Source organism: Panulirus ornatus, chromosome 1, assembly GCF_036320965.1.
Source record: "Panulirus ornatus isolate Po-2019 chromosome 1, ASM3632096v1, whole genome shotgun sequence".
In the NCBI taxonomy this organism is placed as follows: domain Eukaryota; kingdom Metazoa; phylum Arthropoda; class Malacostraca; order Decapoda; family Palinuridae; genus Panulirus; species Panulirus ornatus.
In genome coordinates, this window is record NC_092224.1 from 19,412,658 (window position 1) to 19,551,848 (window position 139,191).

Sequence of the window (139,191 nt, forward strand, 5' to 3'; positions counted from 1 at the left end):
GGGAAGAGATGAATTATGAACGTGGAAAAAAAAATTTCTCCCGTTGCCAGAGAAATTGAGCACAGAAATCAATTAGGGTGTACTTAACGGAAACACGGGTCATACATTCAATAAACAGTCAAGTTAATCCTTTCGAGGAGAGTGAGTAAAGTTAATATATATAATTTTTTTTCTAGCATATCATTTCATTCTTAACTAACAGGTCATCTGTTCTCTGTTCTTCATATGTACCCCCATGAACCTTGAGATAACGACTTGCGTCAAGCAGAATCCTGTCTCTCCAACTCTCATTTCTACTTTTCCGTTTTGCTCCCCGTGATCAGAGCATTCACAAATATTTGCCGTCCGCCAGTTTTCATGTATCCTTTTGCCATGTAAGTGTTCTGTGATTTTTTTTTTTGCGCACTTTCTTAGGTCCACGTGTGCCCCCATTTGTTTATTTGTAAGTCCACCGAATGATGCAATAATATTGGCGGCTTTATACAACATGACATGACATCTCTGTTCAACATTTACGTTGCTCTCTCTTTTCTTCAGCTGAACTATGTTTCTTTTCAATTTCTGGTGCTTTGAAGTGCACTATCTATCAAACAGATATTAGTGCGCAACCATTTAATTAGACAACGCAATACATACCTACTACTAGTGGGCACCCGTTGTCAAGGTTTGACTGTGACGTCATTGTTACGTAATAGTTTTTCTGCCAAGTAGTGGGGAAAACTTAATATTTGTTTCTGGAAGTCATATGGTTAGCCGAAAATAATTTGTCTTTAGCTATTTACTCTTAGCTGAATCACATGACTTTATGTGTAGGATATTTCACCACTTAGTGGTGAATCACTGGGGTCCACGCGAAATCAGAGGGTAGTCGAGAATTTGTATCAGTCAACAACCTTTCCTTCCGCTTATATGTATTCATCTATTTGGATATATTATATATTTTATACTTGGAATAATTTATAGGTGGTATGATTAATTTATAATGGCCATAGCTTGTTTAGAACATTGATATGTTATGAGAAAACACGTCTCGAAAGCTTTGATACGAGGGACTTTTCATACCGTGTCTATGTGGCATGACGTCATCAGAGAGTGCAAACGCCACTGAACGGCCATCTTGTGGTAGTGTCTGCCTTGTATTCCTCCTGTTTCTGCGTTAATTGCGACTCAGGGGACCTATAAGTTAGTTCTAGAGAAGGTCTAGAGGTACAAGATGTCTACGATGAACCCTGAGTAGTGAGTATACTCGTGTTTGGCTATGAAAAGTGTTGTTGATGGGCAAGGTCGATTTTACTCTGGCAGAAGTTCGATCAGGTGATCACTTGACGTTTCACAAGGGAACAAAAAATATCGTTTCCCCAACAGCTTTTTTACCGGTATGCCTCTGCCTACCCATAAATGTGTATGAGAGTGAGTGTTTGGCGTTCTGTTCATTGTATGCTTAAATGAGATGCTGAATTAACCTCCTCTAGAAAGCTGCTGTCACAGTCAGCTGAGCTGAGCGAAGTCAAGAGAGGATCAGCTGCGCAGTAGGACGACAAAGGAAACCAGACTGATAGTGAAACAACAAACAGATGTGACTCTAGAAAGTATTGCTATTGTCGAGGAAGTCAAGAATATCATGCAGAATGATCAAATTACTTTGAACACCTACATCCAAGTACCAGTTTTAATGTATCATTTCCCTCACTTTCATCAGTATTTATGAACGTTTGACTTTATGGGTTATAAGTAGTATTGGATATTACATAGCATTTGCATTTGTAGCAAAGCGGTAAATATGCTGTCTAATAATAATCGTGATTGTTGTGTATGGTACAACATTTTAGCTTAGGCCATTACAGTGGGTTTTCCACAACTCTTGTGGCCAGAGAGAGGGCCTGGTAGCCAAGCTAGTTATATGGTAATCGGGACAATTAGTATAAAGCTTAATTCCAATACAAAAAAGTCTACCATCATGTAGCATAAAGCACGGGAAAACTGTAAACAAGGTAGACGGGATAGTTCAGATGTAAAGGTTTTTGGTAAGTCTGATGAAACTTTGCATTACTGTTATCCCTAGATAATGAGTGATTTTGTTATACTGCGCTAACGTAGTGCATAGACAACTACAATAACTTGCAAAATATTATTTATTATTGAAAAGGGGGAAAGTGGTGTGTGTTTTATATAAATTCATAAGTAACTATTACGCTTCTAAAAGAATTAACAAAGCCTAGGTAAGCCTCGTCTAGCCTTCATAGCAGTTGAGATTGATCTTGATGTTCTTAGCAGTTGAGAATCATCTTGATGTTCGGTATTTTCATAAAAATATATTAGTCACATCATGACAGTGTTATGCAAATGCTACTGATATCAACAAATAGATGACAAGCCAAGTTACCGTTCATTCCCTGGCAGCAAACCAAGTTAAGGTTATTATATTGCTCGTATACATTGCAGTCACTTTATAGTTAAGGCTTTCATAGGTTTTATTTTTTACTAGGGCTTAATGTACTTTGATATTAACCAAATTTTTCTGGTGACCCATACCACTGTTACCATATTTAGTATCTTAATTTGATATGCTCTGAAGCATGCTCCATGCAACTGTTACATTTCATTATTCTCTTAGCACTCATTGAGAACTGTAGTACACAATCACTTGATATCCAAATTAAGTTTTGATCACTTTGTGGTATCAAAATGATTTGTTTAGAAATTTTGCTGAGGCTAAAATGTGCCCAGAAAACTGGCATTTTCACTAATAGTTGCCTGTTTTTGTCATATGCATCTTTTTGTTATAAAATCTTGGCGAAAATACTAGTTTCCATGAATAAGCTCTGCCTTTATCCTGATAATCATAATCCTCATCACCCTTACACATTTGTTAATGTAGGCTGAAATATGATGCTTTTAACGATACATTCCAATTATTGCTCAGTTTGCTAAGCATAATGCTAATGCCACCTTTGCAAAGCAAAATTATTTGATATGCAAATCTAGTTCTGGTGTACAGCTGAATTTGTGAATTACCAGTTCGAAATGTGATGTACATTTTAGTGTTCATTCTTGTTATGTAAAGTTAAGTAACATATGGTTAGATTGGATTTTTCAAGGGGAACTGCCTTTCATTTCATGGTTTTAAGTTAATGGTAATATTTCGCTTAAGGGATATTTAGAAATATATTTCGTATTGTATATCCTTTTGTTAGGATTTGTAGTTTACTATTTAGTGTTATTTGAAGAATTACACATTCTTTGTGTACAAGCAGTTTACTGGATTGTTTATGTTTCTTTAAACATAAACAGATTTCATTGTAGATGTATGTGACATCATGTAGTAGATGAAAGTCGCTTAGGTGTATTTCAGCTAGAGTGTGGATATTTCAAAGTAAATTATGGTCCAAATAAAAAAGAATTGAGATTTTCATAGGGTCTTTTGATTTAGAAAAGTGTTTATAGCTACTGTTAATTAATAAGCTCACATTTACCTGTTTGTGTATGTAGCATACATGAACACATTTCCTGATGTGTGTCCTAGTTCATTACTGTACTTGCAAATGGATTTTCAGCCTTAACACGTGACCAACTTACATTGGCGTGTATTTATATTATAACATTAAAATTTAAGGTAGCTTGGTGTTGCTAGGGGAAGTTAGCCAGGTTGTCATAGATTCTGTTGATTGTTTAAACAGCTTACCCATTTTTATGATATGTAACTCTGAATCTCCCCGAATCTTAACCTGGTAAAGTCCTCTGGGTGTTCTACCTCCCACAGCCGAGACAGTTGGGTTGGCTGAACAGTTGACCAAGCTGTTGGAAGGCACAGCTCTTAGGCCCACATGGCCCCCACAGCCTGACTGGTCTAGAACACTTTTTAGGTACTTGTCTTAGGCACTCATAGACTTCCCCACTGTGCATCCCTTTGGTATTTCTGGTAATAGTTGGCATAGTGTTGAAGAGTCTTGGGCCCTTGATGTTTATGTTATTCTTTTTTTGTGCATATTGCACTTTTGAGATATGGTGGTAGCTTTTTACAAAATCTTCCATACCATTCATGCCAGTAAGATATTTCAGAATGTATATTGGCAAACCAGGTATTCTGGGATTATTTAGGTATATAGATGATATGCCTCTCCCTTCTGTACTCCATGGAGTGTATTCTTAGATTTCATCTGTTCCCAGTGATTTTATTCCTTTACCACATTTATAAAAGGCTGTGAAAGATCTCTTAACACTTCTAATTCTGTAGTTTCACCTGCTTTGTTGGATTAGTTAGAACGTGGCAGTATTTCTTTTCTTGCCTTTAAAGTCTTTAGAGTCCAGCCCACTATCCTTTAGCAGGAAGCAACTGTTTTATATGCATTGAAGTTGAGGCTGTTAGACATTATTCTAAGGTCTCTCCCATCGTTCAGCTAATTTTTATGATAAGAGAGTTGAAACTTATCCCCATTGATAAGTATGTTGGCCTTGATTGCCCAGTTGAAGAATCTGTTTGTCTCACACACTGTCAGCATTCCCTTTTGTCATGATTTTCATATTTTGTATCATTTGCAAATGATGATGTGGAAGTGTGGCTTGCATTTGTGTCAATGTCAGATATAAGGATGAAGAAGAGGAGGGATGGAGATACAGTTCCTTGGGGAACTGAACATTTTACTTTGGTGGCACTGGAGAAGGCATGATCATAAATGATATATTTTTCACATTGGATAGTTATGTTGACTAGTAGGAAAGTTAGTTAAGGATTTTGGTTTCTGTTAATTGTAATTATACTATACATCTACCATTGCAAAAGTGTCGTATGTTCCTTAAGTGGATTCATGGTAGTGTTAAATTGTTTCATTTTGTTGGCATGTGAAAGTAACTTTGGAATATTGTTGAATTTTTTTTGCTTTAGTAGAGAATTGTGTGAAGAACAGAATAAAACTGGCAGGTTTTTCATCATATAATTATAGAAAAGCTGATAATGGGCTGGATATAAAGATCAGGGAAAGTGTTGGGTATATTAATGTAAAGGGGAAAATTGTACTTTGAGTTGTAGCCTTATTAACTGTGCGATCCAAAAGAATTAACTGTGTAAAAAATAAGATGGAGAAAGCAGGTTTTTTTTGGTACACTGATAATTATTGGTGAAAACTTTGAAATTGAGCAAAAATGTGTGATTGATTAATGCAAAGTAGGTGAAACACTTTTAGACTAAAAACCAACAGAAACTATGGAGATCTCACATACTTCCTCTAGCCGCCAAAATTTACCTCATCATTAGTGTTGCAGTATTTGAGGAAAAATGTATGATTATTATGGGTTATTTAAATCATCTCTGGATGTATTCATTGTATGTACATCTAGGGCCCAAGACTGTTCAGCACTTGGCCTGCCCTTAGCGGAAGCAATGGGATCCATGGTGGAGAAGTTTAAGAAGGCCCTGGAATAGTATTTATACACTATACCAGACCTCTATGGTATAGCACTTGGCGTTACTGACCGTCATCCATTCATGGGCCCCCAGGATCAATCCCACATAAATTTGAATCCTGGTTGAGGCAAAGTTAGCATTCCACCAAGCTAGCACTGTGTGTGTGTGTGTGTTTTGTATGCATGAATGCATACATTCATACATGAAGAGTAAAAACATGGTGTGTATATATAAGGTCAAGGGACGGGAAAACACGAGTAAAGCTCTTTTCCTGACATATAAATAGTAAACCAGCCAGGCTGTGCTGGTTACAAGGGCCTGTGGGCGATAGTGTGCAACAACTTGGTTGACTGACATCCCATTTCAGCATTTTGTATTCAGTCTGTGCTGTGAGGATAGCCCTCCATTGTCAGCACTGTTTAATTGCGAGGTATACATTTGGTTAGTGTTCTTGACCATGTGGTGGTAGGGTACAGACATCAGTGTCATTGATACGTTTCATCTAAAAGATTGAATTTGAATTAAATTGAGTCTGATAGGGGAATTTAGGAGAGTGTTCAGTTTGTTCTGTTAATTTCTAGAAGTGTTTCAGCATAATGTACTTTGATTGACCCACCCTTTCCATGATCTTCATAGCCTTAGTCATTATCAGTTGATAAGTTGTGGCAATAAAGTACTCTTTTAACCATGAAACTTCATGAAACACTTGTAGAATTTGGTGGAACCCTTGAAAACCTTGCCATTACTTCCACTAGTAGCCTACCTTTATGTTATTTTCTGTATTTGGAAATTTTGTGTTAGGGCTCATGGTTACATTCATTTGCTCTGAAATTTGTGCACTTTTAAACATTAATTCTTTGACATGGATGTCTCAGTGTGTACCTTCAAAATGTTTGATTTGTTGCACAGCGGGTTCAGTGTGCACCCAAATCTTTGAAAAATGTGTTAAAAGCTCTGTAGGTGTTTCTGGCACTTTTTTTTTTTAATCATGCATCAACCTTTTGTGGAGAGTTTTTTTAATTTTTGTGGACAATATATTGTTAAGAACATAGGTGAATTTTTTTTTTACCAGAAAGATTTGAAATGAAAATGTTTATAAATATTCATGGTGGTGAGCAACAAACTCTTTCAGTGGTGATGCTGGGATATGACATACTGATAGGTGTGTATAATAAAGAGTAATCATTTACAAACTGAAGCATTTAAAAAGAATGTGTAACCAAAATCAGTGTCACAAATTGACTATTATTGTATGGATATTAAGCCAGTAATGGTGGTGTGCATCGTAACAAATTCTTTAATGATGATTATGGTAAGATTTTTTGTGTTTATACTGTTGTAGAATAGTAATTTAGAAATAGAATCATGCAAAGAGACAGAGAAAAAAAAATATTACTAATTTATAATGATTTATAAACATGTATTAGTAATGTGCATCTCCTTTAACTTGCTGTATTGGTAGTTTTGGTATGATATTCCCTTCTTGTTGTATGTAATGTTGTAAAACAGTCAATTATGAACAGAAACATTAAAAAAAGACGCATCACAGATTGATGATTATTACAAACACTTAAATTGCGTGCATCTCATCAAAACTAGCTGTAATTGTAATGTTTGTTTAAGATCTATTATTTGGTATGTAAAGAATAATGGTTTACAAGCAAATGTACGTAAAAAATGTAGAACAGAATACAGCATCACAAATCAGTTGCTGTACTCTTGCAGTATTCTTTCTATCCTATCCTCAGGGATATATGTATTTCCATATACCTCTCCTTTCTCTTTCATTAGCAACTTTACTTTGTCTTTCCCCCACTCGCTACTCTTTCTACTTTCTAACCTACCCAGCCCCTACCTTATACATGCCACATGCATATCTGACATGTGCTAGCACTGCTTCCCTAAAAACCTCCCATTGCTCACTACTCCCTAAGCTTCGTTTACTCTCACTTGTTTCCCATTGTACACTCAATCTTTTGTGGAATTTTTCACGTAAGTCTTCTCCAAGCTAACTTACTTTCACTACTCTTTTCTCAAACCATAATGTTATTTATGGAAACTTCTGGTAGTGATTGGATATCCCATCAGCTGGCCAGCTTAGCACATTCACATCTAGAAGTCTCACATTTGCACTCCTGTTACTTAATATGTAATCCAGTAATGCCAGCTGACTCTTTCCTACTCACATTCATATACTTATGTATGTCCCTCTTTGTAAACCAGGTACTCCCAGTCACCAACCCTTTTTCTACACATCTTCACCTGCTTTTCACCTATGTCATTCACATTATTGAATTTCAATGCCCCCCAATTATACCCTTATATGCTATATTACTCGCTTTCACATTTGAATTACCCATCACTAATACCTGGTCTTTTCATTAAACTGCTGGCCCATCTGCTTTGAAAACACTTTCTTCATGATATCTCTTCCCATGGAAAGTGCATAATACCTAATAAGCAACCATCTCTTGCAGTGTCCTTTCATTTTTACTCTCATCAGTCTAGAGCAGAGCTAGAATCACACTAGGAGTGAGAACAATACTCCATTCAAGGATGGATTAGTCCTTTGTATTAATGGAGCAACTGTTCAGAAATTTTGACAGGACTTCCATTTTCTTAGAGGCAGGCTTAGCCATTTCCAAAATATTAGGTTTCTGTGTGGATGTTGCAGTAATACCAAGTATGTTCATTAAATCAAAAGGTGGAATTAGAGAACTGTCGGTGGAGACAAGAAAGTTATGTGGAATTTTCGATAGATGGGGAGAAACTGGGTCTTGGAGGCTTTTAACCTAACCGTTTCATCTGCCTTATGAGATATCCTTCCCTAAGTCTTAGTTTATTGAGGAAATATGTTGAGACAAGATGCAGACTGAGTGAAGGAAGGAGGAGCAGATTTGAAGAATGTTTAGGAGTGAAGTGTTGAGTCTTTAACATACGAAAGCATTCGGTTATTTGTTGAGAAAGGAAATTATAGATAGAAATGAGGAATACTGTAGGAGACAGGTTGAAGGATTCTGCTGTTGATGGAGGAGGGTGAAGAGGCTGATCCATCAACACCCACACATAGATTGGCTGACGAGGATGCTAGATATGTGGATGTTGCAGTAATACCAAGTATGTTCATTAAATCAAAAGGTGGAATTAGAGAACTGTCGGTGGAGACAAGAAAGTTATGTGGAATTTTCGATAGATGGGGAGAAACTGGGTCTTGGAGGCTTTTAACCTAACCGTTTCATCTGCCTTATGAGATATCCTTCCCTAAGTCTTAGTTTGAGGAAATATGTTGAGACAAGATGCAGACTGAGTGAAGGAAGGAGGAGCAGATTTGAAGAATGTTTAGGAGTGAAGTGTTGAGTCTTTAACATACGAAAGCATTCGGTTATTTGTTGAGGAAAGGAAATTATAGATAGAAATGAGGAATACTGTAGGAGACAGGTTGAAGGATTCTGCTGTTGATGGAGGAGGGTGAAGAGGCTGATCCATCAACACCCACACATAGATTGGCTGACGAGGATGCTAGATATGAGGGTGCAAAGTGAGAGGGGGAGCTGAGAAATGAGACTCCAATGCCACTCCCTTTTTAAAGCTTTGATGTTTCAAGGGCATTTATATAGGATTCCCCAGAATCTTTCAAGGATGATGTCTAGACATCATTAAGAATAGAATGCCTTATGTAAGCCTTATTGTAATCATTGAGAAGAGTGTGAGATTCAAGATGTCTGAGGATGTGGGGGTTGAGGAGGTATTCAAAGACTTTGGAAACAGAAGTCAAAGCATCAGGACAGCAGTTAGAGGGGTTTGAATGGTCCCTTTTCTTTGGAAGGGGATGTACCAATGCATGCTTTCAATAAGAAGGAAAATTTGTGATTTTTATTAAGATATGGAACAGACAAGCAAGCATAGGTGCAAGTTCAGAGACACACTTTCTGTACAGGGAAATGGAATCTATCAGGTACATACGCCGTGCTCATGTCCAGAGGGAGAAGAGGGCTTTGGACAGTTTGAAAAGAAATTCTGGGAGGGGCATAGTATTAAGAGGACCATCAAGGGGTGAAGGAATGTTGTCATTCAAGGTAGAGGAAGGAGAACCAAAGAGCTACTTTCTTAGCAGGATAGACAACTATAGTCTTGTCAGAATATAAAAGTAAAGGAAAGGTAGAGCAACAGAAGTTGTTGACAAAGTCTTTAGCTTAAAGACTGGAAAGACCTATCATTGGTTGAAGAGAGATTATAGTGCTTCCTTTGGATAAAGGAGTGCTGAACTTCACAGATAACTTATTTGCATTGATAATAGAAAGTGACAAATAATGAATTGGAGGACAATAATATCTATTCTTTGGTTATTTCATCACCACTGTAGGATATATTGTTTACTTTATATCCATACTCCTCTCTCTATACTAATGTTGCAGTACTCTGTGTATATAGTTTACATTGCAACAAACTTAACGGCTTGCCATGTTTGGTTGGCCATACTTTTCTAAATATTTAGTTTGAGATTTTTCATTGTAATCCATCCTTTTGTTCCTAGAAATTTAAAGGAGTCAGAGATGTGTCGACTGAAATTTTTTGTGTACACATGTTTAATTCAGGTTGCAGAGGTTGTGAAACTCTAAATTTGTAATCCTAAGGGTTGGAAATAATTTGTGTGAAATCAGAGTGACATATTTTTCCAAATTGTGTACTTGTAGAAAACTTATTCATGTAAGAGTTAAACTTTCTCATCTGCATTCTAGACTCTATCCATCTCTCCAAGCTTGCAAACTCTAAATCTGCATATCACAAGGCTGCACATTCAAGCCCAAGATACAACTTCCATAGTTAATGCTTTCTCGTCCGTTGTCTTGCACTCACCTTGCACAGACATGTACAGAATCGACATTTTTCCTGACATTTGGTCCCACCTAGTGGATGTGGCCAGCTTCTTCAAGCACTGTCAGCTTACAGTAGAAGTGGGTTCCTGGGCAAGAAAGCAAGCAGTAAAACTAAGTCATGGGGTAGGGTTTTCAAACTGTGGGTTTGTGTTCTCAAATGCCAGGTCTGATATACAAGTGAAATAGAAAATATTTTTGTTTACTAGTGGTTATTTATTTTGCTTTGTCGCTGTCTCCCGCGTTTGCGAGGTAGCGCAAGGAAACAGGCGAAAGAAATGGCCCAACCCTCCCCCATACACGTATATACATACACGTCCCCACACGCAAATATACATACCCATACATCTCGGTTTACACCTATATATACACATGCACACAATTCACACTGTCTGCCTTTATTCATTCCCATCGCCACCTCGCCACACATGGAATAACATCCCCCTCCCCCCTCATGTGTGCGAGGTAGCGCTAGGAAAAGACAACAAAGGCCCCATTTGTTCACACTCAGTCTCAAGCTGTCATGCAATAATGCCCAAAACCACAGCTCCATTTCCACATCCAGACCCCACAGAACTTTCCATGGTTTACCCCAGACGCTTCATATGCCCTAATTCAATCCATTGACAGCACGTTGACCCCGGTTTACCACATCGATCCTGTTCACTCTATTCCTTGCCCGCCTTTCACCCTCCTGCATGTTCAGGCCCTGATCACTCAAAATCTTTTTCACTCCATCTTTCCACCTCCAATTTGGTCTCCCACTTCTCCTCGTTCCCTCCACCTCCGACACATATATCCTCTTGGTCAATCTTCCCTCACTCATTCTCTCCATGTGCCCAAACCATTTCAAAACACCCTCTTCTGCTCTCTCAACCACGCTCTACTTATTTCCACACATCTCTCTTACCCTTACATTACTTACTCGATCAAACCACCTCACACCACATATTGTCCTCAAACATCTCATTTCCAGCACATCCACCCTCCTGCGCACTACTCTATCCATAGCCCATGCCTCGCAACCATACAACATTGTTGGAACCACTATTCCTTCAAACATAGCCATTTTTGCTTTACTAGTGGTACCACTCTTAAATGTCAGTTATTTTATTACACTGCCATTCCTTTAATGCTATTAACCACTACATCATTTAGTGTTTTAATCATTGATATGATTTTCTTTTCTCATGAGTTCTACTTACAACACCTTCAAGATGTTTTCTCAGAAGTCAGTGTCAAGTATGAGGATCCAATACTGTACTTATAATTTTTCGGTATAATTAATCTATATTGTTGAAGTGAATTGGTAGGTATAGGTACTTCATATGTGATGGGCATTTTCATCTTTCTTGAGCATCTTTAAGTTTCTTTGGTATTCAGAATAAATGAAAACTTTTGATGTTCAGAGAATTGAAGTTGCGGTAGATGGTATACAATTAATGATAACATTTCAGTTATATAGATTAGTAGGTTACAATGGCATATTCAGATAGATCTCATACAGCACCACATTATCTGTTAATTTGTTGAACTGGTGAACAGTGTTATATTTGAAAAAGTTTTGGCTTATATTCATTGTTCTCAGAAGATAATGAAAGTGTTGACTGGCTTTTAGGTTATTCAGTTTTATTTTCATTTTTGGCAGATATGGTCTTTGCTTGTTATAAGAAATTGAACATAACATGGAAAAAATGTCAGTGGAAATTTTCATTCTCTCATCAGTAAAGAATGCACTATTGTTAAAAAAAAAAGCATTATAGTTTTAATTGCTGTTAACTGCTATCAAGGTTACCAATATTTTGAGGTAGCAGAGGCATTGTTCTCTGTCTGATAACACAGTTGTCATTGTAGATCTTTCCATGGTCTATTTTTATCTGATAAATGGGTTTATTGTACAAAATGATAGATAACAATATTGATTTGGAGTTGTAGGTGTATGCTATAAGGTTAAAATTCTCTCTCCCTCTCTCTCACTGTAGTGAGTGCTGCATGATAGCCCTTCCAAATGCAAGATATCATCTGAGGCACTCTGTTTTGTTTTGTAGATTTTCTCTCAGAATATTTTTCATGTGTAAGAAGTTGGCCCTGTAGCGGTCTGAAGTAGTTGGCTTTTGTGCCTCTTTGAAACCACACTACGGGGTCTTTAGTACTTTCCATACAAGTGATTTTGTTCTGCTTATTTTGACTGAAGGAAGCGTAACATCATATAAACAACACTTTTCCTTTGATTCTGCTAGTTAGGAATACATATTCTTTGATACATTTAGGTCGTTTGTTACATTTATGACAAAATGTTGCATTTTACAGGCCTAATTGTTTGTGAGTAGCAGTTGTAGAAAGTATGAGAAATGTCAGCGATTTCTATTTTAGGTACTGAAATTAGATTTGCCCTTTTTTCTTCACTGATTTTCAGTGAGTTAGGGAAAAATCCTCTGCCAAAACCTTTCCCCACAGAAAAACTGATTAATAATTTTTAATTATTAATATTAATATTGATAATTATTTGCTGTGAACTACCTAATGGTAATGACCTACATATGAAAGCAATTCCTACATTTGTATTCAGCTTTATTAGTTTTCACTGATTTATGCTTTGTACATTAACTCTTGTGTACTGTCTTATTAAGAACACAATCCCCTCCTAGTTTTGACTTTTTGAGCACAGAAGAGCTGGACTGTATGTTTTTTCTTGGTTTGATTTTTTGGCAGCTGGTAAATTTTTGTGTGACACCAACCACATTTTATGCTAGTTGATTGCTTTTTTGCATAAAACCAGAAAGAAATTGGATATTAGTAATCCTTAGGCTCGTGAATTGAAAAAGAAAAACAATGGAATATTGAAAAATTATTCCAAAATTTTTCTCTTTTTTAGTTTTTTGTCATATTTTTATATATTTTCATTTCTTTTTTAGTCCATTGGATAGTATAAGTTTCTAGGTATGTTTTGGTGTGTTTAGAATTTTGCTAGCATGTTCAGTCAGTTCAGTTGTAATCTATTTTAGAAAAAAAAATCATCCCCATGTGTTGTTACACATATTGCAGTGTACAACAATTTAATCTAGCATTATACTGATGCAACAGCATTGTATTTTATAATTTATTATAATCTTACCTTCATTCTGAATATAACCTGTGTACTATAAAAGTTTGAACACATGACATTAGACTTTTGGCTTATTTTTTGGAATATGTAGACTAGTTTTGTCTTATTTATTTATTAAGAAATAAATATATACACAGCTTTCTGATTTTTTTTTTTTTTTTTTTTTTTTTTTTTATACTTTGTCGCTGTCTCCCGCGTTTGCGAGGTAGCGCAAGGAAACAGACGAAAGAAATGGCCCAACCCCCCCCCCCCATACACATGTACATACACACGTCCAGACACGCAAATATACATACCTACACAGCTTTCCATGGTTTACCCCAGACGCTTCACATGCCTTGCTTCAATCCACTGACAGCACGTCAACCCCTGTATACCACATGACTCCAATTCACTCTATTTCTTGCCCTCCTTTCACCCTCCTGCATGTTCAGGCCCCGATCACACAAAATCTTTTTCACTCCATCTTTCCACCTCCAATTTGGTCTCCCTCTTCTCCTCGTTCCCTCCACCTCCGACACATATATCCTCTTGGTCAATCTCTCCTCACTCATTCTCTCCATGTGCCCAAACCATTTCAAAACACCCTCTTCTGCTCTCTCGACCACGCTCTTTTTATTTCCACACATCTCTCTTACCCTTACGTTACTTACTCGATCAAACCACCTCACACCACACATTGTCCTCAAACATCTCATTTCCAGCACATCCATCCTCCTGCGCACATCTCTATCCATAGCCCACGCCTCGCAACCATACAGCATTGTTGGAACCACTATTCCCTCAAACATACCCATTTTTGCTTTCCGAGATAATGTTCTCGACTTCCACACATTTTTCAAGGCTCCCAAAATTTTCGCCCCCTCCCCCACCCTATGATCCACTTCCGCTTCCATGGTTCCATCCGCTGACAGATCCACTCCCAGATATCTAAAACACTTCACTTCCTCCAGTTTTTCTCCATTCAAACTCACCTCCCAATTGACTTGACCCTCACCCCTACTGTACCTAATAACCTTGCTCTTATTCACATTTACTCTCAACTTTCTTCTTCCACACACTTTACCAAACTCAGTCACCAGCTTCTGCAGTTTCTCACATGAATCAGCCACCAGCGCTGTATCATCAGCGAACAACAATTGACTCACTTCCCAAGCTCTCTCATCCCCAACAGACTTCATACTTGCCCCTCTTTCCAGGACTCTTGCATTCACCTCCTTTACAACCCCATCCATAAACAAATTAAACAACCATGGAGACATCACACACCCCTGCCGCAAACCTACATTCACTGAGAACCAATCACTTTCCTCTCTTCCTACACGTACACATGCCTTACATCCTCGATAAAAACTTTTCACTGCTTCTAACAACTTGCCTCCCACACCATATATTCTTAATACCTTCCACAGAGCATCTCTATCAACTCTATCATATGCCTTCTCCAGATCCATAAATGCTACATACAAATCCATTTGCTTTTCTAAGTATTTCTCACATACATTCTTCAAAGCAAACACCTGATCCACACATCCTCTACCACTTCTGAAACCGCACTGCTCTTCCCCAATCTGATGCTCTGTACATGCCTTCACCCTCTCAATCAATACCCTCCCATATAATTTACCAGGAATACTCAACAAACTTATACCTCTGTAATTTGAGCACTCACTCTTATCCCCTTTGCCTTTGTACAATGGCACTATGCACGCATTCCGCCAATCCTCAGGCACCTCACCATGAGTCATACATACATTAAATAACCTTACCAACCAGTCAACAATACAGTCACCCCCTTTCTTAATAAATTCCACTGCAATACCATCCAAACCTGCTGCCTTGCCGGCTTTCATCTTCCGCAAAGCTTTTACTACCTCTTCTCTGTTTATCAAATCATTTTCCCTAACCCTCTCACTTTGCACACCACCTCGACCAAAACACCCTATATCTGCCACTCTGTCATCAGACACATTCAACAAACCTTCAAAATACTCATTCCATCTCCTTCTCACATCACCGCTACTTGTTATCACCTCCCCATTTACGTCCTTCACTGAAGTTCCCATTTGCTCCCTTGTCTTACGCACCCTATTTACCTCCTTCCAGAACATCTTTTTATTCTCCCTAAAATTTACTGATAGTCTCTCACCCCAACTCTCATTTGCCCTTTTTTTCACCTCTTGCACCTTTCTCTTGACCTCCTGTCTCTTTCTTTTATACTTCTCCCACTCAATTAATTTCTTTTTAGATTTTAATAACGAGCACACCATAAAAGTGTGAACAAAGACCTATGGTTGATTAATTAAAATATATAGTTTTGTCTTTTTCATTTATAAAGAAATTAAGTGTAAAGAAACTGAATAAACACCAATAACTTAATGCAATAATTTAAATATGCATTTGAACCATGCATCATTACTTATATGAGTAGTGCTACATTGATAAATTTAATCATATTGTTATGCATAACAGTATAAAAAATGCAGCACTTCACATAAATACTTACTCGAGTATACCTAGTTTGTTGTATGGGAATGCAGTGATTGAGAGGGTTCGTCATACCCAAAGCATGAGATTGGGAAGGAACACTGTGGCTTCAAGATTGTTATGGGATGTGTGGATCAGATGAGTTTAGTGAGCAACTTCAGTGTTGACATCACTATTTATAAAAGAAATACAAGTATAAGTAAAAAATTTGAAGAAAATAAGTGAGCTAACATACCTCATATGGGCATGTTAGAGCACTTAAGTTGATGCATATACCATCTAGTGAAGGCCATGTTGGAGGAAGGGTAAAACACATACACAACATTAATGTCACTGTTTTGTTTGTAACTCACTGAAATAGTGAAATTAATGAGAAGGTTCGGTTTCCTGTCAGTGTAGCCACTTTGGTGTGGAGAATGCCAGGAGAGAAGGCTTTGTATTATTTTGTCGTGATGCAAGAAAAGTGATTAGGGGAAGAGGTATTCAAGATGTGCAAGTACAGGGAAAAAGCTAGGAATTCATACAATTATATGTTTCCCATTAACACAACTTGGAAGTATGGGTGATTTTAGATGTAATTTGTATGTACTTTATCTGATACACCTCCAGGAATAGAGAATGGAGTTAATGATGATAGATACATGGAATTATTTTTTTAAAGAAAATATTCTGTTTGTTTGGTCTAATATTAATGACGTTTCCAGACAACTCGAAATGGCAGTGTAATACTAATTGATGTTTATTTTCTTTTTCTTTTTCAGTGACTATCTTTTCAAACTCCTTCTCATTGGAGACAGTGGTGTTGGAAAATCTTGCCTCCTGTTAAGATTTGCCGTGAGTATAGTGTTTTTTAATCAGGATGTTATACATGTGGTATGGATTATATGAAATTCTTAGGCATTTTTAGCGGGCACTTTTTTATGGGTTGGCAAAGATAACCATATAACAGAATTTGACAACCCAGAAAATTGCCAATATGTATGAAAAACTTTTCTGATAGGAGGGACTAGGTTGCAGATATTTTTTTTCTTGATTAGAACAGCCATGAAAAATAATTGCCTCTTCTGTATAATAGAAATTTGAGATTATGGAGGTTGCATTTATAAAAGGTGAATGTCATAGTATTTGTTTTAATTCACATTTCTTTTTCAGGATGACACTTACACAGAATCCTACATCAGTACCATAGGTGTTGATTTTGTAAGTACAATTTTTCTTATTATTATTGTTATACTTTTAATTTTTCTTATTATTATTGTTATACTTTGTCATTGTTTCCCATGTTAGCGAGGTAGTGTAAGGAAACAGATGAAAGAATGGCCCAACCCACCCACATACACATGTATATACGTATATATACATACACAGACATATACATAAATACACATGTACATAAATCATACTTGCTGCCTTTATTCATTCTTGTCGCCACCCCACCACACATGAAATGACACCCCCCTCTCCCCCCGTGCACTTGCGATTTAGGACTTGGAAAAGACAACAAAGGCCACATTCGTTCACACTCAGTCTCTAACTGTCGTGTATAATACACCGAAACCACAGCTCCCTTTTCACATCCAGGCCCCACAGAACTTTCCATGGTTTACCTCAGACGCTTCACATACCCTGGTTCAATCCATTGACAGCACGTCGACCCTGGTATAACACATCTTTCCAGTTCACTCTTTTCCATGCACGTATTTCACCCTCCTGCATGTTCAGGCCCCGATTGCTCAAAATCTTTTTCACTCCATCCTTCCACCTCCACTTTGGTCTCCCACTTCTCGTTCCCTCCACCTCTGACACATATATCCTCTTTGTCAATCTTGCTTCTCTCATTCTCTCTATGTGACCAAACCATTTCAATACACCTTCTTCTGCTCTCTCAACCACACTTTATTACCACACATCTAGCTTACCCTTTCATTACTTACTTGATCAAACCACCTCACACCACATATTGTCCTCATTTTCAACACATCTACCCTCCTCCACACAACCCTATGTATAGCCCATGCCTCGCAACCATATAACATTGTTGGAACCACTATTCCTTCAAACATACCCATTTTTGCTTTCCAAGATAATGTTCTCGCCTTCCACACATATTTTAACACTCCCAGAACTTTTGCCCCCTTCCCCACCCTGTGACTCACTTGTACTTCCATGGTTCCATCCGATGCCAAATCCACTCCCAGATATCTAAAACACTTCACTTCCTCCAGTTTTTCTCCAATCAAACTTACCTCCCAGTTTACTTGGCCCTTAACCCTACTGTACCTAATAACCTTGCTTTTATTCACATTTACTCTCAGCTTTCTTCTTTCTCACACTTTAACAAACTCAGTCACCAGCTTCTGCAGTTTCTCACCCAAATCAACCATCAGTGCTGTATCATCAGTGAACAGGAACCAACTCACTTCCCAAGCCCTCTCATCCACAACAGACTGCATACTTGCCCCTCTCTCCAAAACTTTTACATTCACCTCCTTAACAACCCCATCCATAAACAAATTAAACAACCGTGGAGACATCACACACCCCAGCCGCAAACCCACATTCACTGGGAACCAGTCACTTTCCTCTCTTCCTACTCGTACACTTGCCTTACATCCTCGATAAAACCTTTTCACTGCTTCTAGCAACTTGCCTCCCACACCATATACTCTTAATACTGCCCACAAAGCATCTCTTATAAACTCTTATCATATGCCTTCTCCAGATCTGTAAATGCTACATACAAATCCATTTGTGTTTTAAATATTTCTCACATTCTTCAAAGCAAGCCCCTGATCCACACATCCTCTACCACTCCTGAAACCACACTGCTCTTCCCCAATCTGATGTTCTGTACATGCCTTCATTCTCCCATATAATTTCCCAGGAATACTCAACAAACTTGTACCTCTTTAATTTGAACACTCACCTTTATCCCCTTTGCCTTTGTACAATGGCACTATGCATATATTCCGCCAATCCCCAGGCAGTTCACCATGAGCCATACATACATTGAATATCCTCACCAACCAGTCAACAACACAGTCATCCCCTTTTTCAATAAATTCCACTGCAATACCATTCAAACCCACCAGCTTTCATCTTCTGCAAAGCTTTCACTACCTCCTTTCTGTTTATCAATTCATTCTCCCTGACCCTCTCACTTCGCACACCACCTCAACCAAAACAACCTATATCTGCCACTCTGTCATCTAACGCATTCAACAAGCCTTCAAAATACTCACTCCATCTCCTTCTCACATCACCACTACTTGTTATTACCTCCCCAGTAGCCCCCTTCACCAATGTTCCCATTTGTTCTCTTGTCTTACACACTTTATTTGCCTCCTTCGAAAACCTCTTTTTATCCTCCCTAGAATAGAATGATACTCTCTCACCCCAATTCTCATTTGCCCTCTTTTTCACCTCTTGCACCTTTTTCTTGACCTCCTGTCTCTTTCTTTTATATATCTCCCAGTCATTTGTAGTATTTCCTTGCAAAAATTGTCCAAATGCCTCCTTCTATTTCACTAATAATCCTACTTCTTCATCTTACCACTCACTACCATCTCTAATCTGCCCACCTTTCTCATGCCACAAACATCTTTTGCATTAGCCATCACTGCTTCCCTAAATACATCCTATTCCTCCCCCACTCCCCTTACGTCCTATGCTCACAGTCTCTCCTGGTACTTCCTCACACAAGTCTCCTTCCCAAGCTCACTTACTCTCACCACTCTCTTCTCCCAACATTCTCTCTTCTTTCTAAGAACCTCTACAAATCTTCGCTTTCGCCTCCACAAGATAGTGATCGGATATCCCTCCAGTTGCACCTCAGCACATTAATGTCCAAAACTCTCTCTTTCACACGCCTATCAATTGACACGTAATCCAATAATGCTCTCTGGCCATCTCTCCTACTTACATACGTATACTTATATATATATCTCTTTTTAAACCAGGCATTCCCAATCACCGTTCCTTTTTCAGCTCGCAAATCTACAAGCTCTTCACCATTTCCATTTACATCATTGAACACCCCATGTACACCAGTTATTCCCTCAACTGCCACATTACTTACCTTTGCATTCAAATCACCCATCACTATAACTCGGTCTTGTCCATCAAAACTGCTAACACACTCACTCAGCTGCTCCCAAAACATGTGCCTCTCATGATCTTTCTTCTCATGCACAGGTGCATAGGCACCAAATATCACCCGTCTCTCTCCATCCACTTTCAGTTTTACCCATATCAATCTAGAGTTTACTCTCTTACTTTCTGTCACATACTCCCACAACTCCTGTTTGAGGAGTAGTGCTACTTCTTCCTTTGCTCTTGTCCTCTCAGCAGCCCTTGACTTTACTCACAAAAGATTCCCAAACCACTCTTCCCCTTTACCCTTGAGGTTCATTTCACTCGAGCCAAAACATCCAGGTTCCTATCCTCAAACATACTACGTATATCTCCTTTTTTTTTCTCATCTTGGTTACATCCACACACATTTATACATCCTAATCCGAGCCTTCGAGGAGGATGAGCACTCCCTGTGTGACTCCTTCTTCTGTTTCCCCTTTTAGAAAGTTAGAATACAAGGAGGGGAGGGTTTCTAGCCCCTCCTCATATCCCCTTTAGTCACTTTCTATGACATGCTGGGAATGCATGGGAAGTATTCTTTCTCCCCTATCCCCAGAAACATATATTTCACTGAAATGCAAGTTATGAAAAGAGTTGATAAACCATTAGTATTTTTTCAGAAATGATTTGGCATTTGTTGACATTTTATAACAGGAATTGTAATACCAGGGTTTTACAGTTATGGTATTTTTATCTCTGCAGAAAATTCGTACTATTGAGTTAGACAGCAAAACTATCAAACTTCAGATCTGGGACACTGCAGGTCAGGAACGCTTCCGAACCATTACTTCATCTTATTACCGTGGAGCTCATGGTATCATTGTTGTTTATGACACCACTGACCAAGTAAGTTTAAAGAGTTACTGCATGTTATTTAGAGTAGAAGTATTAGTAAACCCTAAACTTAATTTACCTTATATGGAAAAGAAAGAAGTCAAGAAGTTGTAGGAAGGGAAGAGGTCTTGGTTTGGTCTAATTGACAAGCATATTCCCAGGAAACAAACTATCTTGATGCAGAGACAAAGTAGAAGTGAGTATTTAGACAGTACTGTGATTGTAGTGCATCATAAAAAGGACTCTAACTCTTATTTGCAATCCAAAAGAGATTACAGGACCAGCCTTATTTATTTTACTTGTATGCTTGTTTCTGTCTGGTTGGGGTGGTTTAGGCCAGAACCAGCTTGACTCCTGTCATCTAATACCAGATTTAACAAGTATTCTGTTTCCTTATGCAATCTGTTGTGCAAGCTTGATATATTTAGGATGGGACCCTCCAATCCTCTTGATTGCAGCTGATTACTCATCCTGGGTTGTTCAGTGGCCAGTCAGCACCCACCACCAAGCTAACATCATTGACGTACTCACTTTCAGCTTAATTATTAGAGCTCACATTTTGCCGATTGTAGGCACCAACCTAAAGAAAGCCACAGAAGATGCAGATGGTGTAGAATTATTGAAACCATATTTATTTTTTTCCCCCACTTCAGCAACTGGGAAAAGTTCTGACTTGCTGGTTTTGGATTTCATACTGTTGTTAGCCCTTGAGCTTGACTAACAACTTTGGTGCCAGAGACTTCTTCAGTTATGTTATATACCGTGGGTAATATCATGGGTTCTTCTTGACTACCTCATATTTTTTGCAGAATCCTGATCTTGAAGACCTGTATTCTGGAGTTTACACACATGGTTTCTCTCAGAGGCTTGAGGAATGCATTATGGATGACCTTTTACATACCTGATATTGCTTTATAGGTGACCTTTTACATACCTGACACAATACATTTTACTTATAACCAGTTGGTCTGGAAAACTTTTGTCTCCTAGAAGGATCTGATAATGTCGAAATGATGGAGAATCTTCTCTAGTCCATATCCTGATGAGAACAGGTCTAGTAATACTGTTATCCTGATGAGACCAAGGCTTGAAATACTGTTGCCTGTTGAAAGAATGCCCTTCAAGAACCCTTGTCTCTTGATTTTGGTATTAACCTGAGATAAAGGCCTTGAGTCTTTCTTTTTAAGGAGACCAGCTGCTTCTCTCCCACATCCATAATTGGAAACTTTCAAAAGTCTTTGATCTTTTACAGTCTAATAGTTTTAATGGCAGTTTAGCTCCTCAGCATCTAATGCTGAAAATATTTTCTTTATAGCATTAGGCTCTGGGAGGAAAGTTAGTGAATTAAATTATGTTTAGAAGAAGAATATTCTTGTCTCTGATGACAGTCATTTTTGGGTTAAGATAAACTCGAATCCAGATGTATGGCTAAAAATGAAACTAACAGTCCTATTGTTGTCCTCTCTGTAGATTCATCAAGAGAGCCTTTTTTATGCCCAGTTGAATTTCATGGACAACTTTTGGAATTCACTAGAGATTATCAAGGGGACCATTTATTTGTGGACTCTTTCCTGAATATGTTTGATGATGATGCAAGATTCCAAGTTGGTCAGCAACAAAGATAGTACCAGAGTAAAGAGAGCCAAGTTAGAGGGGAAGGTTAAAAGTTTTAAATTTGCCAGTCTTGGAAAGGAAAAGAATGAGGGTGATCAAATCACCTTTGAAGTTTTTAAAACGGACTGATGCTGTAGGCAGTGAACCGTTCTTTGAGAGATGTAGGGATGGAGCTCCCAGAGGACATATGAAATTAAGCTAGAAACTTCTCAAAAAAGATGTAAAGAAATTCTTTGATAGTAAGGTTGGTGAATGAATGGCATAGAATGACCAAGGATATGGTTAATGTAGATAGCATTCATAGATTTAAGAAGTTGAATGGAAGTAGATATTGTTTAAGAGATGGGGCCACTTGTATAAAACTCCTGCCCTACAAATTACAGATAAGTAATGACAAACCTGATCTGATGCTTTATATTCCATTCGAATGTTCCATTACCCCTTAACCATATCTGCCTTAAACTTATCTAATTTGTGTGCTAATTTCATCCATTCATTCATTCCTGCCCTACAAATTACAGATAAGTAATGACAAACCTGATCTGATGCTTTATATTCCATTCGAATGTTCCATTACCCCTTAACCATATCTGCCTTAAACTTATCTAATTTGTGTGCTAATTTCATCCATTCATTCATTCTCCTCTCACATTTGGTATATGCAAATGAAGCTGCACCTTTTGTTGAAAGAAGTTGTAGACATCTTTATTGTTTAAGGTCATATATTTCTCTTGTAAGGATTGGTTAGCAGAATTGGTTTCCCCAACCACATGGGTTAGGAAAAGGGCAGGGATAGCCAGTCTCACTATCATCAATAAACTTAGCCTGTAAGATTAATTTTAATATGCTACTGGATGGTTTTGTCTTAATCAGTGTCATAAAACAGATCTTGATATGCCTGAGGGGGTGACTTCATTGACATATCCTTTGCATTTGTATGGTACCTCAATTTGTTTTCTCAAGTTGGTTGTCTTGTATGCATACTTGCACTCTTGCTGCTCATTCTGGTCGAGTCACATGTCTGTACAACCTGATTTCTTCATCCTATTTATCAACTATTCCCTTGACAGTAGTGTAACTTTCAGATTTCCTTATTCTGTGTAGTCTACATCCACTCACCAGATCCTGATATGCCTGATGGGGTGACTTCATTGCATTTGTATGGTATCTCAATTTGTTTTCTCAAGTTGGCTGTCTTGTTTGCAAAGTTGCATTCTTGTTTCTCATTCTGGTTGAGTCAATCTCTCGTCAGCCATTCTCTACACGTCTCTACAACCTGATTTCTTCATCCTATTTATCAACTATTCCCTTGACAGTAGTGTTACTTTCAGATTTCCTTATTCTGTATAGTCTACATCCACTCACCAGATCTCATACTCACCACAAAGTAGATCCGTTTCAGTGCTTGCAGTCTCTTGGCCAATCTGCTGATAGTTTGTTTCCCTTGTGTTGCTTTTTCAGCTGTGATATCTCAGGTATCTATGTTAAAAAACTCTTTAACCTTATCAATTCTCTTAATGATTCTTCATTCTCTTACACATCCACTTTGCTCTGTAGGACTTCATTTTTGCATTCTCCTCCATATTCTATCACCATGGTTAACTGTTCATGATCAGACTTTAATTATTGATGTTAGTTGCATACATGAATGCCAAATTAGGGTTGTAATGCTTTCAACTAATTACATAAGTGTCCAAGACTGTACTCAGGAAAAGCTGGTTAGATGTTTTCATTGTAATGTACTATGGACCAGCCATACATTGGTAGTTTTCATCCAGTGAAATTGACAGAAGACGAAGTATATTTGTAAAGTTTTCAGCATTTATCTGTATCTGTGCATCCATTCCTTTGCAGCATACTTCTGCAAAACCATTGTTCTACAGGAACTTTTACTTTACCATTATTGAGTGTACGAAACAGTCATCATAAAATGGTCATTATTGTGCTTTAGTTTTAACTACTGATAGTATTCCCTCGATTTAACGGACTAATATGGGGAAGGGGGTGTTTGTTAGTGCTGGAAGAATGTTAAAGCAAATGTAACCAAAGGGCCATTTTTTAATACAATATGTAGTAATACAATATACAGTTCACATGCTGTTTTTAACTCCTGTCACTTCATGCCATTTTGAATGGTAAGGATTACAAAATTATTTAATAAGTAAAGTCAGAATTATTTCTGTGCAACCTGATTGCACGAAAGCTTGAGGCAGACTGAGACTGAAAGAAATCGAGTATACCACATGCTACCAAAAATAAGTGCGATATGAAATTCGCTTGGTTTGACATTTCACTTTTTTAAATTTTTTTGAATTATTATTAATTAATGTATTATTATTTGCCTGGTCCATTAAATCCAAAATCTGTTATATTGGGGTCCATTAAATTGAGGGTTTACTGTACATGAAATATGCATCCCTAAACCATTTTAAACAACTGAAATATTCAAATGCATTTTACCTCTAACCATCATTATTTTTTCCTCAGGAATCGTTTAATAATGTCAAGCAGTGGCTCCAGGAGATAGATCGATACGCTTGTGAAAATGTCAACAAACTTTTGGTGGGCAATAAATGTGATCTCACTCATAAGAAAGTAGTTGACTATCAGACAGCCAAGGTAAGAAACCTTTACACCCTCACATTAGGGGTGGTTCTACCTCTGCATCCTTACTTGATAGAATCAAGTCAAAAGTGGTCCAACTTATAAACTGTCCCAGGCAAACTTCAAAATACTTGACTCACTTACCTTGCTCCACAATGTTGGTTTACTTTTCCTCTTATAAAGGTATTACTTTGGCTTTGCTGCATCACATGATTAATACAGTGTGGCTGTTGGCAACTTTTAGGTAGGCTGTTTTGTGAACTGTTTATTTTCCTACACCCTGAAGCTTTAAAATTCCCCACCCTGCCATGTCTTTCCCAGTGACTATGACCTGGCACATTTTAAAAGACAGGTTTTTCACTTCCACCAAAATTTGTAAATGGTTTCCCTCTTCTCTCCTTTTTTCATCATGATCCTTTCTGGATTTCAGTTAAGACCCAGCCTTGATGTCCACTTTTGTCCATGACTGGGGCCTCAAAAAAAAAAAAAAAAAAAAATACATTTTTTTCTCGCATACTTAGGCATGCCTTTTGGCAAGATGGTAGGAGCAATAGATAGAAGTAGTAGGTAGGATTACCTTGGGCAGGAGCATTAGGTGGAAATAGTTGGAAGAAACATTAGGAAGGAGGATTAGGTAGAAATACTTAGTAGGAACATTAGGTAGGAGCCTCTGCAAAGGCAAAGAATTGGCAGTGGAGCTCAGTAGTTTTAAAGACACTGTTGCTGTGGCCACCCCCTTGAGTAAGTTCCAGGTGGGAACAGGCATAGGAGATATTGATAGATAGACGCTCTTATCTTTCCCAGCTTTACTGAGTTTGCACCAGGAACATTTGACTAAGATTTTAAGGGAAAGGCCTCACTTGGCTTCATCTTGTGTTTTTACTTTCAAAAAAGTAATAATACATAAGGGGTGGATTTTCAGCCTCTCATAACCTCCTTCCACTTGCCTCCAGTGACTTGCAGGAGTAAAGTTTGTAGTGGTCTCTCTTCCTATCCCTTGGGGAAAGATACGTAGAGAAAGATTGGGCCAAAACTGAACACAGTACTGCAGATAGGGATGGACCAATGAATTGTAAAAAGTAAGAATGATTTCCGGGCCATAACTTTGCAGGCTCTGCCTATGAATCCAAGAAATTGTTCTCTTTTTACTGCTTCTCTGCACTGCTTATGTGGGTTTGGTTCAGTGAAGATTGTTACCCCCAAGTCTTTTTTCATGTTTACATTTTGCAGTTCAGCAGAATTCTTACTGTAGCTTGCCTTATCAATTTTTCTACCAATATGTAAAACTATGTATGCATTAATATTAAGATTCATTTGCCATCTGTTAGCACAGTCCATCAGTTTGAAGCTGATGCCGTTCATTTGTAGATTTATTTCCCAGTTTTGTATCAACAGCGAACTTTGATATCTTACAATGTAACCCATTATCAATATATTTTTATATATATGAGAAAGAGAACTGGTCCCAATACTGATCCCTGTGGCACTCCACTAGTTACGTCTAAACATTCTGAGGGATGGCCATTAATTATAACTTTGTTTATGGCCAGTCAACCAATTTCCTGTCCACTGAAGTACAACCTCATCAATGCCATAAAACAATTTTTGCTTGTAAAATTTGATGTGGAGCCCACTCAGATGCTTTTTGAAATTCTAAATACATGATGACAGCTGTTTACTTTCATCTTACATGTTTATATTATGAAAGAAATCATGCAGATGTGTCAGACTTGAGTGATTCTGATGAAAATCATGATAAGTTTGTTAAGCAGCAGTCCATTTAATGGTTTACAATTCTAACTTGACTGATGATTTCCATGCATTTTCCACCTACAGACATTAAGCTCATTGGACAATAATTTCTTGGCAGTGGTGTATTACATTTTTTTTTAATATGGGTGTTACATTGGCAGAACTTTTCTCATACAAGTAACACTGAAAATGGCAGTCAGGGACTTAACTATCTCATTTATTTACCCCTCTCATTGTCCTCTGATAAAAAGTATCAGGGCCTTGTCATTTATTTTCATTCCGTTTATTGCTGATAGTTTGCCAATTTTATGTTGGTTTGAATAATGTTCTCATCTCTTATTGAAACTGGATTCAGGACATGTGTCTTAGATTGTAAATCCAGATACAAAATATCTTTTGAAGATCTTTGCCATGGCTTCTTTGCCTTCAAGTCACTGTTTTCCATAATTAATGGACCTTTTGACTGGGTTATGATTCTTTTGCTATTTTCAGCAATATATGGCATCATAGTAATGTTTAATTTGTTGTAACTCTCTTACTTTATGCATATTTATGTACATACTCTATGATGTTGGTGTCTCGAGTATCTTAAGGGCTGTTTTCTTAGTCAACAGACACTTTTTTATTTCACTTCCACCGCCATGGCTTCATTTTTTGAGTAGACCGTCTACTATACACATATGTTCCCTCTGCTGCTTTGAAGTTGTTTCTGAAACTTTTCCAAGCTTTGTTTTTGTCATTTTTATTGACCATATTGACCCAGGTTTGCCTAGCTCTCTTGTAGACCAACATTACCCACAGTGTTAGAAGCAATCACAAAAGTAATTTGTTGTGATCACTTGAAATATACCAACTTAATATCCACCTAAATTGCTGCTGCTTTTGTTTGTTGGTTGATTTATTCCATTAGACACTGATCTTCACTGAAATGATAGCTACTGATCTGGTTGCAAGGAGCATAGAAACTAACATGGTGATATGGGTTTAAGGGGAAAGGTAAATAAAAGTTCTGAGTTTGCATAACTTGTCCACAATGTAGTTGTCACTTATGTTGGGTAGTTTTTAAACTTCGTGGATATGTCATATTACTGCTCAGCTGGGCTGATTGTAAAACTTGTTTTTTGACATCTTTTTCAGAGTCCCAAAGTGAATGTAGGTCAAAAGGTAGTCTGCAGAAATGTTTATGGAAACTTTAGAAGCTTTTAAAGCTGTGGTTGCAAACATCTTGTACATGTATTTATTGAACTGAAGATTTGACATTTAAATGATTTCAAAGGATAAGTGGGTATAGGTTTTTATTTTGTCTAGTGTTCTGTGAGTTATGATAAAAACTGGTAAGAATGATTGTGTAATTGTCAAAGTGTCTCCTGTATATGTGGTAATGAAATTTAAGACAAAATTAGGTAACCTTAATGAATTATTAGTCCATTGGGATAGTTGATCAGAAGAAATGCTTTTTTTACAATATTAAAATAAGACAAATTGAAAACCTTTACTTCCTTACGTAACTATTGATAAATGAAATAAAATTATGAACCAGCACCTTATGAGGATTTTATTACTTACAGGATTATGCAGATTCCTTGGGAATTCCCTTCCTGGAAACCTCTGCTAAGAATGCTACTAATGTCGAACAGGCCTTTATGACTATGGCAGCGGAGATTAAAAACCGTATGGGACCTCCTTCTGGAAGTGCTGGGGCTGCACAAGGAGTTAAGATCAACCCCAGTGCTCCAGTGGAGGCACAAACAGGTGGTGGGTGCTGTTGAACTCGATTCTAGGTAGGTAGTAAATACAGTCACATATATATATATTTGTTATTCAGCTTAGGGATGTTCCCAAATAATTTAGACATTATCTGAATTTTTGTTAATATTATTATTATACTTTGTCACTGTCTCCTGAGTTCGCGAGGTAGCGCAAGGAAACAGATCCAAGAATGGCTCAACCCACCTACATACACATGTATATACATACATGTCCACACACGCACATATACATATATACACATGTACATAGTTCAAACTTGCTACCTTTATTCATTCCCATCGCCACCCCGCCACATGAAATGACACCCCCCTCTCCCAGCACGCGCGTGGGGTAGTGTTAGGAAAAGACAACAAAGGCCACATTCGTTCACACTTAGTCTCCAGTTGTCATGTATAATGCACCGAAACCGCAGCTCCCTTTCCTCATCCAGGCCCCACAAAACTTTCCATGGTTTACCCCAGCCGCTTCACATGCCCTGGTTCAATCCAATGACAGCACATCGACCCTGGTATACCACATTGTTCCAATTCACTCTGTTCCTTGCAAGCCTTTCACCCTCCTGCTTGTTCAGGCCCCAATCTCTCAAAATCTTTTTTAATGCATCCTTCCACCTCCAATTTGGTCTCCCACTTCTCGTTCCCTCCATCTCTGACACATATATCCTCTTTGTCAATCTTTCCTCACTCATTCTCTCCATGTGACCAAACCATTTCAACATACCCTCTTCTGCTCTCTCACCCACACTCTATTTATTGCCACACATCTCTTTTAACCTTTCATTACTTACTCAATCAAACCACCTCACACCACATATTGTCCTCAAACATCTCATTTCCAACACATCCACCCTCCTCTGAACAACCCTTGTTTATCCTTGTATATTTTCTTGAAACCATTTTTGTCCTTTGTTACTTTACTTCTTTAATAATATTTAACATTTTGTAACTCTGGATAACGAATTTTATTACAAGAGAAATACCTTATTTATTTTGCTAGTATTTAAAGTTAGGGTTGTGGATGCATTTACTTTTGTCAAGATGCAAGTTTGTGTTGGGTGGAAATAGAGAATAAATGACAGATGTAAGAGGGTAGACACTCTAGAGAGATGTAGATGCACATACTCAGCTCCCTCCAAAGCACTTGCCTCTCATTGTCAATCCTCTTGAGGTCATGTGCATCAACACTGGTAATCACCAACCTCTTGTAATCAGCTTTCGGTTTTATCCATATGTCTGAGGCTCACTTTTTTACAGACTCCTTAGCTTTCACCATCACTGCTCATTGCTATCTGTATACTACATGCTTCCAATTTTCTCTTGACTTGTGCATGTCTTATATCCTTCTGCATGTTCAGGTTGTGAGCAATTAAAACCTTTTTCACTCCATCTCCAATTTGGTCTCTCTCTTCTTGTCCCCTCCTTTTTTTAACACAAACCCTCTTTGTCAATCTTTACTCACTAATTTTCAAATGTCCAGACCATTTCAACTCAACTTATTCAGCTCCCTCGTCAATACTCTCATTATTATGACACCAATTCTGTTCCGTATCATTTCTTACTTGATCATACCTTCTCATACCACATTTTGTCCTCAAAAATTTCTTGAGGATCTTTAAAGTGAGCTGGCATTCTATGTGCACTTCATCCACCTCATATGAATGGGAGGAATAATTTGTTGCACTGATCTGCATAGTCTACCCAGATTATCTGGAATTCCTTATTACAGATCTAATTATCACCTCCAGATTTTTTCTTTTTAGTATTTTAGCGGACAATTCATTTAATGTTTGTTTAAAATTATTCATATCATAGACGTTTTTTATGCTACAGACTTGCTTTATGTAATGTTATCTCTTTGCAGGCTAACATCAAAACATGGCAGATCCAGGGCATTGGGATACTGATGAGATGCATCTAGCATCATGATAGCCACCATAGATGTTGCTGTCAGACCCAGTGATGGTGACTGTCAGTTTTCAGAGGCACTAGGTTGTTTTGATGTCCTGGATTGTAATTGCCTGGTGTCTAGATCATCACCTGGTGCCGAGAAGAAGCGGGAGTCTGAGCATCGCCTGGGTGATGGGGATGGAAGACACAAGACTGTGAAATTATTTACAAGACAAGGCTTTTTATTTTTTCATGACTCTTAATGTACATCCTAAGCTAAATGATGTAAGCTAGGAAGACATTTTATTATTTTTCAGTCTATAATGTGTAAATAGGCAGTTAACAAATTTTACCATACTTGCCTGAATTGTGCAAGATGTGAAGCTATAACATCTGTGATTTGTTAGTCTGCTGGTGAAACTGATGACTGAAATTGAAGTCTGGTGTTACAAAAGACTCTGCTGCTTCTCTTGTCCTGTAGCAATTTGAAGACTACCATCTCTGTACATAGGAATTGTTTTCATGGAACATAGGCAAGTATTTCTTTTTTTTTTGCCATGTAACTAATGTTCAGATACCAAACTCATTCTGATATATTAAAGTTCATCATTGGAAGCAGGTGGGTAGCTTGATACTTTTGAGTGCTAAAATAATTTTCATATTTATGGTAGGCACTAGGGTGATTGAGTTGTAGCTGTTTTGTCTGAAATATTAGTACAGTGCTATTGACCAGCTTCCACAGTGCTCATACATTTTATTCATGTTTTTGATTATATATATATATTAGGTGAGTTATAACTTTTGTAAGTTTTCACAGTCATTATATTCTGGTATTAAAAGATATAACAGGAAATTATGGGATTAGTGAAGCTTTTTTATTAGGAATCACGCTGTTGTACCAAAAAATGAAAGTTTCTTATTGATCATGTTTTGCATATAGGCAACACCTTTCCCAATTCTTTTATAGCTAGACCTTTCCCACAAGCATGTTAGGATATACACAGCACATGATTTGTACTAAGGAAGATACTGTCTACAAACATAAGGACTGTGGTCCTATCTCTAACTTCAATATTTTTTTTTTTTTTTCAGTTACTAGTCCAGCTAATGTGTACACTGTCCTTATTGTTTATTTCAGTACATCTAAGTAAAGATTTATTAAGAATGCTGTTGGCAATGTACGTTGTTTCAGTTGTTCATGTGAATATTCATATCTGTAGCTCGGAAAGCATCAGCTGTCTGGATTGCTAAGGGCAAGACCCATTCTGAGAATATCTTAAAAGGGGCAGTGTAAACATTACATGGACATTGTTTTGAAAGGAAGATGTCCATTCCATCTTTTTTCTATTAATCACATCTGAACCTTGTACATGAATGTTTCACAGTAAACTGTAAAGACCAGTAATTGTTTCTGACTTGAAGTTCCTCCAGCAGTAGGTGGTTATTATGATTTCTTAGTATTGTCCATAACATTTACCCTAGGAATTGATCAAGTGTTGAAGATAAGATTTTTACTTGACATAGTGTACTTTCTTATCCTGTATGTGATTCTCAGTATATTGATATACATGGGGAAAGGAGGCAATTGTTGTGTTTTCATTATTTGCACCTTGAGCTCAAATTACTTTACACCATACCGAAGTTAACTATACTCCATGTGATGAGAAGTGTTGATTATATGTAGGATTTCAGTGAAGAAAAGGCTTGATTGTTTTTATAAAAGATTAATTAGAATTTTAAAGTGTTGAAATGTTTTTGAGTAACTTAATGGGATATATTGTTCTCAAATGTTAATGGAAGATTTATATGTATAGATGAATATAGAATTAAGGCAAAAGAATGAAAAGACCATCCAAAGCAAGAAATTGTAGGGAATATAGACTAAGAATTTGATATTGTTTATTTACCATTAGAGTGTAATAAGCAAGTAACCTTCAGTGTGACAAGTTTGGAGTTTATTCTCTCAATTATATAATTGTAGCCTATTTAGCAGAGGATGGATATTTTGTTAAAATTTTGATAGGTATAGTTGTTTAGTTGTGGTTTTTGGATGGAATTTACCTTATGTTAATACTTCAGATTTGTAATAGTGAACAGTATGTTTCTGAAGAAAAGAAAAGCTTTTGGAACATATTGAGGCCTAACAAAATGCAGTGGCTAAAGTAGCGAGCCTATCATATTTTAGACACATGGAAGACTTTAAACTTATTCTTGGAGTTCATTTAGAAGAGGGGAAACCATAAGACAGGCTCAGTTTATAAAGAGAATTGGTTACAGTTTGTAAGCGAGTGCAATTCATTCCAGGCAAGCATTTCCCAAAATGGAAGGTATATGCCTTTCTGTTAGACAAACAAATAATTGATTTTTTTCTACAATTAGGGAATACAATTTCTTTTATCAGACTGCATTTCTTTATAGTCCTTTATAGTCTAATATGGTCAGGTCAGGCATTTGAAGTTAATTTAGGTACCACATGAAAAATTGTTTTAGGTCCTCTACAGTTCAAAGGGGTGCAAAGAAATCTGATTCAAACATATATTCTCTCCTCTACACTTGCTCAATCATACCATACATTTTCACTCACTTGGACTGTCCATCATCTTATGTGAACTATCACTTCTCTTCCTGTCACCCTGGTATTGTATGTCCTTAGATCACCTCAGTACTCCCTCTTTGTTATTTTTTTTCATGAATTTATTAAAGAAAACTTAGGAACAGGGTAGAATTTTATTGTCTCATCCAAAATACTGTCCTTTAAGTGTCAAACAATAACAAAAATGTATATAAAATTAGGAAGCACAAATGAGTTCCTTCTAATAACAGAGGGTGTTGCCTGTTAAAAAAAAAAAAAAAAAAAAGACTTTTAACCTTGCATTATTGCTTCAGTGGTTTTCCTGAATTTAGGGGAAGGGTATCTTACATTGATAAGGAGCAAGAGGATACAATTTATGTCCATTAAGCCAATCATCAATAATAATCTATACATTAACCATAGGTTAGTCTTTAACAGCTAGATCATGGTCACACATTTCCTCATTGAAAAATTCTTTTACCAAAAAAATTATTAATCACTATGGAGGAAGGCCACTAGAAGTTCCCGAGTCCAAAGAATATCAATGCAGCTGAGCATCTGTATTACTGGGTCATAATCAGGCCTTAGACACTGTGATTTTGGCCAATTATAATGTAAATAATGTGCATAAGACGAGAACAAATGGGAACATCAGTGAAGTGGGGAGGTAATAACAGGTAGTGATGTGAGAAGATGTAGTATTTTGAATGTTTGTTTAATGTGATTGCATTTTGGTGGTGTGCAAAGTGAGAGGGTCAGGGAAAATGGTTTGGTTAAGACAGAAGTAATAATGAAAGCTTTGCAGAAGATGAAATCTGGCAAGGCTGCAGGTTTGGAGTAGAATTTATTAAAAAAGTGGGTGACTGTTGTTGACTGGTTCATAAGGATATTCAATGTATGTATGGATCATGGTGAAGTGCCTGAGGATTGACAAAATACATGCATAGTGCCACTGTACAAAGGCAAAGGGGATAAAGGTGAGTGTTCAAACTAAAGGGGTATGAGTTTCAGGAGTATTTCTGGGAAATTATATGAGAGGATATTGATTGAGAGGGTGAAGGCATGTACAAAGCATTAGAATGGGGAAGACCATTGGTGGTTTCAGAAATGGTAGAGGGTGTGAGGATCGAAAAACATGGATTTGTATGTAGCACTTATGGATCTGGAGAAGGCATATGATAAGAGTTGATAGAGATGGTTTATGGAAGGTCTTAAGAGTATATGGTGTGGGAGGTAAGTTACTAGAAGCACTGAAAAGATTTTACCAAGGAAGTAAGGCATGTGTACGAGTAGCTAGAAGAGAAGACGGCGATTGGATCCCAGTGAATGTTGGTCTGCAGCAGGGGTGTGTGATGTCCCCATGGTTTAATTTGTTTATAGATGGGGTGGTTACAGAGGTAAATTCAAGAGTTTTGGAGAGAGGGGCAAGTATGCAGTTGGTTGGGGATGAGAGGGTCTGGGAAGTGAGTCAGTTAATGTTCGCCGATGGTACAGCTCTAGTGGCTGATTCAAGTGAGAAACTGCAGAAGTTGGTGACTGAGTTTGGAAAAGTGTGTGAAAGGAGAAAGCTGAGAGTGAATGATAATGAGAGCAAGTTTATTAGGGCCAGTAGGGTTGAGGGACAGGTTAATTAGGATGCAAGTTTGAATGGAGAAAAATTGAAGGAGTGGACTTAGCAGCGAATGGAAGCGGAAGTGTGTCACAGGGTCGGGGAGGAGGTGAAGGTTCTGGGAGTGATGAAGAATGTGTGGAAGGAGAGAACTTTATCTCAGAGAGCAAAAATGGGTATGTCTGAAGAAATAGTAGTTCCAACAATATTATATGGTTGCAAGGCATGGGTTTTAGATAAGGTTGTACGTAGGAGGGAGGATGTGTAGGAAATGAAGAGTGCAGTTGAGAGAGCAGAAAAGGGTGTGTTGAAATGGTTTGGACATATGGAAAGAATGAGTAAGGAAAGATTAACAGAAAGATGGAGGGAACAAGGAGTGGGAGACCAAATTGTACGTGGAAGAATTGAGTGAAAAATTTTCAGAGATCGGGACCTGAACATACAGGAGGGTGAGAGGCTTGCAAGAAATAAAGTGAGCTGGAACGATGTGGTATACTGGAGTGAACGTGCTGTCAATGGACTGAACCAGGCCGTGTGAAACGTCAGGTAAACCATGGAAAGTTCTGTGGGGCCTGGATGTGGATAGGGAGCTGTGGTTTCGGTACATTACACATGACATCTAGAGACTGAGTGTGAACGAGGTGCTGCCTCACTGAAGCAGGGGTTAGCAATGCTGTTTCCTTTGGAGCAGGGTAGCACCGGGAATATGCATATTTTTTATTTTATTTATTTGCTTTGTCGCTGTCTCCCGTGTTTGCGAGGTAGCGCAAGGAAACAGACGAAAGAAATGGCCAAACCCACCCCCATACACATGTATATACACACACGTCCACACACGCAAATATACATATCTATACATCTCAATGTACACATATATATACACACACAGACACATACATATATACCCATGCACACAATTCACACTGTCTGCCTTTATTCATTCCCATCGCCACCTCGCCACACATGGAATACCGTCCCCCTCCCCCGTCATGTGTGCGGGGTAGCGCTAGGAAAAGACAACAAAGGCCTCATTCGTTCACACTCAGTCTCTAGCTGTCATGCAATAATGCCTGAAACCACAGCTCCCTTTCCACATCCAGGCTCCACACAGCTTTCCATGGTTTACCCCAGACGCTTCACATGCCCTGATTCAATCCACTGACAGCACGTCAACCCCGGTATACCACATCGATCCAATTCACTCTATTCCTTGCCTGCCTTTCACCTTCCTGCATGTTCAGGCCCCGATCACTCAAAATCTTTTTCACTCCCATCTTTCCACCTCCAATTTGGTCTCCCACTTCTCCTCGTTCCCTCCACCTCCGACACATATATCCTCTTTGTCAATCTTTCCTCACTCATTCTCTCCATTTGACCAAACCATTTCAAAACACCCTCTTCTGCTCTCTCAACCATGCTCTTTTTATTTCCACACATCTCTCTTACCCTTACATTACTTACTCGATCAAACCACCTCACACCACACATTGTCCTCAAACATCTCATTTCTAGCACATCCACCCTCCTGCACACAACTCTATCCATAGCCCACACCTCGCAACCATACAACATTGTTGGAACCACTATTCCTTCAAACATACCCATTTTTGCTTTCCGAGATAATGTTCTCGACTTCCACACATTCTTCAAGGCTCCCAGGATTTTCGCCCCCTCCCCCACCCTATGATTCACTTCCGCTTCCATGGTTCCATCTGCTGCCAGATCCACTCCCAGATATCTAAAACACTTTAATTCCTCCAGTTTTTCTCCATTCAAACTTACCTCCCAATTGACTTGACCCTCAACCCTACTGTACCTAATAACCTTGCTCTTATTCACATTTACTCTTAACTTTCTTCTTTCACACACTTTACCAAACTCAGTTACCAGCTTCTGCAGTTTCTCACATGAATCAGCCACCAGCGCTGTATCATCAGCGAACAACAACTGACTCACTTTCCAAGCTCTCATCCACAACAGACTTCATTCTTGCCCCTCTTTCCAAAACTCTTGCATTCACCTCCCTAACAACCCCATACATAAACAAATTAAACAACCATGGAGACATCACACACCCCTGCCGCAAACCTACATTCACTGAGAACCAATCACTTTCCTCTCTTCCTACACGTACACATGCCTTACATCCTCGATAAAAACTTTTCACTGCTTCTAACAACTTGCCACCCACACCATATATTCTTAATACCTTCCACAGAGCATCTCTATCAACTCTATCATATGCCTTCTCCAGATCCATAAATGCTACATACAAATCCATTTGCTTTTCTAAGTATTTCTCACATACATTCTTCAAAGCAAACACCTGATCCACACATCCTCTACCACTTCTGAAACCACACTGCTCTTCCCCAATCTGATGCTCTGTACATGCCTTCACCCTCTCAATCAATACCCTCCCATATACTTTACCAGGAATACTCAACAAACTTATACTTCTGTAAGTTGAGCACTCACTCTTATCCCCTTTGCCTTTGTACAATGGCACTATGCACGCATTCCTCCAATCCTCAGGTACCCCACCATGAGGCATACATACATTAAATAACCTTACCAACCAGTCAATTAGGGAATCAGTGATGGATTGCACAAAAGATGCTTGTGGCATGAGAAGCATGGGAGGTGGGTTGATTAGAAAGGGTAGTGAGTGGTGGGATGAAGAAGTAAGATTATTAGTGAAAGAGAAGAGAAAGGCATTTGGACGATTTTTGGAGGAAAAAAATGCAATTGAGTGGGAGATGTATAAAAGAAAGAGACAGGAGGTCAAGAGAAAGGTGCAAGAGGTGAAAAAGAGGGCAAATGAGAGTTGGGGTGAGAGAGTATCATTAAATTTTAGGGAGAATAAAAAGATGTTCAGGAAGGAGGTAAATAAAGTGCCTAAGATAAGGGAGCAAATGGGAACTTCAGTGAAGGGCGCTAATGGGGAGGTGATAACAAGTAGTGGTGATGTGAGAAGATGGAGTGAGTATTTTGAAGGTTTGTTGAATGTGTTTGATGATAGAGTGGCAGATATAGGGTGTCTTGGTCGAGGTGGTGTGCAAAGTGAGAGGGTTGGGGAAAATGATTTGGTAAACAGAGAAGAGGTAGTAAAAGCTTTGCGGAAGATGAAAGCCGGCAAGGCAGCAGGTTTGGATGGTATTGCAGTGGAATTTATTAAAAAAGGGGGTGACTGTATGCATATTTATTTATTTATTATACTTTGGCGCTATCTCCCAAATTAGTGAGGTAGCACAAGGAAACAGACAAAAGAATGGCCCAACCCACTCACATACACATGTATAAACACCCACACATGCACATATACATACCTATACATTTCAATGTATACAGATGTACATATATACACATGTACATATTCATACATGCTACCTTCAACCATTCTCCCCGCCACACATGAAGTGGCACCCCCTCCCCCTCGTGTGCACGAGGTAGCGCTAGAAAAAGACAACAAAGGCCACAATCGTTCACACTCAGTCTCTAGCTGTCATGTGTAATTCACCAAAACCACAGTTCCCTTTCCACATCCAGGCCCCACAAAACTTTCCATGGTTTATTCCAGATGCTTCACATGTTTTGGTTCAGTCCCTGACAGTACATTGACCCTGGTATATATATATATATTTTTTTTTATTATACTTTGTCGCTGTTTCCCGGCGTTAGCAAGGTAGCACAAGGAAACAGACCAAAAAATGGCCCAACCCACCCACATACATATGTATATACATACACGTCCACACACAGACATATACATATATACACATGTACATAATTCATACTGTCTGCCCTTATTCATTCCCGTCGCCACCCTGCCTTACATGAAATGAGAACCCCCTTCCCCTGCATGTGTGCGAGTTAGCGCTAGGAAAAAAGCAATAAAGGCCACATTCGTTCACATTCAGTCTCCAGCTGTCATGTATATAATGCACTGAAACCACAGCTCCCTTTCCACATCCAAGTCCCACAAAACTTTCCATGGTTTACCTCAAATGCTTCACATACCCTGGTTCAATCCATTGACACCACGTCAACCCCGGTATACCACATCGTTCCAATTCACTCTATTCCTTGCACGCCTTTCACCCTCCTGCATGTTCATGCCCCAATCACTCAAAATCTTTTTCACTCCATCTTTCCACCTCCAATTTGGTCTCCCACTTCTCCTCGTTCCCTCCACCTCTGACACATATATCCTCTTTGTCAATCTTTCCTCACTCATTCTCTCCATTTGACCAAACCATTTCAAAACACCCTCTTTTGCTCTCTCAACCACTCTTTTTATTGCCACACATCTCTCTTACCCTTTCATTACTTACTCGATCAAACCACCTCACACCACATAGTGTCCTCAAACGTCTCATTTCCAGCACATCCACCCTCCTCCGCACAACTCTATCTATAGCTCACACCTCACAACCATATAACATTGTTGGAACCACTATTCCGTCAAACATACACATTTTTGCTTTTCAAGATAACGTTCTCAACTTCCACACATTTTTCAACGCTTCCAGAACTTTCGCCCCCTCCCCCACCCTATGATTCACTTCCACTTCCATGGTTCCATCCGCTGCCAAATCCACTCCCAGATATCTAAAACTTCACTTCCTCCAGTTTTTCTCCATTCAAACTTACCTCCCTTTTGCCTTGTCCCTCAACCCTACTGTACCTAATAACCTTGCTCTTATTCACATTTACTCTCAGCTTTCTTCTTTCACTCACTTTACCAAACTGAGTCACTAGCTTCTGCAGTTTCTCACCCGAATCAGCCACCAGCGCTGTATCATCAGCGAACAACAACTGACTCACTTCCCAAGCTCTCTCATCCACAACAGACTGCATACTTGCCCCTCTTTCCAAAACTCTTGCATTCACCTCCCTAACCCCATCCATAAACAAATTAAACAATAATGGAGACATCACGCACCCCTGCCGCAAACCAACATTCACTGATAACCTATCACTTTAATCTCTTCCTACACGTACACATGACTTACATCCTCGATAAAAACTTTTCACTGCTTCTAACAACTTACCTCCCACACCATATATTCTTAATACCTTCCATAGAGCATCTCTACCAACTCTATCATATGTCTTCTCCAGATCGATAAACACTACATACAAATCCATTTGCTTTTCTAAAAGAAGAAGGAGTCATGCGGGGAGTGCTCATCCTTGAAGGCTCAGACCGGGGTGTCTAAATGTGTGTGAATGTAACCAAGATAGGTAGTATGTTTGAGTAAAGAAACCTGGATGTTTTGGCTCTGAGTGAAACGAAGCTCAAGGGTAAAGGGGAAGAGCGGTTTGGGAATATCTCGGGAGTAAAGTCAGGGGTTAGTGAGAGGACAAGAGCAAGGGAAGGAGTAGCACTACTCCTGAAACAGGAATGGTGGGAGTATGTGATAGAGTGTAAGAAAGTAACCTCTAGATTGATATGGGTAAAACTGAAAGTGGATGGAGAGAGATGGGTGATTATTGGTGCATATGCACCTGAGCATGAGAAGAATGATAATGAGAGGCAAGTGTTCTGGGAGCAGCTGAATGAGTGTGTTAGTAGTTTTGATGCACGAGACCGGGTTATAGTGATGGCTTGTGCAAAAGATGCTTGTGGCATGAGAAGTGTGGGAGGGGGGCAGATTAGAAAGGGTAGTGAGTGGTGGGATGAAGAAGTAAGATTATCAGTGAAAGAGAAGAGAGAGGCATTTGGATGATTTTTGCAGGGAAATAATGCAAATGACTGGGAGATGTATAAAAGAAAGAGGCAGAAGGTCAAGAGAAAGTTGCAAGAGGCAAAAAAGAGGGCAAATGAGAGTTGGGGTGAGAGATTATCATTAAGTTTTAGGGAGAATAAAAAGATGTTTTGGGAGGAGGTAAATAAAGTGCATAAGACAAGGGAACAAATGGGAACATCAGTGAAGGGGGCTAATGGGGAGGTGATAACAAGTAGTGGTGATGTAAGAAGGAGATGGAGTAAGTATTTTGAAGGTTTGTTGAATGTGTTTGATGATAAGAGTGGCAGATATAGGGTGTTTTGGTCGAGGTGGTGTGCAAAGTGAGAGGGTTAGGGAGAATGATTTGGTAAACAAAGAGGTAGTAAAAGCTTTGCGGAAGATGAAAGCTGGCAAGGCAGCGGGTTTGCATGGTATTGCAGTGGAATTTATTAAAAAAAAGGGGGTGATTATTGTTTACTGGTTGGTAGGTTATTTAATGTATGTATGTATGACTCATGGTGAGGTGCCTGAGGACTGGCAGAATGCTTGCATAGTGCCATTGTACAAAGGCAAAGGGGATAAGAGTGAGAGCTCAAATTTCAGAGATATAAGTTTGTTGAGTATTCCTGGGAAATTATATAGGAGGGTATTGATTGAAAGGGTGAAGGCATGTACAGAGCATCAGATTGGGGAAGAGCAGTGTGGTTTCAGAAGTGGTAGAGGATGTGTGGATCAGGTGTTTGCTTTGAAGAATGTATGTGAGAAATACTTAGAAAAGCAAAGGGATTTGTATGTAGCATTTATGTATCAGGAGAAGGCATATGATAGAGATGCTCTGTGGAAGGTATTAAGAATATATGGTGCGGGAGGTAAGTTGTTAGAAGCAGTGAAAAGTTTTTATCGAGGATGTAAGGCATGTGTACGTGTAGGAAGAGAGGAAAGTGATTGGTTCTCAGTGAATGTTGGTTTGCGGCAGGGGTGTGTGATGTCTCCATGGTTGTTTAATTTGTTTATGGATGGGGTTGTTAGAGAGGTGAATGCAAGAGTTTTGGAAAGCAGGGCAAGTATGCAGTCTGTTGTGGATGAGAGAGCTTGGGAAGTGAGTCAGTTGTTGTTCACTGATGATACAGCGCTGGTGGCTGATTTGGGTGAGAAACCGCAGAAGCTGGTGACTGAGTTTGGTAAAGTGTGAATGAAGAAAGCTGAGAGTAAATGTGAATAAGAGCAAGGTTATTAGGTACAGTAGGGTTGAGGGACAAGTCAATTGGGAGATAAGTTTGAATGGAGAAAAACTGGAGGAAGTAAAGTGTTTTAGATATCTGGGAGTGGATTTGGCAGCGGATGGAAGTGGAAGTGAATCATAGGGTGGGGGAGGGGGCGAAAGTTCTGGGAGCATTCAAAAATGTGTGGAAGTCGAAGATGTTATCTTGGAAAGCAAAAATGGGTATGTTTGAAGGAATAGTGGTTCCAACAATGTTATATGGTTGTGAAGCCACCCCGCCACACATGAAATGACAACCCCCTCCCCCCGCATGTGCGCAAGGTAGTGCTAGGAAAAGACAACAAAGGCCACGTTCGTTAACACTCAGTCTCAAGCTGTCACGTATAATGCACCAAAACCACAGCTCCCTTTCCACATCCAGGCCCCACAAAACTTTCCATGGTTTACCCCAGATGCTTCACGTGCCCTGGTTCAATCTATTGACACCACGTCACCCCTGGTATACCACATCGTTCTAATTCACTCTATTCCTTGCACGCTTTTCACTCTCCTGCATGTTCAGGCCCAGATCACTCAAAATCTTTTTCACTCCATCTTTCCACCTCCAATTTTGTCTCACATTTCTTGTTCCCTCCACCTCTGACAGATATAGCCTCTTTGTCAATCTTTCCTCACTCATTCTCTCCATGTGAACAAACTATTTCAATACACCCTCTTCTGCTCTCTCAACCACACTCTTTTCATTACCACACATCTCTCTTACCCTTTCATTACTTACTCGATCAAACCACCTCACACCACATTGTCATCAAACATCTCATTTCCAACACATCCACCCTCCTCCGCAGAACTCTATCTATAACCCATGCCTCGCAACCATATAACATTGTTGGAACCACTATTCTTTCAAACATACCCATTTTTGCTTTCCAAGATAATGTTCTCGACTTCAAGACATTCTTCAATGCTTCCAGAACTTTTGCCCCCTCCCCCACTCTGTGACTTACCTCCGCTTCCATGGTTCCATCCGCTACCAAATCCACTTCCAGATATCTAAAACACTTCACTTCCTCCAGTTTTTCTCAACTCAAACTTACCTCCCAGTTGACTTGTCCTTCAACCCTGCTGTACCTAATAACCTTGCTCTTATTCACATTTACTCTCAGCTTTCTTCAGCTTCGTCTTTCACACACTTTACCAAACTCAGTCACCAGCTTCTGCAGTTTCTCTCCCAAATCAGCCACCAGTGCTGTATCATCAGCGAACAACAACTGACTCACTTCCCAAGCTCTCTCATCCACAACAGACTGCAATATTTGCCCCTCTCTTCAAAACTCTTGCATTCACCTCCCTAACAACCCCATCCATAGACAAATTAAAGAACGCACCCCTGCCGCAAACCAACATTCACTGAGAACCAATCACTTTCCTCTCTTCCCAATTGCACACATGCCTTAATCCTCGATAAAAACTTTTCACTGCTTCTAACAACTTAACTCCCATACCATATATTCTTAATATCTTCCACAGAACATCTCTATGAACTCTATCATATGCCTTCTCCAGATCCATAAATGCTACATACAAATCTATTTGTTTTTCTAAGTATATCTCACATACATTCTTCAAAGCAAACACCTGATCCACACCTCCTCTACCACTTCTGAAACGACACTGCTCTTCCCCCAATCTAATGCTCTGTATATGCCGTGACCCTCTCAATCAATACCCTCCCATATAATTTCCCAGGAATACTCAAGAAACTTAACCTCTGTAATTTGAACAATCACCTTTATCCCCTTTGCCTTTGTAAAATGGCACTATGCATGCATTCCACCAATCCTCAGGCACCTCACCATGAGTCATTATTTATATATATATTTATTATTTATTTTGCTTTGTCGCTGTCTCCCGCGTTAGCGAGGTAGCGCAAGGAAACAGACGAAAGAATGGCCCAACCCACCCACATACACATGTATATACATGCATGTCCACACACAGCACATCTACAAACCTATACATCTCAATGTATACATATATATACACACACAGACATATACATATGTACCCATGTACATAATTCATACTGTCTGCCTTTATTCATTCCCATCGCCACCCTGCCACACATGGAATAACAACACCCTTCCCCCTCATGTGTGCGAGGTAGCGCTAGGAAAAGACAACAAAGGTCCCATTCGTTCACACTCAGTCTCTAGCTGTCATGTAATAATGCACTGAAACCACAGCTCCATTTCCACATTCAGGCCCCACAAAACTTTCCATGGTTTACCCCAGACGCTTCACATGCCCTGGTTCAATCCATTGACAGCACGTCGACCTCAGTATACCACATCGTTCCAATTCACTCTATTCCTTGCACGCCTTTCACCCCCCTGCATGTTCAGGCCCCGATCACTCAAAATCTTTTTCACTCCATCTTTCCACCTCCAATTTGGTCTCCCACGTCTCGTTCCCTCCACCTCTGACACATATATCCTCTTGGTCAATCTTTGCTCACTCATTCTCTCCATGTGACCAAACCATTTCAAAACACCCTCTTCTGCTCTCTCAACCACACTCTTTTTATTACCACACATCCCTCTTACCCTATTATTACTTACTCGATCAAACCACCTCACACCACATATTGTCCTCAAACATCTCATTTGTAGCACGTCCACCCTCCTGTGCACAACTCTATCCATAGCCCATGCCTCGCAACCATACATCATTGTTGGAACCACTATTCCTTCAAACATACCCATTTTTGCTTTCCGAGATAATATTCTCGACTTCCACACATTCTTCAAGGCTCCCAGAATTTTCGCCCCCTCCCCCACCCTATGATTCACTTCCGCTTCCATGGTTCCATCCACTGCCAAATCCACTCCCAGATATCTAAAACACTTCACTTCCTCCAGTTTTTCTCCATTCAAACGTACCTCCCACTTTACTTGACCCTCAACCCTACTGTACCTAATAACCTTACTCTTATTCACATTTACTCTCAACTTTCTTCTTTCACACACTTTACCAAACTCAGTCCCTAGCTTCCGCAGTTTCTCACATGAATCAGCCACCAGCACTGTATCATCAGCGAACAACAACTGACTCACTACCCAAGCTCTCTCATCTACAACAGACTGCATACTTGCCCCTCTTTCCAAAACTCTTGCATTCACCTCCCTAACAACCCCATCCATAAACAAATTAAACAACCATGGAGACATCACACACCCCTGCCTCAAACCTACATTCACTGAGAACCAATCACTTTCCTCTCTTCCTACACGTGCACATGCCTTACATCCTTGATAAAACCTTTTCACTGCTTCTAACAACTTGCCTCCCACACCATATATTCTTAATACCTTCCACAGAGCATCTCTATCAACTCTATCATGTGCCTTCTCCAGATCCATAAATGCTACATACAAATTCATTTGCTTTTCTAAGTATTTCTCACATACATTCTTCAAAGCAAACACCTGATCCACACATCCTCTACCACTTCTGAAACCACACTGCTCTTCCCCAATCTGTTGCTCTGTACATGCCTTCACCCTCTCAATCAATACCCTCCCATATAATTTATCAGGAATACTCAACAAACTTATACCTCTGTAATTTGAGCACGCACTCTTATCCCCTTTTCCCTTGTACAATGGCACTATGCAAGCATTCCGCCAATCCTCAGGCACCTCACCATGAATCATACATACATTAAATAACCTTACCAACCAGTCAACAACACAGTCACCCCCTTTTTTAATAAATTCCACTGCAATACCATCCGAACCGGCTGCCTTGCCAGCTTTCATCTTCCGCAAAGCTTTTACTACCTCTTCTCTGTTTACCAAATCATTTTCCCTAACCCTCTCACTTTGCACACCACCTCGACCAAAACACCCTATATCTGCCACTCTATCATCAAACACATTCAACAAACCTTGAAAATACTCACTCCATCTCCTCACATCACCACTACTTGTTATCACCTCCCCAGTAGTCCCCTTCACTGAAGTTCCCATTTGTTCCCTTGTCTTACGCACTTTATTTACCTCCTTCCAAAACATCTTTTTATTCTCCCCAAAATTTAATGATACTCTCTCACCCCAACTCTCATTTGCCCTCTTTTTCACCTCTTGCACATTTCTCTTGACCTCCTGCCTTTTTCTTTTATACATCTCCCACTCATTTGCATTATTTCCCTGCAAAAATCATCCAAATGCCTCTCTTTTCTTTCACTAATAATCTTACTTCTTCATCCCATCACTCACTACCCTTTCTACCCACCTCCCATGCTTCTCATGCCACAAGCATCTTTTGCGCAAGCCATCACTGCTTCCCTAAATACATCCCATTCCTCCCCCACTCCCCTTACGTCCTTTGTTCTCACCTTTTTCCATTCTGTATTCAGTCTCTCCTGGTACTTCCTCACACAAGTCTCCTTCCCAAGCTCACTTACTTTCACCACTCTCTTCCCCCCAACATTCTCTCTTCTTTTCTGAAAACCTCTGCAAATCTTCACCTTAGCCTCCACAAGATAATGATCAGACATCCCTCCAGTTGCACCTCTCAGCACATTAACATCCAAAAGTCTCTCTTTCGCGCACCTATCAATTAACACGTAATCCAATAACGCTCTCTGGCCATCTCTCCTACTTACATACGTATACTTATGTATATCTCTCTTTTTAAACCATGAGTCATACATACATTAAATATCCTTACCAACCAGTCAACAACACATTCACCCCCTTTTTTCATAAATTCCACTGCAATACCATCCAAACCTGCTGCCTTGCCAGCTTTCATCTTCTACAAAGCTTTTACTACCTCTTCTCTGTTTACCAAATCATTCTCCCTCACCCTCTCACTTCGCACACCACCTCGTCCAAAACACCTTATATCTGCCACTCTATCTATTCAACAAACCTTCAAAATACTCACTCCATATCCTTCTCATATCACCACTACTTATTATCACCTCCCCATTAGCCCCCCTTCACCGATGTTCCCATTTGTTCTCTTGTCTTATGCTTTTTATTTACCTCCTTCCAAAACATCTTTTTATTCTCCCTAAAATTTAATGATACTCTCTCACCCCAACTCTCATTTTCCCTCTTTTTCACATCTTGTACCTTTCTCTTGACCTCTTGCTTCTTTCTTTTATACATCTCCCACTCATTTGCACTATTTCCCTGCAAAACTCATCCAAATGCCACTCTCTTCTCTTTCACTAATAATCTTACTTCTTCATCCCCCCACTCACTACCCTTTCTAATCTGCCCACCTCCCATGCTTCTCATGGCACAAGCATCTTTTATGGAAGCCATCACTGCTTCCCTAAATACATCCCATTCTTCCCCCACTCACCTTACGTCCTTTGTTCTCACCTTTTTCCATTCTGCACTCAGTCTCTCCTGGTACTTCCTCACACAAGTCTCCTTCCCAAGCTCACTTACTCTCACCACTTTTTTCACCCCACCATTCTCTCTTCTTTTCTGAAAACCTCTGCATATCTTCACCTTCGCCTCCACAATATAATGATCTGACATCCCTCCAGTTGCACCTCTCAGCACAATAACATCCAAAAGTCTCTCTTTCGTGCCCTTATCAATTAACACGTAATGCTCTCCAATAACCCTCTCTGGCCATCTGTCCTACTTACATGCGTATACTTACATATATCTCTCTTTTAAAACCAGGTATTGCCAATCACCAGTCCTATTTCAACACACAAACGATTGTTGTTTCCTACGTCTGCGAGGTAGCACCAGGAAACGCAAGTGCTTGTACTGCTCTAGCAAGATTGAATCTGGAGAAAATTAACAATGGGCATGATTTATACCCAGACTCTTGCCTTCAAGCATAATGTACTGAAACTAGAGCCTTCAATCTAATGTCAAGTCCCTGAGCTTACTTCATGGATTACCTTCAATGCTTCATATGCCCTATTTGAGGAGATAGATTTAGAGAACAAAAAGTGTACACAGTATACATGGATTTAGAGACAGCATGTAAATTAATAGGATTGACTCTAATGATGACTCATTCTTTCCTTAAACAGCAAAGCTCTGGAAATCTCATTCCTCTCTTCAACCTTTCATCCTTTAAAGAGTTGAGGCTGCAATACTTGTGGAACTCTGATTAATATCTCTTTCCTCCACTTTGATATTTCATTGAAAAGGAATTTGTTAAGAGCCTGAAACGCACCCTGACACCAAAGGTTTGAACCTGCATCATTTTAGTCTCAGGAAAGTGCCTTGGTTCACTCAGGTATTTTTATCGTAAAGACTTCGTTTAGAACCCTATACGTCCATAGACACCGAATGTCTAGTCCAGACCTGCGTTGATTTTTGTCTCAGAAAACCACTCTGACCGACCCTGGTATTTCATCTCGACTTTGGTAACCAGGAGAGCCTCAGACACCACTTACGGGGCCCTCTCATCCTCATACTTACCCCTGTCTCCAAGACTCTTGCATTTACCTCACAACCCCATCCATAAACAAATTAAATAACCATGGTGATGTCACCCAACCCATCAAGAGGGGTGGCTATGGCTAAAAAGTCTTCTCTTATCTCTGTCCTTACATTATTCCACACATTTTTCCACTATTTCTCTGCCTCCTGTATTCTTCCCCATGTCATACGTGGTCTTCCTCTCACACCAACCCCTTGTGACTGTGCCATCATACACTCTCCTTGTAAACTTCCACTCTTGCATTTTTTCCACACATCCAAACTCCCTCAAACAATTACGTTCCACCCACTTACCAATCCACAATTCATTCCTTTTGCCTTCTCTGCCATGCCACATCCCTCACACAATCCTTCCTTTCTTCACTCATTCTAGTCATAACAAATGCTCCTCTTAAATGGATTCTTGACCTCTATGACATTCCATGTTTTGGCTGCAGTGGTCAGGGTTGGGAGGACTATGCTCTCCTGGAATCCTCTCTTCATTTCTATACTTACACCTCTACCCTATTCTATTAAGGGACCCAATGACTTCTACCCTGTACTGATTTCTCCCTGATCTCTCCTTCCATATCAGCAAACTAATCCAAGACAGCTCCTGAATACATAAACTCACCTCTTCCAATCATTCTACCTCCATATCCAAAACAAAGTTTAGTAAATTTTCTTCTCTCTATATGGCTTTGCAAAATCTATACTTTCACTCCATTTCCTTTTAAACACCAAATTAAAGATGAAAAGATGGAGTGAAAAATATTTTGAGCAATTGGGGCCTGATCATACAGAAGGGTGAGAGGTATGCAAGGAATAGAGTGAATTGGAACTACGTGGTATACTGAGGTCGATGTGCTGTCAATGGACTGAACCAGGGCATGTGAAATGTCTGGGGTAAACCATGGAAAGGTCTATGGTTTTGGTGCATTACACATGACAGCCAAATACTGTGTGAATGAATGTGGCCTTTTTTTTGTGTTTTCCTGGCATGACTTCGCTGAACCAGGGGGTAGTGATGCTGTTTCCTGTGGGGCGGTGTAGCAACAAGAATGGATGAAGGCAAGTATGAATATGTACATGTGTATATATGTTTATGTCTGTATACCCCCCCCCCCCCTTTCTCCTTACTTATTCTGCCTTCAGACACTTCCAGTACTATCAATCAACATCCTTGCATACTCTTTTCCTGGTATAATTAACAGACACATTCCCCTATAATTGCTACCTTTTCCTTTGAATAAAAGGACAATAGCTTTCACCCAATCCTCAGGCACAACCTTTTTTTCCATGCTAAATTATATATCAGATGCATCCAATCACACTTTCTCCTCCATACTTCAGAATTTTAGTCATAATCCGATACACTCCCAGTGCCTTACGAACCTTCAGCCTCATTATTCACCATTTTACCTTCCTTTTTCCCATAACCCTTGCACTTGTATCCTCTTTCCTTCCATCTTCCATAAGCATGCATGTAACAGCTGCTGTCTCACCTACTCCCACATTTATCAGTTCTTCAAAAATCATCTTTTCATCTTCCTTTGCCTTCTCCTTTTGATACAGTAACTTTCCTTCCTTACTTCTCAAATAAACATTTCCAATCTTACGTCCACCTCTCCTTTTTCACCTTCCTATACAGCAAAGTTATGAGTCTCCACAGAATCCTCTCACACCTCTAGCATCAAGCATGGTCCACTGCCACATGGTCAATCAAAGCATTTTGCTCTTCTCTTCCATCCCTTTTAGTCACATTCCACAACACAGGGAATACATGGGCAGTATTCTTTCTCCCTTATCCCTAGGGATAATATAGGCAGGAGAGAAAGAATTCTAACTTCATATTCCCCATATCGTAGATGCCGACTAAAGGGGGTAGGAGTGTGGGGCTGGAAACCATTCCCTTCTTGAATTTCAATTTCTAAAAGAAGAACAGAAGAAAGAGCCAGGCAAGGAGTGTTCATCCTCCTCAAATGCTCAGACTGGGGTGTCTGAATGTGTGTGGATGTAACCACAATGAGAAAAAAAGAGAAATAGGTAGTATGTTTGAGGAAAGAAACCTGCATGTTCTAGCTCTGGGTGAAACAAAGTTCAAGGGTAAAGGGGAAGAATGTTTTGGAAGTGTCTTAGTCAGGGGTTGGTGAGAGGACAAGAGCAAAGGTCCTGAAGCAGGAGTTATGAGTGTTTGATGAAGTGTAAGGAAGTAAATTCTAGATTGATGAGGGTAAAACTGAATGTGGATGGCCATGGGAAGAAAGGTCATGAGAGGCAAGTGTTTTGGGTGCAGCTGAGTAATTGAGTCTGCGGTTTTCAAGCGCAAGATTGGATATTAGTGATGGGTGGTTTGAATGCAAAGGGAACTAATGTGGCAGTTGAGGGTGTAATTGGTTTGCATGGGATATTCAGTGTTGTGAATGGAAATGGTGAAAAGCTTGTGGAGTTGTGTGCTGAAAAAAGACTAGTGATTGGGAATACTTGGTTTAAAAAGAACAGATATAGACAAGTATATGCATGAGAGTAGGAGAGATGGTCAATTGGCATTATTAGATTATCAACTGATAATCCAAATAAAAGAGAGACTTTTGGATGTAAATGTGCTGAGAGGGGCATCTGGTGGGATGATGTCTGATCACTATCTTGTGGAGGTGAGGGTAGAGTGGCAAAAGGTGAAAGCAAATGAAGTGAGGGGAGTGGATGAGGAATGGGAGTTACTTGTGGGAGCAGTGATGGCAGGTGTGAAGTGGGCAGATTAGAAAGGGTAGCGAGTGGTGGGATGAAGAAGTAAAGTTGCTAGTAAAAGAGAAGAGAAAAATGTTTGGGCAGTACTTATAGGGAAGGAGTGCAAATGATTGGAAGATGTGTAAGAGAAAGTGGCAGGATGTCAAGAGGATGGTGCAGGGACTGAAAAAGGGCAAATGAGAGTTAGGGTGAGAGAATCATTAAACTTTGGGGAGAGTAAAAAGATGTTTTGGAAGGAGGTAAATGATGTGCAAAAGACGAGAACAAATGGGAACATTGGTGAAGGGGCAAAAAGGTAAGAGAAAATAGGTAGAGATGGAGTGAGTATTTTGAAGGACTGCTTAATGTGTTTGATAATGGAGTGGCAGATGTAGGGTGTTTTGGTAACAGTGGTATGCAAAATGGAAGAGGCATGGAGAGTGGTTTGCTTGAAGAGAGAAGAGGTGGTGAAAGCCTTGTGGATGATGAAATGCAGCAAGGCGGTGGGAGTGGATGGTGTTGCAGTTGAATTTATTCATAAAGAGAGTGAGTGTGTTGTTGATTGGTTGGTAAGGATATTCAATGTATGTATGGATTGAGATGAAGTGCCAAGGATTGGCAAAATGCATGTATAATGCCACTGTATAAAGGCAGAAGATAAAAGTGTTCAAACTACAGGGCTATAGGTTTATTAAGTATACCGGGTAAGCTGTATGGGAAGGTGCTGATTGAGAGAGTGAAGGCATGTATAGAGCATCAAATTGGGGAGGAGCTGTGTGGCTTTAGAAGTGGTAGAAGATGTGTTCATCAGGTGTTTGCTGTGAAGAATGTGAGAAATACTTAGAAAAATAGATGGATTTGTACATGACATTTAAAGATCTGAAGAAGGCATATGATAGCATTGCTAGAGATGCTTTGTGGAAGGCCTTAAGAATGTATGGTATGAGAAATTTTTATCAAGGGTGGAAAGTCGTGTATGAGTAGGAAGAGAGGAGAGTGACTGATTCCCAGTGAAGGTCAGTTTGCAGCAGGGGTGTTTGATGTCACTATGGTTCTTTAATTTGTTTACGGATGGGGTGGTGACGGAGGTAAATGCAAGTCTTGGAGAGAGGGGTTAGCATGCAGTCTGTTGGGGATAAGAGGGCCTGGAAAATGAGTCATTGCTGTTCACCAATAACACAGCACTTGTGGCTGATTCGAGTAAGAAACTGCAGAAGTTGGTGACTGAGTTTGGAAAAGTGTGAAAGGAGAAAGTTGAGGGTGAATGTGAATAAAATCAAGGTTATTAGGTTCAGTAGGACTGAGGGACAAATTAGTTGGGATACAAGTCTGAATGGAGAAAAATTTGAGGAAGTGAAGAGTTTTAGATACCTGGGAGTGGACATTGCAGCAAATGGAATTGAAAGCAGGTCATGGTTCTGGGAGAGAGCAGAAGATCTGGGAGCATTGAAGAATGTGTGGAAAGAGAGAATGTTATCTCGGAGGGCAAAAATGGCTATTTTTGAAGGAATAATAGTTCCAGCAATGTTTATATGACTGCAAGGCATGGGTTGTGCAGAGAAGTTGGATGTATTGGAAATGAAATTTTTGAGGACAATATGTGGTTTGACTAAGTAAATAGTGAAAGGGTAAGAGAGATGTGTGGAAATAAAAAGTGTAGGTGAGAAAGCAGATGTTTTTAAATGGTTTGGAGATAGTGAGAGAATTAGTGAAGAAAGGTTGCCTAGAGGATATATGTGTCATTAGTGGAGGGAACAAGGAAAAGTGGGAGACCAAACTGGAGTTAGAAGGATGGAGTGAGAGAGATTTTGAGCAAATGAGGCCTGAACATGCAGGTGGGTGAAAGCATGAGCAAGGAATAGAGTGAATGAGAACGATGTGGTATACTGGGATCAATTTGCTGTCACAACTGAATTAGGGCATTTGAAATGTCTCAGATAAACCATGGAAAGGTCTGTGGGACCTGGATGTGGATAGAGAGCTGTGGTTTTGGTGCTTTACAAATGGCAGCTAGAGAATGAGAGTGAGCAGAAGTGGTCTTTCTTTGTCTGTTTCACTGATGCGGGGAAGGCAATTGCATTTGGGGGAAGAGACGAGAATGTGTGCGTTAATTTTTTCTATTCATTCATGCATTATTTCTGTAGAACAGGGTGGCGTCAGGAATGGATAAAGGTGAGCAAGTGTAAATATGTACATATGTAAATATGTATTTTCATTTCTAAAAGGGAAAACAGTAGAAGGAGTCAAGCAGGAAGTGCTCATCCCCCTCAAAGGCTTAGATTGGGGGTGTCTGAATGTAACCAAGATGGGAAAAAAGGAGAGATAGGTAGTAGGTTTGAGGAGAGGAACCTGGATGTTTTGCCTCTGGGTGAAACAAACCTCAAGAGCAAAGAGGAAGAGTGGTTTGGGAATATCTTGGGAGTAAAGTCAGGGGTTGGTGAAAGGACGAGTAAAGGAAGGAGTAGCACTGCTCCTGAAGCAGATGTGGAAGTATGTGACAGTGTAAGAAAGTAAACTCTAGATTGATATGGGTAAAACTGAAAGTGGATGGAGAGAGATGGGTGATTTGAATGCACAGGTGAGTAATGTGGCAGTTGAGGGTATAACTGGTGTACATGGGGTGTACTGTGTTGTAAATGGAAATAGTGAAGAGCTTGTAGATTTGTGTGCTGAAAAAGGGCTGGTGACTGGGAATACCTGATTTAAAAAGAGAGATTTACATAAGTATATGTATGTAAGTAGGAGAGATGGCCAGAGAGCATTATTGGATTATGTGTTAATTGATGGCATGTGAAAGAGAGCCTCTTGGATGTTAATGTGCTGAGAGGGGCAACTGGAGGTGAAGATTAAGATTTGTAGAAGTTTTCAGAAAAGAAGAGAGAATGTTGGGGTGAAGAGAATGGTGAAAGTAAGTGAGCTTGGAAAGGAGACTTGTGTGAAGAAGTACCAGGCGAGATTAAGTGCAGAATGACAAAAGGTGAGAGCAAATGACATAAGGGGAGTGGGGGAGGAATGGGATGTGTTTAGGAAAGCAGTGATGGCTTGCACAAAAGATGCTTGTGGCATGAGAAATGTGGGAGGGGGGCAGATTAGAAAGGGATGTGAGTGGTGGAATGAAGAAGTAAGACTGTTAGTGAAAGAGAAGAGAGAGGCGTTTGGATGATTTTTGCAGGAAAATAGTGCAAATGACTGGGAGATGTACAAAAGAATGAGGCAGGAGGTCAAGAGAAAGGTGCAAGAGGTGAAAAAGAGGGCGAATGAGAGTTGGGGTGAGAGTATCATTAAATTTTAGGGAGAATAAAAAGATGTTTTAGAAGGAGGTAAATAAGGTGCGTAAGACAAGAGAACAAATGGAAACATCGGTGAAGGGGGCTAATGGGGAGATAATAACAAGTAGTGGTGAAGCGAGAGGCAGATGGAGTGAGTATTTTGAAGGTTTGTTGAATGTGTTTGATGATAAGAGTGGCAGATATAGGGTGTTTTGGTCAAGGTGGTGTGCGAAGTGAGAGAGTCTGGGAGAATGGTTTGGTATACAGGGAAGAGGGAGTGAAAGCTTTGCGGAAGATGAAAGCCAGCAAGGTGGTGGGTTTCGATGGTATTGCAGTAGAATTTGGTGACTGAGTTTGGTAAAGTGTGTGAAAGAAGAAAGTTGAGAGTAAATGTGAACAAGAGCAAGGTTATTCGGTTCAGTAAGGTTGAGGGACAAGTTAATCGGGAGGTAGGTTTGAATGGAGAAAAACTGGAGGAAGTGAAGTGTTTTAGATATCTGGGAGTGGACTTAGTAGTGGGTGGAACCATGGAAGCGGAAGTTAGTCACAGGGTGGGGGAGGGACCAAAGGGGACTTGTGTGAAGAAGTACCAGGAGATTGAGTGCAGAATAACAAAAGCTGAGAGCAAATGACATAAGGGGAGTGGGGGAGGAATGGGATGTGTTTAGGAAAGCAGTGATGGCTTGCACAAAAGATGCTTGTGGCATGAGAAATGTGGGAGGGGGGCAGATTAGAAAGGGATGTGAGTGGTGGAATGAAGAAGTAAGACTGTTAGTGAAAGAGAAGAGAGAGGCGTTTGGATGATTTTTGCAGGAAAGTAGTGCAAATGACTGGGAGATGTACAAAAGAATGAGGCAGGAGGTCAAGAGAAAGGTGCAAGAGGTGAAAAAGAGGGCAAATGAGAGTTGGGGTGAGAGTATCATTAAATTTTAGGGAGAATAAAAAGATGTTTTGGAAGGAGGTAAATAAAGTGCATAAGACAAGAGAACAAATGAGAACATCGGTGAAGGGGGCTAATGGGGAGATAATAACAAGTAGTGGTGAAGCGAGAGGCAGATGGAGTGAGTATTTTGAAGATTTGTTGAATGTGTTTGATGATAAGAGTGGCAGATATAGGGTGTTTTGGTCAAGGTGGTGTGCAAAGTGAGAGAGTCTGGGAGAATGGTTTGGTATACAGGGAAGAGGGAGTGAAAGCTTTGCGGAAGATGAAAGCCAGCAAGGTGGTGGGTTTCGATGGTATTGCAGTAGAATTTGGTGACTGAGTTTGGTAAAGTGTGTGAAAGAAGAAAGTTGAGAGTAAATGTGAATAAGAGCAAGGTTATTAGGTTCAGCAGGGTTGAGGGACAAGTTAATTGGGAGGTAGGTTTGAATGGAGAAAAAATGGAGGAAATGAAGTGTTTTAGATGTCTGGGAGTGGACTTAGTAGTGGGTGGAACCATGGAAGCGGAAGTTAGTCACAGGGTTGGGGAGGCAGCAAAGATTCTGGGAGAGTTAAAGAATGTGTGGAAGGCGAGAACATTGTCTCGGAGAGTAAAAATGGGTGTTTGAAGGAATAGTGGTTCCAACAATGTTATATGGTTGCAAGGCATGGGCTATAGATAGGGTTGTGCAGAGGCAGGTAGATGTGTTGGAAATGAAATGTTTGAGGACAATAATTGGTGTGAGGTGGTTTGATCGAGCAAGTAATGAAAGGGTAAGAGAGATGTGTGGTAATAAAAAGAGTGTGGTTTAGAGAGCAGAAGAGGGTATATTGAAATGGTTTGGTCACATGGAGAGAATGAGTGAGGAAAGATTGACAAAGATGATATATGTGTCAGAGGTGGAGGGAACAAATTGGAGGGGGGATGCTATTTCTTGTGTGTACATGTGGATACATGTATATGTCTGTGTATGTATATGCATTTATATGTTGAAATGTATATGGATGTATATGGGTGTATGTGGGCATTTATGCATATACATATGTATGTGGGTGGGTTGGACCATTACTTGTCTGTCTCCTTGCACTACCTCGCACATGTAGGAGACGGTGGTTAAGTATAATAAAAAGTAAAATGTTGAAATGTATATGTATGTATATGTGCGTGTGTGAGCGTTTATGTTCATACGTGTGTGTCTGTGTGTGTGGTTGGGCCATTTTTCGTCTTTTTCCTTGCACTACCTCACTGACGCAGAAAACAGCGGTTAAGTATAATAAATGAATAAATATATATAAATAAATATATATACATACCCTAGCGTGTGCTAGGTACCCATTTTATCAACCTCCTCCTTAAGATGGATGAACAGCTGGGTAAACTGTGGACTAACTGCCAAAATCAGGATTCGAATGTATGTGCTTGACCCTAGGCGGTCCTTGGATGCATCACAGTCAGGAACGCTAACTGCTACACTACCAGGTATGCTGTGTTAGCTTAATCAGAGGAAAAGTTTGATAGATTGCTGTACCCATTGATGTATGTGGGATGATACTGTAGCAAGTGGTGAATAAAAGTTAGACACTAGTTTTTCAAAGTTAATGAGAAAGTCAGATTTTAATGTTTGTTTGAAAAACTGGAAGTGGGGATGAACGAATATTTAGTAGTAAGATTTAGTAAGGTTGGTAGTGGGGAAAGCTAAAGCTGTAGCTGGATTCATGAAAAGTAAAACAAAAAAAAAAAGTGAGAGCACTGAATGGAAAAAAATCGAGTGTTCCATGTCCAAGAAGCCTGCATGGAGTGTTTGTCTTACTCCTGATGAAACTTTCTGTAGTGTAGTTGGAAATAGGATTGACAAAGAAGAGTGAATAATGAGAAGTATATGCATGAAGAAGTCATCAGAAAGGTCTTTTAGGTTTGTAAGGCAGGTAAAGGATAGGTCAGCAATAATACTAGTATGGTATACCAGTAAATGATAAGAGTAAGAGAGGTAGACCATATTAGATTCATATGGATGTTGTGAAAGTATTAAGGATTGGATATTTCAGATGGGCTAATTGAATTTTGTGTGAGTAGCAGTTATAAATGGAGACTTTTATCTCATTACACCAGTCAAAATGATCAGGATGCACTTTTATTGTGTCCATGTTCCACTTTAACATTGGTCAGGGGTTGGAGATAGTTGTGACTGGAGGCTGTTTGTACCTGATCCAATGCATTGAACTGGGATTCAATTAATGATAATAAGGGAGATATTAGGAACTAACTTGTATGATGAGGACTGCACAACTGTATAAAGGGTTCAGAGAGCTTATACAAAATACTTGAGAAACCTTGAAATATGCCATAATGACCTAACATATACAAAATCTACAGAGGTACATAATAACAAGAATGACAAACAGTTTAAATGTTGAACAAGTAATAGGTACCATTACAAAGAAACATTTAGGCAAAGAACTTTAAAAGATTCTAGATGATACTTTTGTAACATTATGAAGTTTACAGAAGCAAATAATTTTAATCACAAGAAATGTTACACAGATTTGTACGTAACGGTAAAAAGTGAAAAGTGCCATACTGAAGAACAGTATTAGTTTCTGATACCAGTGATAGTACAAAAGATACAGTACTCATGTTTAAACTACGAAGCATAATTTAGTTCATAAGTAGCTACATTTGTCAAAGCTCTCAAGGCCTAGATCTATTAACAAATACCTGGCTGGTGCTGCCCATAGTTAGCATGGACATCTGTTACACAAGAGATGACAATGATACCACCAACTTCTCAAAATCAGTAAAGCTTAAGAAATTCTCTTCCTTTCATCTTCCTATCATCAAGAATTAGGTTTATAAATACCTGAGGAGCTCAGTTTAATATTTACATAATTTTTCAAATTTCACTTCTACTTTCACCTGTTAGTTTTGTATGGGGCATGTGGTTGGCAGTGTCACATGGGCTTCTATAAAACAAAAGTACGTAATTCAGAAATATTCTAGAGTGGTACATGTAATAATACCTTCAACTGCCACATCACACTTCTGCATTAAAATCCCCCACCATGAGGACCAGATTCCTAGCATAAAAAATGTCGAAACATGCTGAAGCATTAGAAAACTCCATTTGCTTCCTAGGGCATAATCACTGACTAACATACACCTCTCATATTCTACTTTTATTTTTGTTTACATGAATCTTGATCTCACTTCCTCAAACACAAATGCAGTCCCACAACTCCTACTTCAACAAAAGACCCATCCCCTCCTTTACTCTTGTCTTGCCCATACCCCAGACTTTACCCTTCGGACTTTCACTTAGCCATCCTACCCTGTTTTTCTTCAGCTTCATTGCACTCAGAGCCACAACATACAGGTTCCTCTCTCAAAGCCTAGCCACTATCCCCACTTTCTCATCCCAGTTTATCTACTCACATTAAGACATCCCACCCTGAGCCTGTGGGAGAAAAGGAAAGATAGCAACCTGGACCATGCAAAGGAAACGTGACAGCCACTGCGTTGCTGTCACTTATGAAACCTCCCTGGTCAGTGGGTGCCTGCTTATCACCCCATACGGTAATACTTCCCTCGTCAGTACCTGCATAACACCTACTACAGAGTAACCTCCTAGGTTAGTGCCTGCCTTTCGCCTGTTGTGGCAGTGCCTCCTTAGTCAGGGCCTGCCTAACACCTACCACAATAATACCCCCCACGTCAATGCCTGCATTTTATCTGCTGTGGCAGTGCCTCTCTGGTCACTGCCTGCCTATCACCTGCTACGGTAATACCTACCAGGTCAGTGCCTGCCTTCTACCTGCCATGAGTTGTAACTCCCTGGTCAATGTCAGCGTACCACATCCTATGGTAGTACCTACCTGCTCAATGCCTGCCTTCCACCTACAATAATTAAGGGGCATAGGTTACCTGTTGCGAATGATAGTGGGGGAACAGCTTGTTCATCTGTGTGATGAAAGAGGCTTGGTGATTTAATATACTTGGTGTATAAAAAGTTGTATACATAAGTGTAGATGGGTGACTGATGTTGTGGGTCAATTGGCATTATTGGATTACATGTTAAATGGCACTGATGTACAAAGGAGAGGTTGTTTGGGAACATATCAAGGGGGTCAGCAGGTGAGATATCTAATCATTCCTCAGCTGTGGTGTGAAGATATATAGTGGCCTTAGGGTAAGACAAAATGTCATGGGTAGGAAGAAAACTGTGGGTGTAAGAACAGAAAAGGGACCTGGATGCAGGGATACCACAAGAGCTTGAGTGAAGAATGACATAGTCATATGGTGAGAGTGAATGAATGAATAGGAGTGTGGAAGGAGTAAAATGTATTAAAGGGAGTAGTTGTCACATGTACAAGGGAAGTATTTGTTATGTGCAGGGCAGCCTGTAGGTGTATGAAAAAAGGCAGTGGGTGATGGATGGGTTGAGGAAGTTAAACTGCTTCAGGGAAGGGAGGAATGCAAGCAACAAGAGAACGTGGCAGGTCATAAGGAAATTAAGATGAAAAAGGGCACATGAGAGGCTGGGTGAGAGTAACGATGAACTACTCTGAGAATAAGAAAATGTTTTGAAGGAGGTGAATAGTGTGAGGAGAAAAAGAGACACATATGAGTGGAACAGATGGGAAAGTAGGTAATTGGCAGAGAGGTGAAAAAGTGATGTACTGAGTATTTTGAAGACGTGTTGCTTGTGTTAGATGACAGGGCGCCATTGTTACCTTAAGTCTCGTGAAATCCATAGACCACTCGTCTGCCAGTATCAGGAGCTTGAGAATGCTGGTCACTCTCTCAACCAGTCTGCGTTCCTCTGGCGCATAAGCTGAAAAGGTTAAGTGGTCAGTATCATGGTGTTTCAACACCTGAAACGGATTTCCTAAAAACCCCGAACCAATAGTGCCCAACTTTTCTCAACCCAGCCCCTCCACCCCCTTCCTTTTCAACAAACATTGACTGCTGGTGTCCACACCTTCACCCTCCATACAATGTTTACATCTGTTGAATACCCTTATACAGTTCTTGTAAAATGAACAATTGGCCTTCCCCCTCAGGCATCGTCTGTAAAACCACCAGCAAGAGTAGGTTGGAAATAAATTGAATATTTCAGCAAAAAGGATTGTGCATCATCACTGTACATAATTTCATATGATTCTTCAATATTCTAAATAAAAACGAAAAAATCATACCGCATTTCCTTGAAATAAAAGAAAATGCGCACCAACGCAATAAGCAACTTTGTTATAACACATGGAAAATCACTTTTTTCGTGAATGACTTGTTTCCTCAGCATTACTCTTACGGTTCTGCAATATTTCTAAACAGATGAAAAATCAAAATGATTTCCTTTGAGGGAAAATGTACAGTGAAGCCAGAGGACGGAGAGCCCACACGTATGTGCGATGAAAACAATTTATGCTTCTTTGCTTTTTCTTTCTTTTAAACTATTCGCCATTTCCCGCGTTAGCGAGGTAGCGTTAAGAACAGAGGACTGGGCCTTTATGGGATATCCTCACCTGGCCCCCCTCTGTTCCTCCTTTTGGAAAATTAAAAAAAGAAAAAAATTAATATTTTTATGTAATTCACTGCAAATTTTTCTAAGCGCCCCCCTCCCCCCCTCAGTGTTCATCATCCCTCCCTCAATTTAAAAAGCACCCCCTAGGGGGCAGTACCATCCAGGTTGAGAACTACTGATCAAAACCATTATCCAGTAGGGATGTGGCAACGTGGTCCGAAAGGCACAAGCCTAGCACGAGTTTTTCTTTTTTTTAAAGAACAGTTGCAGCTGGAATAGTGATCAACAATACTGCTATGTCTTTTGTCGGAGAGTTTAATTAGTGTAACCGATAGTTTACACAGGCTTATGACGCTGACAAAAGACAGTCTCTCATATTTTCACAGCTATCCCCCATGTCGGCTGCCACAATCATCCTGCGTCACTTTTCTGAACTTTTCGGATGTGCTCATGATACGCTGCCAACACCTTAATCACAGGAGACCGTGAGATGACTGGCACTTTGCCCTGCTTTACTGATCTGTAACATACCGGTTGACCTTCTCTCTGGCAAACCCGTGATTCTCAACTCTGATCCTTGAGCCAACATCTTTGGTCAGCCATTCATGATGCAAGTACTGAGAAAACACGTCTAGCTTAGGCTTTCTCGTACCTAAGTACAATTACCAGTCTCCTTGCAAAAACGATACTGGATCTGCCATCCTGGCCATCAAAAGTAACTAGCCCTCCATCAACAGATAACATGACAATGGTGGCTACTGTGAGTGACTTAGAAGACGGAGTGCTTCATGGACTAGTCATAACCAACATATCCGATCCCTTTAACTGCGTCTCTCTCTGTATCCCTATACAATCCAGGGGCATATCCAGAGAAGGGTAGAATGCGATCCCCCTCGCCTCCTGAGGGGAACACTGTACAAAAAGGTTAATGATAACGATGATTATACAGTTACAGTTATTCTAAGCCTTTTAATCCCTCGGAAGGAAGAGTCAATGCATGTTTATATTCAACTGTATCAGTGATTTACACCAGGTCATAACCACACTCGAATACCCTTTAATGGAGTGTGTGTAGTATTTGTACCATTACCAATCCATCGTTTCGATTCCTTACAGATGCCCGATGAGGGTTGTCCATAATATTGCTAATGTTACCAGGCCTTATGACCTCTGACACTATATGACCTTAATAGCCCACCAGCTTCTTCTTGTGTTTTACCAGGATGTAAATTTAGACCATGCAGCTCCAGTCTATCTAATACCTTCTCGACAGTTGTCAAAAGTTCTTTTTTTCCTTTAAACAATCAAATCATCAAACATGCGACCGCTATATTCTAATCTAAACTACCTACAACCATTCTCACGTGTCTCATAAACCTGAGTCACGAAAAAAAGGCTGTCTTACACTTCTCCCTTAGTGGCACTAGGTGATACCCCAACCGTAAATCTATAACTATTAACGACTCTAAGGTCTGTAGTATTCGCTTGTATGTTTGTGCTTTCAGAGAGAAGCGTGTTCTACTCTGATCTTGGGGTGATTAGGGCAAATACTGAGGATAAAGAGAGAAATAATTAAACTGTTGGTGACGGCAGCTTCCGAAAGCTCGAGAGCGATAAGTGTGGCGAGCAACTGTGTAAAATACCCAACTGTTTATCATAATATTTTCATCCAGAGTATCAATATGTCTGAAACAACGGCGGCGCTTCCAACCCTCTCAGTGGCAGCGACAAGACATTGCTGAATGAGGTTTTCCCACAGGGAAAGCCAGCCGGTCTCCCGCTGCACTACCGACCTTACCCAAGTCTGGTAATTTTGTGACAGTGCTATGTGAGCTTCTGTTTATACCACTACCTCTGTCTCTCCCTGTCTCGCTGTTTGCTTCTGTACTCCCTCCCTCTCTGTGTCTTCAGTTCCCCTGGATGTTTCTCAGTTATCCTGGCGAGGTTTTCAGGCCCTCATATTCCCTGGCCTCCTGATGGTGACGCCTCACCCGCCCACTAACCTCGTACTTTGTATCAGGTGGGAAGTGCGTCCACTCGCCAAGCGATCTGTTCGAGTGCTCCTGCGCCGTATCTCTTCATTTCTCAATAACTGACAAGTCTCAGCCAAGGACATTTGGAAGCAGTCCGCACAACGCTACGTCATATCTAATCGCTGTTTTCCGCGTTAACAAGTTAGTACTAGGAACAGACTAAGAAAGCCCGCAGTCGCTCACATATATTCTCTAGCTGTCATGTTCAATGCATCCAAACCACAGCCCCCTATCCACAACCAGGTCCCATGACATACTCCAGTCCACTGACATTGTTCTAATTTACTCTATCCTGTGCACGCCTTCCACCCTCCCGCATGTTCAGGCCCCGATCACTCAAAATATTTTCACTCCATTCCATCTCCAATTGGGTCTTCCATCTCTTGTTCCTCCATTTCTGACAATAAATATTCTTTTCTGCCATCCTCTCTACACTCATTCTCTCCCTGCATATTATCCAACCATTTCAGCACATCCTCTTCAGCTGTTTCATCCACACTATCTTTATTGTCATATTTTTCCTTACCCTCTTATTACTTACTCGATCAAGCCGCCTCACACCATATAATGTCCTCAAACATTTAATTTCCAACGCATTCACCCTCCTCCGCACATCCTCATCTGCAGTCCATTTCCGCACAATTTTCAATTCTCCCAGAACGTCGCTCCTCACCAACTGCTGTGACTCACTTCCGCTTCCATGGTTCCATCCGCTGCCATGTGCACTCCCCAGGTATCTTCATATCCTCGTCTCTCCCATCATCTTCATCTCGTCGCTCCCATGCCGCTATCATCATGTCCACGTCTCGCCCATCATCTTAACCCCTCGCATCTCCCATCACACCCAATCTTGCCCTATGCAACATACTGTTGCAACTTTCCTTCCGTCGATGATCGCATTACTGCACATGGTTTAGTGTGGCAGTTGTGAGAGGGGAACGGAATATGGACATTTTCCAGCTGAATTTCATGATCATACTTCAGTTAAAGAAGGCACTTGATGCTGGCTAAGACAAACAACACTACCTTCAGAAAGGCACCAAGTGCTGGCCAGGACTTATTTTCGTTGAATGCTCCAGTTACGGGCAAGAGGCCACATCAAGACCGAGCCTAAATTGAAATACAGAGAGAATTATGACAGAAAAAGAAAAAAAAAACAAGGGAAAGTATTTACGAATTTTGAGGAAGTGAAAGACCTGTCTTGAAATGTGCCAGGTCATAGTTATTTGGAAAGACATGAAACGGTATCGAGTTCCAACACTTCGACGTGTAGGGAAAGAAGTAGGTATCAAAACGGCCCACCCTTGAGTTGCTAACTGCCACAAAGTAATCGTGACGGAGCAGCTTGCCGAGTATTGCGTGGCCTACCAAGTGGTGTAGGCACACAAACAGCCAACTCTTGGGAACAAAAACCAAAGTAATACCTACAGAAGAGGGAAAGTGAGCCAACATTGCGGCGTAGGGCAAGAGAGTCAAGTTTGGAAGTTAGCCTGGGACAGTTTATAAGTCGGACCGCTTTCGACTCAACTCTGTCAAGCAAGGATGCAGAGCTAGAACCACCAAAAGTGAGAGCAGTACTCCATACAAGGACGAGTCAGTCTCTTGTATAACTGAAGCAAATGTTCAGGAGTAAAGAATAACAATGCTAGGTGCTTCCTAGGCTCAGTAAGGCACTTACTGCTAGCCAGGACTGACAATGCTAGGTGCTTCCTAGTTCAGTAAGGCACTTACTGCTGGCCAGGACTAACAATGCTAGGTGCTTCCTAGGCTCAGTAAGGCACTTACTGCTGGCCAGGACTAACAATGTTCGGTGCTTCCTAGGCTCAGTAAGGCACTTAACGCAGGCCAGGTCTGGCCAGGACTAACAACACTAGCTACAGTCGTGCTTACAGTTGTAGTCGTTCTCAAGGGTTAATTCGTCGTAATCACAAGGTAAAAAGTTTCCTGGGCGACGTCACCTGTTTTATCTCCAGCAATGACCCGTCGTACGATATCTTATCAAGGAGCTTCTCAACTGCCTTTAACTAAAAAAAAAAAAAAGAATAGAAAAATGTGATACCTTAGAAACATGACGCAGGCATTGGTTATGATAAAAGGAATATATCTATGGATGAAGCTATCTTGTCCATAACCCATTCAGGCGGTCTGCCCCTCCCTGCATGAGGCACCCAGTTTGTCTTGGGAATGCCATAGGAAGGGTATGTTCCAGGCTGTATACCAGAGGGACTGTCTGGAAGAACAGAGCCAGACGTTGTTGCATTTGGTTATTCGAACACCCCCGGAGGACTGCCCCCTGGCAGGCACCCAGCGACCGACCAGCCCGCTGATAGCGTTTGGAAATGCCATCACGCGGGACGCATGTGACGTGACACTTTCAGTTAATGTTCTCAACGAAAACGACGTTGATTACTACGCTGATGGCGCTTCTGTCGCGTGAGTCAACGAGTAAAGTTGATCGGAGTAGAAATGACTGTCTGAATGTCCCTGATAACCAATGACTGGTTTAATGTCTGCCATGAAAATATTAAGCGGACATCACCTGAGGCAGAATTGGAAACTGAGTCACCTCTCGGAGCAATGTCCAACCGCAGGCCGAGATAAACGAGTTAAATGGCGAAATTTTGTCCATCTTGAATAAACTATTTTGAACTGACAGTCACCTCCAGACCTGAGGGTTAGCAAGGTGCAGGTGTACGCGAAACAAGCATGACTTACATGGCCAAAATAATGTGGCGGATCAAACTCCTTCAGAAAGTATAGCCGTAGAGACAGTGACCTTCGGGTAACCCGGGAACACCAGACGCTGATGAAGTCGAGGGTTTGCATCAACACAGTACCGGCCAACGACCTTGGACGAATTACTACCACCGAATCGTCTACGTAGTCACAGTGGGGCGATCATTTCCACGTTACGTCGAACTTTTTGAAGTTGAAAAAAAATATCCATTGGCGATTCTACGCCAGTGACGATAACCTTCGCGCGCCCTCAGGCCGAGGCGCGAATCCACTCCGAGGTTATGTGACGTCGGAGGTGTGTATCAAGCGGCTCACTCACTCCATTGAGACTCCGTCACCAGGTTGGTACATTTCCCGCGCTCCACACTGCCCACCATCATCGGTAACTGTCTTCTACTTCGCCATGTTTTGTGTAAATGAGTATATGTGAAATGTATATATGTGAAATGTCGTGCAGTCACGAATATGTGATGATTTGTGTGTCACGGGGAGAGAGAGGCTTACACCCGTGTTGCCCGTGCTCTTAACAATGTGTGTGTGTGTGTGTGTGTGTGTGTGTGTGGACAATCGCATGTTTACCAAATGGCGTCCTCGCTTCGTCTCTTCGATGTATATCGACTGACTGTTATATTTCTCTCTTGTGTCTCCCCTGATGATGTGATTATTACACGAAAGTGCACTTGGGAACTTATCGTGTTTCATTTTCCCGTGGACTCATCGGAATATATATATATATATATATATATATATATATATATATATATATATATATATATATATATATATATATATATATATAAGTGAATTAAGAGGATTACGTGGATAATGAGACTCAGGACCACTAAGCTGTTCAGCATGGAGAGAGAGAGAGAGAGAGAGAGAGAGAGAGAGAGAGAGAGAGAGAGATGGTGGCCTGATAGCAGCCTTAAGCTTCTATATCACGTGCATGACACCGACTGGCAACAGGTCTTCAAGAGACGGACCACCACGGTAACCAGAGACCATGACACAAAACTGGGTCAAAAGTTTGTTATTAAGGATGTACGCAAATGCTCGTTTAGGGCTGGGCTGGTGCATGGCTGTAATACACTGACCAGTGACGCAGTGACTGATGGCAATTTACAAAAGGTTTAATTTATTATCTATTTATTTATTTTGCTTCGTCGCTGTCTCTCGCGTTAGCGAGGTAGCGCAAGGAAACAGACGAAAGAATGGCCCAACCCACCCACATACACATGTATATACATACACGTCCACACACGCAAATATACATACCTATACATCTCAACGTATACATATATATACACACACAGACATATACATATATACACATGTACATAATTCATACTGTCTGCCTTTATTCATTCCCATCGCCACCTCGCCACACATGGAATAACAACCCCCTCCACCCTCATGTGTGCGAGGTAGCGCTAGGAAAAGACAACAAAGGCCCCACTCGTTCACACTCAGTCTCTAGCTGTCATGTAATAATGCACCGAAACCACAGCTCCCTTTCCACATCCAGGCCCCACAGAACTTTCCATGGTTTACCCCAGACGCTTCACATGCTCTGGTTCAATCCACTGACAGCACGTCGACCCCGGTATACCACATCGTCGACCCCGGTATACCACATTCCAATTCACTCTATTGAATGGCTACTCAATGATCTAGAAAGTTTAGGAGACGCCCGGGACCCCACTAGTGTAGAACTCTCCATCCTTACTATATAAATGGGTAATTACACACACACACACACACACACACACACACACACCCTAGTTCTCGCCTAGTTTAGGATGTGTACAGCTTGCTACATGTTTCTTCCTTCATGTACTTGAATGTTATTGCATAGTGCCAGCGGGCAGTATGTCTCCTTTACTATTCTCATGTAGGACGTTAGCGATAGGTGGGGGATGACGTGTACCCCTAAAAGTCTCCATTAAGAATAAATTCCTGCAGCAAAATTTCTTCAAATTAATATGAACACCGAGGCCTTCGGCCGCTGTGTTCCACCCTCAGCTGAGGCCCTAATCAAGGCCATCCCATTAACGCCAGGTACCCGTCTTATCGACCAACCCTTCGGAGTGGATGAACAGCTGAGTTGACTGTGAACCGACTGCCGCAACCAGGATTCGAGCCTATGCGCTCGACCTTGGTCGGCCCGTTGAATGCGTCACGGTCAGAAACGCTAACCGTTACACCACGGGAGTTTCTCCGATTGGCTTTTAATTTTCCCGCGTGACCGTGACGTCGTCTGCAAACACGTATCTTGCAAACATGTAGCCTCCTGACAAGTCATTTATATAGATCAACAAAAGTCACGGTTCCAGAGCAAATCTCTGCGGCACGCCAGTGACCTCCACCTATTTCGAGATGGTTCCTCTGACATGCGCCCTGTGTTCCTTTCCACTACGATCATTTCTGTGTCAAATTACCTTATATGTTTGATCATCTCTGTGTCAGATAACCCTTATATCTTTGTTCCCGACTGAAGATGAGGCTTCTTTAAAAGCCTTATATTTCGAGCAGTGTCCAATGCTATCTAGTACCGTCCATTTTCTGTTATACGTCGTCTAGTGACCAACGTCGTCACAGACTGTGTTATACGTCGTTTGGTGACCAGCGTCGTCACACTGTTACGTCGTCTGGTGACCAGCGTCGTCACAGACTGTGTTATACGTCGTCTGGTGACCAACGTCGTCACACTGTTACGTCGTCATGTGACCAGCGTCGTCACAGACGGTGTTACGTCGTCTGGTGACCAGCGTCGTCACAGACTGTGTTATACGTCGTCTGGTGACCAACGTCGTCACACTGTTACGTCGTCATGTGACCAGCGTCGTCACAGACGGTGTTACGTCGTCTGGTGACCAGCGTCGTCACAGACGGTGTTACGTCGTCTGGTGACCAGCGTCGTCACACTGTTACGTCGTCTGGTTACCAGCGTCGTCACAGACGGTCATGCCTCGTCCAGCGGCCGGTGTTGCCACATATTGTTCACTACATCCTCAACAGCTGTTATCTCACTCTCCGTTTTGTACATTCGGGTCACATTCGGTCTCCCTGGAACCAGTTCTTCTGGCGAACGTATTGCCTCTCGCATGAATACGCTGTCGACCTCAGAGGAACCACAGCATCTCCGAGGACTAGGCCTCAAAGCTGTGGGGAATAATACAGTAACTTGAGACCTAGTCTCGAGTTCTTTAAGGAAATATCCCTCCAAGAAAAGCACGATTAAACGGTAAGTGGGTCATTTATGTGCATTTAGTAAATGCCATTTCATGTTCCTGTTTCATGCTGGGTGTAGTAAGCAAACCAGTCCATTCTACTGGGTGTAAACACGCCAGTCCATTACTGGGTGTAAACAAGCCAGTCCATTACTGGATGCAAACACGCCAGTCCATTACTGGGTGTAAACACGCCAGTCCATTACTGGGTGTAAACACGCCAGTTCAATACTGGGTGTAAACAAGCCAGTCCATTACTGGGTGTAAACAAGCCAGTCCATTACTGGATGTAAACACGCCAGTTCATTACTGGGTGTAAACACGCCAGTTCAATACTGGGTGTAAACAAGCCAGTCCATTACTGGATGTAAACACGCCAGTTCATTACTGGGTGTAAACAAGCCAGTCCATTACTGGATGTAAACACGCCAGTCCATTACTGGGTGTAAACACGCCAGTTCATTACTGGGTGTAAACACGCCAGTCCATTACTGGGTGTAAACAAGCCAGTCCATTACTGGATGTAAACACGCCAGTCCATTACTGGGTGTAAACACGCCAGTCCATTACTGGGTGTAAACACGCCAGTCCATTACTGGGTGTAAACACGCCAGTCCATTACTGGGTGTAAACACGCCAGTCCATTACTGGATGTAAACACGCCAGTCCATTACTGGGTGTAAACACGCCAGTTCATTACTGGATGTAAACACGCCAGTCCATTACTGGGTGTAAACACGCCAGTTCATTACTGGATGTAAACACGCCAGTCCATTACTGGATGTAAACACGCCAGTCCTTTACAGGGCGTAAACACGCCAGTCCATTACTGGATGTAAACACGCCAGTCCATTACTGGGTGTAAACACGCCAGTCCATTACAGGGCGTAAACACGCCAGTCTATTACTGGATGTAAACACGCCAGTCCATTCTTTCCACGATTTAAGACACGTGGCGGCACCCTTAACACTAAAAAATCCGGCTACCTTACGTTTACATCTGTTCATTCATTCATTCATTCATGACGGAAGTTTCATTCACCATAAAGGTACAGCATTTTACACTGTACATATACATATATATATATATATATATATATATATATATATATATATATATATATATATATATATATATATATATTATTCCGTCTGATTGTTCGTTGTTTCAATTTTGTAATTATTTTGGTTCGCATCTCTTCTGCTGCAGCCCAACGAAGAAGACATTTGAAATTCTGTGTTATTGATCCTTAGGATAAGGAGTAATACATGAGCAGGGAAAGGTGCTGAACCATACAGCTGGGAGACCTCCCTAACCTCACTTCCGAACTAACTTGTATGAACTTCGTCAAGCACAACGATGCAATCTTAAGTATATGATAAGTGTGGCCTTTGAAAGGTCAGGTTATAGGCCAGACCAAGGCTCGTACTGTCCTATATTTTCGAGTGTGAGCTCTGTGTCAGATGGTGTGCCCAATGACTAAAGTCGTTTGGTAATAACTTTGATGAAACGTGTTCCCGGAATTCAATCATTTGAATCAACTTCAGGGGGAGTTCCACCATGTCACTCATCCATACCCAAGTGTTGACATACAACCACATCAATACCTGCCCATCACTACACCAATTCAAACGGTGACTGGCTTTGAGGAAATTTGGTGAGTCGTTCATCATATCGATCCACAGAATGTGTTCGAAAAGGGAATCGAATCATCACGTGTGTGTGTGTGTGTGTACGAACGAAATGAACCTTCGTATTTACTGGGTCTCTGTTTGTCATTTTACACTCGCTTCAGCCTCACTGACATGTCTCGCATGGGCCTCATACGTGGTAAGAGTGAGCATGGACTTACAACTGCCTCTGAGACCCTCAAGCAGGACAAGATCTGGATGTTGACAATGATGGTCTTAATGACCTTGGCATTCAAATTGGTTGGCCTAACCAACCAACCATGACTCGTCGAGCCTAGATCTTGTGACACATGTATCATCGTCTTATAGCCATATCTCTGGGTCAAGGATAAACTGATAAGAGAGATAACTCTGTGGTTGTTTTGCAGATAAAACAGTGAGGGACGTCTCGTCACCACCACACACGTGAGGAGCCCATGAGCAGCGAGATTATGTGGCACCAAGATGTAACGTGCCAACATGTCTCATGCTAGATAACAAATGTGTTTATCTAATTATTGCTCTAATTGTGTTAGGTATATCGGTCGTGTTAGATATCTCTGTCGTGTCATTTATATCTGGCAGAGGTACTCATGTCAAGCTGTTCAAATGGTACGCAGTCCCGGGGCGTACAGGATAGGAAGGATAGTGTTGACCCTCGCCCCAACGCCTCTCACCCCGTTATCAGTATGCTGGGGACGACCCCATTACTGATGAAGACGGCGTCTCCCTGGGACGCCCAAGTAGACACACGAGACCAAGCTCCCAGCTGGCCACAGCCAACCACAGTGTGGCTGTCAGGCCGCCAGACGTGAGCGGACCTCACTGTTGAGATGGTGATGACTCTGACACGAGACTGACAACGTCCCTCCACCAGGCAGGACGGCACTGCAGTCCTGAACCTCCCTCCACCTTCGACGGATTCAGGACTTCCTCAGACACGATGTGAAGAGCAAACCCTTGCTGCTGTGGTACGTGTGTCCTCTCAAGCGAATATGTGATGCGCAAGGCAACTGCAGTCTGGAGACACAGCGTGACTCGCCATAAACATGCCTTCAAGACGTCTCGTAACCTACAAGAGATACTGTCATATACCACAATGAAACTCTCTTTCATATAGAACTTGCCTCATGAAACTTATAATGCGTCAAGAAGCTTAGATCCGGGACATATGTAATATACCACAAACCTCCTCCTGCAGTAGGAAACACACTTCTCCACCACCACCATCAGGTCGATAGCTGAGAACACAGTTGGTCTGCTACATTCTCTACACAGGTCGACAGTAGTGAGCATAGCCTGGCAACTGACCATCATGGGATCAACAGCCCACAGGCATGTCTTCTCCTTTTCTTACTGGCTTCTGACGGCCGCACTGACACGACACCTCCAACATACTCTTCCTCGGGTCTTCACACTCCCACAACCCCCTCCAACCGCCCCTCCAAACATCACACACACACACACACACGAACAAAGTTCACAGCCTTACTTCGAGTCACCTGGTAAGGGCAGCGTGCTTATCAAGTGTATTAGGCCTATAAGAATGATATTTTAGCTTGAGGTTGGCGGCCTTAACGACCCTGACAGTTGATAGTGGTAAAGCCTAACTGACCAAACAACCAGGCACCTGTACCTGGCTCTGTCCCACTTGCTTTCAACGTCAACTTCCTCACTTCCTCACCTTACGTCGGGGACTTCCCATGTTCTGTCAGAGCTGGTCACCACGTCTCCCTCGGGTAGACATGATATAATCCAATTCAAAGCAGCCAATATCCGTTTTCTTCTTACTTTTCTCTCGAAAAGCCCATTTGAACCTGATATTTCTAGCCTCTTGACACTATCTGTAACCTTATCATTTATCTGACTTCTAATCTTTGTGGGTAACCCCCCCCCCCCCCTGATATGGCGGAAAGTGGGTTGAGGGTTCTGTATTGTGAATCGTCATTGCAGCTGCTCCAGATGTACTAGGGTTGGATCCAGGCCTGCATATCAGAGCTGCTTCTGATATGCGAACCACACTTTACCACGCAGGTAGGGAGGGGGTTAGCCGCCAGCAGCGCTCACCGCATGGAGAGAGAGAGAGAGAGAGAGAGAGAGAGAGAGAGAGAGAGAGAGAGAGAGAGAGAGAGAGAGAGAGAGACTGACTAATGAGGTCTTTCTTTATTATCATCTAAGCCATCTGCCATTGCCATAGGTTGATTCAGAGTAGGAATGGGTATGGGAAGAAGAAAATAGGTGGGAAGAGAAGACGGAGCGCGGGGCGAAACGCGCGGGGTAAGAGCGGCGATTGCAAGGTGGAAGACGGGGAGGCTGGGAGGCAGGAGAACCTTGGAAAAGAAAATGGAGTGAGTAGAAAACGGAGGGCAGGAAGACGAGGGTGATAGGCAAGTGTGTGCGAGTCGGGGGAAGGGCACCGTGGGAGAGAGGTTAGAGTGGGAGAGAGGAACGTGAACCACACCCAACAAGTCACCACCAGGAGGACTACACAGGTAGGTGCCCCCTACTGTACACCAACACCGCACTCCCTCATACATCACCTAGGCAAGCCATGCACTAGTCCCAGCCTCTGTGTATCAGGCGTCGATGGGAAGTTAATACGCCAACTCTGTGGGCGACATCGGTCAACCCGCGACCGCATTCACCTCAAAGTAATTCCTGTTCACAACACCGGACGAATATCTTGGCTGCTGACGACAATAAGACTTGGGCAATAAGGACAGTACTATAGAAGCATAATAAGGACTTCGTATAAACCTCGAGCACGATGGTACAACCCTTGAGCACGATGGTACAACCCTCGAGCACGATGGTACAACCCTCGAGCACGATGATACAACCCTTGAGCACGATGGTACATCCCTTGAGCACGATGGTACAACCCTTGAGCACGATGGTACAACCCTCGAGCACAAAGCTCTGTGTGTATATATATATATATATATATATATATATATATATATATATATATATATATATATATATATATATGGGTGATTTAAATGCAAAGGTGAGTAATGTGGCAGTTGAGGGAATAATTGGTATACATGGGGTGTTCAGTGTTGTAAATGGAAATGGTGAAGAGCTTGTAGATTTATGTGCTGAAAAAGGACTGATGATTGGGAATACCTGGTTTAAAAAGCGAGATATACATAAGTATACTTATGTAAGTAGGAGAGATGGCCAGAGAGCGTTATTGGATTACGTGTTAATTGACAGACGTGCGAAAGAGAGACTTTTGGATGTTAATGTGCTGAGAGGTGCAACTGGAGGGATGTCTGATCATTATCTTGTGGAGGCTAAGGTGAAGATTTGTATGGGTTTTCAGAAAAGAAGAGTGAATGTTGGGGTGAAGAGGGTGGTGAGAGTAAGTGAGCTTGAGAAGGAGACCTGTGTGAGGAAGTACCAGGAGAGACTGAGTACAGAATGGAAAAAGGTGAGAACAATGGAAGTAAGGGGAGTGGGGGAGGAATGGGATGCATTTAGGGAATCAGTGATGGATTGCGCAAAAGATGCTTGTGGCATGAGAAGAGTGGGAGGTGGGTTGGTTAGAAAGGGTAGTGAGTGGTGGGATGAAGAAGTAAGAGTATTAGTGAATGAGAAGAGAGAGGCATTTGGACGATTTTTGCAGGGAAAAAATGCAATTGAGTGGGAGATGTATAAAAGAAAGAGACAGGAGGTCAAGAGAAAGGTGCAAGAGGTGAAAAAAAAGGGCAAATGAGAGTTGGGGTGAGAGAGTATCATTAAATTTTAGGGAGAATAAAAAGATGTTCTGGAAGGAGGTAAATAAAGTGCGTAAGACAAGGGAGCAAATGGGAACTTCAGTGAAGGGCGCAAATGGGGAGGTGATAACAAGTAGTGGTGATGTGAGAAGGAGATGGAGTGAGTATTTTGAAGGTTTGTTGAATGTGTTTGATGATAGAGTGGCAGATATAGGGTGTTTTGGTCGAGGTGGTGTGCAAAGTGAGAGGGTTAGGGAAAATGATTTGGTAAAAAGAGAAGAGGTAGTGAAAGCTTTGCGGAAGATGAAAGCCGGCAAGGCAGCAGGTTTGGATGGTATTGCAGTGGAATTTATTAAAAAAGGGGGTGACTGTATTGTTGACTGGTTGGTAAGGTTATTTAATGTATGTATGACTCATGGTGAGGTGCCTGAGGATTGGCGGAATGCGTGCATAGTGCCATTGTACAAAGGCAAAGGGGATAAGGGTGAGTGCTCAAATTACAGAGGTATAAGTTTGTTGAGTATCCCTGGTAAATTATATGGGAGGGTATTGATTGAGAGAGTGAAGGCATGCACAGAGCATCAGATTGGGGAAGAGCAGTGTGGTTTCAGAAGTGGTAGAGGATGTGTAGATCAGGTGTTTGCTTTGAAGAATGTATGTGAGAAATACTTAGAAAAGCAAATGGATTTGTATGTAGCATTTATGGATCTGGAGAAGGCATATGACAGAGTTGATAGAGATGCTCTGTGGAAGGTATTAAGAATATATGGTGTGGGAGGAAAGTTGTTAGAAGCAGTGAAAAGTTTTTATCGAGGATGTAAGGCATGTGTACGTGTAGGAAGAGAGGAAAGTGATTGGTTCTCAGTGAATGTAGGTTTGCGGCAGGGGTGTGTGATGTCTCCATGGTTGTTTAATTTGTTTATGGATGGGGTTGTTAGGGAGGTAAATGCAAGAGTTTTGGAAAGAGGGGCAAGTATGAAGTCAGTTGGGGATGAGAGAGCTTGGGAAGTGAGTCAGTTGTTGTTCGCTGATGATACAGCGCTGGTGGCTGATTCATGTGAGAAACTGCAGAAGCTGGTGACTGAGTTTGGTAAAGTGTGTGGAAGAAGAAAGTTAAGAGTAAATGTGAATAAGAGCAAGGTTATTAGGTACAGTAGGGTTGAGGGTCAAGTCAATTGGGAGATGAGTTTGAATGGAGAAAAACTGGAGGAAGTGAAGTGTTTTAGATATCTGGGAGTGGATCTGGCAGCGGATGGAACCATGGAAGCGGAAGTGGATCATAGGGTGGGGGAGGGGGCGAAAATTCTGGGGGCCTTGAAGAATGTGTGGAAGTCGAGAACATTATCTCGGAAAGCAAAAATGGGTATGTTTGAAGGAATAGTGGTTCCAACAATGTTGTATGGTTGCGAGGCGTGGGCTATGGATAGAGTTGTGCGCAGGAGGATGGATGTGCTGGAAATGAGATGTTTGAGGACAATGTGTGGTGTGAGGTGGTTTGATCGAGTGAGTAACGTAAGGGTAAGAGAGATGTGTGGAAATAAAAAGAGCGTGGTTGAGAGAGCAGAAGAGGGTGTTTTGAAGTGGTTTGGGCACATGGAGAGAATGAGTGAGGAAAGATTGACCAAGAGGATATATGTGTCGGAGGTGGAGGGAACGAGGAGAAGAGGGAGACCAAATTGGAGGTGGAAAGATGGAGTGAAAAAGATTTTGTGTGATCGGGGCCTGAACATGCAGGAGGGTGAAAGGAGGGCAAGGAATAGAGTGAATTGGAGCGATGTGGTATACCGGGGTTGACGTGCTGTCAGTGGATTGAATCAAGGCATGTGAAGCGTCTGGGGTAAACCATGGAAAGCTGTGTAGGTATGTATATTTGCGTGTGTGGACGTATGTATATACATGTGTATGGGGGGGGTTGGGCCATTTCTTTCGTCTGTTTCCTTGCGCTACCTCGCTAACGCGGGAGACAGCGACAAAGTATAATAATAATAAAAAATAATATATATATATATATATATATATATATATATATATATATATATATATATATATATATATATATAAGGATTTGTATGTAGCATTTATGGATCTGGAGAAGGCATATGATAGAGTTGATAGAGATGCTCTGTGGAAGGTATTAAGAATATATGGTGTGGGAGGAAAGTTGTTAGAAGCAGTGAAAAGTTTTTATCGAGGATGTAAGGCATGTGTACGTGTAGGAAGGGAGGAAAGTGATTGGTTCTCAGTGAATGTAGGTTTGCGGCAGGGGTTTGTGATGTCTCCATGGTTGTTTAATTTGTTTATGGATGGGGTTGTTAGGGAGGTAAATGCAAGAGTTTTGGAAAGAGGGGCAAGTATGAAGTCTGTTGGGGATGAGAGAGCTTGGGAAGTGAGTCAGTTGTTGTTCGCTGATGACACAGCGCTGGTGGCTGATTCATGTGAGAAACTGCAGAAGCTGGTGACTGAGTTTGGTAAAGTGTGTGGAAGAAGAAAGTTAAGAGTAAATGTGAATAAGAGCAAGGTTATTAAGTACAGTAGGGTTGAGGGTCAAGTCAATTGGGAGGTGAGTTTGAATGGAGAAAAACTGGAGGAAGTGAAGTGTTTTAGATATCTGGGAGTGGATCTGGCAGCGGATGGAACCATGGAAGCGGAAGTGAATCATAGGGTGGGGGAGGGGGCGAAAATTCTGGGGGCCTTGAAGAATGTGTGGAAGTCGAGAACATTATCTCAGAAAGCAAAAATGGGTATGTTTGAAGGAATAGTGGTTCCAACAATGTTGTATGGTTGCGAGGCGTGGGCTATGGATAGAGTTGTGCGCAGGAGGATGGATGTGCTGGAAATGAGATGTTTGAGGACAATGTGTGGTGTGAGGTGGTTTGATCGAGTGAGTAACGTAAGGGTAAGAGAGATGTGTGGAAATAAAAAGAGCGTGGTTGAGAGAGCAGAAGAGGGTGTTTTGAAATGGTTTGGGCACATGGAGAGGATGAGTGAGGAAAGATTGACCAAGAGGATATATGTGTCGGAGTTGGAGGGAACAAGGAGAAGAGGGAGACCAAATTGGAGGTGGAAAGATGGAGTGGAAAAGATTTTGTGTGATCGGGGCCTGAACATGCAGGAGGGTGAAAGGAGGGCAAGGAATAGAGTGAATTGGAGCGATGTGGTATACCGGGGCTGACGTGCTGTCAGTGGATTGAATCAAGGCATGTGAAGCGTCTGGGGTAAACCATGGAAAGCTGTGTAGGTATGTATATTTGCATGTGTGGACGTATGTATATACATGTGTATGGGGGGGGGGGGGGTTGGGCCATTTCTTTCGTCTGTTTCCTTGCGCTACCTCGCAAACGCGGGAGACAGCGACAAAGTATAAAAAAAAAAAAAAATATATATATATATATCCCTGGGGATAGGACATCCCTGGGGATAGGGGAGAAAGAATACTTCCCACGTATTCCCTGCGTGTCGTAGAAGGCGACTAAAAGGGGAGGGAGCGGGGGGCTGGAAATCCTCCCCTCTCGTTTTTTTTTTTTTTTTTAATTTTCCAAAAGAAGGAACAGAGAATTGGGCCAGGTGAGGGTATTCCCTCAAGGCCCAGTCCTCTGTTCTTAACGCTACCTCGCTAATGCGGGAAATGGCGAATAGTTTGAAAGAAAGAAAGAAAAATATATATATATATATATATATATATATATATATATATATATATATATATATATATATATATATATATATACATTTGACAGTGTATATTCGCACTTAACTCGTACTGCAGGAGGGCGATGAGCTCGTTTGCCTGAAGCACCTGAACGGATGTGAATCCCATGTACTATCCATGTTTACTGCGTGTCCTGGGGTGGTCTGACTCGCTGTTCGTTGGCGTTCTCGAGGCCTCGAGCACGGCGGTACGACACGATGGGCCTGGCTGGCCTTTGAATCTGATTTCCAAATGAAGGGTTCAAGGGCAAGGTCATATGTCCAAGGGTCGTACCCTCATGCTCAGTGGTCGTCCTCCAAGGTCGCAACCGTTGTACATCGTGCTCAAGGGTCTTGCTGTAGTAGTGTTCAAGGGTCGAACCGAAGTCTTCAAAGGGTCGTGTTTTCATACTGAAACGTCGTAATGCTGTGCTCAAGGGTCGTGCCGTCGTGTTCAAGGGTTGTACCATCGTGCTCAAGGGTTGTATCATCATGTTCGAGGGTTGTATCATCATGCTCAAGGGTTGTATCATCTTGCTCAAGGCTGTATCATCGTGTTCAAGGGTTGTACCATCGCGCTCGAGGGGTGAGCCATCGTGCTCAAGGGTTGTATCATCGTGCTCGAGGGCTGTACCATCGTGCTCAAGGGTTGTATCATCGTGCTCGAGGGTTGTACTATCATGCTCAAGGGTAGTAACAACGTGCTCAAGGGTTGTATCATCGTGCTCGAGGGCTGTACCATCGTGCTCAAGGGTTGTACCTTCGTGCTCAAGGGTTGTACCATCGTGCTCAAGGGTTGTATCATCGTGCTCGAGGGTTGTACCATCATGCTCAAGGGTAGTAACAACGTGCTCAAGGGTTGTATCATCGTGCTCGAGGGCTGTACCATCGTGCTCAAGGGTTGTACCTTCGTGCTCAAGGGTTGTACCATCGTTCTCAAGGGTTGTATCATCGTGCTCGAGGGTTGTACCATCATGCTCAAGGGTAGTAACAACGTGCTCAAGGGTTGTACCATCGTGCTCAAGGGTTGTACCATCGTGCTCAAGGGTAATATCATCGTGCTCAAGGGCTGTACCATCGTGCTCAAGGGTTGTACTATCGTGCTCAAATGTTGTACCATTGTGCTCAAGGGCTGCACCATCGTGCTCTAGGGTTGTATCATTGTGCTCAAGGGTGTACCATCGTGCTCAAGGGTTGTATCATCATACTCAAGAGTTTGGCCTCATATTATGCTTTGTTTACAATCAATTTGGCTTCATACTCTGCCTTGTTTACAATCAATTTGGCTTCATACTCTGCCTTGTGTACAATGAGTTTGGCTTCATACTCTGCCTTGTCTGCGATCAATTTGGCTTCATACTCTGCCTTGTGTACAATCACTTTGGCCTCATACTCTGCCTTGTTTACGATCAATTTGGCTTCATACTTTGCCTTCTTTACAATAAGTTTGGCTTCGTACTCCAACGAAGCCAAATACACTGCAAAGATGCAACTCTTGACTTCACTGCATAAAATGTAGAGACTAGCCATTATCGTGGGGGGGGGGGGGGGGGGTAGTAACACTGTCGTGACTGAGTACTGGATCCTTGCGTGTTACTCTCGAATGTAAACGTTATAATTTACTTATACCCTCGAGTGTTTCATTATGGTGGGAGCGCCTGTGTTTTAAATCGAGGTAATTATTCGTTCATGTCCATCCTAGTGCTGCTTGAGGAGAGCACGAAGCTGCACCCTTAAACCTGTTTGGTCTACCGAAGTGTCCGTGTTGGCATGCGGAGAAGTAAGTAAGCATGAATCTGCATTTGCAGATCCGGTGGTCGAGGGTTTTGTAAATATCCTCGTGGTGTGTGTGTGTGTGTGTGTGTGTGTGTGTGTGTGGAATACTAACGGATTGGTGGAACGAGGAGAGCAGTCTCAGGAGGAGGGTTTATACCAATCATCAAGGCTGTGGTATATCCTACGTCTCAAGGTTGGTGGTGAGGTGGCCACAACGCGCGTTGCACAGGCTCCTTTGGAACTCGTATCCTATTCCTGTTTTTGCGGTACCTGAGGGAGGAGGAGAGGGAGGAGAATGGTGAGGTTGTTCACTCCTGATGTTGGAAATCCTACGTTGGTTTCACCTTGTGTATATTCGGTGTTGGTCTGTCCTGCAGCCTGAGGGATGGTCTTCCTAGGTCTACCTCACATCACTTGCGGGGGGGTTCGTGGGGGTCTGGACGTGGACGTTGTTGGTACATAATCAGCGGCTGTCATAACGATCAATGTTCTGGACGTCTTGTTCTTGAGATGTACGTTTTATATATTCAAAGTTCCTGTCTGTTCCTCCACGTTCCCGGGTGTTGATAAGTCCAGCCAGTGAAGGTCAGTTCCTTGACTGTTGGGTCTAGTGGATAGGTCGTTGACTTACACACACACACACACACACACACACACACACAAGAGCCTTGGATTCTTCCCATATTTCGTTTTCAAGTCATTCGCATTCTGCATTGAGGTATAGTCCTTCGTACGGATACACAAATGATGGACTTGGAACTTAAGGCGAGTCCAGTTAACGTCTGATGTGGCTGGACCTGGGTATGATATGCAGTGGTTTTCAGCTAATGATCAGTGGGATATAGTGATCCCTCGCTTCACATTTGGGGAAAACACTGGCTTGTGGTCATGCTCATGTTGCAGACAGTCGGAATGTGAGAAGGTCTATCAGTTACAACAATATACACGCAAAACAAAGCTGATATCAAGACGGGGGAAAACATCCTCAGAAAAAAATCTAAAGCTAACATCTACGAATTTACCAGGTGAGGGGTGAGGGTGGAGGAGGTGTACATGTATGAGAGGTCAGGCGGGTCATCCACCTAGCCCAAGGTCGTCATAAATGGCTGGTGGTTCTGTTGAGTTGGGGGCTTCAGGTCATCGCCTGCCGGGGTCATTCAGGTCATCACCCTCAAGCTACACTTGCCAATATCTTCAGGTGTACCCGGCTCCCGTGCCATATATGCTGACGAACGCAAGGACAGAGAAAGTTACTGCGCAAATACAATACCCTCAGCCGAGAAGGTGTCTAGCCCTGCAGATCACCTGTTGAGGGTGTTTACCCTCCATTATGGCCTCTTGGACGAAAATATCCCTGAGATAATCATGACCGTGTCATAAAGGATGCCTCTCAACGACATTACTGAGCCTGCTCTGCAAGGAAATGACCGTCAATAAAGGGGTCTTTACGTGTATACCAAGGGCTCTCAAACTGTGGTCTGTGGACCACTAGTAGTCCATGGCCCGATTTCCCAGTGGCCCACACAAGGACACAGGGATAAATCTAACCATCATTACTGTCTCTAGTAAGGATGGAGTGGTATTACTAGTTCTTGACTGTAATTTCGGAGCCAATATAACATTGGATACACGCTGAAGGTGGTCCAAAGACACAGACAGCATCTTTAACATAATATGGTTGTGAACTCTGGACCATGCCGTAAGATAAGAACCGACACTCGGCAGGAATTTCTCCTAATGCATATCTGAGCACGTCAACTGCTGTCCGAACCCGGGCCTCCCTGGGATATGACACGCCCTCCTGCAGGAGAGGTCTAGCTATGGGCTTGATAAGAGAGCCTCCCCACTAGCGAGAGATAGCGAATCATGGCTGATCAGCTAAACAATCCATTACGATAACTTTCAAACGAGTGAAAAAGTTTCACGAAGTCGCACACCACTGTCTCGTGAAGTGCTGGATTACACTGCACAACGAAAGCAAGTACATTTGTACGACGGCGTAAACATCTGTTTGGAAGAAAATATTTCGAAACGAAAAAGAAAAGTTTTTTTGACAGCATTTCCAAACGACATGTCTATGTAGAAGTAAGTTTACATGAATATGTTTACTGAAAAGAATGTCCAAATGAACTCTTGTAAACTTTTCTTTTAAATCTAATATTTCCTCGACTGCATGCTTCTACTATAAATTAAATGTGGCTAAATTATGTTTACACACACACACACACACACACACACACACACACATATATATATATATATATATATATATATATATATATATATATATATATATATATATATATATATATATTTTTTTTTTTTTTTTTTTTTTTTTGCCGCTGTCTCCCGCGTTTGCGAGGTAGCGCAAGGAAACAGACGAAAGAAATGGCCCAACCCACCCCCATACACATGTATATACATACGTCCACACACGCAAATATACATACCTACACAGCTTTCCATGGTTTACCCCAGACGCTTCACATGCCCTGATTCAATCCATTGACAGCACGTCAACCCCGGTATACCACCTCGATCCAATTCACTCTATTCCTTGCCCTCCTTTCACCCTCCTGCATGTTCAGGCCCCGATCTCACAAAATCTTTTTCACTACATCTTTCCACCTCCAATTTGGTCTCCCACTTCTCCTCGTTCCCTCCACCTCCGACACATATATCCTCTTGGTCAATCTTTCCTCACTCATTCTCTCCATGTGCCCAAACCATTTCAAAACACCCTATTCTGCTCTCTCAACCACGCTCTTTTTATTTCCACACATCTCTCTTACCCTTACGTTACTTACTCGATCAAACCACCTCACACCACACATTGTCCTCAAACATCTCATTTCCAGCACATCCATCCTCCTGCGCACAACTCTATCCATAGCCCACGCCTCGCAACCATACAACATTGTTGGAACCACTATTCCTTCAAACATACCCATTTTTGCTTTCCGAGATAATGTTCTCGACTTCCACACATTCTTCAAGGCTCCCAGGATTTTCGCCCCCTCCCCCACCCTATGATCCACCTCCGCTTCCATGGTTCCATCCGCTGCCAGATCCACTCCCAGATATCTAAAACACTTTACTTCCTCCAGTTTTTCTCCATTCAAACTTACCTCCCAATTGACTTGACCCTCAACCCTACTGTACCTAATAACCTTGCTCTTATTCACATTTACTCTTAACTTTCTTCTTTCACACACTTTACCAAACTCAGTCACCAGCTTCTGCAGTTTCTCACATGAATCAGCCACCAGCGCTGTATCATCAGCGAACAACAAGTGACTCACTTCCCAGGCTCTCTCATCCCCAGCAGACTTCATATTTGCCCCTCTTTCCAAAACTCTTGCATTCACCTCCCTAACAATCCCATCCATAAACAAATTAAACAACCATGGAGACATCACACACCCCTGCCGCAAACCTACATTCACTGAGAACCAATCACTTTCCTCTCTTCCTACACGTACACATGCCTTACATCCTCGATAAAAACTTTTCACTGCTTCTAACAACTAGCCTCCCACACCATATATTCTTAATACCTTCCACAGAGCATCTCTATCAACTCTATCATATGCCTTTTCCAGATCCATAAATGCTACATACAAATCCATTTGCTTTTCTAAGTATTTCTCACATACATTCTTCAAAGCAAACACCTGATCCACACATCCTCTACCACTTCTGAAACCACACTGCTCTTCCCCAATCTGATGCTCTGTACATGCCTTCACCCTCTCAATCAATACCCTCCCATATAATTTACCGGGAATACTCAACAAACTTATACCTCTGTAATTTGAGCACTCACTCTTATCCCCTTTGCCTTTGTACAATGGCACTATGCACGCATTCCGCCAATCCTCAGGCACCTCACCAAGAGTCATACATACATTAAATAACCTTACCAACCAGTCAATAATACAGTCATCCCCTTTTTTAATAAATTCCACTGCAATACCATCCAAACCTGCTGCCTTGCCGGCTTTCATCTTCCGCAAAGCTTTTACTACCTCTTCTCTATTTACCAAATCATTTTCCCTAACCCTCTCACTTTGCACACCACCTCGACCAAAACACCCTATATCTGCCACTCTATCATCAAACACATTCAACAAACCTTCAAAATACTCACTCCATCTCCTTCTCACATCACCACTACTTGTTATCACCTCCCCATTTGCGCCCTTCACTGAAGTTCCCATTTGCTCCCTTGTCTTACGCACTTTATTTACCTCCTTCCAGAGCATCTTTTTATTCTCCCTAAAATTTAATGATACTCTCTCACCCCAACTCTCATTTGCCCTCTTTTTCACCTCTTGCACCTTTCTCTTGACCTCCTGTCTCTTTCTTTTATACATCTCCCACTCAATTGCATTTTTTCCCTGCAAAAATCGTCCAAATGCCTCTCTCTTCTCTTTCACTAATAATCTTACTTCTTCATCCCACCACTCACTACCCTTTCTAATCAACCCACCTCCCACTCTTCTCATGCCACAAGCATCTTTTGCGCAATCCATCACTGATTCCCTAAATACATCCCATTCCTCCCCCACTCCCCTTACTTCCATTGTTCTCACCTTTTTCCATTCTGTACTCAGAATATATATATATATATATATATATATATATATATATATATATATATATATATATATATATATATATATATATATATATATATATTCTTGATCACGCGCAAAATTGTAATCCTTTCCATATATATATTGTGTCTTGTTTACGGTTTAGCATCCTTGTCACACGAAAGACAATTGTTACATCTACAAGGACACTACACCATGAACAAAACACAAGATACTAGAAATGCATCATCAGATACCGACGACCAAAACATAATTTGAACACAGGCCAAGACTTACTTCAGCTACGTGTCCCAGCATCGCGTTACAACCAATGAGCTCAGCATTGCATGTACGTCCACCAACTGGTATTACCCAGCCTAATCCACAGTTTTTATCATTATAACACTGTAATAGGCCTATAATATGACGTTCACCTAAAAATCAACAAACATATTCAAACAAAGGCGGCTACTGCATGAGTGAAGCTCGTGAAATTGTACAGATTCAGAGATGCAACCGTTAAAACCAAACTGCATCTCTACAAAAGTCCTAGTTCGACCATTAATAACTCATGTTCCGGCAGCACCAGAGCAACAGCTAAAACAAACCTCCGCACCCTCAAGGTAATTCAGAATAAGGTACTGAGGTGGATCTTCAGACATCCAATGTCATCTGATGTTACCAGTCTTAAACCTCTACTGGTGACGCTCTATGATCGGCAAGTGGAACGTTCTGACCTCCACCATGGCTCCTTGATGCTTAAGTCTTCAGTAACATTATCGAGATAGACAACCCTGATAATCTATTCAACAGACAGCTCCCCCCCCCCCCCGGAAACTATTTAAATTTCATATATTAGACAAGCAAATAGAATTCTGAGTGACCTTTCAACCAGCAAACTCCTACAAAACTGTAACGGCATACTCAAGAACTAGTGCCATAAGCACAAGCAATCATCACATATGTATATCCTCCTCCTCCTCCTCCAGGCACGAAAAATAAATAATCCATCTCCACACATGCCCAGCCTGGCCGTCCTCAGTCGTCCTGTCCTGTCTTATCCACACCAAGCCCGTTCAAAACTTCCTCAAAACTGATTCCACAACTTTTCCCTTGACTTTCTGTCCCTCTCTGAAGGGTCTACCATCATTCATTCATTCATTCACCCTCAGTTTCTGTCCTTCTCTCAAGGGTCTTTTCTATCATCAGATTCACATTACCAGCAATTACCATTTTACAGAACCTAAGTGTCAAATGTGGAGGTACATGAACACGAATATAGTGCATATGAACGCCCTCCTCATTCCCAACTACCACGCAAAGGTCCCGGGTTCGAGCCCTTGCTGTTGGAAGGCATTATGTGTTCTATGACAGTGCGTGTTTTCATATGCACTATCATGTACGTGTTCATCCGGGAAGCGGTGAAAGAAATGCGTAATAATGAGGGGATCGTTGTGCAGACAAATAAAACCCTTACGTCATCCTTGCCCGAAACGACTACTTAAGAGAAATATGAAAACATCCTGCAAGATCTTAAAAGATTTGAAGAATTCTTCCCACAAGGACTCAAGAAGCGCCTTAACCCATAAATTACGGCAACGAACGCAGTGAAGGATGGCATCAAACTCGATCATCTAAAGGGTTACTTTGACCCAGGATATTTCTCTGGAAACGTCAAAACACAAGGCGGGAAATCTTCTACGGCCGATCGTCTCCTAGATCCCTTTCCCTACCTATAAGTTAGCCAAGAAGCTAAACCAACTGATCTCACCATACATCCCTAAACCTTAAGTCCCTATGATCGACTGAAGAGTTTATTGACATCCTGAGAAGCAAAGAACCACAGGGCATCACAGCTTCGCTGGGTGTGGAGTCTCTCTTCACAAACATCATCATGGGTTGTGTACCAACACCACGTCTTACCTCCCCTGAAGATGCCCAGGAATATATATCAGAAGAAACTTACATGCCTGCACCATGGAAGCACTTTTCAGATATCCCCACAGCAAGTTTTACCGGCAGGTGGATGGAATAACCATGAGGGTCTTCCTTGCGAGGTTCACTCTGCGCAGGCATTTATGTCCCATGTCGAAACTACAGCACCACGACCTGATAGCATGACACCCCAAATTTACTGCAGATATATAGACGACATCTTCATCTACGTAGATACCTTAAACTCGCTAAAAACCCTCCGTAACTCACTCCAAGAAACTTCAGGCTTAAGATTTACACAGTAGAGCTGAACAATAATGGTAGGATTCCATTCTTGGCTGTGATAGCTAGTGCCACAACAGGATCTTTCTACGAGAAGCGCACCAACCAAGGAAAATGTATGAACGGAATAAGTGAAGGCACTCAAACTTACAAGAGGAGTGTCATTCGAGCATACGTGAAGAGAGCGATCAAGGTGTGCTCAACCTGGCAACTCCTAAACCAAGAATTCCAACACGTTCGGCAAATGTTAATGAACAAGGGATATTCAGTTACAGAATTTTGAACACCACTGTGAACAACATGCTAGAGCAGCGTCTCGTGGCAAACAGACAACCTCAAGGTGACAGCATAAAAGTTTACTACAGGAACACATTTACGATAACATATAACAAAGGACGAGAAGGTCGTGCGAGATACTGTGGCCAGAAACTGCAAGGCGATTGGTGAAGACAAAGCTATCAGTCTGATAATATACCACAATAATCCGAAAACATGTTCGTTGAAAACATGTTCGCTCCTAATGAACAACAATATGGTAAGTCACTCCGGAAGTTTGAATCGTGCCGATGTGGTCCATGATTACAATATTGGGACTGTCAGCCTCACCACATAAATTACATTGGACATACGACCTGCATATAATACTCTGTTTGTTATAACTTAAATGAAAACCACACAGTAAACTTCAAATTACAGCTTATATCAATACTGAAATGACGAATAAAATAAATTGGCATTTATTTACGAATCTAATATTTCTGTATTGAAATATGAGTTGTCATTTTACCTAATGCTTTTCCTATATTTCAATTACATACAAGACACCGTTATTACATCACCTATCGCTGAAAAATATTGCAAATACGATTTTTAGCGTTTCAAAAATTGGTGGTATTTGTAGTAAAAATGCTATATTTTCAATATCCGGGGGAAGGGGGGGGGGGGGGGTGCTGCAAGTTATTCATTCAATTACTTCCAGACTTCAGAAATATTTCATTTAAGTAATTTATATAAAAATCAACCCTACCCCACTTAATTATCTTTTCATGTTTAGATTTTTTTTTTCTATAAATGCGCGTTTTCAATACCTTATTCTTCAATTTTTGAGATGGGGAGGGGGGGGGGTTGGATTAAAGATAACGTAAAGAACCCATAATTTTTGCAAATTTTTTTCTCACAGATCCACAACTTTTCCGCACTACCACTTGTATGAATAACAAAAAAAAATGTACAACGATCCACCACCTTTCCCCACCAATACCGCAGGCTCATGTGGCAGTTGACACATCCCATCACCGAGACCTACTTTTTCCCCTACGCCCCATTCCCCACGGAACGCCATCCTTCATCACCACAATCGACTTTGCCAATCAGAGCTCGTACAGACTGATGTAAAAACAGTCTAATCATTTTAAATATAAACAATCCATGAACAAGTGCATTGCTAAGCAAGCAAAAAAGTTTTCTCATAGCTATATGGTATGTCAACTACTGTACTGCTATCATTCAATCAATATTTGACTATTCATCACCCAATTTTCAAAGAATAATACATAAATACATAATGTATATCATCTACTATGTATTACTGTGAGCCACTCAACCTGCAATTATTCTCCACTTAATGATCCATTACCAAGTTAATAATGTATGTAAACCATTGTATTTACTCTGTTAGAATTTCCTGTATATCTGCCAATGACTAGATGCACTTCACTCATATGTTTGTCGAAAATGTGGAAATACCCATCCCTAACTTGACCTAAAGCTCTTAAATTAGTTAGCTAATTACTATTATGACCTCCCAGTTCTGTATTATCTAACCTGAATTTTCAGCCGAGTGGCTGCCTAAATTCAATAACCCGTCCAATATCATCATGTGATCATGTGAACTGTTGTAACACCATGACAGAATATTCCCTCACCTGTCGACCAGAGCCAGTCTCCCAGACCGTTGCCTGCTTGCGCACGTCTTGCTCAGCACCAAACGTCTCAAATCTACCACCAATTCTTGATATTGACGTTCGTGATGAAGGTTCCGTTGCATATTCATGCCTCCACTGTCTTTGCACTTCACACATACCTTCGATATTTCTAGTATCACTTCAAAAGTACCCCGTGTTGTTCAAACTGCAGACACCCTACACCATGTTTACGCTTTGCATTATGGGTACTGTCGTTTCGCTTTTGTTTGCGAGTATTGCGACTAGCCATCTGTTCGGTGTACGTCACACTAATATCAGGCCCATTGAAATTGGTTTTCACCATATCTATATGATTAGCTATTCTTTATATATATATATATATATATATATATATATATATATATATATATATATATATATATATATATATATATATATATATATATTCCTATGAGTCCACGGGGAAAATGAAACACGAAGAGACTTAGCTAGGACGCCATTTGGTAAATATGTGATTGTCCAAGACAGACAACGAGCGTATCATAAACTTATTATGTGGACAAGAACGTGAATTGTTTACAGATTTTATCAACAATAAAGTTGTATCTTCGTTGTATATCAACTGACTGTAATATTTCTCTCTTGTGTCTCCCCTGATGATGGGATTATTACACGAAAGTGCACTTGGGAACTTATCGTGTTTCATTTTCCCCGTGGACTCATAGGAATATCTTGATCACGCGCAAAATTGTGATCCTTTCCAATATATACATATATATATATATATATATATATATATATATATATATATATATATATATATATATATATAATCAAACTACATAGGCAAAAATTTTTTTTAAAGATACCTTATAAAATGTTTGGAAGGGTAGTGATTGAAAGGGAGACGACAAACACGAACATCAGACTGGGGAGGAGCAATATGGTCTCAGGAGTGGTGGAGGATGTGTGGATTAGATATCTGCTTTGAAGAATGTGTACGAGAAATACTTAAAGAAACAAAGGGATTTGTAAGTGGCGTTAATGGATCTGGAAAAGTCGTATGATAGGGTTGATAGAGATGCTCCCTGAAAGGTGTTAAGAAAATGTGTTGTGGAAGGAAAGCTGTTAGAAGGAGTGAGAGGTTTTCGCCAGGGAGTGAGGCATGTGAGCGAGTAGGTAGAGAAGAGGGTGAGAAGTTCCAGGTGAAGGCGGGTCTGCGGCAGGGTTGTGTGACGTCACCAACGCCGTTTAATTTTTTTTATGAACGGGATGATAAGAAAGGTGAATACAAGGGTCTGGGAGAGAGAAGCAATCCTGCCGTCTGTCGAGGGTGATGGAGCTTGTAGAGTGAGTCAGTTACCGTTTGCTGATGACACGGCACTGGTGGCAGCAGTTTCAAGTGAGAAACGGCAGATCGGGTGGTGTCTGAGCCTGGAAGATTGTGTGAAAGGAGAGAATTGACAGTGAAATAAAAGTAAGTTGTCAGGTTGCCATCTTTCTGAATCCGGGGTGGTGATGAAAATGAGCCAAGTGTTTGCGACGGTTCTGTGGTCAGGTCTGTTGGTCTTCAGACAAAATTTGGGTCAACCTCTGCGTTACTTAGTGTTGTCTGACGTTGACATGGGAGGAGGAACAACTTACTGACAGTACCATAATGTGATGCAAGAAAACGAATTGGCTGAGGATCAGTTTCATGGCGTCTTGTTAACCTTTTGAGGCGAGATGGAACGTTTTTAGATAAACTAGCTGCGACTTTTAGTGTTTAAGAGAGAAATTTGTTGGTGGTTGTGGAGCAGACAGTGTCACAGAACAAGAAATGTGGAGTTGGAACCTTCTGAGGTTTTTGTGTCATAAGAATTAGTAGAGTAAGCTCAGTGATCAAACTGTTTGGCCATTTGACACGGAGAGGCTGTGTTCAGTGTCGCCCCAGCTGCTGCACCATAGAAGGGGGTGGGGACCTCTTGTCATAACCATATCATATACACATACTATAAGAGTCTCATCTTATCTATAGACCTCTCTTATACGTCTCTACCTTCCTCAGCTAAACCCTATGGCATACCTACATTACAAATGTCCTAGACTGCAGGCTAGTTTTTAATTTCCTTATCATTCTAACTAGAGCACAAAACTCTGGTAGACCTCCTGCAACATCTTGTCCCTCCCAGGACATTCTTAAGAGTGTCACAGCTAACGACAACTGGGAACTTTTGAGACCACGACTTTCAATATATTTCATTTACCTTAAAAAGGTTCCGACACTCCTGACGCCCTGTGTTACATGTCACACCTGGGAACCTTGTAAACACCATACAAAACAGAAATTGATATCTTGCATATATGACATTTGACGACGTCATATGAGATATTGTCATTTTCTTTGCTGGTGACGTGTGGGGAACCGCTTGATGGGAGGGAGGGGGCACAACACGACACCAGGATCTGAACCTTTAGACAGCACAATGACTTAAACCGGATCTGAACCTTTGGACAGAACGATGACTTAAACCCATGAGGACGGTGACTTACTCCTTAAAATACAGAGACTAAAACCCTTGAGAGCGGTGACTTTTAACCCTTGAGTGCAATGACTTAATCCTTGGATACAGTGACTTGTAGACCCTTTACAACAGTGACAATCCTTTAAAACAGTGATTCAACCTTTGACTACAGTGACTTAATACTTGAGTACAGTGACTTAAACCCTTGAGGACAGAGACTTAATCCATGATTACAGTGACTTAAACCTTGAGTACAGTAAATTAATCCTTAAGTAGTGACTTAACCTTTGAGTACAGTGACTTAAACCCTTGAGTTCAGTGACTTGACCCTTGAGTACAGTGACTTAAACCTTGAGTACAGTAACTTAATCCTGAAGTAGTGACTTAACCTTTGAGTACAGTGACTTAAACCCTTGAGTTCAGTGACTTAATCCATGAGTACAGTGACTTCAACCTTTGAGTACAGTGACTTAACCCTTGAGTTCGTCATCGCCTGGAAGGGGTTCAGTCGTCGTACTCAAGTCATCGTCCTTACGGGGGTCAGTCATCACCGGAGGGAGGGCGGGCTGTGAGTCAAGGGCGAGTGGCGGGTGTTGGGGGGTATGTGGAGGCTGGTCCAATGAGTATCCTGTCTGGGGGAGGCCAGGCCAGGCCAGGCCAGGCTTAACCTGAGCCAGTCAGAGTGCATTACCCACGCCATGCCAGGGACGTCGGTGTCCAAAGGCATGCGCGTTCTGTGGCGTCTGTGTACTCGTTTGTTAGCATCATGGCATCAACCTGTGTCGGTATCTGTCTAATTCACCCTCCTGTCCATCTGTCTGTCAGCTATCATGAAGTTTATCCTGAGACAGCACGGTGTCTGTCCGTCTGTCTGTCAGCACCATAGCATCTTTGCTTCTACGACGGGGCTGTCTTGGGTGGACACACACTCTAACTGTTTTTGTTTTCATGTTCAATGCTCCAGTCACAGACAAAAGTCTACATCAAGGCCGGGCATTCATTGAAATATTGAGAGAATTATGAAAGGGAAAAAGAAAAAAAAAGACAAGGGAAAGTATTTCCGAATTTCTGAGAAAGTGAAAGACCTGTCTTTTGAAATGTGTCAGGTCATAGTTATTGGGAAAGACATGAGACGATAGAGAGTTCCAAAGCTTCGATGTGTAGGGAAAGAAGCAGATATCAAAATGGCCCACCCTTGACTCGCCGATGGCCATACAATATTCATGTGACGCAGCAGCTTGCCGAGTATTGTGTGATCTAGGTAGTGGTGGGGGCAGACAAGCTGCCAGTTCTCGGGAGCAAAAACCTAAGTAATACCTGTAGAAGAGAGAAAGTGAACCAACATTGCGGCGTAGGGCAAGGGGGTCAAGTTTTGAAGTTAGCCTGGGACAGTTTATAAGTTGGACCGCTTTTTCTACTCAAGTCTGTCAAGTAAAGATACAGAACTAGAAGCATCCCATATGTGAGCGTAGTACTCCAAACAAGGACAAATCAATCCCTTGCATTAACGGAGCGACTGGTCAGAAGAGAAGTTTCGACATCTAAACAGGACACCCAGTTTCTTAGAGACAGGCTTAGCTATTTCTGTAATGTGGGGTTTCCAAGAAAGTGGTTTTTACAGTAATACCAGCGAGAGTTGTGAGTTTTCGACAGAAAGATGGGTAAAAACTGGGTCTTGGAGGCATTAAACTTAAGATTTTGTGTACCCCACTGAGATATCCTGTCCAAGGCTGAGTTTACTGAGGAAGCTATGTTAAGACGAGATGCAGATCGAATGAGAAAAGAGGGAACAGAATTGAAGGATGTGGATGAGTGCAGTATTGAGTCGTCAGCGTATGAGTGCACTGGATTATTTGTGGAGGAGAGGAAATCGATGAAAAAAAAAAGGAGAGAAATAGTAAGGACACGACAGAACCTTGAGGGACATGGCTGTTGATGGAGAAAAGGGGGGGAGAGGCTGATCTATCAACAACCACAGAGATAGAGCAGCCGGAGAGGAAGCTAGATATGAAGGAGCAAAGTGAGGGAGGGAAGCCAAAAGAGGGGAGCTTAGTGATGAGACTCCGATGCCACACCCTGTCAAATGCCTTAGAAATGTCCTGTATCCTCGCGCGACACGTGCCCAACACATGACAGGTACTCCCAAGATCAGGACCCATAGGGAGAGCCAAGGTACTTCACGAATACGTTGCCATGAATCATATCATAGAATAAAATATTCCGGACAATAACCTCGTAAGAAATATTCGTACTTATATCAAACTTGATAATGTAAAACTGGACGGTCTATATAAAGACAGAGGGATATAATATAATATTTTACACAGCACAATATGGACTGAAGGTGAATTATATGGTCAAACACATTCATCTGTTGTATTGTAATAACAACACAGCGTTCATTATCCTGACTGGTGTATTTACCTATATTCTCATTTGATTACTGGGACGCGTCGTCATTTCCCACAGAAGGAACGTCATTGCGAATTGACCGCCACTTGATCTTTTCATGAGCGAAAAGATCAATTGTGATATCGTTAATTGTACCGATGTCGCGGGAGTCGTTCATCTGTAGTCAAAGCGTTGCGTTAAACATGTCGACCATTTCCCCCCTCCCCCCTCAACAAGGGAGGGAGGTGGACCCTGGCTCCCCGGGGATGACGTAAGGGAAGATAGATAATGACGACAGTAGACTAGCCGTCAGTCTGAGGTGCGACGCACCGCTGCCCGCCCGCCCGCCGCCGCCGGCGGCCCAGTAACCCTGACTTTACCATCAGACTTGATGGCCTGCTTGACCCTGGCCGCCAGTCTACGGGTCGCAGGCCCCAATGACCAGCCAACCAATGTAAAGCCCAGTGACCAGCCAACCAATGTAAAGCCCAGTGAGTGAATTACCCTGATGAAGACGTGGCGTTATGTATATTGTAAATTGTACATATCATAGGTGGCATAATGTATACTGTATTATGTACGTACTATATTAGATGTGGCGTTATGTATAGTGTATGCTGTGCGTACTGTATTAAATGTGGCCTTATGTATACTATATGTTGTACGTACTATATCATATGTTACGTTATGTATACTGTACGTTGTGCGTACTATATGTGGCGTTATGTGTACTGCATGTTATACATATTATATCACAGGTCTTTCAGAGTTCATTGCACTGTATGAATAAAGTTTTTTTTTCTGGCACAGACATCGAGGCAACAGTCCTGACGACCCGACCGACACTGGCGACCATGTATTCAAACAGCCACGCCCTCCAGACCGCCAACCAGATGCGGGCGAAGCCTCACATGAACGGCGGTCCAAGACTCGACCACGGGAAGACCCCGTCTGAGAAGGGACTCGCCCCTCACCTAACCAACGGCGTGAGCGAGAACGGGGCGGCCGCAGAGGGAGAACTACTGAAGATGGTACTGGACGTCGTGCTGAGGGCCAACCTCGTCACTGGCATCGACGCCTCGGAGAAAATCCTCGAGTTTAAACACCCGAAGGAACTCAAGGTAGGATACGACAGGTGACTACGAGCTCCTCTTGGTCTTCCTTCCCTCCGCCTTTCCTCGCTCGTCTCTTTTACTTACATCGCCTGGCATGAGCTCTGTCATTCACAATCTGCGTGTTCTCTCGTGTCTTTATAGATATTCGTACTCGTTCGCCGTTTCCTGCGTTAGTGAAATAGTGCCAAGAACGGGCAAAGAGTGGCCCCATTCTCTCACATTTACTCTCTAACTTTCGTGTGTAATGCACTGAAACCACAGCCCCCTATCCATAACCAAGCCCCACACACCTTCCCGCTTTATATATTACCTTGTCAAGACCGAGTGGAGATAAGGAGAACCAGAGTACAATACACAAGACGTCACTGAGCCGGGCAGGAAGATGAGGCAAGTGAAAGAAATGAAGGCACATGTCACACCCTCGACGACCTGACCTCTCACAAGTTACAAAGTCAGGTTATGTTCTGGAAAACAACTTCACTTATTTTTCACGTATAAAGTTATCTGAGTTATAATAACCAAATATCTGATTCATACTGGTGTCTCTACTAAGTGTGTTAAGAGACGATTAAACGATATATCTATCAATCATTAAGTTACTATGTATGTGACAACTTTAGCATTGCTCCAGTGAAATTGATGATAAAAACAATATTGTGGACCTTATTCCCTGTAAAGGTTTGTAGTGTTGGGGTTAAACAACATTAACAGTATTAGGTAAGGTCAATAATGTACTGCAATATTTGTTCACATTAAGAGATTTTGGTCATTAAAAATAACTGGAGCGATGCTAAGGCTGTCACACACATTAACTCAGTACAAGGTTGATATGTTGGTAACATCAGCTGACGCATCACATCCTTCGTGACAGGAACTGGTGGACGTGGAGGTTGAGAGGGACGGATGTTCCCTGGAGGAAGCTGGAGCCGTTCTGGAGCAGGTGGTCCGCTACAGCGTCAAGACCCAACACCCGCACTTCTACAACCAGCTCTTCGGCGGCATCGACGAAGTAGCGCTCACGGGCGCCTGGATGACGGAGGCCCTCAACACCAGCCAGTACGTACCTACTCCAGTAACATGAACCGACGCTCGTGTATAGAAGCACCTCCTTGCACGGTAAGGCACGGGAGTTCTGTAATCGTGGAGTCTAGTCTCGTGGGTAAATGACAGCACGGAAAACCGAAGGCAGGAGTCACGATCCTGTTCCTCCCATTTACTCTCGACAAAGACTTCTTCAGGAGAATAATGATGCTTCATGATGGGATTAAACAAGATTATGAAACTAAACTGGTGAACGATGAGTCGTCTTGCTGCCTGATTGGTCAATTCCTGGCAATCACCTGTCACAGACCGGCTAATGACAGAGTGCCATATGGGCTACTGCTATCCTGGTCCAGGTATAGCTGACTCCTCTCGTGTTATGTTTATCTTAACAGCAAGACAAGGAAAGCATTGGATGCTGTCCATGTTGAACAGAGATAGTGAACAGTTTGTCGAGTTGTGTGCCAAAAAAAGGACTGGTGATTGGGAATACCTTTTTTAAAAAGAGGGACGTACATAAGCATACGTGGGTGTGTGGGAAAGATGGTAAGCGGGCATTACTAGACCGCATACTAATACGTAACGTTGACATGCAAATCAATCTAAAGAATTTCACCAATGTGCGTCTGAAAATCATGGGTGTGCCTTCTAACTTTCACCACACTAATCCGTGAGTTTCTGATATCGTCCTCTATCATAGAGAGGCTCGAGAGGACCCCGTGGTCTGGTGCTGTTTGGGTTCACTGCTGCAGGAGGACCTACATCCGGTATGAAGTTAATGATCTGTTACTGCATATGGACGCAAGAAATCCATGCGGATGATCAAATGGGAATCATACGAATTAGAGTCAATAAATCGGAAATGCTGTAGATAGGGCAATCGCACTGAAGTCCAGGGAAATTATCCTTAAGTCTTTACATGCTACTCGTGCGTCCCCATCTTGAACGTTGTGTTCAGATTTGGTCATCCTACTTGATGAAAGACACAGACAGAATGAAGAGAGCACAAAGACGAGCTAACAAGATGATTCCCGGACTGAGAAACAGATCCTATGAAAGCCAACCAAATAAACGATTTAAATCAAGTTTGTTTAGAAAAGAGAAGGTTAAAGGATGATCTGATACAGACATTCAGAATTATCAAAGGCTTCGATAATCTCGATCTTACGACTTACATCGGAATAGGTTCGTCTAATTTTATTCGTAGTAATGGTTACAGACCTTTGGACGAAAGCTATACCTCGAATGAGGCGAAATACAATTTCTTCAACAGGATTGTTAACATATGGAATGGTTTACCAATCAGTGGTTGAAAGTGGTACCACAGATACGCTTAACAGGCTTAATGAAAAATTCCGCTTTAAATCCACGACTGACATTCTTCGCGCCTCCTTAGCTACATGAAAAGTTTATCATATGTTTCTGTTTCTAATATGAACGTATTTCAACTCTTATCACACTGATCTTTGATTTTCCTATCTCTTCCGCTATCACGAACAGCCTCGATGACACCCAGTGAGACGTCTGTTTTTTGTTAAAATTCCTTTGTATTTCTTGGAATGACCTACATACCTTCCCCTCATCCACACACCCCTCCAGTTATACTCCTCAACTACAAAACCTGACCAGCATACCCAACACTTATCTCCGGAGATTTCATTGCCTACCATCCCACTTACCTCACTGAACACTCACACCCAAGAACCTCGAGCTGACCTATCTACAAACCAGCGGCAACCTGTCAGTATCCTCAGCCCCCACCACCAGCCAACTAGACTCCAGCTCACCAGTAGCCGACCTCGCCAAGCATCACCTTCTGCCAACTAACCTTGCTTACACGCACCGCCTGGAGCATGCCACAATGACTGTCCTCTGACCACCAGTGGCCCACCCACATAACACTCCACCTGGCCCATCCAATCCACACAACCATAAAAAAATACACGTATAGGAAAGCAGACTTGCTAGACATTGCACAATAGATGGAAACAAAGCTCAAAAGTTTCATTATATATATATATATATATATATATATATATATATATATATATATATATATATATATATATATATATATATATACCACATCGTTCCAATTCACTCTATTCCTTGCACGCTTTTCACCCTCCAGCATTTTCAGGCCCCGATTGCTCAAAATCTTTTTCACTCCATCCTCCCACCTCCAATTTGGTCTCCCACTTCTCCTCGTTCCCTCCACCTCTGACACATATATCCTCTTGGTCAACCTTTCCTCACTCATTCTCTCCATGTGACCAAACCATTTCAATACACCCTCTTCTGCTCTCTCAACCACACTCTTTTTATTACCACACATCTCTCTTACCTTATTATTACTTACTCGATCAAACCACCTCACACCACATATTTTCCTCAAACATCTCATTTCCAGCACATCCACCCTCCTCAGCACAACCCTATCTATAGCCCACGCCTCGCAACCATATAACATTGTTGGAACCACTATTCCTTCAAACATACCCATTTTTGCTTTCCGAGATAATGTTCTCGCCTTCCACATATTCTTCAACGCTCTCAGAACCTTCGCCCCCTCCCCCAGCCTGTGACTCACTTCCGCTTCCATGGTTCCATCCGCTGTTAAATCCACTCCCAGATATCTAAAACACTTCACTTCCTCCAGTTTTTCTCCATTCAGATTTATCTCCCAGTTGACGTGTCCCTCAGCCCTACTGTATCTAATAACCTTGCTCTTATAAATATATATATATATATATATATATATATATATATATATATATATATATATATATATATATATATATATATATATATCTTTTTCTTTCTTTCATACTATTCGCCATTTCCCGCATCAGCGAGGTAGCGTTAAGAACAGAGGACTGGGCCTTAGAGGGAATATCCTCACCTGGCCCCCTTCTCTGTTCCTTCTTTTGGAAAATTAAAAAAAAAAAAAAACGAGAGGGGAGGATTTCCAGCCACCCGCTCGCTCCCCTTTTAGTAGCCTTCTACGACACGCAGGGAATACGTGGGAAGTATTCTTTCTCCCCTATCCCCAGGGATATATATATATATATATATATATATATATATATATATATATATATATATATATATATATATATATATATATTATCCCTGGGGATAGGGGATTAAGAATACTTCCCACGTATTCCCTGCGTGTCGTAGAAGGCGACTAAAAGGGGAGGGAGCGGGGGGCTGGAAATCCTTCCTTCTCTTTTTTTTTTTTCCCAAAAGAAGGAACAGAGAGGGCCAGGTGAGGATATTCCAAAAAAGGCCCAGTCCTCTCTTCCTAACGCTACCTCGCTAAAGCGGGAAATGGCGAATAGTTTAAAAGAAAAGAAGAAAATACATACATAGGGGAGAAAGAATACTTCCCACGTATTCCCTGCGTGTCGTAGAAGGCGACTAAAAGGGAAGGGAGCGGGGGGCTGGAAATCCTCCCCTCTCTCTTTTTTTTATTTTTTTTTTTTTCCAAAAGAAGGAACAGAGAAGAGGGCCAGGTGAGGATATTCCCTCAAAGGCCCAGTCCTCTGTTCTTAACGCTACCTCGCTATCGCGGGAAATGGCGAATAGTATGAAAAAAAAAAAAAAAAAAAAATATATATATATATATATATATATATATATATATATATATATATATATATATATATATATATATATATATATATAATCATAGATGATTTCTCATCCTTAGCGCGTAATTAATATATCCAACCATGCCAAAATAAAGCAAATACAAGGACGTAGAGAGGAATATAACCCTAACTTTTGCCTATGGTTTACACGCCTCATATAAACCAAAGTCATGATGCCGATACTGATGTATAACAGCATCAGACAGACGACTACACCGGTGGAATTATCACATGTGGTTGTAAGTTGTTGGACATAACCGCTAGAGCATGACGGGACGACTCTCGAGCAACACAAGAGAATCCTTTGGTAAGACTGTCTCACTGTCGTGCTCTTGGGCCGCGCCGTCGAACTGTCGTGCTCAAGGGTTTACGTCAAGAGGCTACAACCCGTAACAAAAGTTGGACGACATTCAAAACCATAACCAATTTCAACGTACTGGTTTGTCGCGTCTGTCCTGTCTTACGGACATGAACGTAGTCAGTTCCGAAAACGATCTGAAATCTTACGATATATTTTTTCATTGTATTTATGGCTAAAACTCACTCACGATAAGACTCCACACCTGCCGTCCATATAACCTTTTTGTCTACATCTCACTATTTAACTACTGTTACAGTCATGCAAGATTCATCCCTCGGGTCAAAAACACGGGGGGAAACATACAGACTGCAACAGCGGACATTTATGCAAGTGTCCCTAGTAAAATAGTCCCCCCCTCCCCACCCACCCTTCCACTGTTACCAGGCCGAACACAGAGAACGGAGTATAGTGTACAATATACAGACTAAACTCTTGAATTATGCTATGGTTGATACTTGACTATGCTTGATGCGTGATAACGTACTCCACTGGAGAACAGGCAAAGGTGAATACAACAAGAGTGTCTTGGATATGTAAGATAAAGCATTAACCACACGCTTGCATAGTGTTATATCTTGTACAACACCGTATCTTAATGAAACCTGTACATGTAATTCTCCGACAATAGGTTACATTCATGCAACCATGTTAATTACTAGTAGGACTGCCATCCTCGGGGCGGGATGTAACGCCTGCACAAGGTAATCTTATCATCCACACAAACATTCAACTGCTACGTTGCCAGTCAGGTGTTCACGGAGATCATAACCACACCTAAATTACCATGAGAAGGTTAACCTTGTTTATCCTATTTATTCATAATTACCCCAGGACCAATTTCTATGAAACATCTGGTGTTTCCAAGGACCTCCTTCTACAGGCTGTTGCAGTCCTAACCTACGATACTTCGAGTAGCAGGAAATCGAAGGCTCCTTTGAAGTGAGAAATACTTCCAGTGACAGCCTCGCCAAAATGACTTGTCACTCGCGGTGAAACTTTGCAGGAGCCCGGTAACACCGATACCTTTGTTTATACAAAAGAATACCAAAAGAAAAAAAAAAAGGCAAAACGCAACAGACCATTGGATTCTTTTGAGGGTGTTTATGATAGCGGAAGAGAAGATAAACTCACAACTTGCGTTGTACGACTCGAAAGGTATACAAATAAATCAAAATGAAAAACCTGACATCTGTCATATGACGGAAGAGGCGCAAATAATGTTCATTGTAAACATGAATCGAAATATCTATCAAAGTCTATTACTAAACGCACATACAGCACTGCTTTCAACCACCCTCATCAGTAAATCATTCCACATCTTAGCAATCATGGTGAAAAAGTACTTCGCCTCATTCGAGGTAAAACTTTTGCCCACGAGTTTGTATCCGTTACCACGGGTGAAATCAGACCTTAAATAGCTGGTACGGTCAAGATTATCAAAATTCTTTGATAATGTTGAATACCTGTATGAGATTACGTCTTTAACTTCTCATTTGTAAGCCAAATAGATTGAATTCGTTTAGTCGGCTTCCCTAGGATTTAATTTTCAATCCGGGAATCATCTTGGTGGTTCGATGCTGTGTTCTCGCCATTCTATCTATGTGTGCTTTCAAGTAGGTTAGCCAGAACTGCACACAGTATTCAAGATGGGGACGCACGAATGAACTGTAAAGAGTGAGAATGATTTCTCATGACTTGAATTCGAAAGACCAGCCCTGCCAATGAATCTAAGCATTTTGTTCGCTCTTCCCACCGTCTCTATGCTTTGCTTACTTGACTGTAGGTCGCCTGAGATTATTGCGCCCAAGTCTTTTTCCTCACTTACAGCTCAACAGAATTCATATGTCGCTTAACTTTACCCTTGGACAGAAATGATCAAAATTCATTTGCCACTTATACGTCTAGTCCACCACTTTAAAGCTGCAGACGTTCAAGTTCAGCTGTAGATTTATATTCCAGCTTCCTATCACCTGCAGATTTCGATATCTTGCACTGCAAACCATTATCAATATCAATGATAGGAATAAGAAAGAGACCAGGACCCAAGACTGATCCCTGTGGCACGCCACTTGTTACGGCTTAAACCATTCTGCGGTTGGACGATCGATCATAACTATTTACATCCAGTCAACCAATTTCCTAACCCCATCTTTACCATGATACTTGACTTTTGCTCGTAATCTTTGGCATGGAAGTTTACCGAATGCTTTCATTATACATGGTGATTATAAAAAAAATCAAGTGGATGTCAAACATGAACAAATTGGTCAAAAACCATGCCAAGAATCGTTTATCAAACAGTGGTCCCCTAAATGGTTCACAATTTTTTTTCCTGAATGATGGTGTTCATAAGTTTAACCATGACAGACGTTAAGCTACTCGAACGATGCTTTCCAGATAGTGATGTATTACCTATAGTGAACATCGGTGTTACATCGGCAAACTTTCATTCCTCTGGATTTCCCCTTCTTCGCCTGTCACTTGTCGAAAACGGCTTGACTATCTTATGTTTGCCTTTACCATTGTCCTTGGATAAAACTTATAAGGACCTGCCGTTTTGTTTATTTTTCATTCCGCTCATTGCTGATAGTAAGTATGACTTTAACCTTCATGTCAATATACTGGAAAACGTTCTCCTCCCTTATCAGTGATATCGGATTTGCGACAGGAGCTCTGTCTTCAGTCGTATATATATATATATATATATATATATATATATATATATATATATATATATATATATATATATATATATATATATATATATTGCCACGGCTTTGTTTTCTTGAACCAAGTCTCCATTTTCCGTAATTAATGGAATCAATGGGCTGAGTGGGTGATAACTCTAATGCTTCTGGCGCAATTTTAAAACGTAAGAGTTTCTTTTTGTTCTATGCAGCAATATACGGCTCATCCTTAACGCTTACTTTGAACAAAGTCTTTCGAGTTCTACCTCGAAAATTTACATAATTCACTCCATCACGTTGGTAATCGGCCTCTTTTGAGATACTTAAAAGTGCTACTTCCTTAAAGCTGAGGCACTTTTTTTCACGTCCCCATTCCACCTCCTTGGCTTCGTCTTTTTAAAAAGATCGTCTTCTACACATTGACACATGTGACTCTTTATAAGACGACTGTCTGAGGGAGACACGTACTGGGTTTACATAGTTAGCACGATACCTTTTATAGAGTTTTATCCCCCACAACACGACTGTATAATGGCCTAGCCTTCAGCCTAACCAACCATCAAGGGTAAGGTTGCAGACCAATGCCAACATACTCATGGTTCGTATTGTCATGCTCAAGGGTTTGTACCGTCGAGTTCAAAGGGTCTGAGAAGTACAAAGCTGCTGGAGGCAGGAGGCAGACTTCGCCACTGTCAGTTCCTGATCCCCTGGCGCCAGTGGGGGGATGGGAGGTCCTCAAGACAGCTGGGTGTCGAGGTACGTGTGCATAAGGTACGTCGGAGTTTAGCAGACTCATTATCTATCATCTATGGTAGCTGAGACGGTACGGGTAGCTGAATGCCTTAATGAAGGCTATGTTATTAACTCCATACCCTGACGAGATCCCCTGTCTTTATTTTTTTTCTATGATTGTGTGTGTGTGTGTGTGTGTGAGAGAGAGAGAGAGAGAGAGAGAGAGAGAGAGAGAGAGAGAGAGAGAGAGAGAGAGAGAGAGAGCATGTTGGGGGACTGGATATAGGAAAGTAAAGTCGTGCCACAGAATATGGTAGTAGGGAGTACTGACATATCTGTGTGGCTGGTGTGCTGAACACGTGTATTTTGTTGCCTAATCCATATACCTCCAGCAGAGTGAGGGAGGAGGAGGGTGGTGTAACCTCTCTCCTTGTACCGTGTGGCAGAGTCACCGGCCCTGACCCGTGTCTTCTCCGCGCAGGTACACGTTCGAGGTGGCGCCCGTGTTCATGCTGGTGGAGCACTACGTCCTCTCGCTCCTGGTGCGTCTCTACGGCTGGCCTGATGGTGACGGCATCTTCGCTCCTGGTAAGGCTAGGGTCACCCATCTACTTACACACACACACACACATGACGCCAGGACACTTTTAGGCAATTCCAGGTTACCCACCTACTTACATACTTATACACACATGACCCCAGGACACTTTTTAAAAACAACCAGGTCCTACAGCTCTAAGGCTGCGCTCCACTCTGTAGCTGGGGTAGGATGAATTCACCTTTGAAGCGAGGAGTTCTTTGACGAGACTGTATTTTGGCCTCGCCAAAGGTGACTTGTCACCAGCGGTGTGACCCTTAAATAGGCGGAGTCCGGTAACGCATTCATGAATACTTGCACGAACGTGAGAGAACATATAACAACCCCAAGTCGTGCATTCCACACACACACACACACACACACACACACACACACACATACATACAAATGACACATGCATGAGCACATGCATCTGCACGCACACGAACCTTGTGAACGAGTGCACGCATATACATACGCACACTCACGGATCTAAGCACCCAAATACATATCAATTTATCTATCATACTGAACCGCCGTCTCCCGCGTTAGCGAGGTAGCGCAAGGAAACAGAAGGCCCCTTCAGTCGCCTTCTACGACACGCGGGGAATACGTGGGAAGTATTCTTTTCTCCCCTATCCCCTAAATGCATATATTCTGGACTGAGAAAAGCGTGCACGAACAAGAGGTTAGGTCTGCAGCTCCAACGCCTGCATAAAATTAGACGTACAGACGTTCAAACCTGGATGATATTATTGTTAAGGTTGTACCTACAGCTGTATGTGGTACTGTGCCTACAGCTGTATGTGGTACTGTACCTACAGCTGTATGTGGTACTGTACCTACAGCTGTATGTGGTACTGTACCTACAGCTGTATGTGGTACTGTACCTACAGCTGTATGTGGTACTGTATCTACAGCTGTCTGTGGTAGTGCCTACAGCTGTATGTGGTACTGTACCTACAGTTGCATGTGGTACTGTACCTACAGTTGTATGTCGTACTGTACTCACAGCTGTATGTGGTACTGTACCTACAGTTGTATGTCGTACTGTACCTACAGCTGTATGTGGTACTGAACCTACAGTTGTATGTGGTACTGTACCTACAGCTGTATGTGGTACTGTACCTATAGTTGTATATGGTACTGTACCTACAGCTATATGTGGCACTGTACCTACAGTTGTATGTGGTACTGTAACTACAGTTCTATGTGGTACTGTACCTGCATCTGTATGTGGTAATTACAGCTGTATGTGGTATTGTACCTACAGTTGTATGTGGTACTGTACCTACAGTTGTATGTGGTACAGTACTGTACCTACAGTTGTATGTGGTACAGTACCTGCAGCTGTATGTGGTAATTACAGCTGTATGTGGTACTGTACCTACAGTTGTATGTGGTACTGTACCTACAGCTGTATGTGGTACTGTACCTACAGCTGTATATGGTACTGTACCCACAGCTGTATGTGGTACTGTACCTATAGTTGTATGTGGCACTGTACCTACAGCTGTATGTGGCACTGTACCTACAGTTGTATGTGGTACTGTAACTACAGTTCTATGTGGTACTTTACCTACAGCTGTAAGTGGTACTGTACCTACAGCTGTATGTGGCACCGTACCTGCAGCTGTATGTGGTAATTACAGCTGTATGTGGCACTGTACCTACAGCTGTATGTGGTACTGTACCTACAGTTGTATGTGGTACTGTATGTGTGAGGATGGCGTTGTCATGTCATGTCATGTGTCTGGCGCAGGTGGCAGCGTGAGCAACATGTACAGTATGGTGCTGGCCCGCTACAAGAAACACCCGCACGTGAAGCGCACGGGGATGCACGGCCACAAGCCCCTCATAGCCTTCACCTCAGACCAGGTAACGTGGCGTGCTACTATCAAGGTGTCATGTACGGTAGATATAGACACTTGAGCACGACGGTACGACCCTTGACAACGACTTTGCGACCCTCAAGCACGACAGTACAACCCTTGATCACGACTGTACAACCCTTGAGGACGACAGTACGACCCTTGAGCACGACGATACAACCCTTGAGCACAACGGTACAACCCTTAAGCATGGCAGTACAACCCTTGATCACGACGACATAACCTCTTGATCAAAACGATTCGACCCTTCACCTCAACGATATGATCCTTGAATACGACGATCCAACCCTTAATCACGACAGTACGACCCTGAACACGACAATACGACCCTGAACACGACAATACGACCCTTGACCACAACAAGACGACCCTGAACACGACAATGCGACCCTTGATCACAACAGTGCGACCCTTGAGCAAGAGAGTACAACCCTTGACTACGACCCCTGAGTACAACAATGACACCCTTGAGCACGACCGTAGGATCGTCGGATATAGGTACATGACTTTGACCTGATCCTAAAGGATGGTTCAAGTATCCTTCACATCCTCGTACTCAAGGGTCGTATGCTCGTGCTGAGGAGTCGTACCGTCGTGCTTAAAAGATGAATGCAATATAATGAAGATCTCACCCCCTACAATCACCCTCTTCCTTCTCCTCCACATCCCCTTGAGTACAGCTGTATGATGTGCTGTACCTCCCCACAGGGTCACTACTCGGTGAGCAAGAGCGCCTCCTGGCTGGGCCTAGGCATGGACAACGTGGTGCACGTCCCATCCGACGCCGAGGGCAGGATGATCCCAGAGGCGCTGAGGGAGGCAGTGGCGGCGGCGAGGGCTAAGGGCGGCGAGCCCTTCTACGTGAACGCCACGGCTGGCACCACCGTGCTGGGGGCGTACGATCCTCTCGAGCAGCTGGCCGACGTGTGCGACGAGGAGGACCTCTGGCTACATGTTGACGTCAGTGTTCCTTGGCTCTCTAGGCTAGTGAGAGAGAGAGAGAGAGAGAGAGAGAGAGAGAGAGAGAGAGAGAGAGAGAGAGAGAGAGAGAGAGAGAGAGAATATGATAAACCTCATAATTACGATATCGCCAGTTTTAATCTGTGGTCTCAAGTTACCAAAACACTCATTGTTTTTTTTTTGTTTTTTTTATCACACTGTCTTTGAAGAGAAATGCAACTTTCACCATTTGTTTTACGGAGAGCACGTCAACACATGGTATGTACTGTCTTGCTCTCAAGTCCAGCGTATACCCTCCTACACCCCTTACCACAGACTGGTATTGTGTGGAGCCAAACCAATGTCCACCTCAACCAAAGTTTCCTGCCACCGATATCAGAGATGACGTAAGTAATTTGGGAATTATAAAATTAAAATCATGGTGTAGTGTTGTGAAAACTATTAAGTCTACTCCCTAAAATAGAAAATGCCTTTATGACAGTTAAATGCTCAATGAAAATATTTCACATGTGGAAAACGTTCACCAAAATGACCTAACCTACGGTGTTCATGTCCAGTATCAGTTGACTGTGGAGGATAAAGGTTATACATGTATGAGAACAAGACTGGGACATGGTTAGCAGGTCGTTACTAAGGTGGTGCAGAACGAGGAGTAAGGGGAGAGTGAAGAGCAGGAGGGAAATTAGAGGGAGAGGATGGGTGAGTGTAAGTGAGTAAACAAGTGAGAGGAAGACTGAGGACGGAGAGGGACAGTCAGGGAGAAAGGTAACGCACGAGGGCGGAGGCAACAAGGAAGGGAGGAAGGAAGAGGGAGGAGGTGAGATAGAGGAGGTAAGGGGAGGGAGGAAGGGAGATGGGCAGGATATGATGGCGAGAGTCAATACAGGTATAAAGATCTCGAGGCACACAGGAAATATTATTGACACCAACACTAAAATGAAATGAGAGATCATGATTACAGGTGATGTGAGGCCCCTGGGCCGAACTGCTTATGGTCCTCAGTACTTCAGGACTAACTGACCTTGGATCTTAACCACAATTAACCTGACCGAGTCTAACAGGGGATAAAGTGAAGTATCGCACTTTTAATGACATATAACAAATGAAGTATCGCGCTTTTAATGACATATAACAAATGAAGTATCGCACTTTTAATGACATATAACAAATGAAGTATAGCACTTTTAATGACATATAACAAATGAAGTATCGCGCTTTTAATGACATATAACAAATGAAGTATCGCGCTTTTAATGACATATAACAAATGAAGTATAGCACTTTTAATGACATATAACAAATGAAGTATAGCACTTTTAATGACATATAACAAATGAAGTATCGCACTTTTAATGACATATAACAAGTGAAGTATCGCTCTTTTAATGATATATAACAAGTGAAGTATTGCGCTTTTAATGACATATAACAAATGAAGTATCGCGCTTTTAATGACATATAACAAATGAAGTATCGCACTTTTAATGACATATAACAAATGAAGTATAGCACTTTTAATGACATATAACAAATGAAGTATCGCGCTTTTAATGACATATAACAAATGAAGTATCGCGCTTTTAATGACATATAACAAATGAAGTATAGCACTTTTAATGACATATAACAAATGAAGTATCGCACTTTTAATGACATATAACAAGTGAAGTATCGCTCTTTTAATGACATATAACAAATGAAGTATAGCACTTTTAATGACATATAACAAATGAAGTATAGCACTTTTAATGACATATAACAAGTGAAGTATCGCACTTTTAATGACATATAACAAATGAAGTATAGCACTTTTAATGACATATAACAAATGAAGTATCGCACTTTTAATGACATATAACAAGTGAAGTATCGCTCTTTTAATGACATATAACAAATGAAGTATCGCGCTTTTAATGACATATAACAAATGAAGTATCGCGCTTTTAATGACATATAACAAATGAAGTATAGCACTTTTAATGACATATAACAAATGAAGTATAGCACTTTTAATGACATATAACAAATGAAGTATCGCACTTTTAATGACATATAACAAGTGAAGTATCGCGCTTTTAATGACATATAACAAGTGAAGTATCGCGCTTTTAATGATATATGTAACAAGTGAAGTATCATGCTTTTAATGATATATGATATACTATGTAACAAATTGAGAAGTGTTACAAGGTGAATGTTAGAGAAGTGTCAATATATATATCAACGTTGCGCTTAGGTTAGGTTAGGTGCGCGTGGGAGGACACTGCGCAGTTGTTGTGTTGTTGTGGAGGCTGCTCGGTCAGGGAGGTGTAGGCTGTATCGAGGGAGGTTCACCACCAATGTGGCCAGTGCGCTGCCCACGCACACTCATCACCACTTCCCTCACTCAGGTTACCGTGGGCAATAGTGGCGTGGCGTCAGGTCGTCTCTGTGTCAACACTTGATACATAATCTTAAAGTTACTAGGATTTACCTAATTGTCAAATGGGCCAGATCATTCTATCGGAACTGAAAGGATCTAGCATAATGTTTCTTCGATTGCCCTTTTTTCTCTATAATAAACGCATTACACGCATGATGTTCATTATCTATATAAACGTAAGAGTAGCAGAAATTATTGCTAATCTCATCTTTATAATACAAATGGTATGATACATTTGTTAACCAAATCTTGCTGCATCTCGAATACGACTAAGATAATTCACGCAGAGTTCTCCTTAGGTTTTATTATGCTTTCAAACATTAAGATACAATCATAATTACCGTTATACCTTGTACAACAAGTGATGCTACATCCTGTAGATAGATCGTACTTCAAACGTTTATGATTACGGATTACTTCAAGTCACCGCTAATATTAGCGATGGTAATTCCTTGGTTATGGTGAGACATTGCTTCTTCGCCTCACCGATAGAGGGAACCTTAATTCAGTGGTGGGGGTATGTATGCACCTGACGGCGTGCACATACATGTGATGAACAGTGTGCCTCTGCACATTGGATCATTTAATACACCTAGAACATTATATCCTAGAGTCAATCAGTAAAGTGCGTTTTTTGGCTGCCGTATTTTAAGATTTAGAAAAAGCCTTCGACATGACATGGCGAAACGGAATTTTAAGCAAACTTTATGCTTTTGGCTTAAGAGGTTATCTACCCATATTTATCAAAACTTTTTAAACAACAGAACTTTTGTTGTGAAACTTGCAGCACTCGGTGTCACTTCGGACACATTTGTCCAAGAGAAAGGGTGCCGCAAGGCAGCGTTCTTAGCCCAACATTATTTAATATTATGATGAATGATATTCTGTCTCCAACTTCCGTCCCGCGAGATCTTAAATACTCACTTTATGCTAATGATTGTGCGCTATGGCACTCATCGCCTAGTGCACAATTTTCGACTGAGCGGGTTCAAGCTGCGCTTAAGTCCGTTCATCGTTGGGCGCTACAGTGGGGAGTTAAGTTCTCACCCAACAAAAGTATCGCGGTTGTCTTCACCCGAAAAATTAATATCCCGAATTTGCATTTAACGTTAGACAACAACCCGATCCCGTTTCTAAATACAGTTAAATTCCTAGGCTTAGATTTTGATAAAAAGACTAAATTGGAAAAGTCATGTCGACTATCTAGTAACAAATTGCAATAAAAGACTAAATGTTCTTAAATGCCTTTCGGGTTCCTTCTGGGGAGCCGACAGAAAATCTTTATTAATGATTTATAAGTCCCTAATTAGATCTAAATTAGACTATGGCTCTCAGGTGTATGCTTGGGCGAGCGAGTATACCCTGAGGAGGTTGGATGTGATACAGAATAAATGTTTGCGAATGTGTCTTGGAGCCCTAACCTGTACCAGAGTTCCACGATTGGAAGTTGAGGCCCATGTACCTCCTCTCCGACTACGACGTAAGGACCTATCGTGGCACAGCGGTATTCTGATGGCCAGAAGGAACAATACAACTGCCTGTCGCCTCATTCTGGAATGTTCACAGCTCGTCAACAGAGGCGTCAGGCCCCTGGTCGTCAGAATACACTTCCTCAGTGAGAACTCCGGCATTAAAGTGAATGAAGTGGACTCGCTGGTTAAGAAATCCCTACCCCCTTGGGTGAATTCCAAAATTAACATCAAGACGAGCTGGCTACCAACCAAAAAAGCACACACATCGGAGGGCGAGGTACACCAGCGTTTTTGTCAGGTCATCATTGATCACTTATCGTATGTTCACTTCTACACTGATGGCTCCAGGGCGGATGAATGTGTGGGTGCGAGTGTGTGGTCGATGGAGTGTGCCCTCAGATACCGTTTGCCGAACCATACATCTGTATTTTGCGCCGAATTGTTTGCCATTGATCGAGCCATAGACTATATAATTAATTCAAGTCATAGTAAAGCCGTAATCTTTTCTGATTCTCTTTCCGCTCTTAAAGCAATAGGCTCTGAATATACAAAGTCCTGTGAATTACAGGGCAAAGTTATGATGAAACTAAATTCATGTGAAAAAGATATCATCTTGATCTGGGTGCCTGGCTGGTCACTGCAATATATACGGCAATGAGCAGGCAGACAGCTTGGCTAAGTCGACCTCAGAACTCGAGGAGGTCGTTCCGATCCCTCGGGAGCTGGGGTCCTGCCTTCCTTGGGGAAGAGATCAATCCATCTTCTGTGGCAGAGTCAGTGGACCAACCTGACCATCAACAAGAAATACAAGCAAGATGTGGCGGACTGGCCGACCTTGTATCGCAAGAACAGAAGGGAAGAGGTCGTGCTGGCCCGCCTCAGAATGAACTGTACCTACCACCCATCCTGCAGCCATACACAACCAGAAGTTTTCCACCCGTATGCCAACAGTGTAACCAAACCTCTACAATAGAACACCTACTATTAAAATGCAAGAGATACGAACAACATAGAAGGAAATTTTTTAACTATCACGCCAACCAAAACATTTCCTTCAACATCATCAATGTACTCTGGGATAACCCGAGTACTATTAACAAATTGATGGTCTTCCTCAGAGAAACAGAATTAATCAATATGATGTAAGGTGGTTCGTGGGTTCTCCTCTGTGGCGGAGTCGGCTTCGGTGTGCGGCTCCTCCTACTTGGGCTGGTCGCATAGTATGTGGACATGTCCATTCATTAGGCGGTCGGCCTCCGAGGGAGGTGGTCATCCTCCGGGTCGGCTGCGACATGGTGCTGAGTCGGCGGACCTCCGATTAACTATCTGTGTGCATGTCATGGTGGAAGCCTGTCTCTAATCTGTCCTGTCTTCTCGCATTCTTGGGTAAAACGCAATCGTGGACACTGTGCCGACTGGGTGGTATTTGCCGCCACGTCGGCCCAATACCCACAAATCTTTTATTTCCACTACTTATATCTATTATTATTTATATTTATTATTATTACATCAAAATTACACTTTTTTTTTAATAGGTATTTAGGAGTGATATTAGGAGTGATATTAGTCATACACTAAATAGAGTTGCAGGCCTAATGACCTTCCTCATAGGTCGATGGCCGTAAAACCCAACAAACAACAAAGTGTGCCTCATTCACCCCCCCGAGCGAGACGGCCTGGCCTTTAGGTGTCACGCCCAAGGATCGTACCGTCGTGCATACTGGGTAAAGGTTCCATGATATTAAATATAAAATCACTCAATCCTTCTCGAAGTCTAATGGGTGCAGGATTGATCATTCTAAACACACATGGTTTAAGTGAGCGTCAGTATCACGATGTAAGGAAAACATTTCATTGTATGCGAGTCAGGTGGCTGAGCCAGACAACCAGTGTTGTGGAACCTCCATGAACAAAGCGGATGTTACAGTTGCTGTCACTGCTTTATCAGCAGTGATAGTCGCTGAACGTCCTCCCCTCCTCCTCCTCCTCCTCCTCCTGACGCAGGTGCCTGAAGCGTCATCATCACTAGATATGACCCGTTGTTGCACGGTTCGAAACCAACACTCTCGACCAAGGAGTCGAATCATTGCCGACGACCCATCATTTGTTATCACGCATGGTCCACTAACTGCATAATGTTATTGCAGGAATCCTAACTAATATATATATATATATATATATATATATATATATATATATATATATATATATATATATATATATATATATGTATATATATATATATATATATGGGTAATTTTGAAGGTACAATAGTCCTAACGATGTTGTATTAATGCAAAGTCTGTGGATGAGGATGTGTGGCGGAGGGTAGATGTGTTGGATATGAAATGTTTGAGGACAATATGTGGTGTGAGGTGTTATGATCGAGTAAGTGATAAAAGAGTAAGAGAGATGTGTGATAGTAAGAAGAGCGTGGTTTAGAGAGAGCTGGAGAAGGACACAGGGAGATAATGAGTGAGGAGGTTAAGAAAATATACGTCAGAAGTGGAGGGCACAAGGAGAAGCGGGAGACCAAATTGAAGATGGAGGGATGGAGTGAAAACGTTTTGAGTGATGGATACTTGAACATGCAGGAGAGTGAAAGGCGTGAACGGGATGGAGTAAACTGGAACGATGTGGTATAATGAGGTCGACATATCAATGGAATGAACCGCGGCATGCGAAGCAGCTGGCAGAAACCATGGAAAGGTCTGTGAGGCCTAGATGTGGATAGGGAGTTGTGATTTCGATGCACTGCACATGACAGCTAGATACTGGATGTGAACGAAAGCGGCATTTTTCTTTCATCTGTTCATGGCGCTGCCTCGTTAACGCTGGAAACGGCAAACTATATATATATATATATATATATATATATATATATATATATATATATATATATATATATATATATATATATATATATGTATATATATATATATATATATATATATATATATATATATATATATATATATAGATAGATAGATAGAGAGAGAGAGAGAGAGAGAGAGAGAGAGAGAGAGAGAGAGAGAGAGAGAGAGAGAGAGAGAGAGAGAGAGAATGTGTTTCTTCATGTGTACAATATTCGTCATCACCAGGCCTGAGGTGTACGTGTCTTCCTTACAGGGCTGCTGGGGCGGGGTCGTCATCCTCTCCAAGCGGTACAAGCACTTCCTCAAGGGCGTGGACAGGTGAGCGGGCCGGACCACTCCTGCTTTCCTCCAGCCACTCCTCTCTTGACATTAATCATCCCCTCAGCATCCGACCCTTGAGCACGAAGGTTACGACCCTTTAGTATGATGGCCAGGCTATCGTACTCATGGGCCGTACCGTCGTGTTCATGGGTCGCAGCGTCGTGTACCGCGCTTGCCCCGGGGCCTTCTGTTGTCATCAGTACTCCCCTCTGGTGTTCAGATCATAATCTAAACCATTTTCTTGCAACTCAAACTCTTTTGGTATCACCCTCTTCTATCACTCGATCCTCTTAGCTGCCTACTTTATGAAGAGGATATATATATACAGGGTGTCCCAAAATAATGTACTCACTTTTTGACGCCCTAGAACTCACTGAATTTTTATAGGATCTATTGGATCTGAGAAAGAAAAAAAAATCAGTGAGTTATAGCTTGTCTAAAAGTGAGTACATTTTTTTGGGGGACACCCTGTATATATATATATCTTTCTTTTCTTTCGTACTATTCGCCATTTCCCGGGTTAGCGAGGTAGCGTTAAGAACAGAGGACTGGGCCTTTGAGGAAATATCCTCACCTGGCCCCCTTCTCTGTTCCTTCTTTTGGAAAATTAAAAAAAAATGAGAGGGGAGGATTTCCAGCCCCCCGCTCCCTTCCCTTTTAGTCGCCTTCTACGACACGCAGGGAATACATGGGAAGTATTCTTTCTCCCCTATCCCCAGGAATATATATATATATATATATATATATATATATATATATATATATATATATATATATATATATATATATATTATAACTATTCAGTACAACTATTCTTCTCATCTGCCATAATAAAAGTTATACTTAAGAAAATAACTATAAAGTAAGGTTACCATATTATTAGGAAATTTGTCTGGCATTTACGCTAACCAACCCTGCTGAGACAACAAGAATTATATCAGTCATTTTGAAGTTCATTTGGCTCGTTTGGGAAGTTACTTTTTTTTGCCGTGTGTACGTCCACGTATACGTCTGTAGGTGACCCCATCAGAATAGTAAAAGTGACACTGTCTCTCCCTAGGGCCGACTCCATCTCCTGGAACCCACACAAGATGTTGGGCACTTGTCTCCAGTGCTCTGCCTTCCTCACCAGACACAAGGTATGTATCATGATCCATGTCTATAGCACGAAAGAGTGAGTTTTACACACCTGGGACCCCATCACTCTCTCTCTCTCTCTCTCTCTCTCTCTCTCTCTCTCTCTCTCTCTCTCTCTCTCTCTCTCTCTCTCTCTCGTGTGTGTGTGATTACCTATGTTAACACTGTGGAGAGAGAGAGAGAGAGAGAGAGAGAGAGAGAGAGAGAGAGAGAGAGAGAGAGAGAGAGAGAGAGAGAGAGAGACTTCAAAACTCAGTCTCTTTCTCGAGATTATGCCATTTAAGCATAGCTGGCGCGTAGCGATCACCGCTGAAAATCTAAACTTAAGTCTAAGCGGACGTGTGTGTCACGTAATGGGTTAATGTTTTGAAGGTGTGATTATGGACTGACTGACACAACGCGACGTGTATGTGAGGCAGACAGACAAGACAGCAAGCAGGAGCAAGATGGGAGACTTGGGAGCCACTGTGCTTCACTGTGCCGCCATAACTAACCCTCACGATGCTTAGGCGGTATTACGCCCTTATACCATGGTTGCCTACCACGTACTACCTGTGTGTGTGTGTGTGTGTGTGTGTGTGTGTGTGTGTGTGTGTATTTCGGGGCTTCGATGACCAGTTCATGGTCTACTTCCGCCAAACTCACCATCATAGTTTCTAGTTGATAACCGCATGTTTTTTGTTTTTTTCTCATATCATTATAAGACTAATTCCTTCAAGAACGAGGAAGCTTCAGAATGGCTTGAGCTAAGCAATATAACTGACTTAAGTCGGCTGAATTATGGTCATGAGTGGATGAGGCTGATTAACTTCTCCTGGATGGCATAATTAAAGAAACAATAGTTCGAACTGAAGAAAAGTATTCAAATGAAATATTCTGTGAGTGAAATAGATCATAAGATAACATGGGTAGGGAAATGGCAGACTCATCTCTGTCAGTGAGGGCGGGATTGTAACACACGAGCGAGGGAGACCAGTGACTGGTGCACGTGAGTGTCAACACCTCATGTTTGCTGCCGTCTCTATCCTCTCTTCCCGGCCTGGGGGAACCCCATCTCACCTCTATCCCTCCCTTCTTCCGTGCCTTCCGCAGAGCCTCCTGCACCAGTGCAACTCGGCCAGAGCCACGTACCTGTTCCAGCAGGACAAATACTACGACGTGACCTACGACACGGGAGACAAGAGCGTCCAGTGTGGCCGCAAGGTCGACGCCTTCAAACTCTGGATCTATCTCAAGTTCCACGGCCTCGACCTCCTGGAGAAGAGGATCGACGACACATTCAGCGCCTCCAGGTTAGTATAGTGTGGGCAGCCCACTGTCCTCAGGCGTTGCTAATAAAGACCAAGAGCATAACGAAAGAATAGCATCATCAAAAACCTCTCTCTCTGTAACAGTTCTCAAACTTGTTTTTGTATTTTCCCTCAAGATCTACTAGCTCACCACCTCCACTTACAAGCACGCTAGACGTGCCAGTAGAATTGTTCCTTCGTCAGGTGAGGCAAGCGAGCATGAGAGTGGGTGAGAGGGTGGGAGTCAATCCCCCAGGAAGGTGTGTGTATATGAGACATCCCTTCCCTCCCTCAGGTACCTGAGTCAGCAGGTGGCTGCCCGGCCTGGCTTCCGTCTGCTGCAGGAGCCACAGTGCACCAACGTCTGCTTCTGGTACATCCCGCCCAGCATGAGGGGCCGCCCAGAGACACCCGAGTGGTGGGTCAAGCTTGCCAAGGTAGGCACTTAACCACACATCCCCACCCACATACATCCCCACCCGCACACAAACAGTCAGCCTTTGACCTCAGCGGTACGACCCTTGAGCACGACGGTACGACCCTTGGGGTATGATGATCTGTCACTTTGACCTGACCCTTAAGGGCCAAAGGTCTGGCTATTATACCCAAAGATCGTATTATCGTGGAAAAAAAAGCGGGTTGTCCCGTAGGGTCATAAAAGAGAGAGAGAGAGAGAGAGAGAGAGAGAGAGAGAGAGAGAGAGAGAGAGAGAGAGAGAGAGAGAGAGGAAAAAGTGGTCTTACATGTCTGTGAGCGACTCACAACTGCTGTTCGCCCAAGTTGACGCATACCTTGTTACCTTGAACACCTCCTCCTGTTCATTATCATTACCAAAGGTCGAAATTTAAAGTTATAGATATCATGAAGTGTGGTGCAGTCATGAGGCCTGCACGTGGCAGCCGCGAGTCGTGCGTGCGTGCAGTGGCTGCCAAGCCGGCGTGCAGTACTCGTGAGGCCTGCGTGCAGTGCTCGTGAGGCCTGCGTGCAGTGCTCGTGAGGCCTGCGTGCAGTGGTCGTGAGGCCAGCGTGCAGTGCTCGTGAGGCCTGCGTGCAGTGCTCGTGAGGCCTACGTGCAGTGCTCGTGAGGCCAGCGTGCAGTGCTCGTGAGGCCTGCGTGCAGTGCTCGTGAGGCCTGCGTGCAGTGGTCGTGAGGCCTGCGTGCAGTGCTCGTGAGGCCTGCGTGCAGTGCTCGTGAGGCCTGCGTGCAGTGGTCGTGAGGCCTGCGTGCAGTGCTCGTGAGGCCTGCGTGCAGTGCTCGTGAGGCCTGCACGCAGCAACCCAGCACGAGATATACACACGTCAAACATAGAGCTGAAAAAAGCAAAAAGAATTGCCTTGTCAGGTAGAGTCGCCTTGGTCCGTCAGTAACACTAATGACTTTAAACCCTCGCCAGTATTCTTAGCTTTACTACCTCCCTCCACGTGTGCTCACCGACTTCACCACGCCCCTGTCATGTGCTAGTCCCTCTATCTCTCACTAGTACTGAATGTACTTCCTACATCACAACATTATGATCACTGTACCACCCATGTCTGTCTCGTTCAGGTTGTAACACCTGGCTACCAAATACCTCACGTCCCCACGCCTCCCACCATCTGTGCCCACTGCAGAATTCGCTCTAGTGGAAGACGCTAACGTTCCGTAACCTTCCCCAGGTGGCCCCTGCGCTGAAGGCCCGCATGGTGCGACAGGGAACTCTGATGATCGGCTACCAACCCATCGCCTCCAAGAACCTGGTCAACTTCTTCCGAATGGTGACCACCTGTACGCCCACGCCCACGCACGCCGACATGGACTTCGTGCTGGACGAGATCGAGAGACTGGGCGCCGACCTGTAGGACTCAGACCCTTTGGGGCGCAGACCTGTAGTCATGTAAGGGAACGCGAGACGACAGACTTAGACTGCTAGACGACTGAACAAGTGGGTGCCAGACTGGCGGTACATGACAGAGATTGTTACACCCCGGACATGAAACATCACCAGGAGCAGCGGTGGAGCAGGAGCAGCGGTGGAGCAGGAGCAGCGGTGGAGCAGGGACAGCGATGGACATAAAGAGAAAGCAGACGACAGGTGATGAGATCTTAAGATTGAGTGAGTGGAACACACAGCGTAAACTATCAAGGAACTTTGACAGACGAGCCAAAATAGTATGTGAACACGATGGGAGGGAATCAAACGGAGAGAGAGGACACTAGGAGACCACAGTGTCCAGTGAGAGGACACTAGGGGACCACAGTGTCCAGTGAGAGGACACTAGGGACCACAGTGTCCAGGGAGAGGACACTAGGGACCACAGTGTCCAGTTAGAGGACACTGGGGGACCACAGTGTCCAGGGAGAGGACACTAGGGACCACAGTGTCCAAGGAGGGAAAAAATACAAAAGACTGACCTCTCAGTACACACAGGTGGCCAGCTCCCCCACGTGAGAGACGTTACCAAACACCCACCCAGTCGTCTGCCAGCCATGAAGGTCGAACTCAACTCCGGAAAATTGATTTTTTTTTTTTTTGGCCCCAAAGTTTAGTGGTGAAAACTTTTCGGACGATGTGTGAAGATTTTGTGATGAGGAGGGACATGGCTGGCAGCCACCAGGAGGGACGTGGATGGCAGCCACCAGGAGGGACGTGGATGGCAACCTCCAGGAGGGACGTGGCTGGCAGCCACCAGGAGGGACGTGGATGGCAGCCACCAGGAGGGACGTGGATGGCAGCCACCAGGAGGGACGTGGATGGCAGCCACCAGGAGGGACGTGGATGGCAACCTCCAGTAAACATGAATATGCTTCTGGAGCGTCGTCTTCCCTGCGCGGACGCTGCTTCCTTCCTGACGGGCATGATGACTGACCGCGGATTCTGTACATAAAGACGACTGTTATAAAGACACGGGAGAGATTCAGTTAGATTCCAGTCTTGTACATATCCTCTGGATGATCCCGCTTGTAAGTAAATTACTTTATTTAAGTATCACCGGCCGACGCGCCGATGCATCATTCCAATTTCATTCATGTTTTTCCATTTAGAACATCTGTCACCATTTCATTATCTAGGTCCAGGTAACTGGAGATATAGCCACGAATATCTATCTATCTATATATCTATATCTATCTATCTATCTATCTATATATATATATATCTATCTATCTTGATTACTGACTGAGGCAAGAGTTCTGGGAGCTGAAGGATTCTTGGGAGCGTTCACTCGAGAGACGGGTGCTGAGAGACGGGTGCTGAGAGACGGGTGCTGAGAGCCGAAGTATTTGGGAGAGGTTTGTTGGAGGATTCTTAGAGATGTGGTCATGAAGACGTTAGAATGACAATTCAAGAGTGATGAATCCTCGAGTTCAACCCAGATTCTCCGTAGGTCGTTTACAATACAATGATTCTAAGCAGCTGCCGACTGTCCAATTCCTTAAACGAAACACAAGTGGATTACCCTCATATGCTCCACTTGTGGGTTGGATTTCTCCTTCGTCGCGTTCAAATGTCTGCTTGAAAAACGAGCTTTCATGGACTTATCTAATTTAGACCGTCATCTGGGGAGTGAGTCAGTCTCCACGAATGACAACCCCTTTTTTCTTCTTCTTCTTCTTCTTCTTCCCACTTTTGGTGCTTCGTAAATTTAAAGTCTTCGACCCTTGAGCACGACGGTACCTTCCTTAAGTATGATGACCACCTGACTCGTGACCCAAGGCTTGTACCGTCCTGTTCAAGATTCCCACTGAAGTTGAGAACCATCATTACTCCTGTATCAGACCATGGTTATAATGCTGATGGCCTGTATCAGACCATGGTTATAATGCTGACGTCCTGTATCAGACCATGGTTATAATGCTGATGGCCTGTATCAGACCATGGTTATAATGCTGATGTCCTGTATCAGACCATGGTTATAATGCTGATGGCCTGTATCAGACCATGGTTATAATGCTGATGGCCTGTATCAGACCATGGTTATAATGCTGACGTCCTGTATCAGACCATGGTTATAATGCTGATGGCCTGTATCAGACCATGGTTATAATGCTGATGGCCTGTATCAGACCATGGTTATAATGCTGACGTCCTGTATCAGACCATGGTTATAATGCTGATGGCCTGTATCAGACCATGGTTATAATGCTGATGTCCTGTATCAGACCATGGTTATAATGCTGATGGCCTGTATCAGACCATGGTTATAATGCTGATGGCCTGTATCAGACCATGGTTATAATGCTGACGTCCTGTATCAGACCATGGTTATAATGCTGATGGCCTGTATCAGTCAATGGTTATAATGCTGATGGCCTGTATCAGACCATGGTTATAATGCTGACGTCCTGTATCAGACCATGGTTATAATGCTGATGGCCTGTATCAGACCATGGTTATAATGCTGATGGCCTGTATCAGACCATGGTTATAATGCTGATGGCCTGTATCAGACCATGGTTATAATGCTGATGTCCTGTATCAGACCATGGTTATAATGCTGATGGCCTGTATCAGACCATGGTTATAATGCTGATGGCCTGTATCAGACCATGGTTATAATGCTGACGTCCTGTATCAGACCATGGTTATAATGCTGATGGCCTGTATCAGACCATGGTTATAATGCTGATGGCCTGTATCAGACCATGGTTATAATGCTGATGGCCTGTATCAGACCATGGTTATAATGCTGATGGCCTGTATCAGACCATGGTTATAATGCTGATGGCCTGTATCAGACCATGGTTATAATGCTGACGTCCTGTATCAGACCATGGTTATAATGCTGATGGCCTGTATCAGACCATGGTTATAATGCTGACGTCCTGTATCAGACCATGGTTATAATGCTGATGGCCTGTATCAGACCATGGTTATAATGCTGATGGCCTGTATCAGACCATGGTTATAATGCTGATGGCCTGTATCAGACCATGGTTATAATGCTGATGGCCTGTATCAGACCATGGTTATAATGCTGATGGCCTGTATCAGACCATGGTTATAATGCTGATGGCCTGTATCAGACCATGGTTATAATGCTGACGTCCTGTATCAGACCATGGTTATAATGCTGATGGCCTGTATCAGTCAATGGTTATAATGCTGATGGCCTGTATCAGACCATGGTTATAATGCTGACGTCCTGTATCAGACCATGGTTATAATGCTGACGTCCTGTATCAGACCATGGTTATAATGCTGATGGCCTGTATCAGACCATGGTTATAATGCTGACGTCCTGTATCAGACCATGGTTATAATGCTGATGGCCTGTATCAGACCATGGTTGTGATACTGGTGCCCTGTATCAGTCAATGGTTATAATACTGGTGCTCTGTACCAAGACACAGTTATTTACATAATACATTCATCACAACAAATTTATCATCCTAATACAGTTGCATTAGGACACAGTTTTCTTCCTAACACAAATGTATCAATACAACTGTATCAGAACTCTGTTATTACCCTAATATAACTGTATCAGGACTCTGTTATTACCCTAATATAACTGTATCAGGACTCTGTTATTACCCTAATATAAATGTATTAAGACTCTGTTATCAACCTAATATATCAGTATCGGAACTCTGTTATCAACCTAATACAACTGTATCAGGACTCTGTTATTACTTTAATAGAACTGTATTAGGACTCGGGTATTAACCTATTACAACTGCATCAAGACTCTGTGATTAACCTCATACAACAGTATCAGGACTCTGTTATCAACATGAAACCTGTATCAGGACTCTATCAACCGAATACAAAAGTATCAGGACTCTGTTATTAACCTAACACAACTGTATCAGGACAGTTATCAACTTAACACAACTGTATCGGGACAGTTATCAACCTAACACAACTGTATCAGAAGTTATCAACCTAACACAATTGTATCAGGACAGTTTTCAACCTAACACAATTGTATCAGGACAGTTATCAACCTAACACAACTGTATCAAGACACTTATCAACCTAACACAACTGTATCAGGACAGTTTTCAACCTAACACAACTGTATCAGAAGTTATCAACCTAACACAATTGTATCAGGACAGTTATCAACCTAACACAACTGTATCAGGAAAGTTATCAACCTAACACAACTGTATCAGAAGTTATCAACCTAACACAATTGTATCAGGACAGTTATCAACCTAACACAATTGTATCAGGACAGTTATCAACCTAACACAATTGTATCAGGACAGTTATCAACCTAACACAATTGTATCAGGACAGTTATCAACCTAACACAACTGTATCAGGACAGTTATCAACCTAACACAATTGTATCAGGACAGTTATCAACCTAACACAATTGTATCAGGACAGTTATCAACCTAACACAATTGTATCAGGACAGTTATGAACTTAATACAAGAGAGAAGCTGGCCAGTGAGCACGCGTCAGCCCACGTACACAACTGGACATACGTGAGGTCATGTGATGAGGCATCACTCTTCATCATATCATACCGCAATACAACATACATAATAATACAACATACACACTACTCTACCATCGTACCGCAATACAACATACATAATAATACAACATACACACTACCCTACTATCATACCGCAATACAACATACATAATACTACAACGTAGATACATACTACTCTACTATCGTACAACAATAGAACATACATAATACACTACTATCGTACTACAATACAACATACATAATACACTAATATTGTACCACAATACAACATACATAATACACTGATATCGCACGACAATACAACACCCATGATAAAGCACATGTAACGAACGAGTAACACTTAAGCTATATTCAAATTTCAGAGAATACTTATATAACATACATAAATGATAATATACCACAGAAAAATACTAATATAACATACATAAATGATAATATACCACAGAAAAATACTAATATAACATACATAAATGGTAATATACCACAGAAAAATACTAATATAACATACATAAATGATAATATACCACAGAAAAATACTAATATAACATACATAAATGATAATATACCACAGAAAAATACTAATATAACATACATAAATGATAATATACCACAAAAAAATACTAATATAACATACATAAATGATAATATACCACAGAAAAATACTAATATAACATACATAAATGGTAATATACCACAGAAAAATACTAATATAACATACATAAATGATAATATACCACAGAAAAATACTAATATAACATACATAAATGATAATATACCACAGAAAAATACTAATATAACATACATAAATGATAATATACCACAGAAAAATACTAATATAACATACATAAATGGTAATATACCACAGAAAAATACTAATATAACATACATAAATGATAATATACCACAGAAAAATACTAATATAACATACATAAATGATAATATACCACAGAAAAATACTAATATAACATACATAAATGATAATATACCACAGAAAAATACTAATATAACATACATAAATGATAATATACCACAGAAAAATACTAATATAACATACATAAATGATAATATACCACAGAAAAATACTAATATAACATACATAAATGATAATATACCACAGAAAAATACTAATATAACATACATAAATGATAATATACCACAGAAAAATACTAATATAACATACATAAATGATAATATACCACAGAAAAATACTAATATAACATACATAAATGATAATATACCACAGAAAAATACTAATATAACATACATAAATGATAATATACCACAGAAAAATACTAATATAACATACATAAATGATAATATACCACAGAAAAATACTAATATAACATACATAAATGATAATATACCACAGAAAAATACTAATATAACATACATAAATGGTAATATACCACAGAAAAATACTAATATAACATACATAAATGATAATATACCACAGAAAAATACTAATATGACATACATAAATGATAATATACCACAGAAAAATACTAATATAACATACATAAATGATAATATACCACAGAAAAATACTAATATAACATACATAAATGATAATATACCACAGAAAAATACTAATATAACATACATAAATGATAATATACCACAGAAAAATTACTAATATAACATATGTAAATGACAATACAATATCACAGAATAATACTAATATAACATATATAAATGATAATATATCACAGAAAAATACTAATATAACATATGTAAATGACAATACAATACCACAGAACAATACTAATATAACATATATAAATGATAATATATCACAGAAAAATACTAATATAACATATGTAAATGACAATACAATACCACAGAATAATACTAATATAACATATATAAATGATAATATATCACAGAAAAATTACTAATATAACATATGTAAATGACAATACAATATCACAGAATGATACTAATATAACATATATAAATGATAATATATCACAGAAAAATACTAATATAACATATGTAAATGACAATATCACAGATAAATACTAATATAACATATATAAATGACAATATAATATCACAGAATAATACTAATATAACATATGAGAATGATTATATAATATCACAGAATAATACTTATGTAACATATATGAATGACAATATATCACAGAATAATTCTAATACAACATATATAAATGATAATGTATCACAGAATAATACTAATATAACATATATAAATGACAATGTAATATCAGAGAATAATACTAATATAACATATATAAATGATAATATGATATCACAGACAAATGTAACATATATGAACGACAATATAATATCACAGAATAATACTTATGTAACATATATGAACGACAATATAGTATCACAGAATAATTCTAGAATAACATATATAAATGACAGTATCACAGAATGATACTATTATAACATATACAAATGACAGTATGATATCGAAGAATAATACTAGGATCCCATATATGAATGATAATGTAATATCACAGAATAATACTAATATAACATATATAAATGGCAATATCACAGAATATTACTATTATAACATTTACAAATGACAATATATCACAGAATAATACTAATATAACCACTACTAATATAACCGCTAAAGAACACAGTCACCCCTCTTTCTTAAATAAATCAACTGCAACACCATCAACTCCAGCTGCTTTGCCACATTTCATCTTACGCGAGGCTTTCATCACCTCTTCTCTCTTCACCAAACCACTCTTCCTGACTCTCATTTTGCATACCACCCCGACCCAAGCCCCCTATATCCGCCACCCTATCATCAAACAAATTCAACAGTCTGCCAACATACTCACTCCATCTCCTTACTTCATCCCTATTCGTTAACACCTACCCATTTGCCCACTTCACCGATGTCCTCGTTTGTTCTCTTGTCTTAGGCATGTTATTAATCTACTCCCAAAATAATCTTATTCTCCCTAAAGTTTACTGGTAAGCGCTAACCCCAACACTCATTTGCCCCTTTTTGAACCCCTACACTTTCCTCCTGACCTATTTCCGTTTCCTCACGTCTCTCCCAATCATTTGCACTCCTCACTTGTAAGTGCCACTCATATACCTCTCTTTCACTAGGAACTGTGCTTTGTCATCCCACCACTCATTACCCTTTCTAATGTCCCCACACATACAACATACAACTCTCTCACGTCAGCACTGCTTCCCTAAATACTTCCCGTTCCTCATCCACTCCCCTATTTTCGTTTACTCTCAAATCTTGCCATTGCACTCTCAATCTCTCCAGGTATCACCTCACACAAGTCTCTTTTCCAAGCTCACTTACTTTCACCACTCTTCTCACCCATAGCCTTTCCTCTTTTCCGAAAACCTCGACAAATCTTCACTACAAGTAATATTCAGACATCCCACCAGGTAATACCTAATATTCACAATACCTTTATTGGTAATATCTATTCACAATAATCGCTAATAATCACAACTTTTAAACTTCTATAAAGGAAATTGATGAATCTGACAATGAGTACTTCTTCGAGAGATGTAGGGATGAAGTAACCAGCGAAGAAAACATCAAATAAATTAAGATACTTGTTAAAAAAGATGTAAAGAAATATCTTTACAGTATAAATGTAGTGGATGAATGGCACAGAATGACTGAAGACATGGTTCCTGCAAAAAAGATACATAAATCTACGATGTTGTATGATGGTAGACAATATTCTAGAGATGGGGCCCCACGGGTGTAAAGCTCCCTCCCCGTACAGAAACCCATCTATGGGGGAAAAAGTGAAAGGCAACAAGGTTTCAGGGGAAAGCAGTTTGTAATGAACCTCTTAGAAGATTTCTACGAGAGAGTGAGATCTGTCTTAGACAAAAAGGAGAAGACTGGATAGTTTACCTGTATCGGCATGGGAGGCTGATTAAGCGGGCTAGATCACCACGCAGGAGTAAATGGGAGACCCCTAACGATGGTTAGAATATCTTACTGGAGGCGAATAAATGATGCATGTCAAAGGAACCACCCGAAATGGGTGGTCATTGACGGATTCCATAGGACATTAAGAAAGAAGTTTGTTACAAAAAAAAAGATGTAATTTCAGTAGTGCAGGAGCGGTGGATGAAGGGACCAAAATGACGGAGGGTATGGTTTAATGCTGACAACATACATAAACTTAAGATGATGTACGATAATTAAGAATATTCAAGTGCAGTACAAATGGCTAATCACAAAGCCAGACAGACGACCAGTAATATGGCCTCCTCTTGCCTGGCAGGAGTGTCCTAGGTAGCAATCAGTACAACCACCACCTCAGGTCGCACCAAGAGTGTTGTGTTCGTCCTCTCGCCACAACGACTCCTCATTTTCCTCTTGTACCCTTCGTCTCCACCAGTCCCGCGCCACGCCCCTCCCCTACCACCCGTGTTGACCAATCAGGACAGAGCTGCTGTACACCTCCCCCCCCCCACCCTTGATGCTGCTGTTGCTGCTCTAGTCAACAAGTCCCTGACCCCCTGGCCTCTCCCTCCGCCTCCACTGCGCCAAGAAGTCTGACATGTGAATCCTTTAAGCATCCCATCCTTTTACCTTCCTCCTCCCCACACAATACGTATTCACACAGGTTCGAGTCTCGGAGAGGGCAGTTGGCTCACCGTCAATCGAGCTGTTCATCCTCTCCTATAGGGCTAGTCGATGTATGTACGTACCTGGCGTAAAGTGAGGTGTATATGTGCGTACATACATAAGGTTTACACATGGCACACATATACTAGGTTGAGCCTGGGGCAACACAAGCGTAAAACTCTCTCCCCGTAACATCCAAGTAGTATTGGCACGACAGCGCAAGTGTGGGAGGGATTACGAGTTTGTGTGTGTGTGTGTGTGTGACGCAGCTTGTACACCCGTGTGGGGCAACTTTCCTATTTGTCATCTACTTTCTTATATTCGTTTCTGTGATCGCCACCTTTACTCCGTCTTCACGTGATTTGTTCCTCCTGTTCTCTACCAGTTACGAAGAATTTCTGCCTATCGTATTTAAAGTAATGCTTAGGTCTCATCATGTCCTCCAGCTGAGAACTTCCTGGTTCGAACCTCCGCTCACTACCCCCCCTCACATCAGACGACCCACTGACCATCTGTGAGTCGTACTAACGTTGCCACTTGCCTTTCTCTTTCCCGTATCGTCACTCCACTCACAATTTCCGGCGACCGTTGAATCATGCGAGGTGATTCACCTGATGGTGTTTACCCTAAATGGAAATCTTTCCAAACGTCTCCTTCTCTATGGACGACATGAAGGCGATCTGGCGAACAGTATGAATTCATCGTGTTTACCTCCCTCCAAATATGCTTCCTTAGTGACACGCTAGCTACCCGGTCGACCAGTGACCCTACCTGATAAATAAAGTTCCTGATGGTTGTTTCTCGCATGAAGACAAAGTCAGAGTTTCGGCCATTCTTCACTGTGTCCCACTTCCATGACCTTATACGATTGGCACGAGTGAATTCATTTTAGCCATGCAGGCGGTCGGGTCGTGTCTGTATACGGTGATGTGTGTCCTACCGATTCTCGTTCATCATATCTTAATTTCTCGACGGATGAGAGAGATAACAGGACTGCCTGATGACGTCCACCTTCCCTGACGTGGACAGATTTACCTACAAATGTCTCTTACTCGATGAAGTAACGGAAACTATACCGTGAAATTAGAGAAATTCATATAGAAAGTTCAGTAAATATGAAAGATAAGAAGAACGAGAGTAACGCCCTCCATTTGTGGTGGTGCTAGAATACCTACCTGGTGTACGCCACACGTTGAGCCCACGTGCACACTGCCCTTGAACGCACCACACACTTCCCTCCCGCCGGCCTCTTCCTTGCTCACAATCTCAAGAGTTACATCTATTTCCTCGTTCCGTCCACTTCTAAACTAGGCAGAATTCGGGGACTCCAGGTTGTCTCACAAATCCGGACTTAGAGGTGGACTGTGCACCTCATTAACTCTTCCAGTCCAACTTCGCAACCTGACCCACAGCTGAGTGTTTGTGTCATCACGTATTAGTGACTACTGTGTAGCCGCTGGCAACCCACGGGTGGGTCGTTCTCACATCTGTTTCTTTCCCTACATCTCCAAGCTTTGGAAGTCTACCTCCTCACGTCTTGCCCAACAACTATGACCTGACCCATTTTTGAAAAGGCAGATTTTCCATTTCCTCTGAAATTTGTCCTATTTTCCTATTTCTCCTCGTCATTAATCCTCTTCACTTTTTAATTAAGGCCGGCCCTTGATGTGTGCTTCTGTCCAGGACTGGAGCTTCAAGCATCAAAAAAAAAAAAGGTCGAAGAAAAATCTCAATTTCCATGACACGTATGGGCGTCCAAGTTCATACCGTAGAATCTGAACATATGTTCCACAAAAAATCTCAACTTACAAGAAGACACGTATGGGTGTTCAGTTTCATACCGTAGAATCTGAACATTTGTTGAACTAATGGTAATCACTTCACGAGTTCCGCCTGAGCTGGAGACTTGGGATACACCTTGTGGTGAGTTCGAAGGCCATTCCTCAGTCACGTCTGCAGTGGATGAGCCGGCCAGACACAGCACCAGGAACACGAGCATCCGTGGCCCTCAACACCACCTGGCTCTTATGTAAGTAAACACACGTCCGCTGACCTTTCATTCTAACCAGCGTAAGTTTACAACCACCAAGCACGACAGGACGACCCTAGAGCACGACAGGACGACCCTAGAGCACGACAGGACGACCCTAGAGCACGTCACAACGACCATAGAGCAAGACAGGACGACCCTTAAGCACGAGAGTATGACGTTATAGCACGACAGGACGACCCTTAAGCACGACATGATGACCCTAGAGCACGACACGACGACCTTAGACCACGAAAGGACGACCCTTAAGCACGACACGACGACCCTTGAACACGAAACGACGACCCTAGAGCACGAGCACGACAGGACGACGCTTGAGCACGACACGACGACCCTAAAGCACGACACGACGACCCTAGAGCACGAGCACGACAGGACGACGCTTGAGCACGACACGACGACCCTAAAGCACGACTCTTGAGCAAGAGGTCGTCACCAGAGCACGACAAGACAACCCACTGAACACGACAGGACGACGCTTGAGTAAGATAAGTATCTACCTCTCACCGACAGCATAAAGCCTTGGGGCTAGGCTACCATACCGAAGCGTCGCACACAGTTTTTGCTAAATAAATCAAAAAGCTAAACATGTGGTTTGTAGATGTCTGGATCTTTGTCTTTGTTGAAGTCAGACACGATACGATTAACATTCCTGTATCAGGTTTTTGGTCTATGATCGTGATACGTCGTACAGTGATCATAAAAAGATGTGTATGTGACTGGTGGAGAGGGTTAAGGGATGATGATTACTGGTGGGGGAGGGTTAAGGGATGATGATTACTGGTGGGGGAGGGTTAAGGGATGATGATTACTGGTGGGGGAGGGTTAAGGAATGATGATTACGCGGGGGAGAGTTGCGTGGGGAAGTTAGAAAACGAGATCTGACAAACGTAAATAATCATACTCCATGTAGAGTTGTTTTGATCACAAGCTATAAGCTGCTATTTTGGCTGTGGGATATATATATATATATATATATATATATATATATATATATATATATATATATATATATATATATATTCCTATGAGTCCACGGGGAAAATGAAACACAATAAGTTCCCAAGTGCACTTTCGTGTAATAATCACATCATCAGGGGAGACACAAGAGAGAAATAAAAGTCAGTTGATATACATCGAAGAGACGAAGCTAGGACGCCATTTGGTAAACATGTGTTTGTCCAATACATACAACGAGCGTTCATAAACTTATCATTTTACAAATTTTATCAACAATAAAGTTATCTAATTTGTATAGACCATCACTAATATTAAGATTACAATTCTCTGTGTATTTAATGACAGAAGATTCAATGATGTTTACGGTGGTAATAGACTTAGAGTTAATAACTGAGATGGCATTACTCCAGTCAATACAATTATCATAGTTTTTAACGTGATTAAACAAGGCATTTGATTCTTGTCCCGTTCTTATACTATATTTATGTTGCTTAAGTCCAACTGAAAGATCCTTCCCAGTCTGCCCAACATAAAATTTATCACAATTTCCACATGGCACTTTATAGATGCATCCATGAGAATTTTCCGGTGAATTCCTGATTAAGATATTCTTTATAGTATTATTGTTGCTGAAGGCAACATTTACATTAAAGGATTTAAGCAACATGGGAAGTAAAGTGAAATTATTATTAAAAGGGAAAACTAAAAGATTCTTGGTGTCAACGGGAGGTTTGGGCTCAACTCTATAAAATGATTTCTTTGCTAACTTTAGGGATTTATCAATGAAAGATCTAGGGTACTTTAACTTAGATCCTACGGAATATATCTTCTCAAACTCATCATCAATAAACTCTGGACTGCAAATTCGTAATGGCCTAAGGAACATAGATTGAAATGATGATAATTTAACTCTGTATATGCTAAACTTAAACTTATTTCCTTGCCTATGGATCATGCAATCTAGAAATGGAAACATACCATTATTTTCATTTACTGCAGTAAATATGGTGGAAGGTACTAAATTGTTAAGTAAGGGGAGAAAATATTTGTAAACTTTCATTTGTTGGCCAAACACATAAACAGAATTTTCCAGCAAGACCTATAGTGAGTTCAGTAGGCTCCATCACATATGAATTGTCAAAATGGTTAGTTTCTTTATTAAGCCCTTTAGTGGGTAAGGTATCAAATTCTAATATCATGAACAATGTAGATTTAGTCAACAAGCTAAACAATATCAATGTTAATTTTAATTTCAAATTAGTTAGCTTTGATGTTTCCTTACTTTTCACTAAAGTTCCAGTTGATGACCTTTTAGAATATTTATTTGATGTTTTGGATGATATTCATTTACCTGTTTCAAAGTTTGTTTTCAGTGAGCTGACAAAGTTGTGTATAAAAGACTGTATTTCAATTCAATGGACATCATTATGCTCAAAAATTTGGTATGGCAATGGGTAACCCTCTTTTACTTGTACTAAGCAATCTTTATATGGAATTTTTTTAAACAAAATTGCTAAAGGATATCTTACCTTCTAATGCAATTTGGTTTAGGTATGTAGATGATGTTCTTAGTGTTTGGACAACAAATGAAAATTTACAAATATTTCTCTCTTTACTTAACAATTTAGTACCTTCCACCAAATTTACTGTAGTAAATGAAAATAATGGTATGTAACCATTTTTAGATTGCATGATCCATAGGCAAGGAAACAAGTTTAGGTTTAGAATATAAAGAAAACCTACCAATGTACGCTCATATATCCATTATTACTCATCTCGACATGATAGAGTTAAATTATCATCATTTTAATCTATGTTCCTACGTATTTGCAGTCCAGAGTTTATTGATGATGCGTTTGAGAAGATATATTCCGTAGGATCTAAGTTAAAGTAACCTAGATCTTCCATTGATAAATCCCTTAAGTTAGCAAAGAAATCATTTTATAGAGTTGAGCCCAAACATCCCATTGACACCAAGAATCTTTTAGTTCTCCCTTTTAATGATAATTTCACTTTACTTCCCATGTTGCTTAAATCCTTTAATGTAAATGTTGCCTTCAGCAACACTAATACTATAAAGAATATCTTAATCAGGAATTCACCAGAAAATTCTCTTGGATGCATCTATAAAGTGCCATGTGGAAATTGTGATAAATTTTATGTTGGGCAGACTGGTAAGGATCTTTCTGTTATACTTAAGCGCCATAAACATAGTATAAGAACGGGACAAGAATCAAATGCCTTGTTTAATCATGTTAAAAACTATGATCATTGTATTGACTGGAATAATGTCATCTCAGTTATTAACTAACTCTAGTACCACTAGAAATATCATTGAATCTTCTATTATTGAATTCACAAAGAATTTTCCTTTCTTTCTTTCATACTATTCGCCATTTCCCACGTTAGCGAGGTAGCACTAAGAACAGAGGACTGGGCCTTTGAGGGAATATCCTCACCTGGCCCCCTTCTCTGTTCCTTCTTTTGGAAAAAAAAAAGAATTATAATCTTAATATTAGTTATGGTCTATACAAATTAGATAACTTTATTGTTGATAAAATTTGTAAAATGATAAGTTTATGAACGCTCGTTGTGTGTCTTGGACAACCACATGTTTACCAAATGGCGTCCTAGCTTCGTCTCTTCGTTGTATATCAACTGATTTATTTCTCTCTTGTGTCTCCCCTGATGATGTGATTATTACACGAAAGTGTACTTGGTAACTTATCGCGTTTTATTTTCCCCGTGGACTCATAGGAATATCTTGATCACGCGCAAAATTGTGATCCTTTCCAATATATATATATATATATATATATATATATATATATATATATATATATATATATATATATATATATATATATTATCCCTGGTGATAGGGGAGAAAGAATACTTCCCACGTATTCCCTGCGTGTCGTAGAAGGCGACTAAAAGGGGAGGGAGCGGGGGGCTGGAAATCCTCCCCTCTCATTGTTTTTTTTAATTTTCCAAAAGAAGGAACAGAGAAGGGGGCCAGGTGAGGATATTCCCTCAAAGGCCCAGTTCTCTGTTCTTAACGCTACCTCGCTAACGCGGGAAAAGGCGAATAGTTTGAAAAAAAAAAAAAAAAAAAAAAAAAAATATATATATATATATATATATATATATATATATATATATATATATATATAGCATTTATGGATTTGGAAAAGGCATATGATAGGGTTGACAGAGATGCTTTATGGAAAGCTTTGAGAGTATATGGTGTGGGAGGTAAACTGCGAGAAGCAGTGAAAAGTTTTTACTATGGATGTAAGGCATGTATACAAGTAGGAAGAGAGGAAAGTGAATGGGTCTCAGTGAATGTTGGTTTGCGGCAGGGGTGCGTGATGTCTCCGTGGTTGTTTAATTTGTTTATGGATGGGGTTGTTAGGGAGGTGAATGCAAGAGTTTTGGAGAGGGTCAAGTATGTAGTCTCTTGTGGATGAGAGGGCTTGGGAAGTGAGTCAGTTGTCCGCTGATGTTACAGCGCTGGTGGCTGATTCGGGTGAGAACCTGCAGAGATTGGTGACTGAGTTAGGTAGAGTGTGTGAAAGAAGAAAGTTGAAAGTAAATGTGAATGAGAGCAAGGTTATTAGGTTCAGTAGGGTTAAGGGACAAGTCAATTGGGAGGTAAGTTTGAATGGAGGATAACTGGAGGAAGTGATGCGTTTTCGATATCTGGGAGTGGACTTAGCAGCGGATGAAACCATGGAAGCGGAAGTGAGTCATAGGGTGGGGGAGGGGGCGAAGGTTCTGTGAGCGTTGAAGAATGTGTGGAAGGCAAGAACATTATTTCGAAGAGCAAAAATGGGTATGTTTGAAGGAATAGTGGTTCCAACAATGTTGTATGGTTGCGAGGCATGGGCTATAGATAGGGTTGTGCGGAGGAGGGTGGATGTGTTGGAAATGATATGTTTGAGGAGAATACGTGGTGTGAGGTGGTTTGATCGAGTAAGTAATGAAAGGGTAAGAGAGATGTGTGGTAAGAAAAGAAAGAGTGTGGTTAAGAAAGCAGGAGAGGGTGCGTTGAAATGGTTTGGACACATGGAGAGAATGAGTGAGGAAAGATTGAAGAGGATATATGTGTGAGAGGTGGCGGGAAGAAGAGAAGCGGGAGACCAAATTGGAGCTGGAAGGATGGAGTGACAAAGATTTTGAGCGATCGGGGCCTGATCATACAGGAGGGTGAAAGGCGTGCAAGGAATAGATTGATTTGGAACGATGTGGTATACCGGGGTCGACGAGCTGTCGATGGATTGAACCAAGGCATGTGAAACGTCTGGGGCAAACCATGGAAAGTTCTGTGTGGCCTGGATATGGAGAGGGAGCTATGGTTTTCGGTGCATTACACATGACAGCTAAAGACTGAGTGTTAGCTAATGTGGCCTTTTTTGTGTTTTCATGGCGCTACCTCGCTGAAGCGGGAAACAGCGGCAAAGTATAAAAAAAAAAAAAAAAAAAAAAAAAAATGTGTATATATATATATATATATATATATATATATATATATAGGGGAGAAAGAATACTTCTCACGTATTCCCTGTGTGTAGTAGAAGGCGACTAAAAGGGAAGGGAGCGGGGGGCTGGAAATCCTCCCCTCTCGTTTTTAATTTTCCAAAAGAAGGAACAGAGAAGGGGGCCAAGTGAGGATATTCCCTCAAAGGCCCAGTCCTCTGTTCTTAACGCTACCTCGCTAATGCGGGAAATGGCGAACAGTTTGAAAGAAAAAGAAAAAGATATATATATATATATATATATATATATATATATATATATATATATATATATATATATATTAAATGTAAATCATCATGAGGGCCCTTTGTTCGGCAAAATGTGGGCATCTTTCGTATAACTAAAAATGTTATAGCCTACGTAACATAAGTATTTTCAATATGATAATATCATTTAGCAGTTTATCATTACAAATCTGGTAAATCACATTTACAGAGGAAAGTTTAATAATAGCCAAGCGAAATACAAGACCGTAAAATCTATACTAAGACGTCAGTCGCTAGTGTTCGTTTCACCTTTGTCTACGGCTTAGACGTTTCTGATGTCATTTTATTATTAACTCATCAAATAACATATAAATCAGAATCTTTCACGATAATCATGAAATATATTATAAATCATAAAAATTATACAATGATCAAATAATCTGATTCAAAGAATTAACTACATCATAGAATACATTGAATGACTATAGCTTAGTGTAAATCCGTGTAAGGCATTCGGACAATGTGTGTTCTACCCGGGTCCCAACGTGAAAGTTCCATGAGTTGGTTAGGTTGACGACCCAACAATGCCTGCCTTTTGTGATAATTTTTCTTTTCTTTTTGCTCACCACGGAAAGTGCTCGAGTGTTTCACGATACCAGTGACCTCAACTTAATACAGGAGTTACAATGAATAAAAGGTAAGAAGGCTGTAGTCATTTCTGATGATAATCATTGATGATAAACGTCAAAATGAATGTCTACAGCGTTCAATCCCACGGTTTTGGGCGGCTAACTCCATGGCCTAAAATAACATTCCAATAACTCATTCATAACCTTCAGATAATGTTGTTAGTTTTATATATATTTTGGGTTTGGGTGTTTTTAAACGTTGTCGTGTCTGAACGTTTATAATAAACGTCTCAACTTCTGTCTTTAACTTAGTGGCTGGGAAGGGTGGGGGGGGGGGGGGGTAAATTTGGGGGTAGGAGGGTGGACGTTTATTATTATTATTATTATTATCATTATCATTATTATTATTTGTTTTCCTGGCACTGCCTCGCTGAAGCGAGGGGATAGCGACGCTGTTTCCTGTGTGGCGGGGTAGCGACAGGAATGGATGAAGGCAAGCAAGTATGAATATGTTCATGTGTATATATGTATATGTCTGTGCATGTATATGTTGATATGCGTACGTACGTATATGAGCATGTGTGTGGGCGTTTATGTACATATATATGTATATGAGTGGATGGGCCATTCTTCGTCTGATTCCTGGCGCTACCTCGCTGACGCATGAAACAGCGATTAAGTATATATATATATATATATATATATATATATATATATATATATATATATATATATATATATACAGGGGTCTAGCTCCTTCCTTGACCAAGTTACGTAGCATATATTACGTGGTAATATATGCCAGGTCATTTCCTGGGGGGTTGGGGTCATGGCCACTGTATGGTAGGTACGGATACAGATTGTACAATACTTTATCTATTCTTCATGACGTTAGTGACATTTTGCCTCGACTGAATCTTTTTAAATTAGTTTTAGATGATCAAATGATCCATCAGTCTGTCCGGTACGTTCCCTTCATTGTTCACTAGTTGCCTTTCCTTACTCGTCTGTATTCATTCATCAACTGGCTCAGCGTATCGGTCCTGTGTGAGGGTCAACATCAACACAAGGTCCCCTCATCAGCAGTTCACGGTGGCTGCTCATTACTCAGAAACCCTGACTCCTAGTGCCAGCGAGAGGAATGTGTTTGGCAGTAGATTACTGGTCCCATCGCACGACACCCGCACGTTTAAGGCATACAGCTCTACCCACAGATACCTCAGGCACAACCCTGTAGGTTGTGGACGGCAGACGCCCTGGGAAGCATTACTTACGAGTGTTGAAGTGATGGCCGGAACCATCTTACACCTTCTGTGTCTTACTGTCTCCCTCACACCAACGAGACAATCGTGTAAGTGCACACCATCTTATCCATAACTACATGCCCCACGTACACATCTTACTCATTCTTTAACTTCCTATCTTCACATTCGTCCCTTCCCTACTGTTCCCCCATCACATAAAGCGTTCATTAGTATTAGAAAGACTAATATTATAGGTCATGCGCCGTGGTCTCCAGCAGACTACGATGCTAAGAATCTCCAAAGTCTCGTTCTCTCTGCCGACGACAACAGGGAGGGATTAGGTGGTAGCTGCACTGGCCCCTCCAAAGACTCTTGACCGTCTAACAGACCAGAACTTTTCCATATTCATTTCCCCAACATTTGGTCGTCTTTCTACCAACCTCACTTTTCCTGAACACCATTGTGGCTCGTTATTTCTTCTGATATCTTACTATTTTTCGTAGACTCAACTGTCTCACGATGTGTTTAGTAACTTGAAATAGTTTCTGAAAAACTAAAAAAAAAAAGATATTCTGGCTTTCTCCTGAGAAGCGAGGAAAGATAATCACTTACAATCAGATTATTTCTCTTTGAGTTCTCAACTAATCTAAGGATCATAAGGATAACAAATAGTTCCCTTTTGGAGTGTGGTTGTCCAGGTATTGAACCCCCGAGTCTTAGGTCATCGTAACTAACCATGAGTACGTGTTACAACAGCAGCAGCATCAGTAGTTTGTTGTGGGAAACCATCTGTATATATAGTTAATAGGAGATTATTATCAGTGGTAACGGGTGTCGCTACTGACTGATGAAGGGAGTTGATTAAAACACTGAACAAGCTGGGGCTAAGTACACCGCCCTGTGGAGTACCAAGTTCAAACCCCTTGACTTCACTTCTGTTTCCCTGAAACTGAACAGGTGACTTTCTGCTGAACAGGAGACACAGATCCAGCGCAAAAGCCAGCCCCTTATGTCCATTTTATCAAGTTCATCCAAGAATTTGTGTCGATTAGCTATATCAAAAGCAACTTTTAAGGTCAAGGAAGGTGGTGTAAGTGTACCTTATATGTACGGTGGTAATGCAGAGATGTACAATTTTTTGTACATAAAACCTTATGGACTGAGAGGCAGATGCTCTCTGCTTCTATAGAGAACACGACCGAGCACCATTTTTTTTTTTTAAAGGTTTTCCATAAAGAACTTGTCAAAGATATATAGGTCTACAGGCCACCAGGTTGGTTGGTCTTGCATACTGGAACCACAACGCTATTGGTACAGGAAGCTGGTACTACTACTGTCACACAGTTCATGCTGTAGTGCAAGATGAGGATTACCGGGTATGTTGCGTAGGAGCTGTCAGATGTCAGAGGTGAGAGCGTCCTCTCCTTGGGATGGAGCAATGCCTTTAATCAGCGCTGCGTCAAGATCGGAGTCAGTGGCTTGGATATTGCAGTCATCATGCTCCTTGTTCATCATGAGGTGAGTTAGTCCATCTCGATGGTCATGTTCTGAGGTCTAGCTCAGCCTGTATCTCAGACGTGGATTTGCGAAACTGGGCGTAGAGGCTCGGGTCGTTAGGATACAAGACTGGTTTTCTTACTCTTAATTTTGTTAATGTCACTCCACACTTTACTGTTAGGTGTATGTGTGTTCAGTCGATTGAAAAATGCTTCCCCAGTTAGATTGCCTAAGTTCAGTCATGCCCTGGCGGTCATTTGCTAAGGTAGACTGGATGAATTCCAGCATTTCTGGTGTTCGTGATCGCCTGTAAGCTTGTCCGATTCTCCAGACCAGAGACTTGTATTTCTCTAGTTGTGGATCACTACAGTAGGCGTGATGTCGGTGTGTGGTAGGCTAGGATGTGTTCATGTGTCCACCCTAGTCCGTCTTGGTGGTTCTGAATATTGCTGGATAGTTTCCACTAGGTCGATATGAACCTCTTCCACAATGCTAGATTGGCAGAACACACACCAGCCGGACATGTCAGAAATAAAGTTCTGACGCTTTCGTTTAATCTCCCCTTCCCCTCAGCCCCTTCACCATACAATATGTCCCTCGAAACAAAAATTCTTACCTCTGACTAGCAGTAACTCGATTTCCTCTCATTCTTCTTTCTAAAGCTCCTCACAACTTTCCCGTCTATTTAGATGGATCTTTACCTTTACCTCTCATCACAAGAGACACACCAGGCGTCACCATCACTTCTACTGTCACGAAATCGAAAGCCACAAAAAGAGGAAAGTCTTTCTCGTCAAAATCCCTTGCATTGGAGGAGGCGTCCCACAGTTTGACTCGTCTTTGTTATTACTCTCACATATGGGGAGGTTCGAGCTCTATAGTATTTACAAGACGTATTCTAATACAAACAATCCGACTTACGAGGTCTTCCAATCTGGGCTGAAAAACCGTTCCATTCGCCCCATAAACTGTTGGTTCTTTATCCTTCCTCTACAGATATTACTTCGGCTTCTGATCCAGGGAGCTAGCAGCTTCCGTACCATTACCCACCATTACCTAGACGGTGTTATACTCGACAAGTCTCAGATTACTCTGTGACTGTTCACATCTCAAGGGTGGACCATTAATATCTCTCAACCTACTCATCATGTTTTCATAACCGCCACAACCTTCATAAGAGACTGGCTTTTCCACTTCCTCCAGACTTTCTAGATTTGTTGTCCCTGTTCCCTTTTCCACTTCACTCTATTTCCGTCCATTTGTATAATCTATTTACAACAAATGACCTCGATATGGACACATATTCGTCCTTCACCGGAGCCTCCAACCTCAATATAAAGAAAAAAAATGATCGACGCAGTACAGAGAGGCTTCCGCTCTAAGCTGTGTTCAAGGTCAGAACACAGACACACACATAAAGATAACAGTGATGGAGTGTCCTTAATGATATCATCTAGTAAACGATATTACCTGATAATGCTTCATATAACCATAAATCATAC

At 41.4% G+C, this 139,191-nt stretch overlaps 2 protein-coding genes and 1 long non-coding RNA gene across 8 annotated transcripts; 2 read left to right on the forward strand and 1 right to left on the reverse strand.

The window, feature by feature from the left end:
• Positions 1 to 1,063: 1,063 nt before the first annotated feature.
• Positions 1,064 to 31,867, forward strand: Rab1 (RAS oncogene family member Rab1). The gene is made up of 7 exons (XM_071685575.1): positions 1,064 to 1,236; positions 16,630 to 16,702; positions 17,021 to 17,068; positions 20,705 to 20,848; positions 24,938 to 25,069; positions 28,375 to 28,587; positions 30,437 to 31,867. The coding sequence occupies exons 1-6, from the start codon at positions 1,214 to 1,216 to the stop codon at positions 28,573 to 28,575; spliced, it is 621 nt and encodes a 206-aa protein (XP_071541676.1). The 5' UTR covers positions 1,064 to 1,213; the 3' UTR covers positions 28,576 to 28,587; positions 30,437 to 31,867.
• On the reverse strand, positions 30,965 to 88,443 carry LOC139761447 (uncharacterized). Its single transcript, XR_011715521.1, has 3 exons — positions 88,094 to 88,443; positions 59,708 to 59,808; positions 30,965 to 33,295 (listed from the first exon to the last, which is right to left on the reverse strand). It is a non-coding gene; the product is annotated as an uncharacterized lncRNA (long non-coding RNA).
• Positions 65,420 to 121,280, forward strand: LOC139761106 (cysteine sulfinic acid decarboxylase-like). Of its 6 annotated transcripts, none has more exons than XM_071685443.1 (11): positions 65,420 to 65,608; positions 93,799 to 94,109; positions 94,975 to 95,159; positions 103,062 to 103,168; positions 104,920 to 105,035; positions 105,758 to 106,009; positions 113,033 to 113,097; positions 114,161 to 114,239; positions 115,330 to 115,529; positions 115,822 to 115,963; positions 117,183 to 121,280. In XM_071685443.1, exons 2-11 carry the CDS (start codon positions 93,843 to 93,845, stop codon positions 117,363 to 117,365), a joined length of 1,596 nt encoding a protein of 531 aa, XP_071541544.1. In that variant the 5' UTR covers positions 65,420 to 65,608; positions 93,799 to 93,842; the 3' UTR covers positions 117,366 to 121,280. The 6 variants fall into 6 exon arrangements, with proteins under 6 accessions (XP_071541544.1, XP_071541387.1, XP_071541319.1 ...); XM_071685286.1 differs by having other exon boundaries at positions 65,543 to 65,649; XM_071685218.1 differs by lacking the exon at positions 65,420 to 65,608 and adding an exon at positions 72,163 to 72,202.
• The last annotated feature ends 17,911 nt before the right edge of the window (positions 121,281 to 139,191 follow it).

Coding starts and splice junctions, on each gene's coding strand:
- LOC139761106 (XM_071685042.1), top strand. CDS start 93,380: ATGGCCTGCTTGACCCTGGCCGCCAGTCTACGGGTCGCAGGCCCCAAT. Junction 94,110..94,974: donor AACACCCGAAGGAACTCAAG/GTAGGATACGAC, acceptor CCTTCGTGACAG/GAACTGGTGGACGTGGAGGT. Junction 115,964..117,182: donor GGTGGGTCAAGCTTGCCAAG/GTAGGCACTTAA, acceptor AACCTTCCCCAG/GTGGCCCCTGCGCTGAAGGC.
- Rab1 (XM_071685575.1), top strand. CDS start 1,214: ATGTCTACGATGAACCCTGAGTA. Junction 1,237..16,629: donor TCTACGATGAACCCTGAGTA/GTGAGTATACTC, acceptor TTTCTTTTTCAG/TGACTATCTTTTCAAACTCC. Junction 17,069..20,704: donor GTACCATAGGTGTTGATTTT/GTAAGTACAATT, acceptor TTATCTCTGCAG/AAAATTCGTACTATTGAGTT.